At 44.6% G+C, this 144,179-nt stretch overlaps 1 protein-coding gene and 1 long non-coding RNA gene across 2 annotated transcripts; both read left to right on the top strand.

Moving 5' to 3' along the window:
- The first annotated feature begins 55,876 nt into the window (after positions 1 to 55,876).
- LOC111248281 (uncharacterized) lies at positions 55,877 to 65,446 on the top strand. Its single transcript, XR_015318327.1, has 5 exons — positions 55,877 to 57,206; positions 58,013 to 60,388; positions 60,988 to 61,124; positions 64,642 to 64,854; positions 65,200 to 65,446. It is a non-coding gene; the product is annotated as an uncharacterized LOC111248281 (long non-coding RNA).
- A 2,114-nt stretch (positions 65,447 to 67,560) lies between these two features.
- Positions 67,561 to 129,701, top strand: LOC147758700 (uncharacterized). The gene is made up of 2 exons (XM_086976545.1): positions 67,561 to 70,063; positions 123,962 to 129,701. The coding sequence occupies exons 1-2, from the start codon at positions 69,310 to 69,312 to the stop codon at positions 124,960 to 124,962; spliced, it is 1,755 nt and encodes a 584-aa protein (XP_086832671.1). The 5' UTR covers positions 67,561 to 69,309; the 3' UTR covers positions 124,963 to 129,701.
- Positions 129,702 to 144,179: the final 14,478 nt, after the last annotated feature.

Raw genomic sequence — 144,179 nt, 5'->3', positions numbered from 1 at the left:
CCAGCACGGGTAACTGATGTATTCGAAAGAAGGCTCGCGACGCAGTAATAATGTAACGCTTCTAATTCCGAAAAAAAGGTTCATTGATTAATTGTGTGGTTCTAGTTGCGTATGAGTTATGCACAAGGCGCATTAGCGGACCAGAATTAGCAACCCAGCTGAAATTGACTATTCGATATTATTCCTGATCTAATAATTACATGTTTAACGAAAGAGTGAAAAATAGCTTCGTTCCCAGTGAGAGACACTTGTAATCAAGTGTCAAAGAAAGACGAACTCTACCAAAGGTATCAAGCTAATAGGGATGTCAGTCAAAAAGCGAGCGAACAGCATTAGCAAACAAGCAAACCAATTGAGGACACAAGGCCAACTTTCCCAGAACCGCGGGTTATGAAAGTCGTCGTCGAATCTTGAGACCCGAACACCCCAGGGCGATAATGCGATTATGTTTGTCACGCCGCTGCTGAGTAGAATAGCATAGAGGAGCGCAACGTAATGATCGAAACCAGTTAGTGTTTAGACGACAGTGTACTACGAAGGCTGGCTGTAATAATCAGGAATTATGTACAAGAGCTAATAGGCTTTTTGTGTTGCATTTCTACACGGTAACCTAAACGGTCAAGCCTTTGATTCGGGCCAGAAACAAGAGGTCGCTGCTTTAAGTCCCGCCAACAATGCAACCTGTGCAAATAGAGAATGGGTATTGTATTTTTCATTTACTCTCTATGTGTACCAATGTATGTGTTTGTTCCCGGTATCACGATGATATAAATTGAACCTCCGTCACTATTGCTAAGGCAGATACGCCGCGTGCGTAGCGTTGCTCTGATTTAGCCGAGAACCCCTATGCATAGTGGAATATCACAAACAATACGCGCCATCAATTCTAACGGCGAATTAGACTTTGTACTAGTTAGACGTAAGTGCATGCTAAGTTAAATGATGGTTAAAAACCGAAGTAACTTGAGCTAAACATCGCGCTCGGAGCCACACAGTTGCGAGTTTAACCATTAAGCTACCGCAACAGTCACTTTAGGACCTTATGCAGTGATTAAATGCACTGGTTGCAAACCGACAAAAAATTCACAGCCAATAACAGATTTCAAATTATTAAGTTATTTAATCGCGACCTTCTTCTCAGCTTCTGGAGGCAGGGCTTTTGCTAGCTCATGGATTTGCTTTGAATAAATGGCCACTGGGGCTTTGAAGGTAACAGCGCCTGACAGAAATCTGATAGACAATCTTCCCTGAAGCGTTTTGTATCTACTTGTTCGATTATTGTTCAACCTGTTTACAACGAATCCATCCAGGCGTACCACCTCTGTTTACGGTTTTAGAAGCTCTTCAATTTTTAGTACTTGGCCCGACGGATCACAGGCGCGATTTTTTTAGCGCTACGTACATTTGAATACAGTCAGAATTCAGACTATCGTCATTAAAAAAAAAATACATAACCGGACATTCTTATAGTCATTTTGTCGCACAGTGTTCAGTTTAGCCCTTGTATTAAATGCTAGAAGCTGTTCGATAAGTTGAAGTTCTTGTTCCAAGTTTATGGATAAATGAAGCTCAGCTCAAAAGGCACCGAGGTTTGCCTTTTAGAGTTGCAGGTTCGTTTCGAATAATCCAAGAGCCTGTACTACGTTGTTTTGGCCTACATCGAAATCGTAATAGAACTTCTAATCATTTGATCGTTTTTTCATTTTTCGGTCCAATTTTTAGCTTTAAGTGACGCTTTAACGGTCATACAAGAACCCACAGAAAAAAAGAAGGCTCGTTCATCCATCCTTTTTTTAGGCTTCGAGTACATAAAATTACTAGTCCTGCTTTTGCTAGCTACTCAATACAGTAATCTTCACTTCGGTCGAAACGCTACCTCGATCAGGTGTTACCTTCGCGCGGCCATCAATGGGACAACAAGGAAAACCGTTTGTAGAAAAGGCTTTTTGTCTCGAAAATCTCGTTTGTCCACATTGGTCAAGATAAAATGATGATGTTTGTTTGTCAGTCTTACGGTTCGATTGGAGCAATTCTAATTGCGGTCCAGGAAGTAGGCTATAATTGATATAAAACTCGTTCCGTACCTGATATGTATCGACGGCATCGCCTTAAGCTGTTGCTTGTCTGTTTTAGCGTGATTCATAGAAACGACATGGCGGTACAAATCTGAAACCGCGCTGGTAATAGGCAAGCTGAATTTGAAATAGTATTTGATTTGTTTTATGCGCATACACATTTGAGTAGTAAGCACTCATGTATGCCGGTTTGTACTTCGTTACTGGTTACATATTATTTTAATGTAACGTATTTTTGCCACTGTCCGCGCGTTCCTTTGACGTTAGAAGCACAAAAGCAATGTTACCTGTTACGTCGGGGCTTCCTCGCTCGTCAATGAAATCGAGAAGTTATACGCTGGCCAGCGTGACCCGACCCAGATTTATATAGAAATGGAACTGATACACTGGGCGCAATTGAGGAGCTCTAGCACGCCAAAGCTATACTATGTTTTACCAGGTGCTATCGTCTATCGTTGATAGTTAATTATCAATCATGGGATTATTTGGGTAACACTGTTGTTTTCTGTGGAATTGGCCTCTGCCTTGTCCGTTTTCCAAGGGTCGAATTTTATACTGACCTAGGATTGAAACGGATATGTGATTATCACCAATGCTTTTTGTGCGATATGTATATATATACACATAAGAATTCTAAGAGTAAGCTAGCCAGCTAGAGCGCTAGACACACAGCAATATAGCTGGCGTCAATAGAAGATTTTGAGTCTACTGGAGAGGAAGCTGTGCACAGGGGGCTGATGGGGAAAGCGACTCCCCGCCGAGCACAATATGGACTGGTGCTCGGCGAAGGGTACAGACAACATTGGACCATGTAGATACATTACCACGAGCGCGACGATCTTACTACTACAACAGCTAGTATGCATCTTTGATGCGTGCAGCAGGGGCGCCACAAGCGCAGGCAATCCAGTCTCTCGCATGTAGTCGATATAGCGACCTAGACGCACAGTTCGGACGACACTACACTCCCTACATAAATATATTTTGCCGAATCGTCGTTGTCGAGTAGGAGGAGCACGGCGACGGCGGCAGACCATGGCAGACTTCACATGCGATTTTCTACAACCTAACTGAATACACCCGTACCGTTGTAGCCAGCTGTCTAGAAGTTAGACGAGCCAACTTGCTAAACTCACATACCGGCAAGATAGTAAGTTAGAGTTGCGAGGAGAGGGAATAGAGAGCAGACAAAGAGTGGGAAAGTAAGCTCGACACAACATGGAGACGCGACTGCTGTTCGTGGCGAGAGCAAATGCCGAGCAGTACGAGTCCAATGTAAGCGGCTTCGGCTGAGGCAAGAGACTTGCAGCTCTCTGACATGACCTCGCCTGGTCTGCCCACTACCTACCGTACAGCGGCCACCAACCGTTTCATGTCGTGTCGACATCAGCCTCCGTCCCCTACCATCTACCTTTCCCCCGCAGCAGCCTTCTGCCCGGCAAAGTTGGTAATAGCGCAAGCAGTTGCGTTCGTGCCATAGAAACGCCACGCGTAGGAGCCTTAAAGCTGCCCAGACTTAGCTTACAAAGGTTAGGCAGAATTATATGAGGTGGGTGGGAGGCTCACACGCGAAAGAGGACGGGGTAGAGCAGCCGAAACAACGAGAAACCAGCGTGCGTGTATTTGCTATGTGTGGGCAGAAGGTGGGATTAGAAAAATCGATTTGAAGTCGAAGGTGATGGCGGCGGCCGCGGCAGCGGCACTGTAAGAATTGCTTTCACATCGACACGCTTTGTTCTTCCTTCTTCTTGGGGCTGGTTTTGTGAGATCTGGCCTTCTGAAGGGGGAGGCCCGGCGAACTTCCAGCGATAGGGAATTGGTTGGGGCGCGAGTGAAGGGCGGAAGATCAGGAAGTTGTCAGTGATTATCTTTCGGATAGGCCCATGAAGAAGGAACATTACAATGACGATGACCTCTGGACGGGCAAACAGAGACAGACGGAGATTCATATTACTATTGGAGAATATGAAGAGGTTGAAGAAGACAGATGAAGAGGGATAGCGCTGGCGTGATTAACACCTACATACAGCGCTCCGATCTGTATTAGGATTTAGGGTAAATATATCAGCGTTTGATTATTTAAAGTCACTGCGATTACGTTGTGCTCTCCGTTGAGGTTCATATTGGTTAATCTATCTCGGCGGTCTGGGGTTGGAGGGATAACTGGAGAGGAAAGAAGGAAAAAGAGCGGAAGCTCTATCCATTGGTGGGAATTGACAGAGGCGAGTTTTGGATACCTACCGGCGGAAGATGCCACTCAGCGGGGTTCCCATGCGGTCCATGAGAATTTCAGATAGGATAAAGAAAAATGTTAATTAGAACTCAGTAACTACATACAATTATCATTAGCCTCTGTCGGGGTATCGCTGAGGGAAGCCTATATAGGTAGAACATCACGCGCATGGGTTGTGGGCCCAAGCAGCACCCAACGAGCGTTAGGTTAGAAAATTTCAGTTTGGGCTTAATAAAAAATATGAATTGGAGTAAACCAGCCTAATTGGCGGTCAGGCTAGTTCATAGCATATCTTTTTCTTTAATCTATTTTGCTTTATTGACATATAATGTATATATGTGAAAGAAGGTTGAGATAGCGACTTTCTTGACTTTGCATTGGGTTGCTGCGTCCTCTAGTTGGTTGAGGCGCCGCCCCATGTAAAGGCGTATGTAGCTTATTTCCATGTAGTCCTCTATTATATGCAATCATATGCCTATTTTTTAATCGTTATAATGACGCGAGGTCACAGTGAAAGGCAAGCTAATCTTTTGCTAAGCCTCAAGATGTATACAATATAGATGAGTGAACATTTTTTTGACTGCTAGTTATAAACTGTTCATATTGGTAACGGCATAAATATAGGATGCAAGCTATTCGAAAAGTGGGTTAGTACATATTATCTTATTTTTTATGACGCGCTTTCAAAATCTTAAGTCTGTTTCTCTATTATCATCGACCGTATAGTATGTAACCAGGGCGTTTCTGAAGTCTGAATAATAATCAATGTGCCGCCATACTATCTCCAGTAACGATATCGGTCCAATTTTCTGTTGAACCTATACGTTCGGAGAATATAATGTAAGTTTCATTGCTTCATTAAAGTAATATTTTATGTTTCGTCGTTTACAATCAGGCCGAATAGTTGGCGTGATCGTCGATTCCAAACCTGAGTATTTGCCGTGGACGGAGCTATAAGGAGTCTTATTTTTTATACGGAATAAATGTAGCTTACCCATTGAAAACGCGTTTGTTCTCCATCTTAGTCGATTACTTATATGAGAAAGGATATTAGTCACCCTTCTGTGTCAGGACTGACTGAAACATCAATTAGTAAGAATTTTCAACACAAATCTAACATCCGATGCCGCCATGAAAATCAGTCTGCGAAGGCCAATATTTGAAAACTTAAATAAATATACCAGATGACTTCATCCTACAGAAATAGGCTTAAACAGGTTATATCCTATCCTTTCTGTTTTGATAGAAAATAATCATTTTCGAATTTAATCAAAGTTGTCAGCGTTGTAACAGCCGGCCAAGGTTGGTGAGCCTATACATCTGGTGGATAGACATAAAAAAAACGTTCCATAATATAGTAGCATAATAATATAATATGAAGTATCGCATTAAGGACTGCAATAATCGTTTTCCCGCTGGGAAAGTTGCATATGCGTTCGTCTGCTTCGGTACCAAAACGCATATTGCGCGCGGGGGTCAAAGAACGGCCTGGATCCAGAGAGAACGCAGTCTTATCCAATCAACGCAAAATGTCTTCGGTTAGACGCAATGATGGCCATTGGCAATTGAATGACGATAATGCGTACTCTCGTAAAATTTCATTCCTCACCAAGTCGACTGGCCGGACACTGTGGCCTGATGAAGACAGCAGACGGAATTGGCCGATCCAGCGAAATGGTTGCTGGTGGACGTTACCGCTACGCCGTATTTTTTCAAAAGGTAATATACAGGAAAAAATAAAAACAGAAATGGTTTGCTCAACCCATCATTTTGTGTTGGTTCCGGGACAGATCTGATTTGACGTATGATTTTACCATCGACGGCCTACGGAACGAGTGGATGGACCGTCTGCCGTGTGTCTCGACAATCTTAGCAGCGATGGATCGCTGACCAAAATACCAGGATGCCAATCAGCCGACGACGGAACAAGGTGGTATAATATCATTGCGAATCAACGCTCGAGTTCGATCCTTGCCTATTAACGATTCAATAACCAATAGGATTACGGCTTCTTCTATTGTTTCATCGTGCTCTACCGTTGGCATAACACTGGTCAGCAAGCCCTACTGGCTATCAAAATGCGTGGTGTATCGGACTCCTTTAAAGGATGAGACTTACTTGTTGCCATGCTCCGTCCTGCGTTCTCAGCTCCTATCCTGTCTTTCATTTAATCGTATTAGTGAAGACAGAAGCCAGATTTTCGCGAATGGCTCTTCTTCGAGGAGAAATTTTCGCTCACAGAGTAACTAAGATTTCATGTGCTGATTATATCCCTTTGGAAATACGGTAAATTAAGATTACATGTAAAATTAACAAAAAATATATATATATATATATGTACAAAACAATGTTCGACTTCACAGCTATAATAGCCTCATTCGAGTAAAACTACTGTGTGCACTGAAATGCGTCGTTGAAGTTTTTTGAACCCTTTCCATTCTTCGAAAAATAAATACGTTACGATAGGCCCCTAGAACTATCGATCATTAACTTTGACGACCTCATATTATAATATATTTTTACCAGTTTTGAGGATAATTAATGCAAAAACGGTATGTCATAGGACGGGTATGAAAAGCAAACACTACTATAAATACTACCCACATCTAATAGATGATGGCCCAAGAAATATACTACCTTTGTAGTAGTTTTACCTAATTGTGGAAACTATATTATTAAAAAATAGAGCCTGCATTATAAAAACCTTTATACCTATATATGTAACATGTGCTGATATCCTGGATTGGAGTTCTTCATTTTGTCTCGGCCCCGTGTAAGTTGTCTTTTTCTCTTGTTCAAATCTGTAAGCGAAGTAGCAAGTTGTGATACTGCCCAGCAGGGGTTTGCGACATCGACGACAACGGCGAGGAACAAGGACAGTTGGACGGCGCGTATCACAGATTAGTACAGAAGAGACGACCGATTTCGATCGTGATTATGTCGTACATCTGACCTTTCTATCTTGCATTGGCTTGTCTCTCGCGTCGTTTAGCCTTTATAGGGCTAGTTAGCCGTTGGGGCTTGAGGAAGAAGAAAGGCGCACAGGACGAGACCTAGAACCACGGCGGGGGCACCGATGCCTCCAACTCTCGACTGACGGAGTTACTAACTCTGAGTCGACTCCAACAGGCGAATCGCAACCTCTCGATCCGCCTCATGAACGCCGATGTACGACAGCAGTTGCCGCTGTCCAATCACCGGCTGGGATTACCCATTTCATTGTATTTCATGGCGAAACCTCTTGTTTTTCGAAAAGTTATTCGTCTAGGACGATGCCTGTTGCTGTCATAGATTCTACTGTTAGTGACATTGCTGGTCTAATGTTGATCCGTACGGTACGACGTTACGGGACAGCGGGGGATACTTGCTTAGGGATCGAAGTTACGGAGACAGAAGGAACAAGTTTAGTCGATATCAGAAGCAGCAGCAGCAGCAGCAGCAGTAGCAGCAACAGGAGCGGCAAGCTAAACCAGTATGTACCCAACCCCGCTCCGCGGCACAGACGGTCGCTAAGTGGGTTAGTGGATCTCGACTTTTGACGTCGTCTACGCCCGTCTATTCAGTCTCTATATGTCTACCGGCCAAATCTGTCGGTGGTTGGTGACCAGTCAGTGAATAGAATTGACTTTTATACTTTGTTCGAAAACTGAGAATCAATAACAACGATTCTATGCGCTCACTGATTTCCTTATTCCTTCACCCGAACGAACGAGCGTTCAGCGCTCATAATATCATATGAAGGCTGCATTTTTAAGATAACTTCTCTATCTACCTGTAGATTATTCTAATGCGATCCAAATCGAGAGTAAGATGATTGGATACATTAGATATCACACTACACGAGTGAGGTATAGGATCAAACCAGGAAAAGGTCAAGCGTGTGAGAGACCAATTGCATTGAAACGACGATCTCTTTGGATGATTGTCGCTTGTGCTTTGCTCATATGAAGGTATGTTTGGTACTCATTGACGTCTTTTTCATGATAACTACATCGAACCTTCTAAAAGAAAACGAAAATGCTAATTCTGTTCACGAAATATGGTCAGCTTACTTATTAACACAAGCTTTCATAAAAAATAGCTTACGACACCTGTTTCTGGGCAGCAAAATCATATATGTAATGTTGAGTCTTTCTAGGATAATCATGCTGGATTCATTTTTTCAGTAGTAGAATCTTATCGAACGTTTACGGAATCCTCGCATGCCCACTCTTTTCAAATCGCGAAGTACTATATGTTTACTGACGTCAAAAAGTTTCCATATTAGAATTCTAGCTCCTCCGTGAACGCAAAATGGCACGTTTAGAAATACCCCCATTCTATCGGGGTTATTACTAGCATTATATCGAAAAAAGCGGAGTTATCGCATACATTTTTTCGAGGCATTGCAGGCTTCCAATGTTGTAGTCAATGTTAACAAAGCCTAGTGTAGGTTTAATTCCTAGCAGCCCAGTCTAAACAGTTCTTTAGGCCAAACGCGATTTCCTTCCAGCCTGGATCACTAGGACTCCACCTGGACCAGTTTTTTCCTTCGTATGCCTTAAAATCGCTATCAGTCAACTTGAAGCTTTCTCGTTACTTTATTTCTTGGCCTAATTCGCCCTTATTGTATAGAAAAGTTCTCGCACCAAGCGAAACAGGTGCGTACAAATTGATTCTCACTTCGGCGATTTGCCGCCATTCGAATTTACAAAGGTTATTCGACTTCACTGCCGCCAGGGTTAACTTACCCGCTCTATTGACATTGCGGCTAGCACTTCGCTAGTATTCATCGTATTGTTCGCTCGCTGAAAGAATCTCTCAAACGAAGTTAAAGGCTCTCCCAAGGGCGACTGAGGTGCTGTGATAGCTCCGCAATGGCGGCGGCAAAGTATCAAGAAAGTATTTGAAGCTGGTGAGGTGATTGTAGAGCGATTGGGTACAGGGTTCACGGTTGCTTGAGACTGTCAGGCCGTATAATATTGCATGCTTTGTGTTGAAACAAGTATTCATCTTGATCACCTCACCCTGATTTTTCGACACCCCTTAAGTCGCAGAGAATCAGTCACTCCGCTCGAGCCTGATCGGCTTTTGCACCTTATTCAGTTGGTGTCAGCGAGCTATCATCTTATATATATATATATACAGACGGAGTGCTCTCATAGTCTACCACCTACCAAACCTGTTGCTGATGATAGTAAAACTGTAAAAGGCTATTCATTTCCATTGAAAAGAACTAACCCATATATACTCCTTAACACAAAGTGTGTATTTTGATGCGAACAGCAGTATCAGCTCCAATTTGACTCCTATATAGTCAGCGTTACGTTTCGCTCAAGTCGCTGACCCCACTTGGCCGTGAACGCCCCAAAGACTACAGCTTCGTATACCTTCGCACCTGTCTGACAGCGGATTGTTTTCATTGTCGACAGTTTCATACCATCGCCGTCTCCATCGCATTTACCATAGTACTAGCCGATCGAGTCCACGTTCACTCCCTCCTTCCACAGCCTCACCTGATAAATGAACGTTTCCACCTATATCGAGCAAGGCCTGCGGTCTAACAATCTATTCCCTTTTACGATAGACCGTTCGTTGATCCCAGATGACACTGAACCAGAGTGTCGCTCTATGCGTCTGAATTCGTGTGCAGCAGTGTTTTCGCTGTGTGGTAGACGATGACGCCTTTCTTATTTCTCCCCACAGTGTATTCCAATTCACTACGCACGATACAATGCTGGCTTTATTATTTAATAACAATTGGTGCTCCTTCGCTTGCCGCTGCTGCTGCTGCTGCTGCTGCTGCTGCTGTAAGGGGAGCATAGGGCTAGACATCTGCATTTTGCACGATATGACTCAGCACGGGCTATTGAAGAGCCATCTGAAACTATCTTCATTTATTTCGTTCCGTAAGGCTCTCTGCCACTTCCTGTTGACATTTTTATCGAAGGCGGATTTGTCAAACTACTGGAAGAGAACATTCCCGCTTGGGCTATGCCGGTTTAGATTAAATAACAGGCTCCAGATCATGATGTTGGAGTTTATTTTTTAAGCTCTTTATGCAGTTTGGCATAACTAGTGCAAAGATAACGCTTAGACCTTGACCATTTATATGTACATTAGTCAACTAATATTAATTTAAACAGGATAATTGGAACAGACGCATGTAAAAAAGTTTATTGTACATTGTCAACTCCAGAGAGTTTTCGCCTCTGCAAATATGAAACACACAAAACCATGCACACACGGGTCCGTGGATGTCCTAGTAGTGCAGAAGCATATTTCGACTTGAACGTAACTTAAAAACGTAGGAAATCAAAGTCAATCCAAAGCAAAAACAGAATATGTGTCAGCCGAGGACCTAGTAAGAGCCTGTTAGCCTTAAATTACAAGAATACTTTGTTGATCATATACATGTCTCGCGTTCGTGTTATATACAGTGTGGGTTAAATTTTCCATTTGAATAACTAATTTCGCCCTGACCGTAATGCCCAGTTATCATTTCAGACAATAATTTGACTATACGGTGCCAAGCGCAACGACGCGATCCTGTAGTATAGAGCTAGAATTCGAGTGTTTATGTGTATTTTATCAGTTTATTTAATCTGTTAACTATCTCTAAAATGAGAAAAATGATAAAGGCCTTTTTTATACCTCTATTGATTATGTCGGATTAGGTTTTGATTGAGCAGTGTGTCCTATCGACCCGCTCAACCATATCCATCACGTTGCTGTTTGGATCGGTATATACGCACTTCCAGGTTAATCCGTTTTGGAAATCTATGTAGGAAATTAGTAGATTTAAGAATCGGGCCTATGTGACTAATGAACACGTCCGCAGTAAAATCAACTTGTGCCATTAACTGGCTGTAAGTTAACTAGAAATTTCTTTTGTTAGTGTTTGAAAAGCGGGTCATAAAAAATGAATTAAGTTATTATTATTGAAAAACCTTCCTTTTTTGAAAATGGCGCCACTTCCACCATTGAAAATACGAAATGTCCCGCACTCGTTGCGTTCTTCGAACCGCGTTTATTGTTTACTCGTCTATTGCAAATAATGAACTTTTCAATATCTCCTGTGCCTGGCTAGTGATTGCTGCACACAAACACCTTTCTTTGATGCATTTCTCTTCCTTGGGAAATATTTAACCTATTTTTGTTGCTGATACTACGCCGTTTGCTTTTCACACTTCTCGGTCGTGGCTTTAATTGATCATATAGTCGGGTGCCCTATTAATGTGGTATTGATATGTTTATCCAGATATCCATCATATATTTGTAATTGCACGATCCGTCTGCTAACCATAGAGTACCCGGTCACTTCTGTGCGAATTTTCCACGCTCAATTCATGTACCTCATTTTACCACTCTCTCTATCATCCTCCTCTTGCGTTTCTCCACAAAGCAGACGCATTGGGTTATCGCTTAACGCCCCAACATCGACATAAGAGCGATAGTTGCTGTCGCAATTAGGCATCTGCCTGTTCGAGTCGTCGGGACGCCGTTCGCGTGCGCGTCTTATTGGTCGGACATTGATCAATCAGTCGTGGATATATACGTACTGGTCACATATTAAGATATCGACGCAGATGCGATCTAGAGAGGGATACTGAGGAAGTAGAGACCCAAACCAGAGTAACAAACAGAGATAGGGTCAACCTTCCAGCTGACTACATATATTCATACATAACAGTATATATGTAGCAGAATTTGCAATTTACGTCTCGAACAGTTGTGAACAGAAGAAGAAATAAAAGCCAGAGCTAAAATTACGGCCGGATACGGGCGCATCTTAGGAGCACACAATCGAATCTAGTTTTCGATAAAGCTGTAGTGTATTTATCAATTATATATGGATTTGCCAGTATTTGAGAATGAGAAAACAACATGAAAAGTATGCGTGATCCTATGTGAGTTTGATCATTTCTAATCTACGCTGGGTGACCACAGTACCGGCGCTTAACGTATTCTAATTAGCAAAGCGAGCGCCTGCTAGATAACCAAATGAGAGAAAATGTAATCTGTCTTTTCAAAAAAAAAAGAAGACGAAAGGTACATGAGATTTGGAGAGGGAAATCATTGCGATAGAGCAAGCTAGGTGAAAACAAATGGCCGTATTTTCTAGTCATGCGGCAAGTTCGGCCAGTAATACATTAAAATGACCCGAATGGATAATATTCTACTCAATCAATATTTGGGGTACCGTTTTCGATTGCCGCCGCAAGGAGCAGGCCCTTAATTGTTCTAAAAAATGCGTCCAACTACAAATGGCTGCCGGTAGGAAGCGCTAATCCGAGGATTGTTGTAACAACGCTTTGGAATGCGTTTATTCGTTTGGCAGTCTGGTGTATCTGAACGTTAGATTTGTTGGTTGTCCCTTTGTGGGGTTCTCTTCTTCGCGCAACTCTGTTGTTTGCGTTCGTTCATGGCATTATCAGCGATGCCAGCAACGCTGGCAGCGTTACTTCGCTTTGCATTGATAATGTAAAAAATATTTTGCATATTCAGTAGCTGGTGCGGCGAAACGCCACACGCTGATTATCACTTGGACTGGTGCTTGGTTTACGCTACGATGAACATTATACATAGGCGTATGCAAACAGCCAGCAGTTGCTTACTAAGCATATGAGAACATTTGAAAAGGTTGAGATTCGGTGAAATATAGCCCCATCAGCAACAGTATGAAGTGAACAGCGAAAAAGAAGTTAAAAAAAAACGACTTAAGTTGTCGATTCTGATGCTCAAAGGAACCCCAAATCTTTATGAAAGAGACATGCATTCAATCAGGCCTGATTAGGATCGGATGCTGCGGCTGCAGCACGCTTCCAATGCTAATGGTTAATAGCGTATAGTGATAGATCGACGATGACAGGAAAAAAAGGTAGAACTTGGTCAAAGCTAATCGTTTGCACGTTCTCTTTTGCACTCGGTACATCAAATCGGCAGTCAATGGAGCCGGTAGCAGCAATGTGTAGCTGCCGCGCATGGTGTGCCCATTGTTTAATAGAATTTAGGAACAACCTTTGTTCACCAGGATAGAACTATGATGTTTCCCTATGGTTGTATGTGGAATCATTTGTTTCTAGCTCGTGGACTACGACCGGAGAGCTTTCTGATGTTATATAATTACACGAATATTCATGTAACAACCTTCCACGAAAAGATTGGAAAGGGAACTGAGTATGACATTTGGCATATTTATCACGGCCGTCTTGGACAGGATAATTTATTTGACAGGGCATCAGGGTTTGCTATTATCATTATTAGGATTGCCTAAAACTTCTATGGTAGTTTGTTTTAAATGGCGATGTAAGTTAGCAGTAGAGGGATGTCTACGTTCGTAAGCCTTGTTTTTCTATCCCTAGGTTTTTCTGCCATTGGGAGATATCCATTTTCACTTGCTCAAAATTTCGTTTCTCTGATTATCTATGACAATCAACATGGGCATATCGAAAACGCGCTATAATAAGTCAGCCTACTAAAAAAAAAAAGTTACTTTTCTAATTATTATTATTAAAGTGTAATCGAATAATGCTTGAAGCAAAAAGAAAACAACTACATTTTTTAAAGACACAGGGGTTGTGTAATATTTATCAATTCTGTTATCATTTTCTAACGGGAATCAATGATACGAAATCTGCTAAAACACCAATCTACCCATGAGTATATACAATTAAAAGAAGCAAGATTTTTCTTTTTCATTTCAATACTAACCTCCTAGCGAACGTAAGACGACGAATGGTTATACTAGATAGAGACAGAGGAAGGGTTGACTTCCTCTGTCTCTATCTAGTCTTTTTTGATAGAACAAGTGAACACGAAATTCTGAGAAGCATGACCTATTTCGGTGTTTTTCGTCACTGAGGGGTTTCCATTCTTCGCGTCAGTGGGCGCATTGTTGGGTTACCTCATGCCGTCGCACGGCCGAGAGCGCATGCAATGCCAATACCCCAGCCCTCAACAATGTCCTATTTACTTTTTCTATACGTGCTACCCCTTTTTTGTCATTGCTTTTGTTTCACGCACCATCTACCGCGTGCTTATTTCAACCGACGGCGACCCCCTGTTTGTTCCCGTTAGCCGTCGTCGGGGGTATTGCTCTCGAAGTATTATTATTATTATGCAATAAGGCATTATTATCCATGAGCGATACGTTTATGTGAATTGTACGCCGTCAGTGCTTTTGGTTGCGAGCAGGAGCGGCCTAAGTCAGCTCAAAGACTCGAGCCGAAAGCTTGAGTGCAATACGCTTAGCCTTTCCTTTCTTGGCGTGTCTCTTGATTTGTCGGGAAGTGAGTGATGAGTAAGTGTACCCGGTTTTCCCTACTCTATTTTTGTCGCTAGCATCACAGTCATGCCGAAAATACATCTAGGGCTGCGTTTGCCTTTAATGTGATTGTCTTATATCAATTGAATTGGTGTTCGTATAGCTAGTAGCTCGAAAGGGAGCAGTGCTTGCTGTCTCAAAGGTGGATCAGGAAGACCTATACAGCAAACAAACCGCAGAAGCGAACCCGGTCCGGAGAAAAACGTTTCGATCGCAGAGTAACTTTGTCTTCTTTGAGTAAAGGAAGAAGGCGATAACAATAATGGCATTGATGACATGGAGACTGATCCCGATAGCAATGATCGTAGGGAGATTGTGATGTGATGTGGCTTCTTGTCGACGATATCGGTCCGACAATTTGCCGCCGGTAATTCAATCAGCTACACCAATCATGGTGGGTCCCGAGGGTGCCCATGAGCGCCAGGGAACCTACGGAGCATAACCGTCCTAGGCGGAACGAGCCCAACACGTATGTACTGAGGACATATAAAGCCAAAAAACCGGCACAACATAGCTGGGAATGCGTATACGCGACTCACAAGTTCATTAAGAGAATTTAACACCGTCGTCTAATGTAATAACCCTTGTAAGAGCCGCTGATATTGTCGAGAAGAGGAAGGATCTTTTAAAAAAATGTTCATATAAAGGGAAGGACTTTGTGGCTGCGCGAACTGCAGCGGTATCTAAACACAGGTCAAGCAAATTCATTTTCGCGTCGTATTATTGTGCGATGAAAGCCGCAGTACTATTTTATGAAGAATATATGATGCTCTTGTCATTAACTAATTCTATTAAATTGAATTATCTAGTGACTAACGTCTACGCCGCCTAAAATGCTTACTCGCTTCGTTTCATTGGTCAAACAAAACGGATTTAAGAAATATCCACTTAATTTTAGGTTAGCTAAGGCTAATTGACACTATCAGGTCCTTCTGAATCGTTCTGTACAAGGCCTAGCACAGCTTTATCCCTTAATTAGGTTCTACCTAATCGTGAGATCAACGTCTGCTCGGATCTTCTGCTTCCCAACTGAAACGTATTTGCGAAATAAGGTTCGCTGATCACTCAAAACGCACACGTCCTAGTTGAAAAGTGCACTTTCTATCCGTTTCTCGTATTTATCTGCCGCCTTTTCCTTCGCTTATTCTTATACGCCAGTGAAGTCGTCTTCTCTACCTTCGCTTGGTCTGAGTGTGACCAGCCTGCAGCGATCCAGGCCCATGCAGAAAGCTAGCAAGCAACAACTGCACAAAGAACAGCGGGACCCTTTCTGTAACAGTCACTGCAATGGAACAGCCACCCTAACAATGAAACAATGGACGATAAAAGAGCCTCCCGCAAACAGGGACGCCGCCTGCAAACAATGGCCTGCGCACCAAGGAATATGCCATCCTACACGATGCTGGCATGACGATACCCTCTGGTATAGGCATATAGCAGTGGACCGCTTAGCAAAATGAACGAGGCTGATTGCAGTCGTAGCTGCAGAGACAGCTACAGCTTCCAGTCTCTGCTAAAGCCCAAGCGCCAGCAGCGGTAGGAGTGAAACACCAACAGCGGAGCATGTAATGGACGGACGCACTGCGTGAACACAGTGCGTGACAGCCACTTACGTGCAACGAAAGGCGGGCCAGGGTAAAAAGATGGGCCGGAGAAGGCAAGGGACAAGATGGGATAAACCAGGATGACGGGATGCAGGAGAATGTCGCGTCCGACCGATAAGAACCAGCGGTGAAAAGTCTATGTTGTTTAGGATGAGGACGCAGCTCCTACATGGTCATAGCGAAAATATAGGCGCGTTTCTCATGAAAGACAAAAATGTATACACATATACGTTCCGTGAAATTTCTATTATCCTTAAAAAATCGGACTGGTCGTATGAATGTTACCAATGGCGCCCAGTTTCGTTGCTAACGCAGCTGAGGTTGGGCAGGACGCTTAACATCGGATTCGCTTGGCTGATAGAAGAAAAATCTTATTCTCTAAGATTTTTCTTCTATGTCGTTTTGTGGAATAATAGCGTAATTTAGCTGAAACAAACTCTTCTCTTATTTGGAGAAGACCATTTATTCTGAGGATTTTACCAGATTTACCACAACGCATTACCGTGTATAGCTTTCGCTAGCAGTCGACCGTAACTTCCACTTCTGATTTGTCGTGTATCCAATCAATTGTCTCGTTAAACAAAGACGTGGCTAATTAAGAGACAATGATACTTTAAGCCAAATATATTAGAACATGTTTTACTGTTTAACAATAATATATCCAAAAATCTATTTCCCATGTACTGGTCAGTCAGAGAGCTAGTCGAAAGATTTCGTAACTACTTTTATCAAAACTATTTTATCGTTAGTGTCACGAGCGGATGCATATAGTAAAAATACTTTTTTATTTATTTATTGTATTTCGTAGTCCGTGGAGGCGTCAAATGCTATCAGCGATTTTTACTTTTTCGGGGGTACGAACGTACGATTTGCGTATTTCTATCTACCCCTACGGGAAGACCAGGCTCAGTCTTAGATAGCACTCCCCATATTCTAACGAGCGTTCTTTAGCGAGCAAGTTTATAAGTTAATCGTCACATATGCTTTCCATTCATCTACTGTGGCAAATGGCTTCGCAAAACCCAGACTTACGCCATTCGGAAGCGACTTTTTTAGGCAACATGCCCACAACTGGTCACCTTTGGCTACATATGGATTAACCTCGAAGTAGCTTTGAAGCTGGTTAGGACCCTTCTTCATGGCTAAACAAATGGAGGACGTCCTTTCTGTGAACGTCACTTAAGCGATTTGTTCTACTCGTTGGAGGAGCTCGCAAAACAAGTTTCTCTTTTGCCTGTTACCCATTTGCCAGAACTCGTTTTCCTCAACTCCCGGCGTCGAAGCTCCTAGCATAAGAGGGCTTCATGGAGTCTGCAAACTTCCAAACTTCTCCCGAGCCACCGGTCCCGCTGCCGCTAGCGGCAGTGTTTGCATGTCGACTTGTATAGATGTGCTTCGCGTAGTTCCTTACACTGGCCCGTTGCACCCTGCCTAGTATGTTGTATCACAGCGGGGTGTAGTCAAGTCCGTTGCTCGGTCGGCCGGCAGAAGAACTGGCGTCTCCGGCAACTGCCCGAAGTCCCCCTTCCTACAACCCGGTTACCCCCCGCTTATAGGGACATGCCAGAGTCCGGCGAACCCCGGTGATAATTTATTCGTTTTTATCCACAAGCTCCGCCTCAGTTTGAGCTCTCTGCATCTTTCACTTAGCAGCAGCAGTGGGGTACTCCTATAGAGTCGTACATCTAAACTCCGCAGCAACATTCTAGACGTTTCTATTACACTACAGATCTAACGTGTGTTCTTCCTTTTGATGTAAGCTAATGACATTTACACGAACCACGGTGACCTCTTCTGACATGTGTACATATAATTTTTCGTACATATGTACATATAAAATCACTTCCATTATGGGGCTCTTTGTAGTTGAGGATTTTGGAGAAATATAATGCGGTAATAGTAAATTATTTTCAGAAACCCAGCCTCCGAGGGTAATCTCTTCCGGTTATAGTCCCGAAAGATTTTTCATCGTCGAGAAAATTCAGTTAATATTGTGTTGATTTACGCGTGAGGTGTAGTCGTGTTATCGATACTTCAGTTAAACTTAAAGTTGTTGAAGTTCTATTGGACATGTATATACTATGGCTAATCGTAAGCGTTAAACAAGATTGGTGAAGTAAAGCAAATGTGAGTTCTTGTAAGTAACGAATGATTCGATAAAGTAGGGATCAATCTGATTCCCTGATTACATGCGGAAGGTGTCGTTTAAATAATTCAAACACCTATTAGGATTCAATGAGGCCTCACACTGCTTAAAAAAATTGTTAAATTTCATTAAACTCATTATATTACATTAGAAGGCCGAAATGAAATGAGGACTGAACGGCGCGTGTTTATGGCGGAACGTTTCTCAGCCCGGTGATTGAATAAATTCTAAAATAATAAACAAGTAACTCTTTTAAACACGTCCAAGTTCTCGTTCCAAAAAAAAAGCACTCGAAAATAGGCTACTCAGTGGAAAATAGCATTTTGGGCAAACCATGCCCCAGTACAATACTAATCATATATCGTATTAGAAATATAGAACATTTCCCAGAATAGGTTTTTCATACCCAGATAACCAAATATTGATTAAAAAGAGCTGGTTAGGTACCGAAAAAATGCTCGCTTGGTAATCTCTAATTCCGAAGATTCTCTGCTGTGTTATAGTATGTATTATATTATAAATATGAACCGTTTTATGAACCTTATACAGTTAACTGGCGTCCTTTTTCCTCTGAGTTGACCTACATATAGAACATCTCTAAATAGACATTCAATTATAACTATTATCTGCTTTTTGCAATTGTGGTTAAGGCAGGCACAATAGTGCTGATACAGCAGTCAACAAGAGCCCTTTTAATTTCTAGTTTATCCCCATCTTTTCAATCTCACTTTCTTTCTTGGCCTCAAGTCTTCGAGCGATGATTGAAAAGCCCTTTTTATTTAGCCATCCTCTGGCAACTTCTCGGCCGTCGCTTCGTTCTCCTCTTACGCTGCGCTGGTAGCCAACGAATGAGGTCTTTTGAAAGCTTTCAGGCCGGCCGGCCAACACCGACGCAGCTCGTCTGCGCTATGTCCAGCCCGTTGTTCCATCTGCCCTTCATTAGGCGATCTTTTCCTCTCCAATCTTAATGGCGATGCTGCTTCGTTTCTATCCTCAACTGGACGTCTGGCTCCGTTCTCTTTAAAGGAAATCTTTAAGAAAGCTGAACCAGGCCTGCCTGCCTGCCGGACTTCCTGCTAGCAACTGTCACACTTTTATCTTGTGCTGCCATACGAGAAATTGGCCCAAAGGTTGGCTGCCGTATCTTGTTGCCCTAAAACCTTGGCTTCGCAGCAAGGCAGTTCTCCCTGTGATATCAGCCCTTCGGGGCTCCAAACCTCCAGGCCATCCCACGCCCTTAGCAAGCTTGATCTTCGTTGGGTCGCGGTGCTTTTTGCGGGTGACAAGTCAAGCCGCACACAGGGCCCACCATACACTGCACTACCTCTACAGAATTTCTCGTCATCAGCACCGAAGACAGGCCAGTGCCTTGCTGCTGCTAGCCTGTTCCTTTTACATAGTTTCGACCACAGCAGCGGCGACAGCGGCGGCGACAGCGGCGGCGACGGCAGCGACGCTGGCAGCCAACAGCCGTCGATGGCGACTTCTTCTCATCTCTTTCAAAGACCACACTCAGGCACCATACGGGACTTTGCGACCTCTCAGGCGCCAGGACATTATCTTTTATCCGCAAAGGACGAAGCCGCCTTGACAAGTTTTCTTTATAATCGAACAGTGACCGGCGACAGTGGAGCAGCAGCTGGTGAGATATAGATGGGAACGGGAGGGTACAGGGGCAACTGGGAACCAAATCTGGCTAGCGGGACCAATAGCTGGAGGTGGGTGGTTTGCACCGCAGCTTGCTCACTCAGTCAACTTCGCACTTTCTCCCACGCGCTTTCTTTCTCCCCCTGTCGTTTAACGACGATCAGATGGCGCCATCGGGGACTACAACGACGATGAAGACCAAAATAGGAAACCAAGCAAGCCGAGCGGCCAGCTGAGTGATGGGAATTAGCTTCGAAAGGGAGTCCCGCCTTCTTCTCAGGGGCATTCGTTGGAGGCGCGGCGCCCTTTTTTTGTGGAGGAGCTGTTACGCCTAGTTTCGGTGCATTCCCCGTTCGATAGAGATTTTATCCAGCTGTACAATGACGTCGTCGATGGTGCCATCGTGCTAATCACTCAATGACTACATAGTGGCAGCTTTATTGAGCAGTGATAGAGACAAAAGGGACTCATTAAGACTGTTTGGTGATCAGCCGCACCGTGCAGAAATGACGTTTACATTCATCTATTCAATAAAGAAAGAGAAATACCTTCTCGATACATGATTTGAAGTAATACTGACCGCTCCAAAGGGCTAAACATCTTGAAGGTTTGTAGTGAACTGATTTATTTCTGTCCTGAATAAGCCAATATGTTTTATATGATACCAAATAATAGTAGCGGTAATGACAGCAACTGTGGATGCTGGTCCAGCTGACTCAGCGTTCGCTACGACGTTTACCGCGCTAACCTTTCTCATTCAGGCAGACCTTATAGTCCATTTGATGTAGAGTATTGATTTTATGCTCAAAAAAGCAATTTAGGCATAACATTTTTTAATACTTAGATAATTTACCCAGTATTGGTAATATATAGCAGGCGTTCGATCCCAACATTAGTTCGTGTGTATGCTTAGAATCAGAGCGGAAGTCAACTACCGTGAACCTCCTCTTTTGCCTTAGAGGATACAGGAACTTACCAGTGAACAGTTAGACTTTATCAAACTCACTTCGATGGCCAGCAGATTTGGGGCTCCGAGGTTAAACGTCCAGAAGAAGCGCCCGCAGCAGAACCAGCAGCGGCCGCACCCAGGCTCCGGAAATTACGCACCGCTCTCTCTCACCAGCAGACTTAGTTTACGCCTTGCCTCGCACCCCATTGTTATTGGGCGTTTCGGCAACCCCATCTCTCTTCAAAGGCAAGAAGGACGAAGCTGCGCTCTAGCATTCGATCTCATTGCTAGTGGAGGTCTACCATAATGCCCCTGTTTTTCTATGCCGTGCTATTAGCATTATTCCTACTATCCATTGCCAAAGTCGTTCTTTTTACTTCTCGTATTCCCCTTAGTTCTTTTTTTTCGTCTTCAAGCCCACCCATTTCCTTCCCTATTATTTTTTCTTGTTGCTTATATACATGGTGCTAGCGGAGTCGGTGGGTTAGCAGCGGCAGTCGACCCGGTTAGTTTATCTGATCTTCCTGTGTCAGCTACCGTCTTTAATATAGTCCCTTACAGTCCCCCCGCATTCCACCCATGCGTGTTTTGCTTCATCCGCTGATTGCGGGGGTCGGGGGGGGGTTCCGTGCAAAATCTGCTAGCATGCTTCTTGTATCAACTTATTACGTGTCGTGAAGACAAAGAGCCTACGCGTAGCGACTACATCGATTTGTGAAGGTGGCGCCACTGGCGCGATTGAACGAAACCTTTAACAGAACAAATACGTTGGACGGGACCAATTTGAAGGTAGATTGGCAGCGAAAGATTAAGAAATAAAAAACAATCAGGATAGGAATAAGCTCACTTAAATTATAGGAGCAGCATGGATAGAACGTGTTAGTGATACAATGCTGCTGTTCCCTGCTTTACAAAAGCCAGATGTAAAGGTATCACTTCGTTTACACTGGACATTTTGGCTTTTTAGATAGAACGCGTATTTTTGTCATTAGCAACAATGCTTTGTCGTCGTTTGTAACGGACCTAACAGACTAGCCTAAAATTAATGGGCTATCCGTGACGGATAATGCGAAAGTCTAATTATGTCATTAACATGTATCGTAGCAAAGCGAACTCCGTAGACTTGCTATTGCCATGCGATCTCGACAACTATAAAAGGATTGACTATTACAAGGTTATCTGACATAATATGAATTATAATTGGCTACTGCATTTATGTACGATTGTTATGTTGTGGATATTGATGACAACAGGATCAGAACTGCCTACTTGCCCTCCCCCAGCAAGATCTTGACGCAACCCCACAAATCAATGACAATTTAGCATCACGATCGACCCGCTGACCCCTGCTGCATAAATCTGTGGCAGATATTGCGCCTGTCCTCATCATACATTATGCTCGTGAGCAACTGAGCGCTGGCTATACTAAAACCATTGACGTCTCCACCGCTGATATCTTCTTGACGCTACTTCCCTCTTACAGATGGCTATCTGAAGGCTTCTTACGCTTTTCCTATGCCTCTTTTCTTTTTTATCCATCTTTTGAAGTGTCTAAATACATAATATGTTATAGGCAACACTGGCGCGCATCGCGCCAGACATGCTTGCTATTGCTTTACCATTGTTAAAGAAAAAATATTGCTATAGTAATATCGTTAATATTGCTGCTGCCGCGGCGGCGGTGGTGGCTGTTATCGTCGCTGACTGTGTTCTCGTTGTCTACTGCGTTTTTCGGCCGCGTTTCTGTCTGCCGAAACGTCTATCTAAAGTTTCGGTACGTATACTATCATATGTACGTGCTGATTCGTTCGTTGTTGTCGTTGCGTGGGGATTGCAATTGCACGTTTAAGGCGTCAGCAAAAACAATCACGATACGGAAGGTAGCAGCAGCAGCAGCAGCAGCAGCGGAAAATCGTGAGAGTCGGGCGGTCCATGGCGTCGCTAGTGACGCTGGAGATAATCACGGATTCATAATTGGTTCATTCCCCTTCTTCGAATCTTTGCCTGTTTTCTTGTCTCCGCGTAACGACGAATCCTATTGAGACGAGCCCCTCGATTTTATTCATAGAAGAAAGCTATCGAGTAGCTAATGTGGAGTACCAAATGATCGTTGCTGTGTCCCCCCCCCCCCCAAGTGATAAAACGGCGAAGGAACAAGCCACGAATGGATATACGGTGTACCTTTAATTGTAAAAGTTAGGCTGGGCAGAGCCAGAAACCGATCATCCAGAAGCAAAGGGGAGACGCCACAGGAAAGGAGTGTCTTGGCACTGCCGTTTGTATAGTGAAATAGATAACTGAGTAGAATTATTTATGTGTAATAGGTATACCTGCAAACGCAAGCATAAATATTGAGTAAATATTGCCAATTTCGTGAGGGCAAACCACCCGTAAAAATGTCCTTTTTTGATCAGTACTTCCCGGAGGTTTCGGCCTAGTACTTGGATAGCAGTAGCATGTTTTTTAACACACGACTGACTCTGAGCCACCGCTCCCTATATATTGAGTCACCCTGAATCTGAACTGCAAGGTACTACTACTACGCGGAAAGGGCCCACCCCTGACTTCTGTCGAAAGCCACCAAAAGCAAGCTAACGTTGCGGAGCGCTATGTTTGTTTTCAGCGGTTATTGGCTATTCTGTTGGTTACATTAGAAACGTGTGGACCAACGATGCCTGTAGTTCTTATGGATAAAGAGACATGCAAGGCGTGCTCTTTGTCGCTATGGCCGCCACCATTAGCGTGCAAGGGTCGCTTCATGCGCGAGAGTCCGACATTTGCCCCACATGGTGACAGTCGCTGCCAGCATCGTACGAAGAAGGATAAACCACCAAATATTTTCTATATGGAACATGCTTTTGACTGTCAGCGCCGCTAGGTTGACGCAGTGGACAGAGCGCACCATCAACTAAGTCATAATTCTACTCGGCATTCTGATGGTATTAAAAAGTGGTCGAACCTATTCGCGACGTTCCATTCTCTTTTATAAAACTACATTATTGGGATGCTATTGTCGAAACAATACCTTGTACCACATTACTCAGGTAGACTATGCAACAATTACACAGATACAGATGGCCCATCTAGATACGAACTCTACCTAATGAAGAGCGAACAGCTATTACCTGTTTCCAGTGCTTACGAAGCTACAGATTTCAAACGTCTCCGATCCCATCAGAAACTCTACCATCTTCTTATGTGCAAGTAGCTTTCACAATAAGGCTTGCAGTCGGTCATTCAAGGGCAAGCCCCACCCTACATCTTGTTAGCATCGTGTCCTTACTACTAAGGCCATATGAAGTCCTGTTTTATTTTCTATGATTTTTTTTTATCCTAAGTGTTTCAGTCGTCCGAATCGCAATAGGTCTCTTTTCTGGTCGCGCAGTCAAAGTAAAGCTGGTACCACTTATTCGGTGCCATTCAATCTCTAGGAAATAATAGTAGTAACATAGCGTATTTGAAGCTTTCCCAATCAGTGGTTGGGGTCAGCTCATATTAAGGCCCAGTGTCCGTATAACTTAGCCTAGTCATTCATACATTCTGCGCCGAGTCGGACTCACCGTTCATTGTCTGACAGTGCTAAATGTACGTCCGTACGGGGAACGTCAGGCTGAACTGAAGTCACATCAACGCCTATTAACATTGCTGCAACGTCGATACGGTTGACATTTTGCTCTGTACAAATTCTAACTGTTGCTATTGGGTGACAATGACATATTGTACAGGAATAACAATATTTCTCTAATCTGTAAGCCTCTTTATATTTTATTTTCTCCCCATAGCGTGCTTCGAATGTAGGTTGTGGGTGAGCCGTACTGAAGTGTACCCATGCCATTCATTGCCTCAGCATCTACGAACTGTGGCCGTAGTTTTGCGTGCATATATCGAGTTGCTGATCCTGATTTCTGAGTTTTCGAGGCTGGCGATCCGTGAAAGAAGGCCTGTACCTGCTGGTAAAGAAAACGTCGTAGTAGTTGTTATTGCTGTTACTGCTACTACGAGAGCATGGACGAAGTAACGGACAAGGGTGTAAACCCATCACAAAAATAACGGAGTAATAGCACCTACGTCCATCACTACACTAGATGTGTAGTACACTACCGTTATGATATTATAATCAAATACAACCTGTCTAAGGGGTCCTCATTTATTTCATCATAATGTCGATTTCACAAGACGTTCTTACTTCGTATACGATCGTAGTTTTCTCAAGTCACGTGCCTTCGTCATTCTGACTTTCTTCACGTGTGAATCTCCGAATTCCAATAGTTACTAAACGCATACCGGAGAGATGTTCTGGATATCGACCGCTGCTACCGCTACTGTTATTGTAGCTCGAGGAGTGATGGCTGCAGTAGCAACAAGTCACAGACGCTTCAATGTGGCCCCGTTAAAGCGGACTTTCTTCAGCTATAGTTTTCGACGTTATAGAAGAAGCGGCAGCCCCCGTAGTAATGGCAGCGTTGGTGGTCGACACAGTCGGAGCCGTGTCTCTCTCAAGAGGTGGTCATCTCTTGTACGTTTTCGTTGATCTGCTTTTGTTCCTGTTATTACGATTATCGCAATCGTTTTTGGCAGAAGGCATACATACTCGTTCGACCCTTGAATAGCTTGCAAATATCAATAGTAATGGCTCCAGCTGACGTGTCACGCTAGGTTGTGGCTCCTCATTTGATTCCTTCATCATTTGGCAGCGCCGTACCAACGGATGGGAACGGTACACACATGTCGCGAGAGCTCTGAACATTCAATTCGATAGACTGATTTACGAAGTTTGGTGACGTTCCGCGTTCTACGACCGCACCAGCGTCAGCAGAAATGTTAGCGGCATTACAACAACGGAACGGTGTCTGATCGCTGCTTTCCAGGCCTATCGCCGTCGCCGTTTCTGTAACTGATGCGTCATCTTGAAAGCGTTGCCGTCGCGAGACGACACGAAGTGTCGGGCCAAATAAGCAACATTGGATTGCTGATTTACTCCGTCGATTCCACCAATGGAGTTCTTACTTACCGCTGAAATCATACCGGCGTCAAAGGCGCTGCCAATCGAACATCGAGACGACAGCAGCAACCGTGTGTTGAACGGTCCTGGACTTATGCTGTGTTTCGGTCAAGATACAGCATAATATAGGGGACCTCATTGTGAGGATAACGGCTACGAAAATGTAGATCGCGGCATAATAGTCGGAATAATAATTTTAGCTAGAAAGAGACTCCTATATAGATAAACCTTTTGTCTAGATATGCTTACACGATATCGAATTGAACCATCGTCACGGACACGATCGCGGCAAAATTTCGAGAACGTCGTGCATTCAGCGGTTAAAACATGGCCGACAGACGAGACACGCGAGGAATTGTCACGACCGAGGACGTATTTTAGCGCATCCGGGAGCGCTAACTCTCGAAATGCGCCAATTGGCTTCTGTACACCGACTTGACCGGCTTAAGTCTCCGTTCCAAGTGAGAGCGTAGGCAAAAGGAAAACTCGCTGATGGCACCGTTACATAAAGATACGTCGTGCGTTTATTCATTTAGCCGCCTCACTGTGTGAGTAATGCCCCGATAAGCCGCTGGCTGAGATTTTTAGTAAATCAGAGAAAAAAGATCGGACGTATCGACCAGATATGTACATTCGAATTTGTTAAAGGCTGAAATCCGTGAAAACGGTTCGTACGGTGGAAAAATGGATGGGTTCATGGGTACGGGTGTGTAGTAGAACACGTGAACCTCGTAGAAATGGCCGCTGTCTACCGAACTGTTTCATTTACAGAATATTGTACGTACAGAAGATAGAGAGTACGTGGGTTTTTTATCGCGTCGAAATAAGGCATCAAGACAAGTTTTGGGTCGACAATAGATTCAACCCCTTCGCTTAGATATACTAACAGAAAATAATTTTTCATACATTTTCTGCGAAGCGGCACTTCCAGAATATTTCCACTTTATAAACTTACAAAATAGATCAAAAGCTACTTTTAAAACACCATTTGTTTATAGATTATAAGATATAGAATTGCATCATATGGCTAGCTATACGATGTTTTGAATCCAATATAGTTTGCCAAGCCCACACGCTTAATGGTTTTCTAAACATAATGTATTCTTGTAGAAAAATGTGTATGTGCGGAGTAACACATTTTTCAGCATCGTTCTTGACGATCTTGCAAATGAGAGCTTATGTAATTTTCAGCACTAATCGCTGTTGAATAATGCATACCATTCTACGATGCTAAACGATAATACACGACGATACAAGCGGGACCTTGTAAACTGTTACTTCTGTTTGAAGATCATTGTTGAATTGCCATAGCACATGATAGTTACGCAAATATTTGCCAAGTTACATCTTACGATATCTTCCTCATGGTAAGTACATTGCCATGTCAATGTACATATGTGATTCGTTTCGTCAGACTTCGATATATATAGCTTTACCAATCGGATTAGCATTTGTGATTGAACATCAATGAAACATACTACGACAAAGGCAAGTACTGATGGGGCGGGCTAACCCCTCACAAGCAGCTGGGGTGACTGAGAAAAACTAAAATATCGCACAGTATCAACGTATAATGTACATATTTCCCACGAAAGACAAGCAACGGCTGATTCGAATACTCTTGATGATGGTGGATACCTGATATAGTCGATCACAAGGACACCAAGGCAGATAGTCTCGCTCGCTACGGACCTTTATATTCAACTTTCGTGTAAAGCATACCTTTAAACTTGTGGTTATTATGCTATCGAGACCAATAGCTATATTGAAAGCTGCCGGGGCCGCAACATAGCATACAAACGAACAACAAATGCAAATGGTCTTCAAACGCCGAAGTCGCAAAGCGGAATCGAGTTCCGTTTGTGGCCCACCGCAGGCAACGCGTCGCCGAGCCACGAAGCAAGAGGAGTACCCATATATATATGTATGTATATATAGGGGGGTGGCTGTGGTGACGACGGCGATGCTCAGTGGCCCCCAGCTCCGTGGGGGACGGCGGCTTATGTCAGACAGAGAGAAGAGCAGACCTCACTAACACACCACGAACAAGACGACAACAACAATAAAGACAAGCAGCGGCGGCGGCGCTGGGCGCATATTGTCGCCCGCGTGGCCAATACGCCCATATCTACATCTTTTTTTTCGATAGTGTGGCACTGGTAGATAGGCAAGCACCGGCTGGGCTATGCCGGCCCAGCACAGTGCTTTCGAACGAGCTTCCTTTGAATACAAAGGTGACGGTGCTCACCTTGGCTGCAACTGCCGCCGCTGCTCTACGAGCTATACCAACCTCACGAGCGACATTCGTAAAGACCAGGCAATCAAAGCCGGCAAAGATTGCTGGAGCAACAAACCATTTTAATCGAAGCCGTGAGCGTCCACTGAAGTGAGCCAACCTGCGCCTGGCAACCTTTTCAAAGTAAACGAACATCATTTAATTACAGCTCTCTGACCTAACCTTGTGACCTTATGGTCTCAAGTTTTGTTCCATCTCACCCCCGTTATCCGCTATCGCAGTACTCCAGCTCAGTTCCACAGGTTGAGAAATGCGTACATGGATTATGGAATAGGCGCCACAAATTTTTGTTGTACATGCTTCTTATACAGCCTGCTTCATTACGGCAGTGATCGTTCGCTTTCAGGTCGCGGGTGCAGCAGGGCCTTCTATCGTGCATTTACGATCTTGCCTCATTTGGTCATATTGGTCCTGACATGGAATGGCCAGGTGAGCTACCTCCAACTGCGAACTAATCGATGCTCTGTCAAAAGTGATAAGAGGTCTCCCGACAACGTCTGTCGCTTAAGGACCCTGGTAACATAGCAGGCATTCGCCTGTTACATAAGTAGTTATTGTACATCCCTTCGTTCAAGTGTACGCATAGATCCACATGCATGACGTCTACTCTGTTAGATGCTCTGCTCATGCTCTTGTATTAGGTAACATTTGGCATCGTGATGGTTGGACTAATTGATCGAATGTCGACCCGTTTCGTCATAGGACAGAGCAAACTTACGTTATCGGATATCGTCTCATACCACTCGTCTTTCTCTTTTCTGTTCTGTGTTTTGATCCATGGCTAGAATTATACACATCGACGTACACACAATGACACACACGCACACACATATATATACATATCTGATTTGTGTGTGTATCATCAATATACCAGCCTTGTTGTTTTTCAACCTGACTATCATATTCAGAAAGCTCCCCACTACAATTTTTTCCTACACACATTTTTCCCACTAATTAGTAATAAGTTAGCTGTTCTACTTCGTCCCTCCCAATATTATGCCTATACTTCAGGTCCGTCGACGGCTGCTGCCGTTTCGCTTGCTAGCCTAATAACACCGATGAGCTCGCTACTTATTTAAATAACTGCTGCTAACCAAAGAGTCAATTTGAAGGTGAGGTAAATTAGCCGATAGTTGTCTATCGAAGTAGAAAGGTCACCTAAGACAGCGAACGAAGAGATACGCGACCGCGCTCCCAACGGAGTAATAATAATTAGGTCGTACGGCAGTAGAGACCGCTGAACGATGTTAGTTAGACTCAGATGATCTTGCTCCTTTGTACGGTGGTCCTCTCTACTTTGTCCCTCGTTATCCTTCTCTTAGTCGTTATCGCGCATGCGTCCGCTCCAATCAAATGTCGATTAGCAGGTCAGAAGGGGTGGGTGTATAATTGGACACGAATGAGCTAGAAAACCCGATTATGGTCACCATATTGCCTAGTTCGCCGGTAATAAGCACAGGAACTCGCATAGCAGCCCACGCGATAAGAGCGAGCTGACTTTACAAGTCTGCCCGTACATGAGAAAGGGCATAAGCGGTTCAGCTAAAAAAGAAAAACGTTTAAACGGGACGTGCGCTAATATGCAGTAGACGTAGACGAGGAAAGTTTGTGAGTTTATCTGATGCTCCTCCCCAAGACGTAGCTATTATTCAACCCAATCATGCGCCCGTTTTCCGGTGTGCAGAGTTTTCGAAAGCAGCCGTGAAATTGCCTTTAACTGGGGGTAATAGAGGCTCAATTTGAGATCGGCTATCGAGGGAGGAGCCTATCCTGCGAAGGCAGAAGGTGTCTGGCCTGATATGATCGCTGATTGTGTAACCTCACCCCTAAAAAGGTCAGCCTAGCAGATAGGATACAGGCATACATATGTAAGTAGATGTAAAGGCGCACTATAGGCAAGTCGAGCTGTTAACCGCTCGATGCGTGAGGCATTGGCGATTACGCTGTGCAATTAATTCAACATGTTCATAATAATCAGCTGATTTCGTTCAGACACATAAGACATCTATTACCAACATTTCTATTTTGTGTAAGAATACTTTTTCGTGTTGTTCAATGCGCAACGGGTTCGTAAGCTGTGACCGGTTCAACATGCAGCCACTTAGTTTCGTTAGTATATCGCTTGAGCCATGTTTAGCGAATGCTGTCTATCTGACCTTGGCTAATGCAATCCATAGCATTAATATCGGAACTACGCTCAGAAGATCATCGTCGACCCCCAGCTTCCGCTCCCCATAGGGACAGAACAGGGACAACTAATTGCGTTCGCATTGTTTTGTTCGTATGTACGTCTTTTGGCGATTAAATATAATTTAACTGTCTCTCAGTGTCTTTTGCTTAATCCATATTTAGCCAAATTGGATTAATCGAGTGAATATCGAGGTCGCGAAACTAAGCGATGACCGAAATACGCCCACTTCACTGATCGGATGTTCATTTAACTTTCGTTTCCTTTTGATTTTCGATATCTTCCCACAGTTTTCACCTTTGCCCTGACAGGACTACTTCACGGTTTTCGAGGCACAGCGAGCACCCGCTGTCAGCTAAGCTGCCCATTTTCTGCGAGAAAGTTCTACCCTGCTAAAGTCAAAAGACTAGTGTCGTACTGGTTGCGTATCATCTGTGGCTTAGACGTCCCTGGACCTGTGGGCGATGACCACGAAAATCTTCTGTAGATCTACACATTCCCAACGCGATTTGGGAAAGGAATCGTCATATTGTCGACAGCGGCTATAGCAGAAGGGGCAGTCATTCGAAAACAGTCGATGAACGAAGTTACCGATTTCATTTCACCTCGTCCCATCTCGCGTCGCCTTGCAGACATCTGAGAGGATAACAGCGGCAATAGCAACAGAAGGATGAAGATCACAGCGAAGATATGTTGTGCTCGTTCAGATACTCCCGCTCTCATCGAATATCTATCGAGTATTAATGCCTTTTTTTTGCGTATCCAAAATCATTCGTTCGTGAAGCATCGAAATAGGACGACTAAGGTCGACAAAGGCTCACATGAAACCAATAGCTTGACATGTCCTAGTTTTTCCACATTAAAATTCCTTTTTTCGCGCCTTATACGACTAGACATGTAATAGCTAGTGTGGTGAATGGAGGTAGTACCTAAATTATGCTCTAAATTTTTGTTTCAACTGTTGCTGTTATTTCTATAGGGCTGGTCTACGCTAGCCAAGTCCTTGCGCTCGGTGGCAGTGGCAACTCCGCTCGCTGGATCCTCGTCTCATGCCTAGGCGACGAGGTGAGGGCGGTTAACGAATAGGGTCAATCAGCGGGGCGCAGCAAAAATAAAGTTGCGGGTGCGCGACGATTGCAGACCGAATGACATATGACAAATAGACAGACTACTTCCTAGACTATTACTACCACTATAGGCAGGATTATAATTTTTACTGCGAGAAGAACTTCGAGCAACTGTGAGTATAAAGTTGAACGTAACCGTTGACCTAACAAAGATCTATCGACTTGCTGGCTCGTGATGCTGCTCGCGAAGATCACGCCCTTCGGGTGCGTATCTAGCCACATAGTAACCGGCAATAAGCTTCGCAGTAAATACTACAAAACACAAATATCGATTTTTTTAATACGGTCATATTGCTGTCGGAACCACCATACAACCATAGAGTCTTGCTACGCGTACAACGCTGTAATTATCAGCTTCAATAAGCACTCAGACTAATGGTATAGCCTCTAAACGATGCAATTGTCAACACACAAACATATGTCCGTAGTAGTGTGTATACACGACAAACTGTTTGGGCATCTTCCATCGAGTCCCTCTCATTCGGCAGGCTGACCAGCAGTTCGCCTAATGTGACTATGTTTTCTTTCATTGGCGTACCTAGTAAAAAAGCACAATAATAATAAAAATCATAATTATTTATAAATGTCATATACATTACGATGATGCATAGCTTAAGACAGCACGTATCTCATTTTTTAGACGTTTTTCTCTTCGCCAGCGAGTTGTCCGGTCAATTGTCGATCTTCGCCAACACAATCCGTATATTTCTTCGTTCTTCTGAACTCACTTTATCAACATTATGACCATGAACGTGAGGCCGAGGGGGAAGCGAGGCATGGATGAGGCAACGATGGACAACGACTGAACGCTAACGAAGGTCAACGAACGGCGGAACAACTTTTGTTCTGTTCATCTCTATTCGCCCTGCAACGTCGGGTGTGATGGATTTCTATGACTGCCAACAGACCGGCCGATAGATGGACGAATGGTCAGACAGAGTCGCTATAACAAAACCACATTCGCCACTAAATGCTATAGTGTATAGCACAGGATATCCGCGCACTGGAGAGTGGAGCTATTATCGGAACACCGACGCGACAACCCGGCAGCTGTGCAGAAAGCATCGCCGTCGGACATTACCGATTTTCGTACTTTTCAACCGACTGGTCCTTCGGCGGTTCAGCCGATAGAGTGGCGGAGCCAAGGGTTAGCCCTTACTCACAAAGTGCGTCGAGTAAATAGGAATGGGTAGGCGACAACCGATCAACCGTTGTTTCCGTCCTCTGTTGTTGTTGTTTAGTTGACTTCGCTTTGGCGCGTTTCAATTTGATCTACACCGTGGCGCTGTGGTTGTTGCTGCTGCTGCTGCCGCCGTCGCCATCATTGCCGTTACCCCTGTTAACATCGCGGTTTTGTAAATGCAGACAGTTCCGCCTTTGCGTTGCTGGTTCAAAGGGCAAGAGGCCCTCGCCTTGATCATTCTACTTGTTGGTGCTGCTGTTGTTCATGAAGATGAAAGAATGTGGCAAAACGATAGAGATCCCAAATAAAAAAAATACAACACTACGACACGTAGATCCATACGTGGCACACGTGAAGACACGACAACCATACACACAAACGCACACAGTCAGACATAAATCGGAATGCATTCGGACAATTCCCCCGTCAAAAACGTCACTGCGAGGTCGGCACTGCTGCAGTCGCTGATTAACGCTTGCCAGCAAGCTGGCGTCCTTCGAAAAATATCAAAGGAAAAAATAGATGTATCTCGACATTCGGATCACCTTGACGCCGACCGTCAGAGCAGCAAATAAGACGCTCTACTAATTCCTGGTGGGCAATGAGCAAAACATAGCCGGACTTATGGAACAAATATAATAATGTACCATATATTAAAGGTACCTGTCTATTAACCCCATGAGATACAAATGCATCGCTAAGCAAGCTTTGAAATATGACGTGCCAAAAAGCGTTGAGATAGTGGCAACGACTAACCTTCGAGGTGAATTGTGGAAGGAAAGTTTCAGCCGTCGAAATGCGGGACGAAATGTTTTTGTTCTCGAGTCAAACAGTACACATCAATCAATATTTAGTTATAATTTGTTTCCTTTCTACGCAAAGAAAAACACTGGCTGTAGACGACTGTGCCGATCACAGATAATGCCTAGGCGACTAATAAAGACGATTGTCTACAGTCATAAGGCCAGCTTTCTATAGAGTTTCTCATATGAAGTTTAGCAACGTGGAGGTTATAGTGTTACTATGCTCGAATGGCAGGAACACTTAATCAGGTCGTGGACTGCTTAATATTAGGTTTTTTTTAACGTTAACGATACTCAATGAAAATAAAGCGAAGAATCTTCAAGTTAAGCATTACCATCTAAAGACACTACTAACCAATACGCCATGACGCTGCATGGAAAGGCCACCAACCGACGTTAGCAACCGAACTTCTTCTTGCTTTCATAATTATCGGAAATATTACAAAGTGTTGTTTTCATGAAAGTTCATATAGAGCTGTCTCTTACAAATATGACTATAATAGCTTTAAATAAATAGGTTCTGTTTATCACTGTTATGCATTTGCTGTTAAATTGTGTTTAAATCAATTCGGAATTCTATTTGGATAGTTAAAAAAAATTCTAGCTAGAGTACAGTCATAGAGATCACAGTTGTGTGTATATTCTATTGTCGCGTCCTTAAGCCGACTAAGTATAGCTGTCGGCCACACAAATTGGGAATGGCCAATTACCACGTCTTGGTCCTTCTCGTTTTTGCAGTCTCGGCCTCAGCGTTAAGATCGAACGGGCTTCTGACGGTGACTATTGCGTGACCCGTGACAACGGCATCTATCAATTTTGAAGAAGTAAATAATTGTTTGCTTTATATATGGTCTAAATCTTTTGTCACTCGACTCTGATAAACGAGCTGTTGTAGGCGTAATGCAGAGACGCAACAACAGCGCATAAAAGATCGGTCTACACTTAACATTGTTATGCATCTCAGATGCTGCTCATCTCAAATATAACGGTGTTACGAGGCAAGGCTTGCTGCGTATGCACCATCGAAACCGCAGGCCATTTGCAGATTTCAAAGGCTGAAATCTTATGCTCAGTGGGTCACTGCGTCCAGCTTATCTGAGGTCCACCATATTCAGCCTATTTGGCATCTAGGTTTAGCGGTGTGATACCAGCCGTCTCTTAGCTGCGGGAAATCCATGCTAGAAATCCATAGACATGCTTTATGGCGATTTGCTATGTCTGCGTCATGAACTAGGACGAACTCTATTTAATATGGTATGTATGGGCGGGTAGAGCTTTGTAAGTCGAACAAATAGCTGAAATGACCTCGGGTCGTCGTCGTCGTCGTCGTCGTCGTCGTCGTCATCATCATCATCATCATCATCATCATCATCACCACCACCACCACCACCACCATCATCATCACCATCATCACCATCACCACCATCATCAGCACTATCATCATCATCATCATCATCATCATCATCATCATCATCATCATCATCATCATCATCATCATCATCATCATCACCACATCATCATCATCACCACCACCACCACCACCACCACCACCATCATCATCACCATCATCATCATCATCATCACCATCATCATCACTACCATCATCATCATCATCATCACCATCATCATATCTCTATAAGCCTACTAATATGATTAAATCGAAGCGTAATGCTAAAAGTCTGAATGAAGACTGTCTCCAAAACGATAATAAGATAAGAAAGAAGAATTCTTTCAGGTTCAAAATGTTACTAGAATTGTCGAAGCTACCAGGGCAACTTCGTTGCGGTACTGGTTGTGGTACAATTGTTCTTAGACTTTTCGCCATGGCTTTGTCCAAAAAGGAATTTCACAGCTGTTTTTCCTGAAATTTAATGACAAAGGAAAGTGAATGTGGCACCGAATGTTTTGCTGTTCACACGTGAATTTAGCTACCATAACTAAAGCATTACACAATTGAATATTGTATAAAATCAATGAAACAAACCAAGTCCTCAGCTTCATTTTGTATGCGTTTTTAAGTCATTAGACTTGTCCCCATCCCTGTTTTCTCATCCTTTAACCATGGTTATTATTGCCGTATTTGAGCTATTCGAACGTTGACACAACGATCCTGTGCAAAGCTTCAGAAAGACCAAGTCGCCAATATATCGGTGCATGGTACCGTTTCTGAAAACTAACATATTCTTCTCAGTTATTCAGATGAAGTCATGCTCTAAAGACAAGAATATTTTTTGCGTTGCTTACTGGTAGCGTTGTATTTGAACGATCAACTTAACTTAGAGCAGAAAGAAGTTCGAGCATGGAGCTCGCCCCGTTCCGGATTATCTCAGCAGTTTACAATTGACTGCTATCGTGGATGCTGGGTAATGTTCTGTGCGGGTCAGTTTAGCTTATTCATGCTCTTGTATCGTATTAAGAAAATGAATAACTGTCATCTGTTCTCGCTGTGGTCACATACTTCAGATTGAATTAGCTTTACGTTTTGACGGTGTATATGCTCATCGGGTCGATAGGGGGCGATCCGCGCACGGCTCAACTACCTACCCTGACCAGTACAGAGCCATTGACAATGAGGTTCTTTCACCTACGGCAACAATCGAAAGAGATTTACACATTAGGCCTCACTCAGCAGGAGTGTATTGAATTAACTAGGACACAAGTGGGTAGTTTATGATAATGATAGCCGTAACAATAATGCAATGTTGTATATTATGCTAGAAAAAATGATTTGATTGTCCAAGGAAATCCAGTTCCTTTGGTTAGCAGAGCAAGACATGGATTATGTCAGCAATCGAGGCTCGCCTGCAATGTCGTTGTGCGATCCTCATCAAAATAGGATTCTATGCGATCACGCCACTCTGGAGAGCCGGATTCAAAAAAAATCGCGTATTATAAACGAGATGGTCTTCAACGATGTATTATTAATGTCGAGCCAATAAACTCGCTGATCGAAAAACTTACAAACAGCCTACAAACATCCATATTATTTTGCAGTTACGGCATGATGCGCATAAATTGTGCATCTCTTATGTTCTTGTATAAGTTAGAAGTCAGTACATGCTTATGTAATAGCCCCAAAGGAATCTCTGCCTCCCTCAGATGACCTGACCCCCACATGTTCAGCCTCATCTCTTCATCTTTTGTAGTTTTCCAGCTTCGTGAAATAACCACGATTCGGAAACGACGCCAGTGTTTGGGTCATCGTATAATTCTAAGACAAGCTGAAAGAAAATGACAGCTTTAATCGAAGTAGTCCATTACGTTGACTGGCCAAACGGACTCAGTCGGCCTTTTGCATAGCCACACACATACACCCAACTACACGTTCCCTTTTGCGTCAACTTCCCCTCAATGATCTCCCGGCCTTATAGCCTTTTGCTGTCACACTACACATTCATCAATAGGAGTACCGCTGAGCATAAGAGCGTCGTCTGCCAAAATGTCATCTTGTGCATGCAAGAGGATTCGGACATCGTTCAGACATCATAGCCGAGGCGTGGGCGTGTGAGACACCGGAAAGGGAAATGATGATTTCATCTACATCTGTCGACAGCATGGGATAGACATCGCACGCTGGCCGTCGTCAAGCCTACAGCAAACGCACGCCCTTCGAGAAGCAGCGGCAGCAGTTGTAGCAGCATCAGCAAGCTTCCAGGAACTGCACGAAGCAGATATATCCAGGACCATTGGTCGTCGAAATCAACGGTGCTTGACGCTCGTTGGCGTAATACTTGACCCCTGGTAAAGAGAAGTTTGCGAGATGGCGGGAAAAAAGCGGCAACGCTTCGGCAACACCCATATACAAATCATCCTAGATCATTTCCCCAAATGTTTCTTCGGCCTGTGGCCACACAGCCTAATGTCATTGTAGTTCTATATGGATCTCGTTCGTCAGTAAGGGCAAATTATGCGAGAATGCAATGTACATGTGCATGTCCGGGGGGCAAGGCACACGAACTAAAATCGATGAATGGATACAATCTTGAGAAGTTATATTCGATCGCAATATTCATTTGTGAACTGGCGGTAAATTAAGATCAGTCGTTTACCTAATTCCAAATTCACAGCTTTAATCATTGCTATATGAAACATGATAACGGGGACGCATTTGAAGTATAAGTAACATACTGTGTTGTCCAGCGTAATGCCGAACGTGCAGTACCAGCCAGTAGGCATAAACCTATTATACCTACTGGTTATAGACCTACCTATATATCAGATCGATACACCACGCGTCTTCCAAAATATGGTGCTCAAGAAGCCGGAGATGAGACCCACAATAACCGCATTAACATATATTAATTAAACTTAGCGCAATCGTTAAGTTTGCGGGAACTTTCTTACGACATATGTATGGGTACATTGGCCGTACAGTATCCAACAAAGACGTGAAAATTGCGCTAATGATTTACAAAACGATACCCACCTTGTATCAGGACGCGCTGCTAACCATCGAATGATCGTTATCTTTCGTTACATTATCGTTCGTTTTGCAGTTGTCGCTAACGTACATAAATCTAAAAGCTTTAATGTCATTACTATGGAACCTTGTACAGAACATTTCTGCTCCATGACTAGTGACAAAGCACCGATATCCAGAATTTACTTTGCTATCTAATTACAAATCACACCGCCCGAATTTCCACCAGACTCTAGCAGCACATGTAGCTCGGCACCAGATAAGGCGTCAATGCAAATGTTTTCCACAGGTTTAATTTTTCCCGCCAAGTCGTTCGAGGCGGCTCGATCGGATAATGACAGCCGCCTATGCACGCCTCGTGCTAATGACAACCTGCTGCCTCCTAGTCTGTCCTCTGGGGCACGGGTCAACCGCAATTTGATTAACTCATTGCGCTTGATTCTACGGGAGCGCAAAACGAGAAGGGCGGGGCCCTCTGCAGGTATTACTATCGCTTGTATCTCCTCGTTCCACTTAGAACGCGCACCGGGCGCCCTGTTATCAGTAAATTCGACCCCGATTCGATTGTGTCTGCTTTGGCCATCCTCGCTCTCTGCAAGATCTTCGCCAATCAGCAGCCGCATGGAGGGTTAATATAACTTAGTACGCGTCTTCCATACGACTAGAGAAGACACTCAAAGATTGTTCCGTCGTGTATCTGTGTAACTTTGAGTAGGAACTCCCTCAAATGTTGCTTGCTAAATAGACAGCTCGCAGGCTCAGAGGGTTTCGGACTCACTTGTAATGATAACAGTGCTCGTGCTTTCTAACAAATGGCAAAAAAGGGGGACAAGTAGAACGCTGACAGTGCCAGCAGTTATTCTGCCTAGCCGTTACCCTAACCACTATCCGTCATAATACCTGTATTGTATCATGCCATCTGCGTTAAAGCTTCGGTGACGGCATTAGAGACACAACGATAACTGTATCTTCTCTCCAAGAACAAACCTTCTGTTATAAGTGATTGATTATGTTGTCTAACGTTACTCTAACGCTATACCCGCAGGTACCGCGATAATGTACTTATTATTAATGCTATTATTACGTATGGTCGCCTTGTACCCCTTAGCACATATCTTTCTCCCTCTATCCTTTCCCACCGCTGATGTGCCCCATCTGCACCAAGCACAATACACTCAACCTACAAGTACGCTATGAAACCCAGAAATTTTAAGTCAGCTATCGGTAGGGTAGTAGCTATAATATGACTAAGGCTGAACTAGGTACAAGATATGACTGCCTAGGTGTTTGTGGTCCACGACCTGGTCCAATACACAAAACCACAGAATGTAGCAGTAAAAATACGATTCAACGATAGAAACTGAGCGAGACACGCAAGCAGAGACATAAAGAGGAAGAGCAAGTAAGAAACGAAAACGGGTATAACTGTAGACTCGTCGCTGAAGTGAAGTGAACTAGCCTGAACTAACGCTGAGCAAACGGGGCCTATGTAGGGATAATATGGGACAGCCGGCCACGGGTCATGAGCTAAACCTATGGTTTGCACGCACAGCGGGCTTTTAGTCTAACAAACCCGTCTCCAATGGTCTCCTGAACAGAACCCCTGACACCCCTTTTGGCTTATTTTTTTCACGCCTGGCTCGCCCTCGTATCTCCCCTCGTGGGGCTTTCCAGGGGCCTTATTCGTCGATTCGACCTGCCCAGCGCTCCCAACCTACCCGTGGTGCCGTCATGGCCATCGTCAACCCGATAGCCCTGAGGGCCGGGTGGAGAAAGGACGTTATAGCTAAAGGTCCCTCCCTTTCCTCTATGGCACTCTTGACTGGCCTGCTCTGATCGCCAGCGTCTAGTACGGCAGGAGCAGTAGCAGTAATAGCAGCGAGAGTAGCAGGCGCCGAACAAGGAAATATGCTGAGAATAGGAAATAGACAGAACGGCGATGGGGAGAAAAGCGAGCTCTGCGCGGGTGACCCTGCTCAAACGGCCAATAGGGAAAAGCGACTGGGTTATGTAGGCCTCGCGTCGAACATTCGCTTGCGCTCGCAGTTTTCATTGTATCAGAGTGCTTTTTGCTGTTCGACTTCAGCCCGAGCCGGACCTGCCTTTAGGACTGGCTGTCGTGGACGCGGCGAAAAAAGCAAAGGGAAACAGTAACTACAGTAAGCGGGAGGACGGTTTGCGTGTGGGTTTGTGTTTGCGAGTCAGTGGCCATAGGATTAAAACAGGAAGGGCAAGCTAAGAAGGGATCCCGAAACGGGCTGGCTAAAAGTTGCTACAGACAGGAGTTCGTGCCACTGGCTGATAGGATGCGTGTGTGTATGTGTGATGGAGAGACCTCGTTCCTAACACAATATTAAATGGCGACGGGCATAAGTTGGTTGGCGGAGCACGATGCACAGCAATTGTACATGTGTATCGCATTTGCATAGCAACGCCCCCATATATACATATTTACATACGAGTGATCATATGTGTGGTTAAATATAGTTGAACGGTTTTAAAAGAAGATTTCGTGCAAGTTACTTTATTCTATGTCATGCAAATGCATAGAATTGGGTTTTTTTTTCTTTATTTTACGGCAAAAATCGAGCGCAAACTATACGGAAACATTGTCTTTAAACTGCATAAAAGTTTGGTCTAAATGAATTAAGAAATTTCAGCCAGTAGCTTCCTTTATCTCATTTTAAGATAGATTTAATTATCTGAAATCTATAGTTTGTCTAATAGTTTCTTTTTGGACCGCATAGCTTATAATTATAGCTGGCTAAATAAAATGCGAAAGTAAATAGAAATCTCACTAAGAGCTTAACAAAACAGTGGTCGTAGTGTAGTAAACATAATCCAAATAAAACTCTAGCGTTGAAGGATACTTTCAACAAAAGTCGTCATCCAGCGGGAATATCATCAAAATCAAATTTACGCGCCACAGTCTAGTAATAAATAAACTATTCCTTCAATAGCAATTGAATACACTTCGTAACGTTATTAATCATTAAATGTTATTTAATAGGCACATCGTATATTTCTACTATTGGTATTATCACACGACCACAGAATGCCGTTTAACACAAATTATAATCGTTTTTTGTCGTACGACAGAGGTTCACATATGCCGGCTTGTACGATTTGTTTTTTTCGTTTCGCTTTATATGAGCTTTAACTGGCGCTACCGAAACCTAGGGACGACGAAAAACCTGGAAGCTGTTAGGTCTTTGTCGTTTGCTGGCAAATCTAGGCGCTAGACGCTTACGCGCACGCCAAGCCAAACGCATTAGCGTTGGCGTAATAGAATGTCAGCTACTCCAACGATAGTTAATAATGATTCGTGTTAGACGTAACAGAGCAAACTGGACTCGCATGGAAAGGAAAGTGAGGCACGATGGGAACAGCTAATTAAACTACAGATCTTTGTGCAGAAGAGGTATCCGCATGAAGACGGAATGTGTATCTTGTATGTCTTCAGGTCGTTTGACGATTCGGTAACAAGTCTGTGTTAGATTCCGTTACTATATAATAATAATATTTATATGGTATACGATGACCGCTTGAAAGCGGTATTCGAGTACTAAATCCAAGTCATCCTGGTTCGAGTTCGTCTACGTGCGTATATTCGCATCAAGGCTCAGTGAAACAATGGAAACGAGAGAGTGCATAGATCCAGTGCTGAATCTATCCAAGACATTTAGCGCGATACAACTCACCACTGCCCAACTCCAGCCTTCTTTTCTGCTTAGGTGCAGGCCTATTTTACCATACTATAACCGGCTAAGGCTATAGAAAAAAATAATAGCAATTCAATTTCGACGAACCCCCTTCGATTCGGGTGCCCACCGTTCGAGATTTCTCGTCGATCAGACTACACGCAGCCACTGCTCCGGCCGCGATGAAAACCGCAAAAGTTTATCCTTCTAAGTGCTGAACTAGAGCAGTTAGTCAACGCGGCCAGCAAAAACTACCTCACCGTTGCTTGGCTAATCCACCGAAAAAACAATAGTGCGTTCGTGACGCATGAAGAGAGGCGCGTTTGTGAAAAGACCAATAGAACAAACCTGCCTGCAAAATGTTTTTGTTATTGTTGTTTCTTGGGTCAGATTCATGTGTGGATATTCTCGCAGGTGGAAGCAGTAAATCAAGATAAGCAGCTGCAGGAAGACAAGACCAGGCAGCCCATGTAATTGTTTAGCAAGCCGTGTTTCTGCACTTCGTAACGAAGCCAGCCACAATTTACTTGCCATACGATTTCACTCAAATGTTTCATACTTAACGAAATATGTGCACTTCAGCGCTTAGTAGCTAGTTGTATCTAGAGGAAAAAAGACTTTTATCAGACATGAATGTTTTTACCGTGCGAGGTAGTAGCTGATCGGTCTGATGTCCAGTGTCACGTTTGAATTTTATGGAATATTTGCATTGGGAATTATTTAGGGTTATTTTAGATCCTATGTATATACATTACCTTTATTGACGATAAATGTATTTATTATGCATTTCATTTGTTAACTACGGTATGCGTTTGGACCAGTTACTAAATGCTCCTATCTCCATGAACTCTTCAAACAAAATATCTCGACTACCTTAAGTCCAATCCACGAGTTTCGATATCTCCTACCATCCGATACGTACTACTGAACCCGGGTAAACAAGCCCGTTGCTAGTATCTAGTTTCCCATGAATTTTTGCGCCTATTCAATAATCAACCATGCAAGTGCTTTAGTCAACGTCGTCAACGATATTCATATATTAGATGATTCGCGCCTCATTTCCACTTACCTCCAACCTCATCCACCCCTTTAAAACTTCTTCATCAGGAAGCAATTCCTCCTTCCGCTATCGTTCCCCATCCGTACCGTTGACTTGGCTTCTCTATTTCTGCCCACCCGTTACTCAGGCAACTATTGCCACTCATCGACTACTCCTCCATTACTCCAGCGACAGCTCAGAACGGTTCGTGGCTCCCAGCCAGAGGACGTGGGTTCGACTATCCCTTCCTCTTAGCATTACGCTACCCCACTCGAGTCTTCCTCAGTTTCCCTTGGCTCCGCTCACCGGCTTTTGTCAATGGGCTTGAGCAGCGGCAGGAGCAGTAACAGCAGGCAGACAGACAAAGTCGGGAAAGTCAAGCAGCACGAGACCGGACCGGAGCGTGACTTGACGGTTTCGCACGACTCGTTGTGACTTGGCGGCAATACGCAGTACCGGATGTGCCGCCCCGGAAGTGCCGTTTCGTGGATCGGATAATCTCACGTCGACGCTAGAGCTCGCGTTAGTTGGAGAAGGTCACGTGACCTTCTTTGTCGTAAATTGGAAACAAAGCAGTAAGATGCTTCGTGTAGAAGTCAGACGGGCGAAAGACCGCGAGTGGAGCACCTCATCGTCGCGTTTCAATGGAAACGCCCGCCGATTCGAGCAGTCTTCTCGTTTCTAGTGATTAGTGTATGTGGGCGTTCGATCGTGTAGATAGAATGACGACTTCGGCAGGATAATAAATTGATACTTAACTTTATTATACATATGTGTTGTTGCTTGTTGTGGTGGCAGTAGCTTAGTTGACTGTCTTACGCTGACATAACGAATTGGAAAGCTTCGCATTGAGTAGTACTGGGCGATCCGTTCTCGATGTCTAAGTCCGTCACAAATTTTCCAGTTACAATGCAACGTCACACGAGTCGTGTGCGTGAGCACCGAAAAAGGAGAGCGGCAGCAGGCTTCGAATTTGAAATTTTTTGAAAGGCAAGGTGCCCACAATGACGAGCTAGCACAGCAGCTACTCAAAATATGAAAAAAATAAGAATGCATATTATTCGAACCGCAACGTCGCCGAAGTAGTTGAAGGCCAACGTCTTCTAGGAGGCAAGTGCCATCGGCACTCCCCAGCCCCTAACACTCAGGCGTTGAAGCTGAGTTAAAAATTGTTTCTGGCAGTATATTTTAGCGCCTGTAATGCGTCCTAGCTGTGTGAGAAAAATCATAGCAGTAGACGTCGTTTTGAGTCATCTACTTTTATAAAGCATTGCGAATTCTGTTATCGAAAATAGATCAAATTATTCTCGCATTGGACGCCATATTGAGCCAACTTTATAAAAATCCTTAAACCCTCAGATTCATGTACAACATCAAACTGTCTGAAAATGATACTACTCGCTGCTTGACCAAACATAAGCGTAGTCCTGGTAATCAAATGCCACACGCCCAATTCGTAGGCACGATTGTAACGTGCCGCTTTTCGTCTCGCTATCCAGTCTTCCTCCGTGACTGAATGTAGCTACTAAGGCAGCCCTTTCTTTCCGTGGTAGCAATCCTTTCAGCTGCTAAATATATTGTTACAATAAGGCTGAGCGGCAAATCATTTGCTACCCGTCCTGTGATAGCAAACTAATATTATCCTTTTTATGAACACATAAAAAAAAAAACTACCGTTATTTCAGTTATGTCACAGTCCTATAGTTTTATGTTTCTAGTGGCGTTCAGCCATCCATTCGTCTTCTTGGTAGGCCAAAAATTGTTGGACCAATATAACGCAGTTGTTTCGTATTATTGACATGTTGGAAACATGTTCCCCTCCACTTCTCGCTCGCGGATGTTAACTCATCTCCGATCACACTTACTAGATAATGTATTATACGTGCATAGGCAGATCGATAAAACTGTCAGCTCGCATAAGCCACTTCACTGCTAAGCCGGAATCCCTATTAAAGCTAATGTCCATTTGATCCCAATTGATAATCTACAACTCAGCTTATCAGAGTTCGCTGATTATCTATATCGTTGGCTCTTCGATTTTGCATCGCACCTTATTGAAAGCTACCTGTACTTTCTTGTACGTGTGTATGTGGGTTCGTGGACCCCCGATCCGCCGGGATATCGCGATCTGCAAAGTGAACCATGTATGACTTGTCTTCGGGTATGACGTCGAGGCTCGGGCCCACTTCGGTGACAGTGAGCACGATACGATCGGTAATCGACAATTTCGATCATCGTTTTGTGTTCTATCGAAATTTCAATAACGGTCGAAAAGCACACCTCAAATTCGATAAATGGGCCTCGTCAGAAGAGGGGGGGGGGGGGGGGGGATCTACGATGCACCCCGCTGTGGATGAGCCAATTGATTTGCATGTTCAAGACTATCAAGTGAGATTTCTTGGGAATTTTTAAAAATGTTGGCCGATCGCTACGCAACGTGTGGTGCGTAACAAGCTTCATTACAACCACCCAGTGAAACTGGCTTTAATTCGTAGACACTTTTTACTAAAATATACTGGCCAGAGTAATTTTATAACACCTTCTTGATACGATTGTCGTCATCTATCTAGCATCAATATGACAATTGCGGTTTATCTTATTAGTTACAGGGTGCTACGTTAACATGAGGTCGAGCTAAGTTCGCTTCTAATGTTCGCGATACCCTGTATAATTAGTAATCCCTTCGGTATTTAGATAGACAACTAGGAGCCAGTACGCATATAAACTGGAAGCTCGTACATTTACAAAAATAAAGATGATTTTGACAAATTCAACTGAAAACAGAAGTAAGAGAGAACATTTTCTATTTCGGTACTTGGATTTTCAGGAAACATCATACTCAAATATGATTTCTCTTCAAGACTAACTAACTGTATGATGCACGATTTTGCACGATCGTATACTAACATGAGGTTGAGCTAACAATCGCGCATCTGAGTTGACCATTACCTGTCCACATACGCAATTGCATGTTTTATGTACGACGTGGCAGATGGTCCATGAGACTGGCATTAGCTCTGATCAATGGCTTGTCCGTACTGTGATTTTGAGAAAGGACGATGTCACCTTCTTTCATTTTGTCTAAGAAAAGACACTGGAAAACATTTTCTGTGCTTTCCCATTCGCGTTCTCCGACGCTCTCTCAATATCACGCGCTTCCTCTTTAACGCAAAAAGGTGTAATTACTTGTCCTCTAGCAAGGCACGCACGTGCTTATGAAGAATGAACTGGTGCACAAAAGTCATATTATGAACGCCACTAGTTGTCTGACATGATGTCGACTCAAACAAGCAAAATGAGGTTAACAGTGGCTCCCTGCCTCCGGTATCAGGGAAACGATTCGTATTTACCGGCATCAAAGAAGTCGTTGCCCTTTGCTAGCGGTTCTGTGCGCGGTGAAATGCGGTCCCACATACATAATTCACAGCGACTGAATAAGGTATCAGCGAGTCGACCGAGACCGCCAGCTCATCATCTCCTTATGACTAATCAAAGAACTGCCATACCGCCAGAAGCGTAGAGCTGAGGGTGCCAAGTGTGTAAGCGACATCCGTGTCACGGCGCGATGGGAAACTCACTTGTATTTAGTGGCGATCAGTATTGACTGGACTCGTGCTGCTATCAGTGCCATTGCCGCGCCATCAACACTTATTGCGGTAGGAGATCTGCGGGAGGTTTTGGCTAGTCTGGGGTCAGGTGGGTTCCGAGCGTGCGAGTCGACTTTGCAGGGAGACCCCTAAGAACGTTCTCGTCAGAGACAATTGCTCCTTCGTTGTAAGCGGGGCAGGAATACGTCTTTAATCGGAAGAGATAGAAAAAAATGGCGATGTTTGCCATCGCAACGCCGATTCGTCTAAGCGTAGGTAATATTATTTGAATTTTTTTATGTTTGTATATATTGACCTTGTTGGCAGTGTCTATGTACAAGGTACCATGTTAAGACCAAAGTTATCGGCGCATTCTTATCTCAGTTGTTTCAAGTACCTTAGCGGTACTTGCAGGCCATTCTAGGGACGTGTTTCACATTTTGCATAATGAGACCGACGCCTTAATTGCCTTAGTGTTCGCCACAACACGCTTCTCCTTGTGCGCGGATAAATAAAATACATTTTGAAAAAAACTGCTAGAACAAACATGCCTCCCTCTTCAATTATCGCTGAATTCATTCAATGGCCATCACGATCAGGCAACTGGACAGATTGCTAGACGCTTTTTGTTCATCAGTTTGTGTTTTTATCAACGAAATGAACTTCATGCACATGTTGAGGGGCACTGGCGAGGTAGTAACAGTAAATAGAATGAATCGAGTGCCATGTAAAGGAGATCACGTCATTATTATTGATGTTGCTCACCGTACGAAGTTGGCGCTCCGTTCCGAATGAATCGGGGACCGCTAAATCGGATGCCTATTAAGGATTTCGCCAAACAATTATGCCTCTTATTGTGCCTGTCCATATGCGTCAGCGGTGTCGAAGCTGTAACTGTGAGCATTATATGCATTATAGCCTTTATAAATGTATCTGTTTATGTATGCGTGTGTGTCTCGATTGTCAAAATTTCATCTGAAGTTTGCCGATAGCTAGGTTAGGTCAAAAACCTTGTTCGTTCATTAATCCTCTGCACCGAATTTCTCTAAGCAGGAGAAAGAGATTCCACTTCAGAGTGCGTACACATTGGCGCTATACTCGCGGGCGCTATAGGTGTCCACATTGTCCAGAGACATCGCTTTTACTATTTGTACTGTTATAGCCAAGTGGTGATAATGGTCATAGTAAAAGTAAGAGTTTACGCGCTAATCTACTCGATCGAGCCGTATTCTTTAGGATCTTTGCGATTCCTTCTCACCCCACTCTGCTTCTATCAGCTATCATTGTGTTTCCACCTCTGACTCACCCCGGACCGCCAATAACAGCCCAGTCGCTTTGTCGTCGTCGGTCGTGGGCGCGAGCTCTAGATATGGACAAAAAACCCCCGCTAGCAGCCTATGGCAGCGGGTTGAACACCATAAAACGAATCACCGCCGGTGAACCAATTCAAATAGCAGACGCGACTGCTGCTGTAGATGATGCACAGTAATCAGCGCGCCTGTTTTGTGTAAACATGGCCGACAACGTTATTGTCGACGACGGCAGCTTATTGGTGTCGCCTTTACGAGCAGACTAGGTATTCTCTGCGCGTTTAGGCTTAGTTGTACACGGCGAGCAAAACATCGTTGATAGCCATAGACACAACAGGCAGATCAGTTAATGGAACTGGCGCCAAATTTCAAGCGTCTTTCTTGACCGTCGCAGGGACAGAACGGGAGCGATGCACTGCAGGGGGACGAAAAAGGCCGAGCGGAAATTAAAGTCTGATCGTCGCCAGCAACATCATGTCAGGACGCTGCTTTCTCGATAATATGTATGTATGTATATGCGTGTATATGTGAACTTCTATATTTAGGCTGCAGAATGATGTAGAGAGAAAATCGAACTTTTGACCCGCGTCCATTGGCTAAGATCCCGAGCAGGTGCCGGCAAAAACTTCTTGAAAGCACCTTTGTCGGAGGCCGACAATTTTGAGATCTCGTCTGAAAATTGAAACGAATGCATTGGACCGTGTTTATACTATAGCGTGTGGAGGCAAAAAAAATTAAAAACCAGCTTAATTTAGCTTAAACACTCTAGCGACAACGAAGGAAAAAGCTGTGTTAATTATTTTTTTTTTTCTTTTGATTAGTTAGCTTTATTGAAAGATATTGCGACGAAACTAAGCATATGCTTCATACACAACCTAGTTATTACTATTATTATAAGATTGTTATCTTGCAAAGAGCTTGGTTCGTTGGGGTTGGCTTATAGCTGAATCAAGCAGCGGACTTTTACATTATTTAATTTCATGGGCTAATTTCTTTTTCAAAATGCTTCCAGGTTAAATGCTTAGTGTCAGCTTGTTGATAACGACGTTTCCAGGAACAGGACTCGATGTGCGCATTGAGGTTTTAGTTTATCACCAGACGAATCCCGAGTTGTTAAAATAGGCTCACTCAAAAAACCAGTACATATCCACCATGTTTGGGGTTCAAACAGCGGAATCAATGGCTGTGAAACGATTAATTGGGCTGATCGTTTATCTGTTGCACAGATCCCACAACGTACGTGTGAAGATAGTGTAGCATAACCATGTAATTGTAAAGGTAAATGTGGCATTATGTAAGCATCATGCTCCGCAGTCCCATATACGATACCTGAAAGCCTCTGTGCCTGAGCATTTTTCCACCAGCTGGGACGAAACGTGAGATTATTCAACGCATTGAAAATCTTGATTGCAAAACAAAATAGAAAATATGGCCTCGCTAGACTAGATATAAAAAGAACGAGCGATAAACGTCCTATTTCGTCGACGCTGTCCTGTCGGCGCTGACTTGTCGAGCTTGGGAAAAGTTCCAGGTGAAACTTGAAGCCGGCCACGGTGCATTTATATGCAATCGTATGGGATCGCGTCGCTTCGAAATTTATTCAGGTCAGATGGATGAGTTCTCCACTTTTTAGCAGTTAAATGCTGTAGGAATATGGCAGGATACGAATATGTCCACACCCGTTTAGTCTGGCTTCTGCGACCAGCACCAGGCCGACAAAAGATGACCCGCTGGGTCGTGTATAGTGATTCACTTTCACTATTAGATCATCTCATCGTTGTATCTTTGCAATCGGCTTCTCCCCTGCGGTGCCGCGCAGTGTTCACAAGCGAGTCGTATCACAACTTCGAGCAAGGGCAACCGGGTGCGGTCTCACCTAATGGAAGCCTTAGTTCACTCACTTCTAGCCCCACTCTTCCATGCTGTTTTGTCTTTGTGCTGAGCAAACAAGCACCTATCATGTGCTTCATGTGCAGTGTCCTCTTGTGCATGTCCGACTGACGATCTGTGTTTTTTTACGTTGCCATATATATAGCGATTGCTAGTTTTATTCGATAGTCCTGAGAAGGGACATAGTCGAGTTAGGGGCAAGGTAGTCGTCTCCAGACCGCACACACACACGCACTTAAACGAAAGGGACTTTCAGGAAAACTTTCGTAAGCTGTTGGCTGTATGATGGGTACTTGAACTAAGGCTTCATGACGCGGGCGACTCATGCTTGCTGCGGTCGTTATTTCGTCGGTGTTAGCCGTCGCTGTTAGTATATAGCGTAGATGTTATGGAGGAAGATCACTTCTCGTGGAATAGAGAAAAGCATTAGCGTCGACAGAGAAGTGACTACTTCAAAGGTGTTGTTTTGTTGCAACTCTAGATCTCACTTTACACCGCGTACGGAGGCATACAGGGTCTAGATATCGTTAAGGGTATCCGTGTCAGCGTGAGCGGGGTGCACAATCCATTGTTCAAGTTGCCATTGTATTCGTCGGAGCGAATCCACGAAAACATTGATTCGCCACCACCACAGCAGCTTAAAAGATAGCAGTAACTTGAAGTTCAGCCATCACTGCCACCTCTCTAGCGAAGGCAGATCGAGCGCAACCTCTCAAGAAACAACTCTCTCGAAAAGAGAAAAACAAGGCCAGCCAGAAGGCGAAAAGCTACACGAGAATTTTCGAACAATGAAATTGTGTAGTTTTTCCCGTGAAGTGATTTCGTATTTTGTTTTGTACTTTTCAAATGAATGCCCTTCGCGCAGGCCACGATTCCCCCATTTCTCATCATCTACACTTGCTGACTACCCGCAAGGTACTTGCCTGCGTCAGGTTTTCACCTTAAGTACAAGCCTGTCGACTCGGCCTGATCGAAGACGATCGCTTCGCCGCTGAACGAAATCAACGTTGAAAAATGCAAGCAAAAGGGATAGTTCACGAAAATTGGTAGAATTATTCTGACTTTACTATTTCCTGCGAACAAGTATCAAGCACAACATATATGAATTGATGCAGTGAATATACGTGTTAGCTCGAAAATTAGATGCATTTAGTGAAGGGTTCTTATACAATCTTATTTTAATTTGAAACATAATCTTTGTTTGTTTGTTTATTTCGGTAAATTTGCTAAATCGACCTAACGCGCATGAAGAAAAATGGGTAAAAATACTATTATTACTATTAATATTGGGTTTTTTTTAATCAGTGTTATTAAATGCAGAGACCGTGTTTGCTGGTTAACGAAATTGCAAAAGCAGTAGAATAGATCGTTTAAAAAATATCCGCATCTTATAATAAATCTAACATCTATCTAACCATAAGCGAAGCTTGTAGTCTTCCACAGTTTTTAGGTGCCTGAACGTCTCTAACGATGCTACATAGCGTGTACTCTCTATATTGTAACATCGATCCATGTGTAAAAAATGTGTTATAATAAAAATATAATAAGGTGGCACACTACCATTATAATGGGGTAAATGCGATCGGGTGAACGGGGCTATCCAAGCTGAGAAAGATCTTCGGTGAGTGCAAGAACATAAACCTAGATAGGTTAGTTTCATCTTGGACACGAAATGAACCGAATAATATCTCAAGCCAAAAAAAGGTGTCAATCACACAAAAATTTACATTACAAACAAACGTAGAGTACATAATTGCGCGAATTCGTTAGCTGTTTCCCCCTTCCCCTTCCCCTTAACCTCCTGTAAAACCCTCTTTCATTTACCTTCAGCGGGTAGTTAAAGGTGACAACAACAACAACAACAACAATGACTCAAAGCACCGCCGATATTATCAAGATCTTCTAACCTCCTATCAGCTAACCATGAACGCCTGTTGCATACGTAAAGGTCAACGAAATGATGATTGCGTCGAGTGCATTCCGAGATACCCCCCATTCAGGGGGGTAATATTTATGAGGTTGCTGGCACCATTGCGTTTCGTTTCGCCAACGCCGCCGGCCTCAGGCCAACAGCGCGAATGGCAGCAAACCGAGAACAGGCTGAAGGTCGAAACGATATGCTAGCTGGTGGCAGTAGCAGCACGATGTGGGTGATAATGATCTATGTAACTTGTATTGTCCTCTCGAAAGGCTATTGGCTTTTGTTCAAGCGGGCTGTGTTCAAACCTCCACCGCTAAGACCTAGACCTGAGTCGAAGTCCTCGTCGCACTCGTTCCGAGAAGAGCCGTAACGCTGACGGTGGATAGCGAACTTGGCCATTTCAGGTTCGACGTCTATACGGCGGTGACGAGCGCGACCCATTACGAAGATGCAAGCGAGAGCCACAAGGTGAGATGGAGCAGGATTATTTTAGATGCTGTTGAATTTGATGTTCCTTTCCTTGGTGCGTTACCTGTTTCGAGAGGCGTCTGGTACTTAAAGCCTTCGTTTCTAAAATGCTCAGATTTATTTCATCTAGGCTATAATAGCCATACCAAATAACGGCTAAAAGATAGAATTCGCGACGCACCATCCACAACTTTGAATGCAAGTGTCTACTTGTCGCTAGCCAAGTCCCCCTTCGGATGAGACTAGTTTATTTGAGACGGCGACTAAACGATTGCATTTACGTTAGTTTCCTACCTGAGCTTCACAAGCGGTACCAGAGAATCAGCATGATGCCTTCAGTACGAGGTAATACTATTTTGCTTTAAAGTTGTAGAACTTTACGCCTCAAATAGATTCGAGTGTTTTTGCTTTTTCTCGAAAGGCTTGACTTTCATTTTCTATTCGATCCGACGTGCCAAATCAGTTGTCTAATAGAACCCTATCAAGAACACGGAAGAACGAGCGCACAATTTAAGGGTAAACAGGCAGTCTGCCGAGCAGAGATTGCGGTAATATTCCTTGACACAAAATAACCGTACCTAGTACGCGTCCATGTATATGTTGGACATATATTCGCTTGCAGCAAGTTCGAGTAATGTATCAAAACGATAGAGATGTGACAACGATTAGCCTGGAAAATGTGTCCGGAACAGGAAGCTACATTGTGTTTGCCTTCGTAGCAGCCCATCTTCAGGGGTTTGTTTCAAACCCGTGGGTGATATTTTTATAGTGACTATTTTGCCCTAGCCGTATCAAAGTCACAGCATCGTGGCACAGTCTCTATGTAACTTTTGTCATGTGTATGTTGCAATGGGAAACGAAAGATGCCCGTTCTAAACTGGTTAGACTTGCTAATCGAATCTGTTATACCACACTTTTACGTAGTCGCCGTTTTATCCCATGAGCAACTGGCCATTTTTATAGCAAAATCCATATTTGAACGAATACGTTGCCGTCAGTATTGAAAGCCATCATTGGCGCCGCTGGGTAGATCCGATAAATTGGCTCAGCCCTTCAATCCCTGTTGGTTCGTTGTAGTTTTTTTTTTCTTTATGCGTTTGCACTACCTTTAACATCGACAGCTCCGCTTTCCAGATTAAAATGTTATCGAATGTTCATGCTGAGGTTATCTTTGTCGTAGTTGTAGCTACCATTAATAGTGGTGCCATCTAACTCGGCCACAATGGAAAGCCTCAACGAGCCTCGACCAAATAAATACAGCTTTAGGTTCTAACAACTTTTACAAATAACTTTCTTCTCTCGCGTTTTTCATAGACGTTTAGCAGCAGTCCACTGCATTCTGCATTAGCTGCGCAAACACCGCTGCAGAAACAGAAATATAAAAATTGAAGGAGCATAACATGAAGACGACAGCAGCAGGAAGTCTTTTACTGGTGCCTATGCAGTACTTATGCCGATTACTGATGGAGAACCGTGAGGTGTGCGATAGTATTGGCGATCGTCTGTCTGTCTACTGTACCTCGGCGAGTCGGTGCCTGCCCCATTGGGTTGGATAACGAAAGAACCCATACTCAGTTAGATATATCGATCGGACGAATCGGTTGGCGATGGATCGGCACGAGACAACTCGGCAGCCGCTGGCAGCCAACGTGAGTCGCCAGCATCGACCGTTCCGAAACGGCAGCAACTCTTCTTCATTTTCGACGTCGCTACGAGAACGCGCAGCGACAAACGACAAGAAGCGGTCGCGTGCTCAGCAGATTACGTCTCCCAGCGAGATAAACTCCCGGATGCGGTCTGCTTCGACGACAAAGAGCACATCGTTGAGCAGCGGCAGATAGTGGTGCTGCAACAGTTTATTCGGCAAACGGACAAGACGATGGACAGCAAACAGGGTTGGAGAGAGACAGACAGAAGTAACGAACTTAGACATGGGAAGGTCAGCGCACGACGAAATGGCGAACCTTCGAAACACGACGTTGGAAGGCAGCGACAAACGCATCGAGGCGTAGAGATTGCGTAGAGTAGGTCTTCGTGCTGGCCTCTGATGGCTCGCTGTCGCTTGTACAGAATCGGCGTTGCTGGACATCTTGCGCCGAGGTAGAGACCCTGATATTGTCAGTGGTGGTGATTATGATGATGGTGGTGGTAGTATTAGCATGAACTGATCGTGGCCATTGGTGGTACGCTTTCTTTCGTCGTCAGCGCAGGCTATCGTTTTGGTCGGTATCATTGTGGTCGTGATCGCGACTGAATGTATCAGTGACGAATATGTTTGATACAAAGTTCACATCGCATTGCATAACGACGACACGAAGGGGTTGCGGTAATGTGGTCGACGTCCCCCTTGTGTCAATGAAAATAGGTAGGCTACTAACGATAATGGAGTATCGGCGGTATTTAACAAGGCCTTGGTCGATACTGCAATACTACACATCTTTTTCAGTATCTACTATGTACGTTCTTTTGCGCTATTGTTGAAACCTCTTCTTTTTTTTTTTTCTGTCAGTACGAGCTAATGCTGTCGACCTGTGCGTGTGCTGTGTTCCCTGCTTTTACTTATAATGGAAGACGTTGGTTGTTCTCTTTTTTCGTCGCCTCAAATCATTGAGCGAGAAGAATTAGGAGACATAATTCAAACGGCAAAAAAGGCCATCGTGACACGGGGGACACAACGAGAGCGGGCGGGAAGAAGGGGAGAGAACCAGTTCTACGTGGAGCGTCTAGGCGTAGCATATATTAACTAACGGCATTATGTTGCTCGTCTTAGAGCAGCAGGCCTGTCTGGCAATGAGCGGCGTTTCATTTAACGGAACTTGTCCCGCATAACCACATCGTGTCACGTTGGCGTGTAGGGACTATGCACGCTTTTTAGGATTTTGTTCGTTTCGAAGACTGTGAAAAAGTGAGCTAGATGCTCGAAGGAAGAATAATTAATAAACTGACGGTCATTTGTCTTTTCAGTTGGTTCGTATAGGCCGAGGCTGTTACGATAAACCCAGGTAGTAGTACCGGTACAAAAGCGGGGATCCATAGCCATCAGATTTCTCTTCTTTTTATTCGCCTCAGGGATGTCTCTAAAGGTTTTGTTTAGGCATTCGGAGATTTGTAAAGAATATGGTACAACCGTATTCTTTCGTATTCGAAAAGCCACTCATCAAGCTCAATAACATGCAGAGGTACTCGGTTGTTGATTTAGTTCATTGGAATCTTGATTTCCTATTGCAATGATCTGTCGTAGCCGTGCGTTGTGAGGAACGTTGACGCAATACCGATTATTACATTGACTAATCAATTTTAGCCGAAGTTTGTATTAGACATATATAGCTTTTTTTCCTATGTGGAAGTCATGCAGGTCTCGAAGTTCCGATGCTTCATGATGTGAGTTCTTATCTTATCTTAAAATGTTAAATATTATCGATTCATTATTATTATTATTATTACATAACTTTGCACTCAGCTACAATGATGATGAGTTCATGAATTATTAAATTCATGTATAGTTTTTTTTTTTTTCTATAAATCTTTAGGCCGGTCCTCTATTTTTTATTAGTCGAACAGTGGTACGGTTATCACTGCTCACAGATAAAACAGTGTCGATATTCTCACTTTACTTTTTGTCTGGCAAAAACAATTTGAGCAAAAATTACTTACCCCACGAGACGAGTTGGGTTTTTTTTTTTACAAAATACGTAAAATTAAATCAATCGCAAAACGAGTCAGGCTTCCGATAGAGATCGAACAGTGCTAAATTGTAGCGATCATGTTGAGCACATGTTTCAGAAAATCAATAAAAATATCTCTTTCGAAGTATCTGGCGTACAACCTCGATGTCGATTTCAATCGGCCTCATTCGTTCTTTTTTTTACCTCCACCCTTTTCTACACGTCATTCACGTAGATCAACAACAGATCTACATGTGGGTTATATAGAAATATGCTGCTCACTTTGTTTTTCTCTCGCATAAACATTGAACGGGATCTTCACGAGCGGCGTTAGCGTTAGCGACGATTTCGTTGCTGGCTGTCATTATCGTGTCCGATCGGTTCAACCGATGGGGCACACTGTCGCTAGCGAAAACGCTGTCGTCACCGGCCTGAGCCGCGTTAGTCTGCATCACCAGAACCATCCATATCTCTCGGCACCGCTGTAACCACACTTGTGGTTCTCATGCTTTGCGACTAATAATTTTATATCTACTACGATTGGTCATAAAAATCGTTAAGTTCTACACGCTACGCATCAACAGCAGCAGCAGCAGCAGAAAAACAACTGAAGTAAAAGCACTTCGATAAACGTCTGATGAACGCAGTCGGCTTTATCAGCGGTGGTGGCCAGGAATCACCGGTCCGTTGACGCCCGTCGCCATTTAATCATCGCTAAACTGTCGCTGATGAGTTACACAGCAACTCGTAAATTATCGACTGCGAACGACTGTCTACACATAGCGACGTGTGCTAGCGTGTTCCTGAGTACGTAAACATTTGTTGGTTAGGCGGCTGACGTTGTCGTGCCCGGAACGGTGCCAGTTACACGCGGGCTATGCGATGTGTCAGTGCTCGTTGGAGAGCCAAGTCTAGCATCGATCCGAATTTCGTTTGTTTACTTTTTCTATTGTCAGCCGTTCGCCGACGATGGCCGAAGTGGCTATCACTGAGTGTCTTTCGTCTGCGCGAATTTAGGCCACAGCGTTGCATGGCGATAGGAAATATCGCATCGTATGACAAGCCCTTTGCTGCTTGCCTCGATGGTCCTGCATTCGCTGTTAGCTATCTGGATCTGGACGCGTGTGATGATCAATGAAAATACGAATATTTAACTGCACCGTGCTTACATTTTTGACAACGTCAGTGTCCATACAAGGGATAGTAAACACACGAAATTATACTACTCGCCAGCGAGCGTCCTTATCTCAGGCAGAAAACTCGTTATAGCGTCATGCAGTCCACCATCATCACTAAAAGCAACAACAATTTTAATGTCAGTGACTGCGTACAACGACTGGACGGCTGTTTAGTCGAGTGTCGGATACACACGTACTCCAAAAGGCAATAATCGCGGTACAGCCGAACTTTTGCTCGAACGGGTGTCAAACACTGTAACTAAAGTTTTTTTTTCAATATGGCGCTAACAACGAAATGACGATGAGCCAATTGGTCGTGATCGCCAATGGGTCGTAATTTCGGCAACGCGATTACCAGCTTGCCTTACGAGGCGAGAGTTGGATAGATGCAAGGGGAAACAAGTGAGCTAGATGACTCGTGTGAAAGACAGACGATTCGGCAAGAAATGATCTTGAAAGCTTCCAAACGTGAGTTAGAAGAGTTTTTCTAAGAGTTGCTAGGAATATTATCCTCGTGGAAACTAATTCCAGTAGGTTTCGTCTGCAATAACATCAGCTTCAGCAGTATCTACTAACAGTGAATAATTATTCCTCCATAAATTGTGCCACCACAAATGTATCCAAGTTGACATTCTTGCCAGACAATCGTATCATGTACCGTTTCCATGGCGGGCATGAAAGGCCCTTTAACAGACGCTTATGGCTGTACGGGTCTGAGGTTGTGGGGTTTAAGTAGAGTCTTTTCAATTATAGAACTTCGTGGATAGAGGGTAATCCGGGCGTAGGAACATGATCCAGCAACAGATGCATAAGAGAACTGACTTATTGATGATTTGTTTCAATATATCGCTATGAAGACCCTACATGTAGGACAAAAGGCGACACATGTGCAAGTGACTGCCGAAATTATAGTGTATTTCACGTAGATGAGCACGTATCTAACCCTAAGATCTCTCTATAAGCACCCGTAATAATGTTTTTGTAGTTGAGTCCTATTGTAAGGATCTTTCTGTTCACTTTTTGCGTATACGTACAAGCAGTCAAACGAACTCCCTTAATATCCCTTAATAATGTTATATAGATGTCATATAGATGTTTTAGGTATTAACAGATGCCCAGTTGTAGCAGTATTTAACGATGACTCAATAGTTAGGCGGTATGATAAGCTATCTGCACAAACTACGTAGTATTTACGAGTTGGATGGTTTGACCGAAGTATAAAAAGGTAAAATTGATAATGGTATTGAACAGTAAATTCTAGCTCGCTTTTTTAGATTTATTGCCCTCCGCTCCCGTATTCACTGCAGCGTAACGTCTACGGGCTCTTGGCCTACTCTATCAGTTTGTATTGCTTTTGCGGAGAAGAAGATGGACATTCTAGGAAAAAAAACAAAGTGCTCCTTAGCACTCTGAGTTTGTATTCTATTCAAGACAGCAGTCCTCTGCCTTACACACGAGAAGTATCATGTTGAAGAGGATTGCCCAATGACGTTTTGCGGATTCTCAAAATGGCTGTTTAGAATTGGAGGATGCACCCCCGACAAATACCCGAGTTTGGCGATAATGCTGCTAAGATGGGTCGCTCTCAGGCGGCAATCCTTGTTCAATGTGGAATATACGCATAAAACGGGTTGTTGGGTGTTCCACGTTACAACCGGAAACAAAAAGAAAGGGATGCCAAGTGACGTCTCTAGCTGACAAAGGCTATAGCATAGAGCACTGTTTCTATATAATCTATCAGTTTCTATACAATGATCAGATTAACTTAATAGATAAAATCAGGCCACCCTTTACCATGTTATTATAATTAGGCATCCATTACAGAACAAACGATGGTTAAAGCAGCGCTCCAAGCAATAAGTTGTCTTATACCTGCCGTACTGATTTACTTTTCCTGTTTATTATCAAAAGTTTACTTGGTAATATCTTGGCCGCTGAATAAAATCAAAACTTGAAGTTAGGTTGGAGAACTATTGCAAACGGTTGCATCTCACCACACCAATAAGACGCCACGCGTAGCACTATCAGGCTAAATGCCAGCCTACACGATTGTTTCGAAGATGCGCGATTCTAGCCAAATCTTCATCATCGATCAGATAAAAGTAACACAGAATAATTTCCATTGTACCGGAACAGCTGTCGCTCGACATACTGTATCGTTGTTTCTTCGGCAGTCTATTAAAAACTGTCTGAAGTTGTTATGTCATAAATAGCCAAATGAACTTCTCTTGATCGGTAAAGCCATGCGGCGACAATCTCTAACTTCGATTCTATAATCGTGATAAATTAACCGTATATTTATTTTAGTTCAATATTAAATCTACCCGTACACAACCCGTATTATTTTCGAAAGCGTAACAGATTAGACTCACGGCTCATTGTTTTTCGTATTAACTTTTCATAAGAAGTTACATATAAACACAGCATATTTAGTATGACCCTAAAGACGCCATGCGCCCTATAAATACTATTCGAATAAATAAGGGAATTCGTTTTCTAAATTATCACGCGCTGTTGTACAGTTCCGTGAAGCAAGATTCGGACCAATTAGATAAATAACTGTACAAAATGCTGGATGGCTTTATCTTGCAGCTATCGAAAATCCTCGATTATTACGCTCGCTACTAGGCACGAGCCGGTTGTCGGCCGGACAGATAGATTTAGCAGAGCTTTTATAGACCCAACTCACACGGCTGTTCGCAGGCTTAAGCGCTGCTAGTATAATCAAATCGTTTTAGCCGAACGAGTGCCTATTCAAGTAACTCTACCAACTTTAGTTTAGACAACTTCGATAAATTGCAGCAGGTCCAGATTTTAACTGACCTATAAATTCACTGGCGGAAAAAAACAGTTCATACTGTCTTACTTAGGGACTAGCTCTGCGAAAGGTCAGGTCCTACCAAACAGCGACTGTCTTTGTCGTCGTTGTGAGGATCTGGTATTGACGCATGAATGAGATCTACGAGAGAATCTGGACAAAGACAAAAACATAAATTTGATCAAACGTAGTGTCAGTGGCGCGGACGACGGCGACGGCAGCGGCCGACCCAGAATGTCTTCTTCCTGCAGTGTTGTAGCAAAGGGCTCTGCTAACCGTTTATCGAATTCATGATGCCTTCACCATGTCGTCCGTATGATGCTGCCATTAGAAGAGTTTCTACAGTTCGAGAGAGACACCATGCGAAGAAGACGATGAGACGAGTTATCGTTCTGGTCAGCAAGTCAATGGGGCTAACGGGCAGACCAACAAAAAACCGCATACGCATGCTATAATGTGATGCAATGCAATGTTTTATTCTACTATAGTCTAGTAGAAGAAAGTTCAATCTGATCGACTCCCTGCCGGTCACTGACCGATGGCAGCGAGAAATCCCGACGATGAGCCGACGGACCCCCCGCCAATACGCATGACGCCGATCGGGGATATCTCACCCGATAGCAAAACGATGCTACTATTACACTTTCACCAAGGTTCGGTACGTTCGCCGCAGCGGTGATACAAACAACGACAACTTTCTCAGTTGGTGACATTTTTATTCGCTTTTGAAAGGAGATTCAGAGAAAAGACGAAGCCACCCCTTCTCATTAACTGCGGCAGAAGAGCCCAGATTGAGAGAAGTCTATGAGTGTGGGTGTGGGCCTGAGCGTGGGTAAGTACACACCTATTTACAGTTTAATAGCTTCCGTTGGATTCATGGGGGAATATCATCAATACACACCATAGACAAGCGTATTATTACAGATACGCACTACAACACCGCAGTTATCGTTGATACTGAAAAACTCGACTTTTATATATATATATTGAGATTATGATACAACCGGCAACGGTTTTGCGGAAAAATAATTATCGACTTGACGCATTTTGGGGATCTATCGAGAAATGCTGCGCTTAACAAACGTTCGAAAGTATAATAACTATAACATGTGTAATGCTTAGGGCCCATTACATAAAGACAAAATATATATGCATTTGACTGAATCTTATGATTATGTATTTCACACGTAAAAATCAAGTTACCTAAGACTCTTCAGTTGGAAGTGTTTATCAATATAGAAAGTTCCAAATTCGTCGGCTGCTTTTCCATAGTTTACTATCCGAAGGAGGGGACGAAGGTCAGAGGAGAACTTTTTCTTAACGTAAACTGCATCACCAAGTTAGAATTTTGAAGCTGGTGCCATTTTTTCTATGAACCGTAAAAATTCGATTATTTGTGTTTAGCTTATGCGATATTATTTTTCTTTTTAGGAAGGCTTACATGTACAAAATCCGAACCGTGAATCCCTTAAAGACGTCGTGTCAGTGACCGGCCATCAAAAACGGAACGTAATTCGCGTATTAACGTAGTGAATTTATGATACGCAAGGCAACATTTTCTTAGTATTGTAAGTAATTTAATTATTTTAAAAGTATATTAAATCACATGAGTAATTTAATTAAGTATACATAATTACCTAGGCAATCAAATATCTGGATCATTTCATAAATATGTCTAGGTATGAGAAGGCCAGTCACTCTCAATCATTTTTTTTTCTATAGTCGTAAGAAACATAGTACTTCGGAAACGACCCTCTACAACGGTAGCTGTTCGCCATTTTCATGCAGTATTCAGAAAAACTCAATTATAAACAATATATATATATAGTGTGAAGCTGCGAAGCTGAGTAGCTTTTCAAAAATTGAAGCCATGTTGTAGAAAAACATGAGTTCGCTGTGGGTCAGGATCTGATATTCTCAAATGTACAATCGAGACAATTTAATACGTAGATATCTAATCGTAACGTATACTATTATAATGAGACAGACTAAACTCCTAACTAGGAAACGGGAAGCACCTGAAAAACACTCATCATGAGCGTAAAACGTACTGGATGTACAAATAGCAAAAGGAGCCTGAGGTCGAATTGACTTATTGCATTTAGGTAGGTGTTGTATAGTTGGTGTGGTGGCTGATCTATTAACGTGCACGTACGCAGAGCAAGATTTCGACCCGTACGAACGACGCTCATTTATTTTGTTAGTCATCATTTCCTATTTTGCTAGATGATATACAGCTCCTCACTTACCGATAGCGACAGCAGCAATAACAACAACAACAACGACAACGACAACGACAACAACAACAACAACAACAATGGGATAACCTTTGTCCCGAACCTTTTTTTTTTTCGAAATTCTTCTGATCTCTACGCATTTTTCCTAGACTACGACTGATGAACTGAGATAACCGTTTGCCTTCTATTTAGGTTCGTTCACTAAACCTGTGTATATAGAAGCGCAATCAGAGTGACTCGATATGTCAGCGAGCGTGCCACCCTGGTCCCGTGTTGAAGCCGCCGACGCAGACAATAAATACTAAATAACGAATGCTATACACTTGGTCAGCTATATCGAAGACTAGGTATTACTAGTATTTCATTGGATGAACAGTGACCCTGCCAAAGCTCTATAAGATAGTTAAGTCAGTACCAAGTACGCAGGCCGTATCGCACCCAGCCGAATGGCTAGTCCACGATCCTGTACGAAACTTGGGAATGTTCGGTATGTGTCAACGCGCTAAGCTTTAACCGTCTCTGCTTTTGACGTGGTTATCGTCTTGGTTTCTGTTGTGCTGACTTCGGTATTATTGCTCAGGGGACGCTATTTAGTGCTATGATTCTTCTAGTTGAAGAAGCTAACCGTGTCCTTTGAGGACAGTGGGCTCGGGAGAACGAGGAGGTGCCGACTAGAGGGGGAGGTCGCAGGGAAAGTCATAGGCTTCTTGGCCATTTCGTCAGCATTGACTTCGTCTCGCTTCTCTGTCACAACGTAGAATGGTCTACCTATATATGTTAAACAGAGCCTGCTACTGCTGCTTCATCATGCCGTTGGCCTCGTCTTTTTTTTTTATTTTTTCTCCAAATTTTTTTCACTAATTAAATTGGGAACGCCTCTTCTCTGAACTCTGCGGCTGAGAGGCGCCCGTCGAATGATGATACAAACGTAATAGTTAGCAAGCATGGATTGACGGCCGGACGATAAGGGTCCTTAATTGAAATGCGCATATCTTTCAATAGGACATATCTGCATATGAGAAATACTTGTGAACTGATCAATCGAAGAATGCGTAACAAATTCTCGTGCATATGTTATAGTAGGGATTCGTATCACGTGCAGAACTTAAGCCGAAGTGAACATTCTACATTTATTGTTTTGCTGCACAGTCTTTATCGCATACAAGTTCATTAACTTTGCCCGTCACTATAAAAATAATTTAATCGGGTTAGTTCAAATGACGAAGCGGTTACCTGGCCAGTTGGGTGCCTGTCTCTATTTGACTAGACACGACCCTGACCAGGTTCACTTATGGACACACGGCTTCATGTGTCTATTTTTCTCCGGACTATAATCCAGGCTACATACACAGGAACGAACGCTATCAGACTAGCCTTCCCAGTCTAGCCTATGGCAAAGCTCTCGTTGCGGTTCATTTCTTACCTTATCGCGCTGTTTACCTTATTCCCTCACAATTATCTATGTTGTTTCAGTTCAATGCATTTGTGAGTCTCTCTAACTTAGGAAACTTGCCTGTTAGCTTCTTGCCGCTTATTACACGTACTCCGGTACTATTTTACGTTAATGTCTTACCTTATCTCAGAGATTCGACTCTTTGTATCAAATGTTATTCAGCTTTCTTCATCAACTGATTGATTGATGATGTTGTGAACGTAGCTGTTTGATCCGTTTGTCTAGTCAGTCCTTTAGTTTGCAGTCATTGTACTGCCGCTTACCATCATTATGCCCTTAGAGTCATTCCGCTTTCAAAAAACTGGAACCGGCCTAAACTTTAAAATGATTAGGCCTAGTGAAAAACTATTATATAAAAACTATTAAAAAATATATTTTACCATCTTACCCTTTAATTTTTCCTCGCAGTAGATTAGGCGAACTTCTATCCGTTCAGTCGACGGTGACGTTTATGAGACGTAGTGGGTGAAGCCTATATTGGCTCTAAACCGGATAGTAAGCAATGCCTTTCCTGCAACGATGCGCTCTCGAAGGTGTTCATAATTTCCCCTGCTACTCTCTGATCCGGGGTCACATAATATCAACTTCAACACTGAATTGGCGGTACAAGATAAAAAAAAATTGCGTACATAACTCAAATGTTTCTGACATTAGATGCTATCCGAAACAATGGTATCGTTACTTTTGAATAATACTTTTGAATTAATTTATGATTAGAGTGAATATCTGTTACCTTTCCCTTGTATTGAAGAAGGAAGGGCTCAGTAGACTGGCGGCCGCCCGCAGGGTGTCTGATCGGCGCCATGTCCTGCATCTCACCGAAGGCTGAGCGCATCAAATCGGAATAAGTTATTCGTACGAGCACAGACAATTACGTTCCTCACAGTGGCGCGCCATTTCGAACTGCTTTAGGCAATCATAGGTGAATCATGTAAAAATTGGCACCAATTAATGCTCTTACTAAATTTACATGTAACAACAAATAGAAACGAATTACCTTATCATAATGTTGTATGTACGTTCTTTATGCACGCCAGCAGTACGGGTGTTGGAAGTGGCGGTTGTCGTAAGCGTATCAGTGATTTGATGTTATTACAGATCAGCTGATTTTAACAATGATGTTAAATCATTTCATCATACTCGGAGTTGCTGTTTTGCGCCCCGTTATACCGCTACGTAGCCCTTGTTAGTTATTCTTTTTCCGTGGGTGATGCCGCCCCTCTCGCGAACGTTAACGCCAACTCAAACAGACATGGAGCTGGTAATAACGCTCATTCTTTATTTATTTACTAGCACAGCTAAGTAGAAGGACCATGTTACGGCCTATGATCTAGGGACGGGCGATCGTTTGTGGCAATCTTTTCATGTAATAAATACACTTTTGGCTTCATGAAGACGAAATTGGATTGGACGCAGAGAACGTGTGGGCGGATGTAGTGGGACCGGCTGAGAGTTCGAGACCGAAAAGACAAGGCGTTGACGACGAAACTGGATGCAGTCTATTTAGTGCAGTCTATTTAGCACAGGTTGTCTATGTTGAGCGCCGTAGGAGACATCGATTTACCTGCGACGGAGAGAAATTTAACCGACTGGGGAAAAGACAAATGGGTTCGTCTGTCGAAATATTACATCAATTCAATATAATGGTGGTAAGCTATAGTTATGTTCCGGCGGATAGTTGACAATTGCCGAACGATTATAACGGGCTTAAATTCGAATCAGATCTAGAACTTGTTCGACTCTGTAGTGTAAAATAGTCCCACATGTCAGTAGACGATAATGTTTCAAGTCGGACCTTTTTTTCTTATTAACCTATCCAAATGCAATACTCGTATTGGCACCTTTTTACACTTCAAGTGCTAGATATAATAGATACATGATAACGGTAATAAACGAACGAGATTTGCACGATTCTGAGCGTATCTGAGTAAAGGATACTGCCATATTGCGTAGGCAACAACATCGACCTTGCTCGTGCTGGTAAAGCTACTGACTAAATCGAAAACTGCCCCCTGGCATCGACAATTCCGAATCCTATGAACGCCGCAGATATGTTCGAGACACAACGCAAGTCGATCGGGAACTTACCACTAAGTTCCCGATCAACAATAGTCAAACGATAAGGCAGATGTAATTGAAAAAAACAAAAACTCAAGTTTCAATGAAACAACTATTTGATTAGTACCTGCCCGTCTCAAAGCACCGATTATTAACAACATCGCCTGTCTATGACGCGCACAACATATTAATCTAGACGGTCGACCAATGCTCGCTCGCCTCGTGTTAAGTTCATAACAAACGAAAGTTAGCTTGTATTTTCGCTACTAGATGGCGGCGGCGTCGCCGGCTCGTTCCTTACCCATTGGTCATCAGTTGCGGCCGTTGACTGGCTCCTGTGCGCGCACAGTAAGAGACCTGTGTAAAAGTTGCTTTGTTTGGGCTGGGCACCCCGGTGACGTAAAAAAGCAGACGATATATCAAGAACAAGATGGTCAACAGTCGAGATGGTGGTTGCAAGGATTCCTGCTGTCACAGCTATACGCCCCCACTTACGTATACGCAGACATGGCTGTGTCACCTCTCTTGTCAATTGGCACATTATCCTACTTCGACCCTGTCACGTCACCCTGATCTTTTTGTCCTGTTTCGTCTCTTTGAATAAAGCAGCTCTATAGAGCATGCGTTACATGACCGCGATTGCTGGCAGACGTTATTTGGGTAACATTATTTGATGAATAATAGGACAGAGACTTGGCGTCGTTTACGTAATCGCGTCATTCAACGGTACGATGTAGAGTTGCTTAATGCTAGCCGGCAAACGTGTGAAAGCATCTAATTACGAGGACAGCTATTCTATTCCGAAGAAACATTTGGCCGACTGTACGGATTCAAAACGTCAACTAAGTTATTGACCGGTTAGTTATATTTTTAAGTTAAATGGACTAATCAATCAGGATGTCTCTGATTTTTTTCTAACCATTACTTTTTTCAATCACGCCGTGTATGTACTCTGGGACTCAAAGAATCTTTCAGACGCTCTATGATAGTCAAAACATAATTTGTGTTTAAAGGCATCATTACAAGCGCGAGCTTTGAGTAACTAGGATCTGATTTGAAGAACACATATATATACATAGAAGATAAACATCTACTACCTCTCTTTTGCAATAGATTTTTTGTAATCTAATTTCCCAATTGAAAAGCTAGTTACGATTGTTGACTAGCACATATTAAAATCCGTTAATTACGACAAAGGATCCCAGGTCGGAGCAATCAAAACGAAAATGGTGCTTGGGAAAGTGTTTCACTTCACCTATGATCTTTGTTCAGTAGCTGTTGCGCGTAGCACGTCTCCCATCGAAGTGAACCCATCTGACTTACAACCTGTGCCCATCCTTTACTTTAGCGGCGACCTAAGCATTAGTCACCTAGACAAGGTCACTTCCGTCATACGGAAACGATAGTGTCTTTCCTTACCCGCACGCAAATCGACGCTATCACAGCGTTCGGTCCCAGTAGGCCAGCGTCCCTTATTTTCTGTTATAGGTGTCGACGTCCTTGTTCACAAGAGGTCTCGTTTGCCGCCGCCCATGGCGACATGCCGAGTGCATGCTTCTCGGGTCCGTAGCTCTATTACAGTCTTTACGAGACAACAGGAGAAAAAGCTGATTCCATTTACCCCCATGATCCTACGATCGACTGATCATTCTGTTTGCTGCCGCGCCACGAACAACTGACTGACAACTTTACGGCATGGTGGACTACGGGGGAGAGACTGGAAGGCCAACGATAAGGAGAACGTCTATTTACCTATCCATCCACGTAGTGCTCACCCACCACCACCACCACCACCATCACGGTTACCCCTCTCAACAGTTTCATTGTTCCGGCACGGAGCGGCGCCGACGGCCGCCGCTGGCGTGCCGTTCCCGATGTTGCTTCATTGTTGTTCTTTATGACGATCGTGTCGGTGTTGATTTGCGCGCGATCGCGCGTCTGCATTGATCGCCATCGCCGTCCAAGTCCCTGATTCGGGCCAGCACCCCGCCGTCAGGAACAACCACCGGGGGTACCAGTGTCCAACAGTGGAGAAGCACAGGCCCGTTTTATTCGTTCGCTCAGTGATCACAACTCGATCGCTGATGCATCTCTACGACTGGTCACAGCCCAGACGCCGCCGCCGCCGCCGCTGCCGCCGCCATAGCTGTCGTGGTTGTTCTCGTTATCGTTCGGAGCAGCAGCGTTCTCTGGCTCAACGCTGTCGTCGTTGTTGGTGCCGGTGTCTCTTCAGCTAGCTGCACGAGCGCCACAGCACAGCCGCCGCGTCGCCCGTTGTAACTGCTGCGCATAGCTCGAAGGGTGCCGTTTGAGCAGAGTTCTTCTTAGTCCAATCATCTTTGATAGTGCCGTCGAGCTCCTCCTACCTAGGGGCGGTCGGCTGGCCAGACTCCACCCACGGGAGAAGGTCACATCGGCTGCGAGAGCAGAATACAGCGCCGAGCTGAGAGGAACTGACCCCCCGAAGCGAGGTACATAGATTCGCCCTGTGTGCTTCATTCAGTGTGCGGAACATTGGCAGCATCGTTGTGGTTCGTGCTGTGTTGCTGCGGCGTCTCGATAGCGATAGGTTTTTGCCGTCTACTACTGAACTGTTGTCGCTACGGCGGCTATTACAGACTGTGGCTTTTCGCAAAATGCTACGGATGCTGGCTGCCCAACACTGCGTCGGTGGTAGCTACAGCTGCCGCAAGACCATACCGCTGCTATAAGCTTAGCACAAAATTGACAACAATAGCAATCCAACCGGTATTGGCTAGATACACAGCCATTGCTGGCAAACCTATAAAACTGACATAGCCTGCGGGTAGAAATCCTGTTATTTTGATGGGCCGAAAATGCCCACATGATCGGTGACGATGCGATCGGTACTAATGACAATTTGGTATTACCCTACTGTGTGTTTTAATTTGTGCGATTGTTGAAAGTGGCGACAAGACGACACACAGGAACAACCAGTTCTTACCATAAAACCGATCAACGTTTGTAAACGATCCCTCCGTTACATTACCTTGTCACTTAGTTCCGGTGGCCGGAACATATCCGGCAGCGCGATCAGCAAATCAATTCATAATCAATCAACATCACTATTGTCTTCGTACGTCGTTTTAGGCATACGAAAAGGTGTTCGAGTGATAACGTGATTATTGTGACGCTTCTCTTAACGGTCGATTTTCAGCCTGCATACGGACATTGTAAGAGGGAACAAGCTGCGCTGACACTTTTTGAGTGCGGCTGAAAGTCGGTCAGTGTCAGCCGTGATATGACCTGTCGCCACTTGGCGATGTGGCGGAGGCCGACGGTGGTGTAAATTGTGAGTGTTGAAGCGCGCGCGTGTTCGAAGACACGTTATGTCATCAAGGACAAGTTAAGCAGGACACGTTATGTGATTAGTAACCTCAACGAGTCAGTGCTAGGTGGCCGTTTCTGGGTTCGCGATTTTTCACGCTATGCGCGCAGTGTGCAGTTATCTTCAAAGCAGTTTGTGTGTATGTGAGGCAAGTGAACGACGTATATTCTTTGTATTCTTTCACTGATCTACTTATAACTATCACTGAAAGAAAAGACATCAGAGTATCAGAACCAGCTTCAACCAGGATAACAATAACATTATGTATCAACATGTGTCTTCAGTAAGTCGACAACGAACAAGGCGTTTGACCCACACCCAGTGCAGGTGATATACTATCATTTTTCGATAGACGCCCTAGAATTCATCCGCCTGTCTGAATTGACGAGCAACCCATATATGTTTCATCTTCTCAACAAACTCAGAGGATCAGCTGAGCTTCGACCGACCCGCCTCGACACCCACGTCGATAACAGGCCGTAATATCTCGGAAGCTGTAAGCCGCTGCTGGTGTTGAGCAGGCAGATCGGGTTGGCTTTAGAGGCCTCGTCTTGGCTTAGTTTTGCATATGTCCATATCCAGATTCACGCATCGGTCACACCCAGTAATCTAGATCCACGCGACTGATTTCTGTTCGGAAATCTTTTGCCGCAAAGATGTTGTTTCACGTGGACGCGCCCCATCCACATCAGCTGAAGCTGTCACAGGATCAGTATCAGCCACAGTCTTTCGCCATGCCCTCAATGTATCCACACCCTCTACGGCGAGAAGACGCTAGCTGCTACGAATCCTCATTCTTCCCTGTCGATCAGGTGGGCGTCGGCGGGGGCGGCGGCACGAATCTTGGCGGGGGTGTGGGCTCCCACCGGGGGATGTCTGGTCTTGATCGAGACTATCGACCGACGCCGACCGAAGCGACGACGTTCGAGTACGAATCGCCATCGAGCGGTGCGTTCATGCGCTATACCCCACATAGTCCATCGGGGTCGTCCTGCTCGGCGACATCACCGTCGAGCGGAACGGGCAAAAGTGAATACGCCTGCATGTGGGTCGAGCCCGAAACGGCCACGTTCAACCCGGGCTACCCGCTCAGCAGTGTATCATCCTCTAGTCAACGAAGTGCGAGTGGCGCGGGCGGAACTCGCGGTCCCTGCGGGAAGACATTCCTCTCGATGCCCGAGATAGTCAATCACCTGACCGTCGATCACGTGGGCGGTCCCGAGTGCACGAACCATACCTGCTACTGGGAAGACTGTCCACGAAACGGGAAGCCATTTAAGGCCAAATACAAACTGGTCAATCATATTCGAGTACACACTGGCGAGAAACCATTTCCCTGCATGTTCCCCGGCTGCGGCAAGGTGTTCGCGCGAAGCGAGAACTTAAAGATTCATAAACGGACGCATACGGGTAAGTTAAATGAAGGTCTATTTCGCCTAGGTACATTACTGCCACAGCTAACGCACTAACAAAAGCGTTAAAAACTAATAGGTTAGTGAGTTTGTGCGACACGACGAGCAAGCGTAGGCCTCACGCCCTTGTCCAAGAGAGCGTTTGGTCATTCGTAGAATTGGATCCTGCAAGACCTAGAAAAAGGATTTCATTCTGTTTCTTTGCATGTCAGACCAGTCGCACGCTAGCGGTTTACGGAAAAATCTGTTTTCTCCTTTAATAGAGGCGAGTACAAGATATCAGTAATGATAACGCCAGTCGTTAAAGGACGAGTTCACATGACGGTTCAATGGTAACATATCTATCTATAAACGTACGGAACACGTATGATTTGTACGTTACATGTTAATCCTGCAAGTGGACATACTCGTGCTTTGGGGAACAACTCCTAACTGTAGCGTCCGACGGCCGCTTCGGACGATAAACTCGGGGCATTTTGTTTAAACCGGTGTGATGAATAGGTGTGTAAGTATATAGCTACTGCTCTCTCCTGCGTTCTGCACGAACGCTTGCCGGACAGCAAAACACTGCAAAAGCTGGGATTGAAGAGTCGCTCGCAAATCACCAGCGATCTATCTTCTTTATGTATTCTTCGTTGCTACTGCTGGGTCAGCTTGGAAGCTTGACAAATTGAATGTGAAAGCAAGCATTCAAAGCCATCGATTCATAAGCTACAATACAATTTTTTCAGGTTAGTAATATTGAGTTAATGAAATGGTATTCAGGTACACAGACAAGCGGGTGAAGTCAGACAATACATATGAAGCGCAATATATTGATGAACCGTCTGCGGTACTGCAGCACAGGAAGACTTGCCTTGGACAGAAAATAAATCTCTGATTACATGGGCAAACATTCAATCGATCAGCATTAGCTTCATAAACTATTGAAGACCTTCTATATATTTACATTGTTTAGACAATCGCCTGTAATTCTTACACAGATGCTCGCAGACGTTACTTCTATACAAACGTTCGATGCGTTCCGGCATAGTCTATCATGTCAAGCAAAAACAGATCGATCCAATTAGTAAATACCAGCTTTTGTAGTTCTTGCTGTTGATGCCATCTTTATTTAGCTAATACTATATTATCACATAAGTGTTTTCTATCATAGTTGGCTCACTGTTTATTTAGGACGTCTTGGAAAGGGCCTGTTTTCCTTGTTCTGCACTGTGCAAACAAGCAGCGAGCCAGTACGAACACAATAATTCAATTGAAATATATAATGATCGACATATATTCGTTGCCGGTGGTCTGAGAGGTTGCCATGCAAATCAGCGAAAGACGAAGAAACTGGGATGAACCAAGAATTGAAGTAATCTACCCTGTCAGGCACTCCGAGAGTCGCCGTTGTTGCTACTGCCTCGCTCGTCCTCTATGGCCTATTGTGACGCTCACAAATGGAGGTACATCCTAACAATGCCATCGCTAGGCTTATAGACCACGGAGCGCGCTCTCGTGGCGTCTGCTATACTCATCTTATTGTTGCCGTGTACTAAAGTTGGCCGGCTGCACCTGCAATGGCAGCTTTAGTTGTATAGCCGTCCGACTTTTGACTTCTACAGCGTAGCGTTTAGCTTTTTCAACCGTTTTTTTTTTCTCTATTTCTATTCCTCCCCCGCTCTGTGTCCAGTTTGTTCTTCCTGTAATCGCTATCGCCATGTTTCTCATTCGCCACTGCTGATAGTTCCTTGAGTTGAACAGGACGTATCGAGCTTGTTACACTCGAAGCCTAGCTCTGCTTTCTGTTGTAGACTGTCCCCACCTTTTCTCTAGATCTCTCAATAGTCAGCGGTTACCTTACAAAATTGGCGTTGCTGGTGCAACGCCACTGTAGCAGGGTAATCGTGATCGAGCGAGGTTCTGTGAAGTCGACTCTACCGCTTTCGTTGGCTGCTCTCGGAAGTAGAACTGTCTGTCGTCTCAACAGGTAACAGCCTCCAGCTACCGGAAAAGCGAGTCTACCCTATCCGGAGGCATGGTGCTGGTCGTACGTCGACGCTCAAGGTAGCCACTTAAAATATCGCGCGCAATAGCCCACATCCTGCAGCAGACCTGATCGAAGTCGTTATCGTTGATTGTTTGCTTTCCCATGTTCATCTGGGCCGCTGCATACGGGTAGGTGGATACTATAGGTGAGTTCTTCACTTCACTCTTCGGAGAATGACCGAACGGCAAAATACGTGCGTAGTATTTTTGCGATGTATCTATATGTGGTGGCTATACCAAAAATAGGCAGTACCCTGTCTGGCACTCGTACCTCAACACCGTGGTTTTCTAACATAATACCTAGCGGAACCTACGAAGCGCGAGTAAGGAGCATCGCTTTAAGTATGTGTGTGTGAACTTCGAAGTGCACTTTCGAGTGGATAAACACTCTACAAAAGAAGAGCTTCAAAGCTCTTAGCGCTTAAGGGTACTTAATACGACATTGTCGCCTTCGGAAAACTCATATTGAATATATTGTAGGTCTGTATTCGTGTAACATCTAAGCTATACAAGATTCTGTATGTAAGTGCTGTTCTGAATTCATATTTATAAACTACTGAGCCTTAAACGGCGTTCTCTCCGACGCTCGCATCACTTACACACCCGACGACTGAGGCGTCCTTATATACAGGGGTATTGTTCCAACAAGCATTCGCTAACTCCGGTGGTTCTCGAGATTGTCATACTTGCGACTGGCTCGCTCTTTAACATCGCAAGGATCTTCGTGTAGTAGACTGATGCTCATTTTTTTGTAGCAACTAACATGGGTAGACAAATAGAAAGACCGATCGTAAGAGAGTACAAGATAGGTGTAGTAATCAAGCACTCATTGATCGATACGACATTCTAATCTCGCCTGTGGTTGATCCTTATTGTATCGTAGGTATAAAAGTCGCAGTATGCGCCGATAGTAACAACAGATAGTGCAATTAACTCTGCACTAATGTTGAGTAGCTTTGGCTGACGACTGCGGTAATAAGTAATAAATGAAAAAAAAAAAAGCAATAAAATAATAGTCGAATTATTACAATTCGCGCATAATGTTGAAATGGTAAAATATTCTGATAATGTATGCAGCTACGAACACGTCGCATGCACAGACGATTACATAGATCAACGGAGATGAGATTTCTACTAGTAAATCCAACATGTGGATCTTATCGCATTTCGATATCCTTAACGCTTCGTTCGGTCTCCAAAGTTTTGCTTTCTGGTGTCGATCGGGGCTGGGGAAATGGGGTAAACTGAAGGGAACTCTGGCAGGTCCGCACCTGCGTACCCGCGAAATATGTTTCGAAGGTGAAAACGAAAAACGAGAAAATATTGCCCCTTGAATGGCTGCTGTTTGGGGTACGAATCGGCGGTTTAAATCTCCACAGATACACAAACAGATCTCTGCTCGTTAGCTTGCTTGCAGCCTTACGATGTTGCACCGCCTTCGCCACACCGCATCCTCGGCACAATGTTTTAATCCTTGTAAGCTGTCAAAGATTAACTCGTTCAGATACGGATACATATAAACACGAGTATGCAAGGTGACACGAAAATACCAAATAGTAAATAGAGAAAGACGATGCGCTCTCTAAGTAGTAGCTCATTTAATGTAGGGAAGTTACTGAAGCTCGCCGTAAGAGACTGCCTCGCTGTTTCTTCTTCTTCGACTGGGTTGATTGTATTATAATTTGGCTCGTCATAACCTGCTGAAATGTAGGTGTCCATCATCAGGCGAGACGAAACGATCCTTCCAACAGCGATCGTGTGAAAAGATCATCCCGTTGATCTATCCAATAAGGTATCGCTGCGGAGGCTGCCGTATCGACTATTACAACGATACGACAGGCAAGTAAGCAAGCAAGCAAGCAAGCCAGCCTCTATCTATTTGAATGTGGTTGTTGTTAAGTGTGTGCCTGCTGATGTGTATCTAGCGCAAATGTGGTAGAACATCGATAAAATACATAATATTCAGTTATGGGACTTCAATTCATCCGACTGTTATTCAGTGCGTCCTTAGTTAAGAACTCCCCTCTGTTGACGTTGGACAATCTGCGAACCTGTGGCTTAACACTGTTTTTGCCGGAGACACAGAGAATCAAAATGAGCCCCGAAAGCCATGCCATTTTGATTACCACCAGCACCAGTGTCATTACGAACGCTATTCCTGGTGGCCCCCCCCCCGAGAATTGGGAGTGGAAAAATCATCTCACCTTTACCCCGCCTTGGAGACGCGCACACACAAACGCTCACAAAGCGCCATAACCACTATACGATTGAAAGCTAGGCAGAAACAAGATGCACTTGCTTACTTACGCACAGAGACACATACATAAACTGTGCCGAACGGGCATACATACAGATACCTACACGCCCTTGATGGCGGCCGAAGGGGGCGACTCCCGAAGCTTTTTCGTTCTTCTCAAAAGGCTTCTACTGCACTGTTTCGCTCAACGCGTACAGGCATATTGCCGTCTCCTCGATAGCTGCGCTATTTCGAAGGAGCGACGACGATGACGACGACGACGACAAGGGATTCCGCCCGTCTGTGCGTTCGGCCGTCAACCGACCGACCGACCTGCATAGTCAATCCCGTCGCGCGTTTCGTACGTTTTTCTTCGTTAACGAAACTCTCTATGCGCTCCTGAACTTGCGTCGCTTTCATTCGGTGGCATTTTTTATTCCGGTGATCGGCGTCTTCCCCCCTCGTTCTCTGTATCTTTCCTGCGTTCGCTCTATCCCTCTGTTTGGTGTGGTCAATAATTAAACAACGACCAGTTTTTCATTACGACTTCATTCGATTGCGTCTGACGCAAACGTTCTAACTACGGCGAGTTGCCGATGAGGCTATGCGCCAGCCAGTGGTTGAGCTAAACCGCATTTGTTGCTAAGTTGAAATTTCTGAATCGACCGACGACCGGGAGCAGAGATATATCGATGGGGAAATATCTCTCGAGTTGTGTGAGCTCGTACGTGCCCGTAAATGTGCGTGTTTTCTTCAACCGCTGTCAAGTAGCAAACATCAGTTGCGATTTGTTGCTCGGCTGCATTTCCTGACTGGTAACGATGGCTGAATTTCTGTCGCCGCCGCCGCCGCTGCTGCTGCTGCAGTTGTAGATCTTCTATCAACAGTGGAGTTTCATACGAGCAAGCCTCAGCAACGGGCTGGCCAAAGACTTCAAACATCCGAACGAAACCATCACCGATCGGCGTGAGATCGGCGGTGGTGAATCGATCGCCCATTGCTATTTCTGCGGTGGAACCTGGGAGGGAGATACAACACACAGTTGAAATGGGTCCGTAATGCCATTGGTTGTTGCTGTCGTCGTCATCGAAGAAGTAGAGACGAAGTGAATAAGTGGGTAGGAGTGGACGGGGGAAGGCGGTAGGGTGAAATATCATCGACTTCAGTCGTCGACGTCCTCTTCGTTCTCGATCGGTGGTAGCGGTGGAGTCGACCGCAATTCAGCGTCGCGCATAGGGATCTTCGTCTGAGGCAACAACGAATAGTCGAAATAAGAATACAACCAACATAAACAGAGAATTATATAACAAGCAGCTGTAACGTAGCAATATTTGTATGTACGTGCACCATTCAGGAAACGCGTTTCGTTTCGGTTGTAGAGTTTATATATTGCTTTACCAGCTCTGATTTTTTTGTCACCTCTCATTTGCCGTTTGCTTCATTTCTCGTTGTAATCAGTATCAACATTGATTCGTTCAGGCGTTAGTTAGTCGTCGCTTCCATACGAGTAATTGGTGCTAATCATCGTTATTTTATAAGATGATGAAGTAATGAGATAGCTAAAATGTAGTAGACGAGTAAAGAGTAACAAGCCATAATGGAACAAGAGCCGAAGAGAACGCTCCGTTGAAATCTGTCGAATACGGTGATTGACGCCATATACAGCTGCAGGCATCATCATCTAAACTACTGCCTATGGTCCTACTGTGCAGAGCAATACAATCGATGTGTGATATAAGAGTTGCGTAGGTAAGTCAGCGGTCGTGAAGCTTTCCGCAATCATCAAAAAGAAAAAAGGCTTACTCCGAGACACGGTGCGAACAACGGGCGTCGAGATACAACACGCCGAAAATATCCGCTTGCTTATCCGAGTTTCGAAGCAAACGTGCCATAAACACAAATACATTTTGTCTACTATATTCTATTGCTGTTTTGTTGCCCAAACGAAGGACACTAGTAGAAACACCTACAACAACAAAGGACATCCCTAAATAATCGTAGAAATGCTATGATTTTTTTTTCGGTGTTACAGCAGCAGATCGATTGATAATACATATCTAGGCTTCTAATCTTGTCTCCCGCATCTTTCCGCCGTAGCTATCGTTACATTGAAGTTATCCCGCCTAAAGGACGACGATGCTTGCCTATACCGTGTATTCTGTATTGTATTCAATACATTACGTTGTACGATGCCCAATCCATTCTTGTCGTCAGGACGGTTGCGACCTAAGCACGCTAGATTCTATGGGCTCTACAACCAGACGTAAATTGGTCGATCCATCTATCTCTGTAACGGCAGTGTTCGGCGGGTGTAGAAGTTCGAACGCGTGAACGGATCATTCGGACCCACTGCGAATTCCACGGATCGCGTGCTGATAGTAAGACAAAGAAGAAACGACGACTAGCAGCCTGAATGCCGAAGAAACGAAGCGACAATTCACGATGATTTTTTGCCACCGAAGGCTTGACATCAGCTTGGCCGATCCGCACTGTATTTTCAGTCAGAGTTAAATCAGCCACAGCAATAGCTACAGTTGCAGCAACGGCAGCCTGCCTCATTGCTTCTTCACAGTAAACGCTTCCCCGTCGGACGGATCCGCGTCCAGAGTAATAGATGTCTACAAGGTGCAGCGACAAAAAAAAGGACACGATACGCTCATATAAGATTTGTAGCCAAAAAGAAAAACAGACAGACAGAACAGTCGGAAGTCGTTCATAGAACTTCCAGAGATACAAGAGAGGCACTCATGGTTAGGTTGGGAGAGGGCGGCAAAAGTGAACAGTCGTCACTTACCAGCTGCACGTGAAATGTCTCTTTTTTCAATGAAGCCAAGTGAACCGTCAACCGTCCGTATGACGAGGGGGAGGGCCGGCTCAGGACAACGAAATGAGCAGGGGAATATGGCCAACAGAAAACGTTTAGTCACCCCCGCAGACGGCTACACAATAACATGCAACAACAGCACGCAACGTTGCACAGAATGGAACTCAAAAGTACCTGGCACTATTTCCTGCCCGGGTACACACACACGTACACAGTAATATGCCTACATATATATGCACTCGTATTTTTCTCAAGGTAATCGCCCAGAGAATAAGCTGATACGTATTCGCTAGATGTGCATTCTTACTTGTAAACTTCATAGGAGCCTAATGAATATAATATAACTTGAGTCCAATGATTGATCGACAGACGTCACGATCAAGCGGCTACGACATACGTCGGCTGTGATTCGACTCTAGCGGCTCTATGAGGAAATATTGCAAGACGTCAACTGAACATGGCTAATTCGTCTAACGAGACGTTCCATGCCAGCTTTGTTTGAACCGCTACATCATCATATTTATAGTGAGAACAATATTTGTCTTTTACTGTCTAATTGTACAGCACATCCAAGCTTTCATACGTGTCAGTATCCATATAGATGATTCCGTCATTCACGACTGCGTTCGCTTTATGACTCGTGAGTAAAGTTGCAAGAGTTCAGGCACGAGAGCTTCTTTTTTTTACTATAGAACAGATTCATTAGCGAAATCTATGGGCGAAAGCCAGTTCTTAAGATGGCTTGATCGCGGCTAATTCGTGATTCTGAAAAGAAAAAGGTCTCTGGAGCAACGATTCGTCTTTCTTGGGCATTTCCTTTGGCATTTTGGTGCCCAACATCGACCAAGTGCTGCTATTGCTGTTTAGTCTGAAAGACAGTTTTTATTCAGGTTTAAAAAGAAAACAGAATTTTCGACCCGCCGCGATCGTTTTAGGGCTTCGATTCTGCTAGACTTGTTGTTGTTTCAGTTAGAGTTGACGCCGTCATCACTGTCGCGTTGACCGACTCTCCGTTCCGTATCGTATCGTCGTTCAAATAAAAGCGCATTTTCGTCGCGAGCCCGCTTCTTACGTCTGTTGTTTTTCTTTTCCCTTCTCGCGCTGCTTCGCCTTTTCCTCAGTTTCTGATTGTATTCGAGCGGAGGCCGTTCGATGATGAAGAGCATCGCACAATGCCATCTATTGAGCATTCGTCGCGGAAATAAATTTGTAGAAGGACCAACCATTCAGCATCAGCAACATCAACGCTAAAATGGCGGGCAAGTGAAGCTCGTCGCTATCACAGAACGCTTCCATTCACTAGTTGACCCAAAACGTTCGCCGCCGCCGCCGCCGCCGCTACTGGTGGAGTTGCAGCGACCGGCCGCCCAATAAATGGATTCACGACCAGAGTCGCAGCAAAGACAACAACTAGAAAAAAGATGACGACGTCGACAACGGCGGAAACAAATGAAGCGATGACCGGCTGGAGCGACCCTGTCGAGCTCTGTATTGCCGTTTCGCTGATCCCCCTATAGTGGCTGCTCATACCATTTACCAATTGTGTTATCGAAAGGATCAACATCGTGCTGAGGGCGCGAAGAAGCACGTTTGCCTTTCTGCACTGACGTCGTCTGCTGGAGGTCAGCTTGCGACACGGTCGTCCTTTGAAATAGGAAATGTGACATTTCGCACATTTCTTTTTCTTCTTTATGAAATAGACATTGTGGACACGATGAAGCTGGGTTTCTTCGCCCATGCAAAAGACAACAGGTCGAATGAGTGCTAGCTCATAGCTGACATTATTTTAGAGGTGTATATATATATGGAAAACGCGATCCAGTTGCGATATTTCTTCGTTTTAAAACTAAGAAAAACAGGTAAAAACAACCGAATTAGAATATAGAAAAGCTAGATTCGTTTCGTACACACGATTTCGCGCGGCACGTAGTTGGATACTTCCCTAAACAACGCTACAACTACACCCTGTCAAATATGTTACTAGCTTGTTAAAAGGATAATAAGGGAACGTCTGTGACAGATTAAACAGCTCCTGTATTTCATATGCCTACGTTTTAACTACTATTCAGTCTAGGAGGTTGTGGTTAGCGATGGATACGTATCACAAAGGAACGTACATAAGTCACTGGTAAAATGAAGATACTTAGATGGCAATGACAACGTTCGTAAATTAGCAGGTGCTGCGACGTTGATGGTCACTGGTCTTCCCGAAAGCGAGTCAAGTTCCTGGGAGGATACGCTCGGTGCTTGCCGCCATAAGACAGTTGGCATAAGACACACAGCGTTCGAATGAGCTCTTCGTACCCCAGCTTAGTTTTAGTTTCCTAGCTTTTCCTTCTTTTCGAATCTCACAGAATCAAGGGAAACTAAGAAAGGACCAAACTACTCGTACCTGTAAGGCAGTTACGGCTAAATAGTTAAATCGTCCTCTCGCCTTCTACCGCCAGTGATGACTGAGGTTATATTGTCCATAACGACGCGCGGCTGCCAAGCAAACGGACAGCGGTAACCGCAAACAACAACAAGCGAATACTTTCGAACGATATCCCTCCTTCCAATTTGTTGTTAGCGGTAGTCGCTTCGCTGAATTATCTCTCTTAACTCCCCTTCAGTATTTCGCTTGTAATACGTCGGTGTGTCAGTGTGTCTCCACGCCGCACGTTTCTGACTCGGCCGTCGCAGACTTCGACGCGGTGTCTTCGCCTCTTTCTGTCTTCCCGCTTCGCTGCTGTTTAGGCAACCGCTGCCGTGGCTGTTCATAAGTTTTAAATTTTATGGTCGGTAACATGTGTTCTTCGACAGGTTATCAGGACTTTCTCGTTGTCTTCTCGGCACCTATGCGCTTTCTGGCAGAATCGTAGCAACTTCTGGCATGATAGTTACTGTCTTGGTTCGTTCAGCTTTGCTTGCTGGCTCAAGTGGACATGCAGACGGATAGAGAGACAAACAGACCGGTAAACCAACAGACTCCTGGCTACGGTGTGGTCGCCGACTGCTGATAACTGGCTCCGCGGTGCTCACATCAGCCAGACGAGTCACTCGGTTATTGTAGTGTTGTATATAGTAACAAAACGAGGACAAAAGGAAAACAATTTTCAAGTTGTCGCCAGGTCAGCTGCTGTAGCTACCGTCTCCGTCAACCAGTGCTTTTTGTAGGTCCACTTGTCAGCCCTCACTCCTAGCGGCTCCTTATTGGCCTTTGAGAATCAACTCATTGACTGTTCAGGAACAACTGCAGCTTGTCACGCGCTCCAGCTCTGTCTGAAGCAAACACAACAGCAAACAGCACGAAGAATGTAGGACCGGTTGACTTGGCACCTCAGTGTTATGTTGCCACTTCATGGACAGCATCGCATCACATTGCTGCTTCGCAGCCATTGCTGCTACAGCGTTTGCTGTTATTACGACCACAACCACACCGACGTATCGTACCCATAACGTGCATGGATGGCCGGGCTCTGCTGCCTGCGGTCGTTTTACCCAGCCGATATCATTAATTTTTGACACTCGCAAACAGACATCACGGATACCTCTGCGGCTAGAGATTAGAAGTCAGCGTGCAGACAGAAGCTGCCTGGTAGATAACCTGGCTGCAAGTCGGCATCCTATGACAAACTATGGCGTTCGTTGGCCAGCCAAATCTAACAGCGCGAGCTTTCGTATGTAGCAGTCCGTCGGGCTGAATTATACCATTCGGGCAGGACTGTCTTAATGTGCCTATACGTTTGTGTGCGCGTTTCGATTCGTTCGTGTGTCTCTTTCTCTCGTTGTGTCTTTTATAGTGTATGTGCGCGTTGTGTAACATGGACGGTCGCGTGGACAGCAGTGACCCAGCGAATAGGACTGCTGGAATCAGTCGGCCAGCAGACATCAGCCAGTCACCCCAACGACAAAGCCAATCCGCGCCCAGCTCTTTTCTGGTGTGGCCATGTCATCACTGTGCATCCTGCATCAGTTGCTTGTCGCTAAGTTCCGATTATTGTGATTATATCGCCATAGTAGCCGTAATGGACAGTGCCACCGAGACCATATATGATCTGGTGGTACGGATATCTATACACCCTATCTTACAAATATCATTGACACTGTGCCATTGTCATCGTCATCGACATGGGCAGCATCCGTTTCACCGGCAAGTCGTCGCTATTATGCAAAACCGATAAAATAGGACAGTAAAAAGCCTATTTATTTTTTGATCCTTGGTTTTTGATAATCCCATTACGATGCTGTGGCATAAATGTACATATAAACGATGACAACAACATCGAAGTGAAGGTCAAATTTCGTTATTATCTTGCCAACCAACGTTACTACTATTGTTATTATTTTCGTACAAGAAGAAAGGAAGATTTTAATCTGATTGATGCATAGCTAACGTCCCATTGCCTCTACTGAATATTATATCCAGTTTAGCTGGCCTTTACAACTTCGGGCTATCTTTTTCCGAAGTCAATCAATTCTTCCGTAATATTCAGTTAGGAGCAACATATTGAAAATAAAGGCTGGTTATCGTATTGGTCAAATCGTGTCGAAATAAAGCGTGTCTTGTGCTTGTATCGAAACGTTATCCATCGATTGGGGTATTGCACGCGCTGATGGTGCACGTCAGGCCGTCGGCATATCACAGGTATTTGGTGGGTGCGACCAACATCCTATAGAGACGAATCGAAAAATGAGAAGCATCCCGTGCGCCTCTTGCGTCGGCCTCGTATCGAGGTCTCGTACAAGCCCTTACCGTATGTTTCCTTACCATGATCTCAGTTGCTTTCGACTTCGTCCGTCCGTGGATCCGACCAAACCGACGCTTAGGAGACCCGTGGATTTTTGTTTACGTCTTGTTACATTGTTTTCCGCTGTCTGATCGTCGTTGCTGTCGCAGTGGCTGGCGTATATATGGCGGATGTTCTGTTTAGATAGATAGACTAAAGAGGGTACAGATTCTGCTTGTTTCGATTGTTACTGCGGTTCCTCCTGTGCAAATAGCGATTGACTTTTTGAAGTATATTTACGCGAGATTGGTGACAACTAAGCAACGAAGAACGAAGGGCTCGACAAGCGGTTATATGTCGAGATGTATAGTAAATAAGATAGGAAAAGCTTCTGTGTGTGTCTGTGCTTGTGAGAGAGAAATTGACTATAAAAACAGTAAGAATGAGTGAAATTTACGTGTGACCGTCTCACAAATCCGTACTATTTTGACGTGTGCTTTTTGACGTCTTCATTTGCTGACATTTTTAATGAAACCACAGCCTATGTAGTGATGACGGAGGAAAAGCGAGGACCTTTTGTTAATAGTTTATTCAGCAAACGCATATATATATATATATATATATAGGCGAGAATTACTTAATTACACAGATACGCCTGGCTGAAATATATCTCCACGTATTACAGTCTGAAATATCTATTAGCGGATTCAAGTACATACCAAAGTTAACTGGCCAAATATCGTTATCGTCTAAGTTAAGGGCCTATATAGCCACATGTAGAACCGCAAGCACAATATAAATAATGGGACATACAAATTTGAATTTGGAAATCCGGAACGAGCTCCTGTTATTCATGTGCTTCTGTGTACGCCACCGTATGCGCTGGTAGTTATAAACGAGACTCACATTGATTTCATTGGTTGAATACTTATAGATAAACAACGAAATGTAGTAATATTCTTAATGGAGACGGACATCCTCGCCAAATAATCGCAGCTAGACAACCGCTATAGCTGGTTGGTTATATACTGCCGGTTGATCGGTCCTATAACGACGTCGCCTTTCTTGCCGTGATCATCCAGTTGCTGGTGCCGCCGCCGCTGCTGCCGTTTTTCGTATTGGTAAATGTTCATGTTAACGGATGGCGGTAGTAATCGACCTTTCTGCTACGTCATCTCCCGCTTTGCCTGGCTGCGCAGACGTGTGGCTATCCAGCCGCTGCCCCCACAGACCGCTCGTTCGCCGCTGCCTGGCTGTCGACGTTCTGTGCCCTTATCGTCATCGCCCCTGCTGTATTTCTAGTGTCGGCTAAGCGAGCGGGGGAGGAGCCTTTTTAATCGGTCTCCCCGCTCCACGAAGCGGTGCTGGCTCCCTTCTCTGACCAGCTAACAGCAGCAACACTCACAGCAGCCGGCCTATGCCCTATCACACTTTCCCGCATGCGGCCGCAACAGCATCAGCCCAGGACAATACCGCGAAGAACGGCGCTCACACAAGGATGGTAACAAATAAAAGGAAAGAACTGCCAACGCATTCGGGTCAGGCAGGTTCGCATCGACGTCAACGATGAACGCATCATCTCACTTATAACAATCCAACCAGCGTTATCATCGTTAGCCAGAAAGCCGACGTAAAGCACGACCAACCAGCGGCTAGGATAACTGAGCGAGTGAAGAAAACTAAATTGAGTGGCAAGCGTTTCATGACTTGCCCATATATTACATGTGTACAATACGATGGGTAGATCGATTAATACTCAACCGGCTGCGCCACACGCCTCCACCGGCACGACGATCGTTACACACTATATTGCCGTGAAGTCCACTAACAAATACCCTCGCATTTCGTGTTATTCCCTGACGTTCTCGTGATGCGGGTAATTCTGTTGCTGGACAACAACAGCAAAGAATCGCCGCACGTCTTGGGGTTGCGAGAGGACCAACCAGCGACACGGAGAGGAAGATAGGCAGTCAGTTCTGACCGCCCCCGCGTGGAGCACCGCCTTATCTCGATCCGATCCGCGGAGGCCCCTCTGAGTGGGCAGACTGATTGTTCGCCGAACTTTTCTGATAATGATGATGAGGGTGACGGCGTTATGCTCATTTCACAACAACGATATGTGTCCATGAATATGAGCATGCTTCGCTCAGTTCTGCATTAAACTATTGCAAATATAGATTTTTACATGTTCTAGGATAGGCACATACAGTCGATCCAGGTGTGCTAGCGTAACCTTTAAATGCTATATGTTCACCGGCTAGTGGCTGACGATAACTCGCTTCTTGCATAACTCGAAAACCACTTGGTTAAAGAGACGACTGGCATTCTAGAGGTTACAGAAAGAAGGAAGTGACCAATTGGGGCATGGGCAGTTGGCTGGCGTGGGTTTTACTACGGGTATGTGACGTAGTGTCGTCGACCTAGTGCCAAACGGAGTAGTTGGCTTTTCGTGTGCGATCCTTTCTGTCAGCTAGCTAATTAACCTTATCATCTGTTATAAACAATTGTTTTTTCAAAAAAGAGATACTTGTGCTATTTAGCCTCGTCCATCTGCTCTATGATCTATGGAAGTACGAACTCCGGCCAGACGTCTCTGAAGATCCACTTTGCATCGGTTTTGGGCTTTACTAAGATTACGGGATCAAATTTGGCGTTTAAAATATATAAATATAGAAACTGATAATCTATACAAATGTCGACCCTACAACGAGATCTTCTATAAGCGTTTCGTAGGAATTTTTAAAGGCAACGCAATCGACAAATGGCCTGACTATCCTCTAATATAACTTAGCCAGTCTGAAACAGATATTGCACTTCCATGACCGCTACGATTAAACCCTATGTGCCTTTGCAAGGACGCAAATACACGCAAGCTGTCACGTGCTTCATCCGCTCTTCTTCAGTCCAATATAAGACTTGGTCGTACGCACGTTTCGCGCCCACGTTAATATAGCCGTATACGGCCATCAGAATTACCAATAATAATAATATTGATAATGAACTACAAGTAACAGGACGCTGCCAGGCCAAGTGCTCGTTACCTGAGATAGGTGTCTATGGATCTCTAAATATAGCACACTACCACAGGTTCATCCCTTTGACCCACTGTTCTAAAGGTCAATCCCGGGACCGAAAGAGCCCCAGTAGCCCATTCGACACCGCTCAACACCACCCACCTCATTGTGCGTAGAATTATTTGAGTACCTTATATCATGGCTGGCCAATGTGTACCATGGTCTGTCGACTGCTTTGCTATTCTCATCGATGCGGCACGCTATATAATATGATAGACCATTCTGCTTTTGTTTTGGGCTGTGTTCCCACGTACAGAAGCCTGCCATTATCATGTTGTACGAATCCGATATTACAGACACACGTGTTATTTTTAATAACAGCGCGTTATTCCACGTTATAAATGTTCATCCACGAGGACCGCAGGTAAACTATCATTGTGATAATCATTTCTAGCATCAGTTCAAGCTATGCAAGCATAATTGTATCTGCGATAGGCCATTGCATAGCTAGCTTTTGGAAGGCCGCGAAAATCGGCACGGCTCCTGGTTACTAGCATCATCTGTTTGCTTAGATATTTCTGAATAATACATTCATAACATGTTTTGTAGTAGCTAGCGGCATCTAGTTCATCTTCCGATACCGAAGACTTCTGATGAGCGAGATTATACAATATGATCGAGGCTATTGTGCTCCGTTTGCACCACATGATACCACCTAATCCGGCTCGATGCTCGCTAAATAAAGAGCTAGCAGCATTTCAATCTTCAATGGTACCCTCGACATTTCTGCGGTCGCCATTGCTGCTGCTGCTGCTGCTGCGGTGATCGAAATTGCTTTATTTTTACACTCAAACATACAAGCCTTCCTTTTGTCGCAAGATATTTACAATTCTATAACGCGGATGTATCATCGTTTCTCATTGTGGTTTTCATCAGTTGTGCTGCTGCTGCCGCTGTTGTTGTGATGCAAAGTGGACCATCCCACTTTTGGGCTGGATCATCGTGAATCGTAAAACGAAACTTGAAAAAGCGCGCCACGCCCGAAATGTCACCGTAGCGGTAGTAGTAGTAGAAGAAACGATAACTACTTTACCTTTCTGTATACCTTGTACTCGTCGACATTCTCGGTGTTGCTCTGCCCTTTTCAGACAGATTTCTCCCCGTTGATGAATATAGGCTCTGTGATTCTTAATGCTGTTCCTTCAGTCGCCTCCCCCGGGAGTCCTGATCGTCTGCTCCGGATCGTATGTATCCGTCCCGTTTTTGCTAGCATGTAACGCGATCTTCTATTACATAATATTAACGTTTGTGTTGAAGTAACCTTAGGAATCAAATTTCAGTCTCATCACAACCCCCAAGCGGCTGAGCAACTCGCAAGCGCAATTTGTGAGACCCCCGGTTGCGACTGAACACTCACAGGCTCTCAGGTCAAACATGGCAATGTTGATAGGCTATGCTGACGAAGGACAACTCGCCAAGGGGAGTAGAGAAAACAAAGCCGTTGAAGTCATTGACGCTTATAGTAAAATGTGATTTTATCAGATTGCTGTCTTCTCCGAAACATTCTAGTTTGTCGGAGTTTCAATTGCGATGGGCAAACAGAGCTAAAATTGCCTTTCGTTATCGTTTTTCGATTACAGACAGAAGAGTATGATAGAAAGCCCAGTTGGCTGAGTGAAAGTTGACTTCGCCAAGGCTTTGGAAGGTAATCGCGCATAAATGTTTACTCAACTCATTATGACGATTACAACAAAGAGGCCTTTCTCGAGCCTATCAAATGTATTAGGGTGAGACGAGAGAAAAAATTTGCCGAAGTTAACGCGTAATTATCTGTCCGTTGTTCATGAGGTCCGCTGTTACCTTTAAAGCACATCCTGCTTAGTCTGTCCCGCGTCTACACCTGGGTAGAAAAGTAACTTACTTCCTCTTTCAAATGTAACTTGGTAGGTAACAGTCGATTAACATCGCTTCCTTTTTTCGTAGTTATCCTCTTCGGCATAACTATTCTATCCTGAATTTCTTGAGAGCTGCTCTGCGAATAGCTTCGACTAACAATACTAGGGGTTCAACGAGCGTTGAAACGTTAACGACAAGTGCGGTCAAGCTACGATTGAACTGGCAGCTACTGCGACATGCGTTCCTGACCCGTCGCGCTACCGCGGACCCATAGCTTGGCGTCCTTAACACGAGGGAACGTCGACGTGCTCTCAAAATAGTTAAAGTACTCATCAATTAAGCGACAGTAACAACAGCGATGGCCGTCAACAGAGCTGCTTGTCATATGGACGGCGAGACGATGGTGGCGACGGTGCTAGCAAACATTAGCAAAAGTAATAAAGCCGTTCGTAGACGAAGGGCACTTTTCACTTTTGTTATCCACTTGTCCACGAATAGGGGTCGCCTAAGCACGCTCTCTCGTAGCATCTGCTGCAATCAACCGTTACCTACATATACATACATACATAGACACGGGTCGACATAGCGGCACGGCAACGGGATGTCATTTTCGCCTTTGAGAGCTTCGCGTTTAGCTCGGCTCCGAACCGAAGCAGAAAAACAGGGACACGTTTTCCCGTTGTTGCTATTGTCAAACCGTATGGCCCAACCGGCTAAGTGATTTACCGAGTTATCCCCACACCATCCCCCCTCGCTCCCTAGCCGCCCGTGGTATCCAACTGCCTGTCGCTGATGCAGATGATGCTTTTCCCGCTGACCGACCCCGGAACGGGACGAAACGAACTGACAACGACAAGAATAACCTCCGCGCCCCCCATCCCCTCCCCCCAAGTTTTGTTGCTTCAAGTAGCTTGGCTCACCTCGTTCTTTATTTTGTTCGTTCCTTGTCTGTTATCTTCTTGCTGTAACTAGAAGAAATGCTGTTGGTCCTGGCGCTTGTACTGACTGGATCATCAATACAACGAGTTGGGTAATGTAATAGATATGACCAGTGGCTATGGCTCGGTTATCGGTGCCGGTTGCGCATGTTATTGCGGTGATTTCAGAGGCTTTCATCTAATCGGCGTTTCAGCTTCGGCTTATTAAATAAACACTTCTCAATGTCAGACTCTTTTGGTACAAGTAGCAGCTACAAACAAGCACGAATCTCAGCCGATAAGAGTCGCCTATGATGCTGCAGCTTCTACAGCTGAAAGCGGCTGCGACCGTCGGCGTCAAAACAGGACAACTTGAGTCCGGGGGTTCTCCAATACTCCAGCATATCCTTGCTTGTATTGCTACTGCTGCTGCTGCTGTTGTTGCTCCTGATGTTGCCGTTATTACTACAATGGCGCTCTATTTGTTGTCATTTTCGTTGCAGCATCGTTGTCGTTGCCATTGTTGTTGTCCTCGTTCCGCTTATCTACTTCGTCGTCCACATTGCGCTCGATTTTGTCATTGAGTTTTTCGGGGCCGATCTTCTTTTCGTCCACTACCTCTAACTTCTGCCGTTTTGAGCTGAAATACCGTCTTGCGCAGGCTCTTGGATCGTAACCGCGACCCAGTGTGCCAACAATGACTCTATTTCACGCTCAAATAAACAACCATTCGAAGGACCAACGTTGATTTTGCTGTTTAATTTATTGCTGTGTTCCGTTTCATTATTGTTGATTTGTTGTTATCTGGAATTGTCGTAGCGGCTTTTCGCGGAAATATGTACTGCAAACTCCAGGGTCCTGCCACCCTGACGATCTGATGAGGCGGTCGTCGGAATCAGAGTAGCAATGTAGGTCACGGCTGTTCATTGATACCAACGAACACTGTCGAAAATTATGATTTTAAAAGAAAAACAGGCGTTTCCGTCTTTGCCGTTATGTATTTAGGGCTGCAGATAACGGTCATTGCAATGAAGCTTACTATTGACTCTTTTCTAGTTAGATTCCGCGATCGGTCAGCAAAAACACATAGAGACCAGCGCAATTGCACCCTGTCGTGTTTGTTTGCACGAAGCGAGAATGGGTAACACAGGAGGCCACAGTTTTTGCAACGTGCGTCTCCTGGAGTCAGCAGTGTTGTGGCAGAGGTAGCTGGAGTATGCGTTGTCTGCTCACATGCGTGTGAAATCTGCACGGCCTGCCAGCGGCTCGTTTGCCTGTCGACAAAACGATCGAGCTGTGCTGATCAAGGATCTGAGGTTGGGAGCCAGAGATAGTCGACGCGGACTGAAAAGAGTACCAGAAGCTTTTGTCATCTCGGATGCTGCGTGCGGGCACAACGAGATGTCACAATAGAAGCAGTCTAGAGCGAATATGCGCAACGACTAAGCGGGGGCCGTCCTTCGGTTTTTGCTTTCCGAATATAGCGAAGCACTGTACTACCTCACCGCAGCCATCCAGGGGGGTATAACGACGCCTCTGCTGCAGTTTGGCTACTGCAATTGAAATATGGGTTGTGGCTAGTCCATCAGTTGGTCCTCCTTTCCCATAGCCCACTGGCAGCGGGCTGCTACTACTCGCGCACCAGGGTCTCGTAGCAATGGGTGCTCCGCGACGCTTTCACAAAGAAGTTACCCACTGCCAGCAGCAGCAGCCGAGACAACGACGAATTGCAGATATCCTCGGTTCTGTTCACACTGCTCAGAAACGTACAGCAATAAGGATGACCCCAACTGTTTACTGCTGCTGCCGCAAGAGGTGTCATCCCTCGTAGAAGGATAGCGCAAGCAAGCACGAGAGACGATTCGGACGAAAGACGAGCGAGTGAGCGAGCGCAAGCGCACAGACTTCAACAAAACCGCTGTTTCACACCACACGCATAGCTACAATAACGCTGACGGGCGGCTGGCCGAAGATCAGAGACCCAAAATCGTCTCGTTCGATAGAGAAGAGGACAGGCAACGACAAAGCATAGGAAAATAGAGAGTATTTCGTAGTGGTGTACAATTGGCGTTGTAAAAATAAGCGGCGAATGAAGCCAGCGTTTGGTAGAGTGGCAGAGCGGTTCGCGCGCCCGCTGCAGTCTGTGGTAGGATGGTCCCCGTTCGTAGTTGTTATAGCTACGATTGAATAAGATGGGGTTTCCTGGCCACCCGAGAAGATTTCTTCACGGAAACTCATTAAGATGCCCTATGGATTGGTTAAGATAAGAGACATTGGAGTTTTTCCCATTACAGCAGTAACAACGTATGTCTTACATAGGACAAATAACCATAAGTACACCTATTTGTGATCGAGTTATGGCTCTAGCGGAAGACAGAATCATATTAAAACGATTCTTGATTTAATAATCGAGCCATTTAATCTAATCTTCCTTCTGATCTTCATCATCGTATTCTTGTGGCGATGTTCGCTTGTTTTGTGCCTTGTAACTGCTTTCATCGGAAAGCCGCATACGTACACGTTATAAGTGATGTTAACTAAAACAATGCATCAGTTGTAGGTGGAAAAAATATCATCTAATCGCATTTGTGCGTCATGGTTTGTTCTTCATTCAGCTGTCTTTCACACAGATGCTAGTCTTATTTAATAGATGTAGTGAACCTGTTCATGAATTGCCCCCTCCGTAGCTTCCTTAAGGAGCGTAATCAGATCGAAATTGCGATCTGCTACAGTCCGCGGAAGACATCGAAAGCTGCGGGCCAATTTGTTGAAGAGCTACTTCCTACCGGGCGACCTCAATGTATCTTATATATATATATATATATATATACGATTGAAAAAACGAGTACACCCGCTTGCTGATTATCTGGGCAGCCAACAGTTTCGTCTCGATGACTTGAAGATCAGCGAAGATTTGGTAAAGGTTGAGCGATCGACTCGAAGCTCGCATCTTCAGCGTATTCGTCTCATGTAAGCGTCTTCCATACAATACCTGCGAGACTGTCCGGCAACAAAAAGAAGCCGTTTCTACAGGAACCACTAAGCTGTAACTCTGTCTCAGTCGACGGTAACTCCAGCTGGCACCAGACCAGAGCCTGTATGAAGTTGCTACCGGCTGGTCCCATGGTGCTCGTCATTGTCGATGGTGCTATGGCCGTTCATCGCCGTTACTCGAGTGTTGATCTGGGTTAACACATAGGCATCCTTTCTTGCTCTCATCGGAAAAGCGCTCTTTAGGTAAGCTTTTCCTCTAGCCGCTTCTTCTTAGGGCTGGCCACTGGTCGATAATCTCTCTAAAGCTTAAGCTGGGCTCCCGGCTCGATTGGGGTGCTAGCTTCTATCGGCTACTCGGGACCAATGCAGTCACTCAGCTTGCCGTTCAGCTCACTCAGCGAGACCGCCTTACTCATCAACGAACGCTGTATTCAACGGGGGAGACCTAGCGCATGCTCGAGTGGTCGATCAATCGGCGGAGCGCCGTATCAGCCCGTACACTGCTGTCGCTGCTGGTCCAGGTATTTAGTCGGGCATTGCAGGCGCGATCCATTCAGTGGATAAGTGTTATGTTAACCTCTCCGAACGGCGGGGTCGTCGCTCTTTCAACGCAGTATCAGTCATGACGTATACAACATCTACTTGGCCACTTGAGTCTTTCTTCCTGTTCAGCAATGGCCACTTCGTTCGCTGCGGCTGTAGACCACTTAAAGGGTCTCGAGGACTCTCACACGCGCGAAGCGGAACAACTTCAAATTGACGATGGCAATGACAATCACGACGATGGTGTAGATGCGCGAAAAAAATGGCCATCGCTGATCGTTGCGAGTTCTATTTTGTAACAAGGCAACGACGATATTGGCAACGGCGATACTGTCGATAAAATGACGTCGGGATCCTGAGAAAATATTGTATGATATATTATAAGGTGTCATTTGCACTCCTCCATGGTCATGTAAGGATCCACCCCACTTATACTAATGGCGGGAATGCATCGATTCATCAGTGGGCCTATATTGGTCAGTTTAGTCTAAATAAGCCTTTTATTTATACGACTAGAGTAGTTAGTTAGAATGCAACGGATATTCTTTTATCACGAAAATAGTGGCTGATTATAACTTACTCCATTCGAGCTGTAGCTGAAATGACCGACACGATTCCTATACTGAACCTCGCTGCCGGTGTTTTAGGGTATCGTCGAATCCTATCGACGCAAATGTCTTCCGGAGGTGATATAAATGCGTAGCGTAGTTGAGAATATGGCGTTTATGCTGTGTAAAAGTACGCTTGTCCTACCATTTTAAACTCTGTTCTTTTAATTAAAATATGAAAGCCGTCCACTTAATGGGCCGTACGTAGGCCGTCACCAATATTCATTGTTTTTATTCGAAGCAAAAACCACAACTTCCGCTGTATGGCCTACTTATCTTTCTTTTGTCACTGCACCTTTCTATCCGGCAGAACTTTCACGGTTCTTTATGTGCGCCATTATGTCTATTCGATGCGCGCCATTATGCAGTCACTTAGTTGTCAACAAGTTATCTTTAGGTATCGTACACAACATGGCCACCAGTCGTGGCAGAACCCAACGAATAGCGTTCGCATGTACCGATCAATACAAATCGACCAACCGGCCCAGTTACCCAGCAGCATAAGAACTCTGTACCATGTAGTCAAGCCAATATCTTTCGCTAGCTCATCTCCCTTTTCTCCCCCACCCCTCTCGTCTAGCTAGCGGATTCGCCCTGAAGTGATTTACTTTGAGAGCGATCAGCGATTAGGAAGAATCCACGCAAATGCTTCACCGAGCCGCTTGCCGCAGAGTCCATTTTGTCAGGGATCGCCTTCTCTTTCGATCGCACTCTCTGGGTTAAAGCGCCCAGTTTCGTCCTAGCATGCTAGTGTATCGAGCGCACAAGACGCAACATAGTGCAAACTAAGCCCGAACCCCTGCAGCATTCTGCGATTAGCGAGTGTCGCCCAACTGCAACAACTAGTATGGACAGAAAAGAAACGGGGGGTTGAGGGGTTGGGGAAGTGAAGAAAAAGGATGGCTGGGGTATGCAATGCAAGTCGCCGCCGCCGCCGCCGCCACTCACTCAGGGGAAGTCGTTTAACCTGCGGTACGAGGCGGAGAGAGGCTGGCGCAAGCGAATGCAATCAAAATACTATCTAATATACTCATTGCAAAGAGAAGTCCAACCGCAGAGGCGACCAGTCATCACCTCACCACTCTAAAATAACACGACCAGAGCAGATGGTGGACATGTTTGGGGTACAGCGGCTCTATACCGAGCCAAATCGAAGTAATAGGGCGGTCTGCAATCGCCTATGTATTATGGCAACTGTGATGAACCGCTTGTGTCAGGGATCGACAAAGGCAATAGATTTGGTGAATTGATGGTATTGCAATTGCAAAGTGCAATCTACGATTTTGATCCTCGGCCGAAGGTTGCAAAATCGAAATAACTTCTATGAAAGAATATTGCAGGCTGAAAAAAACGAATGTTTGTAGACAGAATAGTTGAAAACATCTGATCTGAGTTGATGGAACGGATGACTCTGGAGTACCCGTCTGCCGAGCTACCCTTTCAGAAGTAGTCAGATTTGTGCGACACTTTGTCACGCTACTCGATCGTGTTCCATTGGTCTGTTAATGGGTACAATGCGCCTCGAAAATGATTCCGCTCGGCCAAGTCTGTAAACTCACTTTGGCTACTCCAACCAAAAGAAATCTTTGAGAACTTTCCGCTTCTTGCTAAGTATATGGCTCAGATCACCTCGGAAATGTTGATAATTCGTGCGTTACGCTCTCACCGCCTGTATGCCTTGTGTACCTATCGCTTGTGGTGCCAGAGCGATTGCACAGTCTCGAAACCCCGCACTTGTCGCCTGCTCTTGCTCAGAAATCCTCAATTCATCAATCAATCAATATATTTATGAATATATAGAAAATACAGCTGCTTGCGTCAAAAGAGAAATCGCCACCTGTCACAGTGGTACTCTATAGCGTGGTAATTCAGTGGCTTCTGCTTTATCGTTTTACCACGACAGGTCACAAGTTTATTGCTTATTTCTCACAGTAGCGTGGCTCTTCTCTCTTCGAGGTCGCTCTCAGCCTTCTTCGCTTACCCTCACGAGCCAATTAAGGCGTTCTCCGAAAATGTCGACCCTATTTTCTCCCGCCATTTTGCTCCTTGTCCTGTGATTCTACAGAAACCCGAACCGCTGTTCGAAACGGTCGAAATGCTAAAACAGAAATCGGGTCTACAGTGAGCGGAACGTTTAAAGCGAAACGGTCACCTATGCGACAACAGATTTATATGCACTCGTTTGGAGTGAACGCGTGCAGGCGAAAATCATCTTAGAACGGTGTCGACTTTTTGTTTGGGTTGTTCTGTCAACTTTATTCTATTTTGCAACACCTTATGCTACTGGTATCGCCGTTTGTGCTAGTAACAACAATAATAGCCGGACCTGAGGAACTCGTTAGTTCCTTTTCAGCTGGTTCTCTTAAATAAGTTTATGACCTCTTCGATAGCAACTTCCGCCTTATCGAACATGCCCCTAAAATCGCAGTGAATGAATGTACCATGTTCTCGTCCGTATGGGCATATAGAACGCGACACCCTATAAAACAGTCTGAAAGAGCTACGACCGTTCAGTCTTTTTAGCAAGCTACTTTTCTGTGTTCTCGAGCCTTTTCTATCCTCCCACATAACAGAAACTCTAGGTCGGTGTTACGGCCATCTTAAACCGATTCGTTGTCCCTGCTAAATCAGCGTCACCTATCCGAAACGCTACAAGTTCTGTTCCATTCAAAAACTGTAACAACGTCAATAATAAGTAGCATAGTCATCCGAACCCCCCTGACTCATCACGATCCTACGAATACACACACCCCGTGTGCGAAAAAACTAACTTGTTGGTATTGTGCCTGCTATACTACTGCTGTTTGTTGTAAGAAGTGACTGTTTGTGCGTTATGTCCGCGACCAATGTAACGATTGCCTCGCCCCGTAAACATTTAATACTGTTTTCTCACATGCTCGACGCTGGAAGGAAAATAAGTGTTTATTAGTAAACGTTTGATGTGTTTGTATGCGATCTTATATGAAGTGTCGAGTGACATAACCGCTTTCGGATCAGCGTTATCTAACGGATGACTCAGGTTGCATCGCCGTGATAATCGACGCACACCAGCCGGCCGCCATTCGCACCATTGTACAGATGTATAGACAGACAGACACCTACACCCACACATGCATAGACGTTATACAATCGCGGTGACATATACATACAAGTAACAACGTACAGATGCTGTATTAAAACTGGTAGATTTTATACGACGGCGAACGTTGAAGAGGTAACGATCCACGACTGTAGACGACGACAACAACACGGAACTCATCTGTGTGTGTCTGATTGGACGTGAACGTGTGTACTATGTGCGTTCATGCATGTGACTGTTTATTGAAAGAGGGGTGCGGGTCAGTCTCTGATATGGTGGACCTCGTGGCAGTCGCTGCACTACTCCCTGAGCGCGCAGTCAAAACAAGCCCCGATTTACAGCCAAGTGTAAATACCCGAGGAATTCATACTCGATCTCATCGTCCTTTCGCCAGTTCGTTGTCTGTTCTAGTAATAGACTCGGACGGCCACAGCGTCCTACAATACTGTGATTTTGTTATTTTCGCCACTGACGCTACGACACTGTATTATGGTTAGCGCTTCTGTTCCCCGCTGAAAAGCATCAGGTTCGCTTTACGATAGAGGAAAATGAACTCCCACAATGTAGATCAGTGGAAAGAGAAATTGAAACGACCACTTATACGTCTGTCTACGCCTCTACGACAGTACCTCACTATGAACATCATCATTTTTGTGACACTCACTAGCGGGAGCGAAGACGACAAAACAGATGAGAATACCTGTCTGGGATGTACTCCTTTGCCCCATCGTTGGATCGTAGCCAGTCAGAGCCTATACCCGACATTAACGTAACGTATTGATCCAAATATATAGAACTTTGCTTCACAAGAGAGACTACACTGTCACCTAAGCTTAAGGTAGTTGAGATACAGCAGGGTTAAGTGCCGCTTAGTCTCTACTGTTCCGCGTATAACGATAACCCTCTGCAGGCACATATAGGACGTGTTGGCTGAAAGACAATCTAGTCCTGGCTAATCTTTCAGCGCCAATTTCTGGTCATTAGCTACGGTTAGTCGGACTTTTTTGGTGGTACAACAGAAGCTGTTACCTCCATCGCGTTATTCATCAGAGCTTTGTTCTTGACTTCATTACTTGTTTACGCACATATACTAGATTTTGATGCAATCAGAGGTATTAGACGCAAAGATAATTGCCATAGATCAGGATTCGATTACAGAGGCTGCCCATAGGCATCGCCACGACGTCTATGCTTAGGCAGAAACAAGTTGGCGCTGTTCTTGATGGATGCTTCGTCTTACGTTGCTGCAGCAATCCGTGCGCGGCTCACCAATGGTAGCAGGTCTTTCGTAGACGGGCGCTGTAGTATGAGTAAAACTGAGTGCCTTTTTCCCCCTGTCGCTGCCCGCTGGCGTTCGGGCCTTTAGCTTGAATCCACTGGAAGTTCCAAGGCGTATCCCTTTAGATGTGGATCGATGGCACGCGAACCGCAGAAGTACGCGGCGACGACGAGCGTCGTTCGACGGACGTGTGCCAGGCGCTCCGCCGATCAAAAAGCGGGTCCGTTAAAAACGGATATACCTAAGACGAACTGGCCGGTGGATCGACTACAGGGGAACACAAAGAGCAGTAGCAAGGATATGACGTAGTGGTAATCCTAGCGACGACAAAGCAAAAACGAAAACCTGAGTCAATTAATCAATCGGCTATGGGAGTCCCGAAAGGTGGACGAAAGCATTCCATTTCGATCAGTCATGGCTGATGGTGAAGAAATAACTCAAAAAAAGAAATAAACCACAGAAAAATGACAGAATAACAGTACAGCTATTGATGTTGGCGGCATTTGAAAGCAATGCAATGGTCATGACAATAGTGATATAGATAGATAGCCAAATCAAATTTTAACACGTTCTCGTCCACGTGTCCCTTTTACTAAGCTGTTTGCGTTCCTTCAAGATCTGTTAAATAGACAAATTATATATGGCAAAATTTTACAGAATTCCCGAGCAGATCAAGTTAGAATCTAAGTAGTTTAACTTCGATCATTCGTAACATCGTCATACTAACTGGCACTGCATAGCATTATAACAACAAATGTGGTTCTGTCCGTGAGTATAGCTGAAGCTCAATACTACGATGATGATTATTATTGCTATAAGCCGCCAACGGTGATTGAGTCGATATTTTTGCTTTTTTCGTGCTGTTATTGCTGCTGCTGCGGTTGGTGCAGTTTAAAGACTTGAAGTGCTTTTCACCCTTTGACCACTTACCTATACTGGGCTGGTGTCCAGCATGAAGTGGCCGCTGCTGTGCCATGTACAATACGACGTACGAAAAATCAAAGAAATACAGCTGTGATTCGAAAAATACAATGACGCCACCAGCGGTGGCATAGACGATAACGACACAGAACGAATAAACAGACAATGAACGGAAGACAAAATTATGAAGCGATTAAAAGGAAGGCTCGTAAATGCACGACATCGATCGGCCGCTACGCCACGCTACGTCGAGCCGGTACGGCTGCAGGGACGCCATTTATAAATTGTGCTATTTATAATAGCAGATTAGTTGAGCCTTTCGCCGTTAAGGGTTTCACTTCGTTCGAATGTCAGCCGCGATCGTCGTCGATGAACAAATGACGCAATGGCCAACTTCGGTACTCCATGCGCCGCTATGTTTATCGTCCCCTGCTACTTCGTTGTCGTCGTTGGTTTTTTTTCGGCTTTTCGTGTCATATAGCTTTTTCTCGCCAGTCTGTCTTACCAGTCGCCAAAGCAATGTACTTCATTGGGACCTGCATCGACCTCACAGTTAACGAAACGATGCGGTACTTCATCGTGGACTGTTTGCAACAGCGACCTGTGACCACAATAAAATTCATATAGCTGTCGTTGTTGTTGTTCACGATTCGTAAAGTGGTCGTACTAAAAAGCAAAAAAAAAACGAAAAAAATACGCAAAAAACTACCGACCAAGCGTCGTTACGGTATTCGTTATCTTCCCGCCATTCGGATCATATTGTTCGAGCGGTGTTCACACAGCATAACGTTTTGAATTTTCGTTCGCGTGTTATTGGCCGTTCGTGTGTTTATATATATATATATACACACACACACACATGTAGCCTGCAGGCGACCTGTATAATGTAAGCAATGACGGTGATAATAATGACAGTGTTGGTAGCGGCTGACGAAAAGCACCCTGGATAGTTCACGGTATATTTTCCCTGTATTTTTATTTTCACTATTAAAATGCCACTAAGTGCTGTGGTTTTTTTTCTTCCTCTGGCCTTCTAACTAGACCGACCGCTTATGGCAGACTTAAAATTAAAAATACTCGGTGTTTTTGGGCGGTTGCGATAAATGGCGTGGTGGGGTCCGCGGCCAGCGTCCTGCATTTGCTCAAGTATAATGGACAGCACAGCTGATTCACAGCCTATGCACGAATACAATTCTGAGTGTAAGAAGATTATAATTGTCTATTGTAGGAAAATCACTACGGAAGAGAGCTCGTCATTTCTCAGTAGAAGAACACTGGATTTACGGTATCGAGAATCTGAGTTTTCCCCCGAGAATTGAACGACACTCAATGTACATCGTCACCACCACTTTGTTCATTTGTTGGTCTTCCGTCGACCTCAGATACGATTAAGCACTGTAATTATCCTCGAAAACATTCTTTTATTCTAAGACTCGCACTTTTCGTCCACGATCGTACACGCCACCTCGACTGGCGTAGTGATGATAAAAAGCGTCTGTTGTCTACATATTATCTGATACACTTGCAACTGTATGGAAAAGGCCTCGATTTTGCAGCATATAGAGCATATGATAGAGGTACCTACAAATACGTGCGATACACGACATGGCTTTTACAAGTCCTACAAGCATAGAGCTCACTTCAAAACAAAAAAGGAAGAAACAAATCATCTTTCAAGCTATCATTGTTTCATTACTAAGAAGAATACTTAACTGGCACACTGAGTATATGTACCATGTACTCGACTAGGAATGCAACACCACTGGGTCAACCATTGAGACGAACCTTATCACAATCGATTACCTAGAGGTGCGCCATCAGGCTTTCCTCAGACAGACAGACAGACAAAGTTATCCCTGCATCGTTGCTTCCACTGTGAAGAATTAAACTTCGAGACTCATCGGGTCTTCAGCGTAGTTGTGGCGAAGCCACAATTGTTTTTTCTTCGAAGAGGAGGGCGCTTCTTGCGGTTGCAATCCACTTCAGTCAGTGCGATCCCAGATGCCGCTGCTGCTGCCGCGGTCCGTGGCCGCTTCTGCCGGTGGACGGGCCAAACACATCGAAAGCAACGACCGCGTGGCAAAGTGCGCGGGATCAGCGCGATCCTTAGCCACTCCTTTGGGAGCGGTCATTATTGTACCTCTCTGGTGATGCACCGCACCGCAGCAGCGGCCGTCGGCAATAACTTCGTCATTTTGTTCGACGCCGCTCCTCATGAGAGATCCGGTCCAGATCAGTCCCACCCCTGAGTAGTATTACATCATGCGGGACTTACGCACCAAGACACACACACACATATACAACACAAATGTAGGGACATACGTTTATCTAGCAACTATTGCTAGCCAATAGTATTAGTAACGCCTTCGACGATATTACTATGCGTATAGCCTCATTTTCTAAGCGAGCGTGGCCCATCTGATTCGTAGTGTTGCTTGTGTCTGGCACTGATGTTGTTTGGATCGTCTTCGGAGCTTCTGCCCCCATAAATGTGGCTGTCGACTCAGCCCATATGAATAGGACAAACGATGGGAAGGACGCCTGTGCGGGAGAGTGTGTACCTCTTATAATCATTGTTAACATGGTGACTTCAATGTAACAGTAGCGGTTGAAGTCAGTCGGTCGATCGGCTGGGCAGGACATAACGCTAGCGTCGGAACGACATCATCGGAGCCGTCTGAAGACTACCGTATTGTCTCTCCGTCTAGCCGACTTATTTGAACCTGGTCGCTGGTCGACTCGCTCAGTTTAATCGACGACCTCGGTGACTGTCATGGCGGCGGCCGCATAGAGAACGGGCGGGGTCCATATAGACACGTACACGTAGGCATATACACTAAGACATGCCCGTTGTATATGTAGTATACAAATAACAGCTGCAACAGCCGAGTGCACGTTAGACGGCTGAGATTTCTGTTCGAGTATGGCGCCGCTCGTTTTGGTGATATATATATATATATATAGCTACTTGCTAGCCGTTGTTGGAGCAAAGCGTGTTGCTGCCGCAGTGGGCCACCAAGACGCTATAACAGCAGCAGAGTCTGCAACAACGTAACATATTATACAACAGATAAACAGGGGATGGGGTCCATGGGGACGCGTATGGCTGGTGGCAGCGCCGCCACCCCAAAATTGGTTACAGGAGCAGAAAATGATGGCAGGCACCAACAAAACGATCAGCGAAATATGCCAACTGGTCACTACCAGTGGTAACATCAGCAGCGTCAGCGCGGTCATGGCGACGATCAGCCATTCCGTAAACGGCAAGCCCTCGGTGCCAACGACAACAGCGCTACTATGAGCTTCCTTGGGCTTGCCCGCTAACGATGGTTCAGCTTTGGCCAAGCCTCGATCGGCAGATGCTGTTGTTGTGGCTTTTAGTCTTCGGCCACTGGCAGCGAAGACTATGACGTGCTGGACGCCCTCGCTACAGCCGCCGAGCATGCACCAAGCTACGTTTGCGTCTGGATACTAGCCGCTGTCATAATATTACTTAATTACCCGTGCTAATTATAATAATGATAATAACAACAATAGAGATAGAGGAGATTATACGAGCTTGAAAATGGCAAAGCGGACAAAAGCAGCGATCCTGCACTAATGAAGCGACGGGCCGGCTTGTTACTGACATAAGTTACCGCTGTTACTGCTATCATTTGCTACAAATGCGTGCATGTATATGTTTATAATATAATCTAATTATTATCCTAAGGTTCCGAAGGACTGACTTAAATTGCGAGCACAAAAAGAGATGAAGTAAAATTCATAAATATTGAATGCGCATAAATAGTATGTTTTGGACGGTCATGGCAGATGAATCCAGGAACCAATAGGTGGATCGGGTTAGGCCAAGTTATCGATTTCTGTGATTAGTTCCGCATAGGCGTTATCGAATAGAAGAGCTAAAAAAGCTTGACCACCACAAATCAATGCAGTGTCTATTTTCCCTTGGGTCATTCATACGGGTAAATATAATATGCAATTTTTTTTTGCTTTACCAACTTTGTAGAATAGCCTTTCAATATTTATAAATATTTATCTTGTAGCGCTCAATTGTATAGCACAAAGAGCGATGTCCTCACTAGCGGCAACACCGCAACTTACTCTGATTAAGGTTCCTCCGTAGGTAATTAACATCAACATCCTGATTACTATCAACCCAATTCCTATTTAATGTACATTTTATTACGATGCCAGTAGCCGGTGTACTCGGATCGGACCTAAATATCGGCAGAAAACCGGCTCGAATCCAGAGAGATAAACCAATCGGGTCCATAAGGAAATTTTTCTGTTACTGCGTTTCCTTTTCATACTTGCTTCTGGCAGCATCGACCTAATCCAGCGATTCCATTGCAAACGGCAACCCATAGAAGAAACATTGACTCGCAGACTTCTGCTCCTAGCAAGAGCAGTAGCGATGCCAGTGCACTTCCGCACTTTTGTCTATTATTTCCCCGTTTTGTTTTTCTATTCTAGCTGCCACTGTTTTTGCCCACCCATATAACGTAGCGTATGAGCGACGGCGATCGTTTTTCTAACAATTGGGGTTTGTATTGTTATGTTCGGATGAAGTCCAAGATTGTTTGACTGCGTGTGTGTGTGTGTGTGCGTAAGTAACTAAATTTAGCTAGATAGCTCCGTTGATACTGTCAACACGAACGCTACGACTAAACTAAGGTCACCTAGCCACTAGACGATGGCGACAGGGTGGCGTACATACGCCCGTGTTCTTAGTCCGACGTCTCCTCAAGTCAACGTAATTGTTGAGTTCTATTACTAAGGTAATGGAAGCTGTTGAATTGATTGTGAGCAAACCGAAATAATGCAATAGGGATTACGGTTGTCCCTTCGTGTTCTTTTGAAATAAAAATAGCAGCAAAGTTGCGATGCATATTTGGACAATAATCCTTACAGAACACCATACATAGTCGTTCCCATTAGGTATTACGTCCCATTATTAGGTCCCATTACGACGAAACGGCACATTATAGATGATGGAACACTGTGATTCTACGCAAGCTATGCTGGACATACTGTATGTGCAGATTACTGCTCAAAGACGAGGCGCATCGTTAAACATAGCATATACTCATCTATAGGTCACTCAATATAGGTGATCTGAGTAAAGGACCATCTGCTTCATTTGCTAAAGAAGCGGAGTGCAGAATGAACCATCGTATGTTGCACGTTTCCTATTAATAGATCGATGTCGTAGGCATTCGCGTGCTTAGTGACGATTTCATAGAAATCGCGCAAAAGGTTTCATCGTTCAGATCGTTTCAGATCTGCGGTCGCCGTCATCGTGAGACCACTCAACTCTGCGAATCCGTGTCGAATATATGCACACCCGTATCGGTGACGGCGAGTCGATCCCATGCCGCATGCGACGTCCGTCCCAATTCTGGGTCGTTTTCAATTTGGAAAAACGCCCCACGTTTTAAACTCTCCTTCAGACACGATTAGGATATATGTATATATACATATAGACGGCTGAAAGGTGTAAATCTTGGGCGAATCAGGACGCGGACAACAAAGATACTACTGCTGATGCGCCTTTTCATTAGTTATCATATAATTCGGTAAATTGTCGAAGTATTGTAAAGCAAAATTACTGTTTTTCCAAATCAGAGTTTTGGCTCGATCATGTGTATGGAGACAATGGGATAAGTTTTGACGTACAAAGTAGTCAATGTCTAAATAGATGACCATACGTAGAGTGACAGTTCTCGCTGAGATAGATCGTTTCAATTGAATCGTTAAGTTTTCAAATAATTTTTCTTCTATCCTCGATAGCTGCAGAAGCTGCTACTCTCGTGCATTCTTCTGAATTTGTGTTCTGATGTGATTATCACCTGTTTGGAGCCCAATGGGTGGCGTAGTATTGGCCATACGCGGACGTTAAACAGATAGGGGCATATCCAACGGTAACTACCGCAGTGGCACCGGGGCAACCGAGGGGAGTAGGCGGATCGCATTCCATGCGAAGTGAACAAGCGGGCTTTGCTAAGCGGGAGCCGCCCACTTACGCCCATCTACGCCTACCGTTACGAACACCAATATTGGCGGTGGCGGTTGCTTCACTACTGTACAGAGAGCTCATCAACTGTCGGGTCATGACAGCGCGGCCTGTTTCGGTCGAACGATCCTACATGGCCTAACGTGCTCCGGGCAGGCTATCGGTCCATACGCTGCTTGACTCCTCTCGTGAGGATGCCCGCAACCCCCTCTTCTTTCGCGTTCAGATTCTCTGTCTTTCTCTTCCCAGCTTATTTCGTACGCCCACGCTACCCGACCATATTGAAGAAGGGTCATAGGTAGGTCGATAGGCCTTAAAGTATCGCCTGTTTCATTGGTGGGTCCGTCTTTTGGCTCCCGACTTCGTTGGTTCGATTCGTTTTCCGTGAAGTGAGCAGAACAAAAACGACTGATTCTTCGCGTTGTCATCGTGAAGAACACGAGCACGAAAAAATAGAGAAAACCTATTTGATCAATTCTCTTCGTGTTACCGTCCGGAGTGTGGTGGTGACTGGTCCGATGGCTGCTGAATATGACTGATATTAGACGATGACTCCTGTCCTCGAGCCGGTCTAGAAGAGAACTAAAGGGCTCATCAGTCTGCCTGCCTATCTACAGGCAAGAGCAGCGTATTTTCTCTAGCTCTCACCTTTGATTTTCAGTAACTTCGTTCTTCTCGTATTTTCAACCTAGATAGAGTTCTTTGTCTTTTTTTGGTGCGCAACAGCTCCCCTTATTTCCCCTGTCTGTCTCATAGGCATTGCTATGGCTAAGAATGATGTTTTTGCCACAACTGCTGTTGACTGCGTTGATGCTAATTTCCGACTATTTTACTTTTCTGCTCAGCATCGCTCCTTACATTCGTCCTTTTCCACTGCGAGGTTCTGCTCCTGCTAAGATATTCTCTTGTCAGGATTCGAATCTCATTTCAGTTGGTTGGCCCATCGATCGCTCGCTCGCTCGCTCGTTTGCGGCAGGAATCCTCGCTTGTCGTTGCAGCCTGTTCCCGCCACTGCTGCTGTTGCGAACGCTGATGTTGTTCGCCATACAGACGATCGAAGCGATCGGCCGTTTGTTCTTGGTTCGTTCGTACGCTGAAACAGTACAGATGTATGTAGAACGAGAGAACTATGCGGAGATGGGACGCCCCGCGGTGAGGATGGAGTTTCATTAGACATCATCATCATCATCATCATCACGAGTAGCGTCGACATCAACGGTGGCAGCTCTGCATGCATGCATGGCAGTACCGGTGGAACCTAGCAAGGACGAAGCTGCGTTTGGCCTTTGTACCTACACCACTCGCTGTGGACTTTATATGTGTGCGCCAATGGACGCTGGAGCCAATGGTTGACACCGATGGGCTCCAATGGCCGCTGATTTAGCGGCCGCGAGGTAGTCCGACTGAGTTGGGAATAGTCGAAGAACATAAGAAATGATGTATGTAGATCACACGAGCGTCAGAGACGACCCGCGGTCCAGTGCTTAATGCTCCATCGTTTGTGACATGTTCAACATGAACTAGTTCACAGGAAAGTAGATAGCGCTTGCATATTGAGCGCTGCCGACAGCGGTAATGGGTGACCTCCGACATCGAAAAAAGAAGAATATAAGACTGTCCTATCGGTTGACTGGTCCGTCTGTTTATCTGAATTGTCTAGAGCAAGCAAAAAGTGAGGGAACGCAGTTCGATTTGCGTCTAACAAACCACCCGGCCTGACTAACCCGGGTCTCCTCTGCTGCGCATAATCATGTAATGAAAATATTGCCAGATCAAAAAGCCAGCATATAGTGGGACGGTCGGGTCTCGAACCCAAACTGAGGCTGGAACCGCCCAACACACTCGACACCACTGGGGACTCACACGTCGTATTGCCACTCGTTGTCTTGTTAATGATTTTTCTCTTGTTTCAACCCACCCTGTCTGTTCATTTCGGTATCATTCTAATGATATTGCAGCACATTTTCTAATCAAAATACTCGTACATAGCCTGTGTGCGACTGGATAGGAAATAGGTGGACTCATATAGGATTTCGTTAGTGCTCTATAGCTAGAAACGGCATTCAGAAACGTTGTGTACTATGCGTTACCTAATTTTATAGTCTGATCTATACCATTATTATTATTAATAGAAAAACCGCGAAGATTGAGTATTAGGTTTTGTTGATAATGACATAGAACTGGAGCGTCTCAATCTGTCTGTTTATTCTGATAGTTATTCAAGGCTTCAGCGGTATATGTGAATTATAGAAGATCCACGGGTACCCCAGGAGAAACCTCAGGCATCATGACACATAATATTATAATTCTATACAAAGGCTAAAAATCCGGAAGTGGTTCGGCATTTAATTTACTTTTCATAGCTTTTTTTACTGTGTGCTATATATATATATATACAAGAAATAGCTAATCTATGGACCATCGTATCGGGCACAATCAGCTGCTGCGATCAGTCAATTCTATTTCAGAAGGCTCCATTTTAATCAGAGGTTCGGCTAAATGCCACCCAGCAACGTCATGACCGTTAGCGCTATCTATCTGTTCTTCTTCCGTTGCTTTTTCCCTGTACAGTCAACCATCTACCGATCGAGCAAACCCTCCATATAATACTGCTGTATACATGCACGTTTAACTTTCGTACGCCGCGTACATACCAGACATAATTTAACATCGAAGTCCAACGGGACACTGTTTAGCGCGGTAGTGATTGCTACCGTCTGTCTCATTTCCATCCCACGAGTTGAGAGGTCCCCAATAGCTCTTGAACCCACTACCGACTGTAATCACTGCTAGTAAGCAATATCGAATGCTGACATCCTACAGTTTCTCGCTACTGGTTTTCTCCTATCAGGACAATAGTCGGCGTCGTACCCAGCTCCAACAGTACGGCGCCACCGGACTCGTCAACCATCATACCATTGGGGGAAGCTGAGCGCTCTAGCCGAGAACGGCTTCTTGTGCCCCTCCTCTCCATCTACCCCAGAGGTCTCCTCCCCCCAGCGTCGACTGCGTCATTCACTAAGCGTTTGTTGCTGCTACTGTTGCTGTCGTCGCTGCTGCTAGGCCGTCTAGCGGATTTGCTGGTTACTTGACTTTGATTTCGACTCGGCGAAAGCGTTCGATTTGCATTCCTTCTGTATGGAGCAAAAACTTCGAGGCGCTATGGGCGTCAGTGGTTAAGAATCCGGTGAGCGCGGTTGGATGATCTGATATATGTGGTACGCCAGGCGGTAGTATTCCGCCGATGCACGCAGACCTGACCTGTGCCGATCACAGAACTATGCGGCCTACGCATTTGCCTTAACAATTTCGACATCGTTGTCGACGCGGCTCGCGCTGGTGACTGCCAGTTTGTCTACCTGGTTATTGATCTCGGTAACCCAGTTACTCGTGAAAGCTGCGAAGCTACGAAATGCCTGTATAAGTTAATTACCTTTAAAGTAGACTATGGTAACCATTGTCAACAGATAGACTGTGTTAGCAGTTGATTGATAATTGTTGCAGTCGAAATAAACAGCACATATTTGAAGTCTCCATAGTTTCTTCTAGACAACTCGGGATATTTCTACATCTTACTGTCGACGATCGGTAAACGAATAAGCACAGCGGCAACAATAAGGATCACGAGATCCTTTACGATCATTTATTTAACGACAATCCTATACGTCAATGATCCACTGAGCTCTTCGACAGAGAACAACAATCATAGTCGTTCGCGGATTCCTCTGCGGATGCATAATGTTCGCCATGGGATACACTGTGGCGGCAACAGTTTTATTTCCATTGACATCAACAACAGGACATTGTTTGTATTTGAGTGGAAGCCTTCCTGATCCTGCGGTGCTACTTCCGTCCTTGATCTTCTTCGCGATCTCCACGAGAACGCAGTGGGCAAACGACTCGGACGATGCGACTGCACGCGTCGCTGTCGAATCCGCCGTCAGCTCGGTTGGGCTTGGTAACATACAGTTCCCGCCTGATTACGCGCAAGTTATTTGCCTTTCTGATTGCTCGTTAAAGCAATGGCTTTTCGTCTATTTCGGAAGCGCTATTTGTAGTTCTCAGGCTCTCCTGTCAGTCGTGGCCTGTTATTATCTATTATTATCAATATTATTGCCGCTTACGACAAACGGCAATGGTATGGTGATGATCGTTTGATGCACACTTATTTTTTGACAACGTGCCGCTCGTCTTGCCCCGCTTGTTACGGCGGCGCTTGCCGCGACAGTTGCGGCTGACACTCATCCACTACGTTGATGGAAACAGCCCCGGCTATTGCCGTTCGCAAAACATTGTTGTTACCGGCAACGGTGGGTCGGCGGCCACGGTACTACATCGAATAACTTTGACAACAACTAATGTCTAAAACAGTATTAACGAAGGCGCACTTATCGTCTGTCCCTACAGCTGTTGGCTGACGTGCATAGGACAAGCAAGAGCTACCAGGGACATAAGCCGCAACCATTCGTTATGTTAACTTGTCATTTGGCTCTTAACGGCAACCATCAAGCAGGTATCGTTGTCTAAAACTGTTTCTCAGGACGGCGCGTCGCTGGTAGCGGTCAGCGTTGAAGTCAGCGTCGACGTCGTCGACTGGGCGAATCAAAAACTGAGAGCGCACTTCAGCCGACACGAACATTTTAAGCGTACTTGTCCTCAGAAGGAGGTACGTTAGGTACTTACGATAAGTGATTGACTTTTAAGAGTTTTGGTTCTTTTTTCTGTCTGGCACTGCACATCGTCATCGGACATCCACTCTGTACCGTGCGGTTCGCGTGTCTATCAGTGGCCTGGTGGGTTTATTGTTAATCAGTTGTCCCACTGGTATACGTAACGCGCCCATTGAGTGTTGTATTCGCGCACAGCGTCCAAGCGACACGGAGAGAGCGCTCCGTATGTGGTAAGCACCGACGAGCGTCGGTGACGCTAAACGGAATCATCACAAACCGTCAATACGCGCATGGCCAGGCGACAAGATGAAATGGTAACAGTCAGTGGCCGGTGAACATCACCGAGAGAGCAACATTGTATGAATCAGCTGCAAAACAGGACCGAATTGGCCTCTATGGGTTCCGTTAATAACCAAAATGCACAAAGAAGCTAATGCACAAGAAGGTAAGCAGTACAGCTTTATGAGCTTCTTTTTTTGATTATCGAATGCCACTAGTTAAACGTGAGAGTTAGAAGAAGGGGCTCACGCATATTGTGGTTACTATAGTACGTGCCAGCCCGTATTAAGTAATGTATGGCCGATTGAATAGCTGGAAAGTTAGTCCGTCATATCCGGTAGGTTAGAAAAGACAGAATTACCTTTAATGATTTTTTCGTTGGCATTTGGGGTAAGTTGACGTCTTGGATTTCACGTGACGGTGGCTCCTTTACTCGACAGTGTTGGGATCTATGATCCCTTATTAAGTATAACGGACTCATATTTGACCAGAGTGGATCCTAAAATTTTAAATTATTAGATTTATTTATTTATTATAAAGAACTATTAGATTGCGTTGACGTATTTACGCTGGCACTCTAGCAATGTCGAACCGTTATTTGTTATCGTGTGCATTTTCCCAATGACCGAGATGCCAAAGTAGCGATGTTTTCGCATGTTAAGCTTTAGATTCTACTCTTCTTTTACTGTTCACTGGCCGTCTAAAGAATTCTATTGGAAATTAGTCAAATGCTCGAAGTTCCTCTTGATTATGATCTACCGGATACGTGAATATAAAGCGTACGTCGTCGCCCCAGCTTTCCATAAGCAACTCATCTGTCTGAGCTGGTGTGCCAGCGATTCTTTAGTGAGCTGAATTGGCAAAAGTCTACCGAACTACTGTTGATATCTTCCTTTTGACGGCCTCGACTCGTTGCTCCACATTCATGTGAGCTGCCCGCTGCTGCTGCTAATACATGATTCGCGGTACCCGAATTCTTCTAGAGTCTGCCTAATCCTAGTGAGGAAGATGGGTAGAAACTGATAAACAAGATGCGTACGATACAGGAAGGCAAAACGTAGCTAAACCGTGGTACTACTGTGTGTCTGTATGGTAGAGCGGGCGCACGCGGATCCTGTCGCACGTTCCATGCTGACGGCAGTAGCGGCGCTAGCACGAATCACTTTCTGGCGTTGTTTTTGTTATTGTCACCACCGATTTCTTGATCACAGTCAGCCCTATCGTGTGAACGTAAATCACTTTGCGACAAATTTTACTAGCGCCGCTGCTACCATTGCTGTTGTGAAAAGGACGCTTAATAAATAAAGGAACGTCGAAGCAACTTCATTCGACCTAGTGCTATTGCTAAAGCAGTTGCGGAATTGTGAGGCTTACGTTGAAAAAAAGCTGATCCGCGATTAACGACGACAGAGAAAGCTAGTCGGTGATGGCACGCGCCAAGATTTGAATTCGGTGTGGAATCGGCTCATGCACGACATTCATACCCCCTATTGGTAAACAACGATTAGAAACAATAGGCAGAGCGCGCCTCTTGGCCTATGAGAGACGAAAAGGTTTAGGAATGTAGCGGCTGACCGCAAGGTGTTCGTTCCTACTTTGTTTTTTGTCAACATTCAGCAAATGCCCGAAAAAATAGAGAAAATATCCATTCGATGTTTACATTCCACGGTGCTTATTTGGGCTGAATAGAAAAACTCATCAACGTACAAATGTCTATATACCTGTATGCTCGAGTTCTGTCCCCATGCTCAGAGTATGCGTTAGGCCTCAAGTATAGTTGCTCGTCCGCAGTACTTACAAATGTCGTTTTGCGAATCATTAGAGCATGCTGGGGTTTGTTCCAGCTATGTAGCGTCATAGGTGGCTTAGTTGAAGGCACAGACGTTTAGTAAAAGAAACCAGTTTCTTGTCTTATTCCTCAGCTGTTCGAAGGTGTCGTTTATTAACGTTACGTTGTTAATCCCCCGCAATACAAGAGTTGTTCAAATTGCTGGGTCCTATTACTTTATCGTGCTGCCAAAGACTCCTCATAATAAATAGTGTCTCCCTCCGATTAGGCCAAACGAAAAGGTCAAGCTCGTCAGACAAGCTGATGTTGGTCTTCAAGAGCTGATTATAGCCAGAGGGTACAAGGTAAATTGTTGTCTATTCGCTTGTTCCATCTGTACGTGCATTGATATGTAATGGCCGCTGAGCTCACTCATCTAAGATGATTCGAGAAGGATTTTTCATCGCTACACATCAAGTGTAATCAGCATCTCATGACAAGCCCACGCGAACCCTAATATTTTGCATTGGACCCATATTATGCGTTTGATTCATATCTGTTTTCGCTAGCAGTCTCGTTTCGTAAACAGGCCTGTTTATCACCCACTCGGTTGTAGTAGTTCGCGAAAGACAACGGCGTTTGGCCTTAACAGGACTAGACTGAAATCAGTATCTAAAAAAAAGGCTATGTATTCAGTCTGTACTCGGCTACTCTGGCTGTACAAGTATTAAAGTACTGGTCATCCTCCTCCCGTCCAAGGTTTTTCTGCTTGGAAAGAGGCTCGCTACACCTCACCGGCACTGCAGTTAACATCTTCGTCGTTGAACTCTGGCATCACTCTGTCTCCCTAATACTGACGGCGAATTACTCCCCGTTTTAAAACCAGCTAACACCGATGTTCAATTTACGATAGCTTACTCATGGCTGATCTTTCCGTCATGAGTAAAGGGCGTTGTTGGGCTCTGGCCAGGCTGCACAAACATTACGCACAGCGTTGGCCAGTCAGTGTGGACACTAACACAGTGCAGTGCTTCGAAACAACGTGCCCTACCATCAACACACGCTAGCATCTGTCTGGGGTAATGCATATTTCTATTTTGATCATGCTATCATTTATTTGCTGTGGTGGTAGGAACGCGCACTGGATGGCCGAAATGACGACCACGTTGAGGAAAAGGTCGTAACACAGCGGGGTCTATTCTACGCATCTAGGGCTACAGGCTATGAATACTGGTGTGTATGCTGAAATCTTGTTGTTGGCGTCGCCGTAACATTTAGGATAGTTTGGGCTTCTAGTTGGAACTACTCTTAACTTAGCGGCTGTGGAAAGAAACACGCTTCGTCATAGGCGACAAAGACGAGGTGACGAAAGATGCTTGTACATGTGTTCGTTTACGTTCATGATACTGACGCATTCATCAACAGCGACGACCAAAGCCAACTCCTAGTAATAGCAGACCCGACTCGACGTAATGGCAGCTCTGAAACCAGTAACGCTCGAAGCTTTCATATATGCTGCGTCTACAGGGAACTAACTGTAGGGTATAAGCTGTTTTCTTTTTTTATTTTTGATTTAATCGATCGGTTGACGTTCGCTCCTTAATTCGCTTAGATTCGATCTAATAAGTACCGTTCTGCCAGACCCAGATTATCCAAGCCTGTCTTTTTCTGCTTCAATGTTGTTGCTGGGGTGGGTACACATTGGTTAGTTGAAATCGAAAAGGATGACCAGCCAGAATTCCTAACCTGACGATTCGCTGCACCGTCGGTACGTCACGCCGCGATGACGAGCTGCCTGCCGTGATGAAAATAACTAGATTTAAATATTTTCATTTTAGCTTTTCTATATGACGATATTGTATATTTGGCAATAGAGCGTCTTGCGGCTTTTAACAGCGTTAGCTGTCTTCATATGGCTCTAGTCTAGACATGACTATATATTTGAAATTCTATCATACACCGTTAGATCTAATACCACGATGAATCTAGCGGAGATTATCCTGCCATAAAGGAATTAAATTATGACTAGTCATATGGCTTTTCTCTACAATAGATAATCAGGCCAGGCGCACTGCAAGCCATGATTCGCTTAACGGGCAGTGGCAGACGCAAAAGGACAAAGCGAAGCAAACTAACCGTTTGCGTCGCCCTCTTTCTTTCATCACCACTTTGCCCCTTTCTTCCAGCCCGTTCAGCCTGGCTGGCTGGCTGGCTGCCCGTTTCGCGTCATCTTCATTCATGTGGGTCGTTTTGGACGCCGTCGCGTTGCCATCCTCTTTTTTCTCATTGCAGTCCTTTTGACGTTCCTCTATCACTTTTGGCTCACGACGCATCTTTGACTTGGCTGCATGAATGGCAGTAACTGCAACTTCTGTGGGTAGCGCTAGGAAGGGATGGACGGCACGAACAACTTCGTCAGCATTGCAGTGCTGTCGTGATGGTAGCGCTGTATCCGTTGGTCCGTCTGTCGGCCGGTCATTTCCGTCATTTAGCTTAGCTAGAGGCCGCTGTCTCCCTATCGCTAGCTCCCAAATTTGCCCGACTGCTCGTCCTCCCTCATCTAAAACTGCGGCTGGACCGTGGATGGTGCTGCATGGCAGTGGCCTGTTCATTTCGCTGCTGCCACCGCAGGCGTGTGCGCGCGTCGGTTGACTGCCAACCGTCAGCTGATATCTCTCCGTGGCTAAACCCTTACCCCCCACCCATCCTGCCGCTTTTCCCATTGAGGGAGAGAGAGAAGGAGAACGGACGCAAGCAGAATTCAGCTAGGCAGAAGGCAGGCACGAGTGTGGCTGCGAAGGCAAAAGAAACCATAAACAACAGAAAGGAACAGCAATGGAGGAGGCAAACCATCGGCCAGACAATCCCCTGAGCACAATAGCTGGAGAGTTACCCGGGACCCACATGCGTTACCAGTCCTCTTCGGGGCTTATTCCCCCGCGACGCTTTAACTTTGATCTTCCTTTTCCACACAGCCGACACACATCTGCCCAGCCGCGCTCGGATACAACACACAGGAACACACAGGCCTAAGCAGGGCACATCGCCTTAGCCTTCTTGGCCGTCGTCTCGTTGTCCCACTGCCTGTTAGTGGTGGCAGGGTGACTCAAAGAAATCCCCCGCCTAACTTCATAGAAAGGGTACGTCGAACCTCGCCAGCATCGCTGGTGTCACCATAACCTCTTAAGTCGTTGCGTAAGAACGATGAAACTGCTTTTGCGGTCGTCTATGTAGTTGATCATGAATATTACCTACTTGTTTAAGTCGGCATACATCTACGCTACTCAACTTATGGAACCAAACAGTTTTAAAACGTTCGAATTCAGTCGTTGCTGAGTCGATTACCGAGTATTCGAAATTCCGGACCTGGAAGACGCTTCTTGACCCTGTGTGCGTTTCGCCAATGTTGGAATGATGGTATTGATGACCATTCTAGCGTAGCGTTAAGCTGGTTACCCTGTTATTGCTTTTTTAATGTCTGTGAGTAGGGGTATTACTTTTAAACCCATTGTGCTTACTTTAGAAAACAGGACAACGTTCCGAACATGCTGCAGAGTTTCCGCTACTTTTTCGAGTCCTCGCTGGCGCAAACGTGAACGAACGTGGTCGTCGCTGAGATCGGACGAATGGGTTTTGTGCTGGGCCGAGGGTGTGATGCGGCCGTGATGTGCGGCGTAGTCGTAAGGGTAGGCTGGTCGCGTGGGGTACACAGGGGAGAGGGTAGAGATCTTTGGAGGTTTGCCGCCAGTATCTGTGTGGCGACTTGCTGACTGACTGGCTGTCTGTCTAGGATAAAATAGTAGCGTGTCCGACTGTTCAGGGGTATAGTGTGGTCGCTCGCCGACTGCTACTGTTTGGGTGGAGTAGAAGTGCTTGCCATCCCGCAACTCGCGTCAACGAGTCGAGTCGAGCTTCTTGGTTTCCCCATAGTCTGTCCTAGCGGTGTCACCATGGCAACTGATCCCATGATCCTTCTCCCGCTGTGCGGCGCCCGCCGCCCTCGCTCGCTGCCGCCAATGCTACTACTACTGTTGGCTCGGTCGCCGTTACCCAGTGCCAACGTCGGTGAAGCGCCGGGACGTGTGCCCAGACGGACCAGGGGAAAAGCTAGACGGTACATAGAGTTTGGCTGTGTATGTGTCGTATAAGTGAGAGGTGCGCACGAATAAGGGCGTGTGGGAAACTTGGAAGGCGCCGCACTGGGTTACCGTAGTGGGCCACGGGCAAGGGACACAGATTCAGAGGGAGTAGGCTAACAACAAACCGAGAGAATAAAATCCACCACAAGCTTCATTCCTCGCAAGGCGGCGTCAACGCCGGCTCAACCCACTACCGGTCGAACGGCCAGTATAGGGACCGAAAAGAATAGCCGTCGCTACTACGAGTAAGAGGCAGACAGTTTACCCATTGCAGACACTATGAAGGAAACACTGCTGCCGCTGGAGCCAGCAGGAAAACAAAGCGAAAAGCCGCACGCCATTTAGATTGCGATTTCCCTCCACTGCTGCTGCTATCACTGGCTGTCGCATTGCTTCTGCTGCCTTCACCAAACAGCAGACGCCCGCTGGCCCCTGAGCACCAATCTCTCCGTGGCCTTACTTCAATCCGTTTGCATGGACGAGTGGTAGACCTGCCGGCGAAACCGACAACAGCAACGACGAACGACCTATGCACGGGGCCGACCACTCATGTCAACGTTGTGCGTTGCTACCCGCATTCTCCAGAGTAGTTGTTGTTGCTATTCTCCGTTTGTTAATGATGTTGCAAGTCTTAGCGGGGCATAGGACGTTTGTCCGAAAATTTGCGTATTCAGAATGGCTGGTGGCGCCTTCGGAACTTATAAATCGAGGTAGTTTAATGAACAGTTTGCAGAAGCCGGAACTAGTTTGCTTTAGGTTTGTCAAAAGACGTATTGCTACGATGGTTCAAATCGTCGTTTAGGGCAACGGTAAGTAGCAGTCAGGTTCGTTTATGGCCTAATATCTGTACGGACACTATACTCGATAATATTCAGTTCAAAAAATGGGGCGGATCTGCGTCTCAATGCAATCAGTTGATACGTATATTTTTGCTAGCATTCGCCGCGCAAGCGCTGGACAGGTAATAGTGTTTTTCATGATATCTGCCGTCTGTTTAACTAGGAAAAAAAGGGTTGATTACTTGACCTCGGAGGCGTCCGCAGCTACTGGTATTTCTGATTGCCACTCACTTCACGGCTCGGCAGTCTTCACGGTTACGAAGTAATTAAGCTACCGTCAGACAGAAGCCAAAGCCAGCCCTCGTGCTTTTAGCATCGCTTTCTTGTTTATGCTGCACGAAAGTTTAAAGCACATGATAGTCCTACGACTTCTAGTTGGTATAGCTAGCTTCATAAGCTGCGTATCGGTCGCAAGGAGCCTTCATAACAAATGACAGAACAGCTGTGGGTAGGTTCGTCGTCGTCTCGACGAATCACGAAAGGCGTTCGAATTACGATGAGCCAAAGCGGACAACGATAACAATAAACACAACAGCGACAACGCTAAAATATTTTTCACTATTACCCTGTTCCATCATTTGCGTAAGAAACGGTCTTTTGCGCTCGAATTCTTCTTTGGAGGTAGCTAAATTTGGCTTTGCTAGTGCTGCGTCTGTGTTCAACCACGCTCAGGCACCACCAGTCCTCTGCGCTAGTGAGTAATTAAACGAAACGAAAAATCGTACGCAGCTAGCTATCTATCTTTGTATGGGTATCACGCGACAGGGCGGATGCACACATGGGCACCGGAATTCTGTAAATAAAAGCGAAATTTATGATGACTGCTTTTGCTATTGCCGCTGTAATTCGGACAACCGTCGCCGACTACGAGAACGACGTGCGCCCTCTGCCGGGTCGACAGTGTTTTGCTGCTACCCCAGCCGTCTGTATTCTATCAATAGCCAGATCTGTACATCTGTGCGATTCTGCTCTTTCTGTATGATGAACAAATGCGGAATGAAAGCACAATTATATGTACAAATACGCAATGTATTTACGACGCTTTGACGAGAGAGAGAGAGAGAGAGAGCGCTGTCCGGTGGAATGGTTAAAGGGTCAAATGTTGAGAAACTATCAAGGAAAGTTTTTTTAATTCTTGCTGTTGAAGTGGTTTTTTTTTTCTTTCAAAATGTTTAGTATTTCATAAACAGTGGATTTGGCCAAACCAACTGCATCATCTCTCATCTAATTTGTCTAACTTTAATAAATTTATAAATCATTATTCAGTTAACTCTACCCGAAAACTTTTAGGGAAGCTGATCGTTCCTTTTCAGTGTCTGTAGAGGTTGTTTAATATTATATGCGATAGCTCCTGGACTTTAGGGTGCGATTTGTTCTTCACGCTCATCTCAGCTGGGTCGCATTAATGCCACGATATGGCTCTTAACTAGCGAATAAGAGCCATTCAGTAACTGTCGGACCTTTCTCAGTGACATCAAACCAATAGTTTCGCCCATTAATAATATGTCGACAACTTGTTGTTGTCGTTGATAGATTGTGCGATCGAATCCATCTGGAGCCTGAGAAAATTTCGCTAAGAGGAAAGAGCGATGTAGATTGATAGCGGTACGTGAAGACCTCCAAATCCATAGAAGTAACCTACCGATTCGAACTTAGTGACGCCAATTAATAGGCGAATGCCAAAAAATGATCAAAACTTAACTGATCAGACTGATATAGTTCAGCTTTTTGAGTGAGAATCACTCCGAAGCAGAATTAACCGATCGGTCACCCGGTACAAACAGTTCGACAGACTCAGCAGGTCACCTCCTCGTAAGATGATGTAGATAAAGGGGTCTGGTTCCGTTCAACGGTCCACATATTCCTTCCCGCCACAGCGAGGATCTTCATGCTAATGTTATAGGCTAACTCAAGATCAAGACAAAATATTAAGCAATTCGGCTATAGCAACGCCAACATTCGGAAAACATTTCGGTTTCTAAAAGGAAGTTACCCAAGAAACGCATGCACTACCTGACCTGTGTACAACCAGTTGTCTCCCATTTGGGTTGGCCCACTACGACGTACGACAGTGCACAACGTACGTGTTTACGTGTACATCAAACGTAGTACGCCAATTCTTCTTCTCTACACACTCCGGCTGCGTTTGCCATCCGATAGTGGCGGTAACTTTTTGGTTTTGTCTTTTCCCTCACGCGTGTTCTCCACTCCCTCGATCGACAACACATCGTCGACCAGTTTCTCCGATTTTTGACGTGTTTGAAAAAAAAACAAAAACAAAAAATGGCATAAGAATTTTGCCTTTATACTCGCACACCAACACTGACTTGCCCTTCGCACTTTGCCCGGCTGGTGGCGTTTACGATAAAAGCCATGGTCTGATTTTTCCTGTAAATTTATTTCTCATCGAGTTATGTCTCCTCCCGCTGTAGCGCCAATCCACGTTTGCTGCTGGTCCTGATTGGGCCAGTGGCCTGAACGATAGGCCTGGCTCGCCGTTTCGTTTTAATATTCGTCTAAGGTCGAGACGTTTACGAGGAGACTACGCCGCCGTGTCGATCTTCTGGTTGTTGTTGATGCTCTGAGTGAAGGGCACACCCAAAACGCTCAGTTCAGCTTAAATTCCCATTAAGAACTTGTCATGCGTGTCGTCCGCCCGTCGATGTCAACGGCGACAAAGGCAGCAGCCGCGGTGGCAGCACTCGTCGCCGTAAACAGAATGAAAAAGGAACGTAGCCAAAACGCGAAAGAAAACTAAATGTATAGTGCGACAGTGATGTGGGGACGGGGGTAGTGGGGGAAAAGTTCAATATGGAAAACAAGTGCAACAACCAGCACAACAAAACGTGACAGCGCCAACAATTGTAACATTATTGCGAGAAATAGTAAACAACTGCTGCCGTTGTGGGTCTTAAAAATGGGTAACGTTGTCTCCGACTTATATAATAATAATGGTAGTGGTAACGCTTTTGCTGCACCTATTCGAGAGAATGGTTAGTGTATTTTTATGTGATAGTCTTTCCGTCTAGTGATGTCACACGTATGTATATGCCAGACGTGAATCAAAAACATTTTTTAGATGCTGATGTAAGGTTAGTCAAGTAGCTGGATTATAAGCTAAATGTGGTAGTAGGAGACGGAAATCCTCAATTCTATCAACAGATACAATATCTCAATACGAATGGCTTATAGGAAAAATACCTATTCGCTGTACAACGATAGGGTCATCAGCTTGTCTTGGTCTCAATTGCTTAAAACAGCGTTAAAGTGCGCCCTTCTAGAGAGTTGAATCGAAATACCACCGAAAACATCGTCTATTCGTCAAATATAATAGCAAACCTTTACAAGGCAAGTTTGTGTCTCTTGTTGGTAGAGATTTTCGACTGCCCCAACCGCTACTGGACCAGCATCATTTCGTTGCGGGGGGCTCTAACCCACAGTAGTTTCGTATCCGAAGTGAAAAAAGGGTCTGCGATGGCTGCAAAGTCACTCAGCGGAGTTGGGAAGCAGTCGTCCATCAAGATTTGCAATATTCGCGTGTCACCCCCATCGACTATTCCGCTTTGTCGACATGGGGGGGGGGGGGACACGAATGTGACGTTTGCTTAAGGGAATGCGGCTGGCTGAGGAAATCTTCAACGCTTTCCCGTTGCAGTTATATTATGTCAACGATGTACTGCTTGTGTTACTAGTCGTAATATATGCGAAAGGGCTGCGCGCTACACTGACTCGCCACCGTAACCACTTTGAATGGTCTCTAGACAATTCGGACTTCCCTTACCCCTGCCAGTGAGTCCCCATAACTTGGACAATTGAATCGACCGTCCCGAGATCGCCGTTTGCTGTAGACACAATCTTCTGCAGTGCGTTCGTGAGAGTCAGCGGCAAGTTTAACTTTATCAAGTTAGACGAAATCACTTGTGTCCAATGCGGCAGCAACAACGACGACAGAGGCAGAATTCTTGCATTGGCAGTCGACTCGGTGACGTCCTTCTATCTGTGATAATTAAATGAGAGAAAAAGCACTTAGCTAGTGGCTTCAATTGAGGCAGGTTTACAAGGGCTTAGTATCACTCAACCGGGGGTTCACTTTAAATTCTTTCTATTTGAAAACGAACTTCATCGGGAGTAGCATTATCCCCACTTTCTCCCATAACACTCATAAATATTTTGTTTAAGCTAGACCGCCATCAGCTTCTCATCCTTCGCCCCATACCGTCGGTGAGCGAAAAGTAGATTTAATGTTACCATATGAATATACACGACCACTTCTCCCATCCATGCTCCATATAGTGGGGTTTATTTCGAATAGAAGAACACAGACCCTAAAGGGGAGAGGCAACGTGTATGGCCGTATGCTGTACACGCGGCCGAACCATGGATCTAAATTGTTGTTCCATTGTTGTGGAAATCACGAACCAGAGACAAGTTAGCCTTGGACCTTTTTGGTAAGCCTTAGTAGAAGACGTACTATACATATAGATATATGTGTATGCATATGGCTGTAATAAACTCGACCGCATAATATGACTGATTAGAAAGAAAGGTAAGGTTGTATATAGGACAGTAATAAATGAGTGACGACAAAAAGGTCACCTTTCTCAGATTTCATTTTGCTCATTCTGTCACTCTGAGCACAACAACACGTGGTAGCTATATAGTGAAAGGCTTGCCTTCCTTTACTACTGCTCTTAGGAGTATCACACTTCGGGCATGAAGGATTAGTCTGCTGTACATGGGTGTGTAACTAGTTTTTACAGTCCCCTCCAGCTGTTCTCGAATTGCGTGGACGATACGATTAGCGTGGAGCTAGGATTATGTCTTGGTATCTCATTATTCGCAGTCAATATAGACAAATGGACTTCTATACGCGATATGCACAACGTATTAGGCCATATGACACAAGCAATGAGTTAATACTCGGTCAGAGAAGCTTACACGACGTGACGTGGCACGAGTGACCCAGAGATGTCTTCAAAGCTCGTTCGACTGCTGAGGAGCCAACATGAAGATGATTTACTTTGTGTTTATTTTGTCCAGTCGTGATCCGTGAATCTGATACAGAGAGCGAAGTGGAAGGGACTCGAACTGTAGCCTGATGATGCGATTTTGCTGAAGACCTGAAGACTCGAACTACTAGTATAGACACCCTTCTTCATGTCTTCAGTTCATATTGGTCTCTAGGGGCTCGCAAAAGCTGTGGACCCACGTCCGCCCACGAGGCCCCTATTGGAGTTAACACCAAAGAAAACAGTCATTAACGAAATGGTTATGACGGGGTTAGATGACGTGTTGATCATGACAAAAGACCAAAAGCCAAATAAAAGCCGGTTCACTCAGTAGAGACCAGACGGCGTCTGCAATCACAATCTGACAGCTGCTTTTAGCAATTATTAACATCATATAATGAACTTAGAGGTTCTCTAGAGATTAGGAGTAGAGCATACATTAAAAAAATATGTACACCTATATATTATGATCACCATCCTGGAGTGTCAACGTCCTGTCCATTAATGCGCGATCTACGTAGCTAAACGAGTGAAAAAATAAACTTCATTCAATTTTTATTATCATCTGGCTATATCGATAGCATCAGGTTTGGGTTTCGTACATGTTTTGATATGTATGCATAGACATACATGTGTACGTACAAAGTTGACGAAATGAGGGCGGGCTACGTAAGAAGGACGGAGGGGAGAAAAAAGCCGCAATGAAGACCAGTTAAACTTCGAACATCTTCGCCGTTGCTTGTCGACTTCGTGTTTGCATTGTCTTTGAGAGCGGTACTGTCCGTCGCATAATAAATGTTATAGTTATCGTTTATTCTTCCATTACGAAAACGCACTGTCGGCCTATATATGTATTGTATCACGTTAGGTGCTGTTAATAGAGTAAATCAGAGATACGACTTTTTTGTTTTGATATATATATATAATCTGTTATCATATGAATGTGGTGCATCATGAACTTGGAACCACTTCGAATTCATCGAGTTCGCATACAAGTGCCGCGTTAACCTGAGCAAATCGATATATTATTGATTTAGGCTGACGTTACGAAGGCAAGCAGCTCTGTCCCTCTGATCTTCCCGCGTGACCATCTAACACGCACCTTTTGCGTTTGTGTCGTTCGGTCAAATACATTATGAACATTTCTAAAGATTATAATGATCTTCTATAAAACGATACCGGACATACTGTTGGCCTATCAGCGTAGCCTGCCTCTTTATGTCCTTCTTGTCGAAGCTGTCTGATCGTCGAAGCCATCGATTTTGGTGTTACTTCCTGTTTCTTTCAGGTCTCAGTCATCAAGCCAAGTATCAGCTGACCATCGCTAGAACACTTTTCCCCAACAAATGTTGTTATTAAATAGAAAAAGTATACCCTTTAGGCGGCAACATTAGTTCAACAAGGAAAACGAAGCAGGGTTGTGTCATCTTAAATCGATATATCTATCAATAATAGCTACGTACAAATGTCCCACACGATAGGATATTACTGCTATTGCCATTCCTCCATAGCGTTTCACATTGTACTGTCTTCAGTCTGTCTTTCTCACGAGACAAACTGGTCTTGTCTTCCCTACAATAGTTTAACACATACGAACAATCGCTCCAGCCAACCGGAACCGGCCAAAGCGTAGGCGGGGGCCAAGGGCGGTGTTTCTGACGCTGTTTTCTTCGCCGATTGGTCATTTTTTTTTCTATTTTTCTCTCTTTGTCTCTTTCTGTCCCTCTCTCTCCCGTCATCGTTGTTGTCATCGTCTTTGGCGTTTGTACGTTTTCGTTGTCCGGTAACGTGACGGCGGTTGACGGCTCTTGGCCGACGCTATCGACGTTCACTCCTCAGCGGTAACGTTATCCTTTCATCTGATCGATGCGGATCGGGAAAAGAGAATAGCTAAAATTAACGCAAAGATGGCACAACGACAGTAATAACTGAATCAATATATAATTTTTGACCCTGGGCTTTAGAAAATTTTTTCCTGCAGCTGGCAAGTGGTTTGGTTGCTATCGTTGCTAGAGGCTGTACGAAGGCATGGGAGATGGCCAAGTGATGTACTAGACGAAGACGACCTTTCTTGCAGATGATTTTGGACGAGAACTGTAGAAAAAGAAATTAATGAGATCAATATCAAACAGAAACGAAAAACAACGACTGCGGCAAGGAGAAAATTTATGATATATTGTAAACGTGCTTTTTCTAATTGTCATTTTTTCCCTTAATCCCTTTTATATGCAGCGTTTGTTGATACATTACGAAGACTGTATGTGCTTGTTTCACTACATTAGTACTGCCTCAAAGCCTAACCTGCGATATTGAATAGAAAAAGATATTGCATGTGGGCAGCTTCGCGAGTTATTTCTCATCATAGTTGTGCCTTGTCGCTACGATATCGATGAATCGGATTCGAAGTTAATAGCATTGCGAACTTTTTGTAGTAGGCCAACACATGTCCTTGCTTTGAACATGATCAGTATTAAATCATCCTACCTGATTCTAATAAACATCGTGTGCTAAACACATTGTTGAGAAACCAATATATCCCAACACACAGGTACCTCCACGCTGTCGCCAATGGCTAAACCAAGAACATCTATCGTTTCTTGATCCTGCGTTTCCGCTCATCCTTTATTCCCTATCGATTCTCTAGAATAGAGCTCTCAACTGCCTTCAACGCTTCCTTGTCTTCATCCACCGGAAGATAGATTCACTAGACTCCATTCGTATATTTATGTATGCGTGTGTGTCGTGTTTATGTATATAAACAATTACGCTTTTCGTTTTTCTCGTTTTTTCTGCTCTCGTCCGCATCTAATTCCATCTTTAAATGTCCCGCTGTTTAGCGGACATCTCGTTATCGTCCGTACTGACATCGATTCATTCCCTCGTGCCTTCGTTGTCAACTACTTGTTGTCGTTCACTTTTTACCCCCTATTCTCGTCCTTCCGGATCCGAGCCCTAGCCACCACCCAAATACTTCAGAACTTCTGGTCGCGCGAGCGTTGGCTTGCTCTCCGAGCTTTCGACAGCTTGAAGTTATTGTTATCACTGTTGTTGTCGACGTCATCGTCGTCGTCAGAACTAAGTTAGCTATTGCTCCCTGTGATCTTGTGGATCTTGATCGTCATCCAGAATTGACGCCGTTTGTGGTTAGCAGCTTTGCTTCCGAGAACAACGCCAGCAACAGCAAAAACAACATCGCCGATGACGGCGTTATAGGTAGTCGAGTGAGAGTAGGGATAAGGAGACTGACGCAAAAGACTCGAGTAGATGTATCTAACGATGAGCAGCTAGTAGCTGTTCTATATACTCGGATATCTGACGGGGAGTGAGGAATGAATAGCTGGTGAGAGATCGGCCCTTCAGAGCTCTCAGACAGTCTGTTAGACAGAGATGTACAAACATGTAGAGATAAGGGATAATACTAGGTAGCTCTGTAGATGGAACACATCGATATCGGACGAAAGGACCACATGGGAAATCGATATAGACGAGCAGCGTGAACGACCTGTCGACATAGACGCGAGCAGCTGTTCCTATACGTAATTCCGCTTCGACTGAAGTAGCTAGTAGGCCCAATTGGCGCTGGCTTGATAGCTTTTGAAGAGCATGCGTACTTCAAATTGGTTAGATATATTAATGTGTTGTCATGCTGGAGACGATGTTAACTTGTCCCAAGTTGTTCAGCGACTTAGATGAAATCTCGCTCTCGGTTACCGCAAGACAACCTGTTGAGCACCCAAGGTCGTCAATCGATGATAGGTAGACGTTACTGAGTTGATAAAGTCTGCACTGACTATAATACGTAGACGTTTCAAAAATTCATACAAACCTCGATGGGTCAAGGTAGATCAGTCTTTACATTTTTAGATATGAAGCTTATTTGAACATACTCATTTGAAGTCGAGCCACCTCCTAATATAAAGAAATAGACAAACCAACAGGCATACTCATTGCAAAATTACACTAGAGTTAGGCAGCGTAGCATCAGCAGAATTTCCTTATACTCACTCATTCACTCAATACGTTATGCAATATATGATCATCTTACAATCGATACCATTTACTAATAAGTTTCTTTTGTTTTTGCTTTGTTTGTTTTTTCGAATCTCTTTATTTCCAATATTTCAGGCGAGAAACCGTTCAAGTGCGAGTTCGACGGCTGTGACAGACGTTTCGCCAACTCGTCGGACCGCAAAAAGCACTCGCACGTCCATACGTCCGACAAACCGTACAACTGCTGCGTTCGCGGCTGCGACAAGAGCTACACGCACCCCAGTTCGCTGCGCAAGCATATGAAGGTGCACTGCGGCAGTGGCAGCGTCGCTGTCGGCAGTAGCGGAACCCCTCCATTGAGTCCGGGGGGGTCTGACTACTCAGGTCCGACATCGGATACGGCGTTCCCGACGCCGGTTGTTGGCGGTCTCACGTTGCCAATAACTTTATCCGAACGTGACCGAGAGCTGCAGGCTGGACAGGCGCACCTTAGCAGTGGGCGCAGCGCGACCGGGGTTCCGTCGGGGGCGTCCTTAAGTGGAGCGCCCCCGAGCGTGTCTTCTCTTCCGCAGCTGCAGCAGGGACTGACTGGTCAGGGTGGTCTCAGCTTAGCTGGGCAGGGTGGCGGCAGTGGTGGCAGCGGCGGCACCAACGCTAACAGTGGACCAGGAGTTCACCCTGGGGGTGGCGTACCCCCTCCTCCTAGCAGTGCAAGTGGCCTCATTGGGGCCTCGCATGGTCTAGCGACGTCCGGAGGGCTCAGCCAAACCGGCCTAAGTCATGGGACCTTAGGCGTCGGAATGGGTGTCGGTGTGGGAGTCCCCAACGTGCCTAATCCCTTACGGCCACCACCGCCTACCGGCCTTAATCAGCTGAACAACCTGAACAACTTGAACAATCTCCCGAACCTGAACCTCCTGCCGTCAGCCGGGAACGCGAATGGCCTCATGTCACCAGGTCTCCCGCTATCGTCCGGTATCTCTACCCATCATCACCATCACCACCATCATTTGCCACCTTCGAATTATAACGATTGGTATCATCCGCAGCAATGTACCAACCCGCCACAAACCATCCTGCATCCGCACCAAGCATTGCAGTTTCATCATCAGCTAGCACCACCCACGGCCTATTAGTTGGATAGGATACACCATACACATGTGCTTACCATATTGACTGACAGCCTAAAGCGTACAGCCAGCCAGACAAAGATAGAAGCGGATGAGATTGTGTATTTGTGCGCGTGCGCATGCATGCATGTGTGTTAGTGTGTGTGCACGCGCGAACGAGAGAAAGAATTTAAATATATATACGCGCAAAGTCGAAATAAGTGGAAACGAAAATATGGGACAGCGGCTACGAGACCTATAGAACTCTAGATATGACACAGCAAAGACGTACGAAATTATAGCATTGATAGAATTATGGCTCCGATTAAACAAAACACCAGTGGTGCTAGAGATGTGGCGATAAAATAGAGAAAACGTCAGTGAGCTAGCGGCGATAATAGTAGTCCTACCGAAAGATACACAAGGCCGGTGGGTGGCACATCAGCAAACGGCGATGGATGACAAGGAAAGGTTGTAGCGGATTGCGTAAGACAACCTACTTGGAACGGTAAAGAAAATTATAGGAAAGAGCGAATCGAATAGGGTAGATAAATACGAATAGGAACAAGACAAAAGCAGAAACAACCAAGGCGGTCACACGAAGTTCTTGATTATGTAAATTGTGACCAGTTCTCGGGTTGTTAATTCTTGAAATGGAAACCTCTTCAACGGAAGGAGACCTTCGTCGATATAATGAAGTTGGCAGATATATGACGCAGATCATGCATGGCGTGTGATGCCGTCTGAGAAGTAGGTCAACGGTAGCGAGAGAGTTTGGCTGATCCATACATAGAGAGCATTTACTATTGAAACAGAGCGATTCAAAATGAAAACAGGAAGCAGCAACGGCAAGTAAAGCAAAGAGGATTGGTGATGAACAAAAGAAGGCTGCGACGACTGAAAAGTAGAAATTATGATTTATTTATACCCCTCCCCCACCCCCCCCCTACCCCCAGCCCAAGCGAGCACCCTCGAACAGGTTGGGATAGGCATAGAAAAGCCCCTGACTACACACACATGTGGTTATCCATCACGAACTCTAATCACCGCTAATACTGCTAGTTAGTACAGTTAGTATAAGACCCAAGTACAGACCCAGAAGTCGCGTACAGCCATGCATGTACCAGTACATATATCGCATGGCGACAACAAATTTAGATGAAATTACACACGAGAATAGAACTGGCGCTGCGGTTGTTTGTCGGCGTCCTTTTTTGCGTGACTGTTTTTCTTCATTTACTTATGACGGCGAAAGTAGTTGACGAAAAATTATGATCTGCGTTATAGTGCCTTTGGGAATTAAATTCACACTTGAATGAAACGCCAGTTGTGTTGTTTGTATTTTTTGTACTCCTCTAAAGCGCTAGCTCTTCGTATGAGAACGTTCTAAGGCCAGTTATTTGTCCACGTCTAACCTATCAGAGCAGGAACATTGTAACTACGATGTAAAGAATTTCTTATGTAAATAAATAAGTATCATAATGTATATAAGTGCGATTAATTTTAATGATAATGCATAACTATAATTTACGGAGGGCACGATTTGTGCAGATATCGACAAAAATATCCCTTATCTATGAACAACATTACTATATGGAGCTAAATAGAGCATGACGACGTTCTGGCGAATTTGTGCAGCTCCCTGTAGAAATTAAGCGGACTATGTATTGTCAGTATTGCTAATTGTTGCTAACGCAATAACTACGATAATGAGTTAGCGATTAATTATCATTGCTGTATTGTGATGATCTCACTTTTATTAATTATAGATTAGTATTTTTTTATCTATAATTACTACGATTGTTTATGTTCAATTTTTTATTTTTGTACTATAATATATACGATACCGCAGCGCGCCGCTAACAATCGATTGAGCAGCTATGTGCGATTTTTATAGAAAATAGCAATCTATATTTTTAATGCTTTATCTTTATAATTCATAACAACATTTACGATCGAAGTCAACATAGCTAACGGAATTCTCCGCTTTTAAAGGCCATGTCAATTCGGCAAAAAACTAAGGATAAATTAGCTAAAACTCCAAGTTGAAAATCGAAGCGGAGATTTTAGCTGGAAGCCCGGCCGTGCTTCTCTACCTGGAGATAATTCCGGCCCCAACACCGCTTATAACGGAGGTTACGAGTCTATGCAAATCCCACCTCAAAGAAACTCATTGATTCTCAGACCATTGTAGTGGAAAATAAGAGGAAAGAAGGTAATAATAAGAGAGGGAGGGAGGGAGCGAGTGAGATGAAGTGAGGGAGAAAATAACAGTGTCCTCTCTGTTAAAATTTTTCAAAAGTAACGACTGAAGCCTATCACATACGTGCGGGCGAGACCATTTATTATTTTCCGAGCAGCGGAACATCCGATACTTACGCGCCAGGGAGGTCACCGCCTCTGAATAACACCGTATAGAAAGGGGAGAATCGGCGCTGGTAGCGAGACTTTCTATAAGTGATTCGAACCTCGATAAGTCGCATACAACAATGGTACTTAGTTCTATGCAAGTTGGCTTAAAAATGCAAATTATCCTATGATTGGCCAGTTCTCCTTTTTGTGCCACTCACCTTCTACTTCCAAGTCTATATGAACTCCATCATATATTGGCTGCGTCTTTAGACTCTGCTACTCGCTGCAAAATCACATCTGTCCTTCGTATGCCTTTGACTTCGCGATCGTTCTGGTTTTCACCCAGTACTTCTCTAGCGAGATATGAGTATTTCTGTTCGGAGAGGATAGCAAAGGGGGTTCGGCGCGGTGGGCGAACGAAAAAAATGCGTTGTAGTTCGCCAGCATCTGATCGCACCTCGGCCGCGTCACTGGCTTCGTGTCCGACTCCTGCTGGTGACGACGCGTAATCAATCAGCCGAGGCAGTCTGCATCTGGTTGAAGCCAGTGCACGCAGGTACTTAGGTTGACAGCGACAACGGGCGAGTGACTTTCAATCTCTGCACTATCGATCTTTACCTATGTAGAATGTACGGCAGACATTATATAGAGTATTTATCCCTAAATTTAATTATGTCCCTCCTTTTTATAGTACTTCATAACTGTTAGTGCCCGCTCGAAGTATCCTGTCGAAATTTCGTTTAAATGTCTCGATTGATTATTTTTTCCGAATAGCTACAACAGCCACAATGAGGACGACAAGGACAAAGAGAGTTCCAATTGAAGTTCTAGCTGACACGCACAGAAAAGCTATTAGTGGTGGTTACCTAGCACACAGCATATACACACATATTATACAAGCAACAGCGCCAGGTTTAACACAAAATTAGAAGGTATTTACATCTGTAACTACACTACCTCAGGCATCGAATCCTAGATTGGCTGTACATACGCGTCACTGTATTATATAGTAGATTAGAGAACGACTGTTCATAACGAGGCAACATTACACGTCTTTGTTTCGTATTAGATAGTGTTATATTGTATTTATCCGTTCACATCATTACAATGCAAGCCTACTCCAGCGAAGTAAGCGGCAATGTTCTGGTGGTCATTTTTTGACTGAAAAAGGAAAATCTACAACCAAGAGAAAAATATTAGACCAAAAGAAAATGACAAAAAAGGCAATTTCGTGTTTCTTATAGTCTATGAGTATTACATAGAGTTCATTGGGTGAGGCCTAAGAACAATAGACGGTGTTTCGATGATAGCATGGTATAACTGCTGTTCCTAGCCACGTAAGTGTAGTCATACGAAGCTAGCAAAGGAGCAAGTATGATTGACAACTCTTTGATGATTTTTTTTTACCAGCTACCAATTATGAACCGGCCATGTTACTAACTACCACCGTGTATAATGGACATTCTCAGCGACGATAGAAGACCAATGCAGTGAGCGACCGATGACGATTATGAACGAATGTCAATGATATAAATTATAGATGATGATATATATGGATATTATAAATATAGATATACTTAGTGTTCTTTCTGTCTACACAAGTATAGGGATGGATATAATAAGTATATATAGAATTGCGTACAGCAAGTGAGAGAGGTCGAGTATATATCTAATGATTATTTGATGGAGGCGGCTAGTAATAATAAGAATAATTTTATTATGCTATTACTGGTATTTGGTAAAAGCTTGCTGACTGAAAAAAGGAAAACACATTGAGAGGATGTTTTTGAGTGAGGAGCAGGGAAGTTCAAGGGTCGAAAATCTGATCTTTTTGCTTTGTGGAATCACCACGCTGTAAGGCGGTAGAATTGAAAAGACAACGATGTAGAGCTGGCAGTCGAGAACGTACGTTGACGTCAATGAACGAGTTTGTCGTTAGAAGACCAGTAATACGAACAGTCATTCTGACATAGCTAAAGAGAAAATACAAACGAAACCTCGATGCTATAACGAGGCAAAACAATCATAACAAATAATGAACGGCAAAGGTGGTAAAGCAATAGCGGAAGGTGGGAAAATACGACGATCCTGTAGATCCTCAGAATGATGACAAGCACATTGTGCTATGACAAATGACGAACGACGAAGTAACGAATCTCTGAAAGACACAGAACTATACACAACAGCACAATAAAATTCGTGCCATTTACTGCGAAACAAAGATGATGGCGTTGATGCGGAGATATCGAAGAAGCAGAGGTCTATAATGACGACGACGACGACGACGACGACGACGACGACGATAATACTAATTATTATTATGATGAATGGATTATTGAAATGAAACAAAGACAACTTAGAAAAAATGTAAATAAATAAAGAGAGAGATACACGACACAGTACTTAATTTAAAACTGGGCCTATTTATTTAATACCGATAGGAATGAATGCTTAGACCACCTAGGATAATTATTAATGATTTCCTGTCTCGTATTGCTTCCTTATTTTGCTAACTACTATAGTTAGATAATTGACGGTTAGCAAATATATTTTAGAAGTAACGGAAAATATGACGTGAGATAATATCGCAAATATTATGTTACGTTTGACAAGTGTTAATTTTTTTCTGATTTTAATTCTAATTTTACTAGAAATATAATTAGCGGGCAAGGTTCCTTACAGTAACACATATCCTACTTCTAATGGACGCTGACGTGCTTTATCCGTATTTGTCGATCAGGGATGCGACAAAACTCGATGTACACGGTGCCCATCTCTTATCGAAAAAAAAAATGTGCAATATGTTTTTCGTATATGTAACTCCGAGACAAGTTTGATACCTGACAAGCCAAATAACAAGATCCCCCAGTAAGTTGTAGCGATAGAAATGATAGAGTAAATATGTGGGCGCGTCAATGCTGCTAGTCATTAGGCCGGGCCGGGTAAGGCCGAGCAAACAGGACGAGCCGAACCAAACGAAGTGCGGGTATCGACTTGTTAATTTTTGTATTAAACAACAGAAACGGGTCTTCATTTCCGGCAGATGGCTCAAAAAATTGCAACAAGATAGAATAGACGGAGCTGGCGGTTCTGGCGAACGAGACGACTGCAGAAACGGGTGCTCTCTCCCTACAAATAGTACTGATAACAACCCGTAATAATAGCAACACGAGCTGCTGCGAGAGTTGTTGATTTTGAGGCATCTCGGTCAATACGTCCCTTTACGCGAAAAAGAAAAATCGAAGGAAGTAACTTAATTGAATTCAAGTTGTTCGGCCTGCCACATACGGCCACACAGCGGATAACTAGACTCATAGAAGCGAACGTACTCGCAGGTATCTAGCATGCAGGTTATCTCAGGTAACAGACATTCAGTCCTATCATAGGGGATGTGGTTGCCACTCAGTCAAGCGACGCTCAGAGCGACTGTCGGTTAAAATGATGAAGCCATTTACAACTAGACGCACCAACGAAAAGAACAGTAAATTTCTAAAGAAAACATTCAACTATTGCTGTCAACATATAACAACATGTGGGCAACATTCCTTACGTTGATGGGTTTTTGATTTTCTGTCGGAAGCAGTAACATTCTGGATACATAGAACTTCACCAGTCTGAATACGTGGTGAAGAGCAGGACCTAAACCTTAAAAAGTGAGAGCGGAATCGAAATGTGACCCGAAATTTCTGCTCAACTCTCCTTTTAACTATATTTTAACTATAGCGTTGAGTATTATATAATTTTCATGTTCTATTGAAGTGAAATAACAACTGTAAGCGTTTTCAGATATCCTTAATACCCTCTACCGCCGCATAATCCAACATACGGCGAATTTGACATGTAGAAGAAGCTACTTCACTCGCCTTTTGTTTCAAGATGCATTAATATGATATCCATCCTGCAAATTACACAGCACCCTATTGCGTTCTATAGAGTTGGCTGGCCGTTAACTCCGCACGACATTTCTTTAGCACGATCTGCCAGGGACATATTTCCCTAGATCCTTTTCGTTTCCTGCCGAGGAACTGAACACCATCAAACTTCTTTTAAGGACGGCCAAGAGGCAAGCAGGCAGACGATCAAGTAGGCCAAGATCAACTGCCAGCCGCGGCTACCAAAGCCACAAAGCCAGCGTAGGAAAAGGCACTGGCTGTGGTGACAGGAGAATTGAAGTACAGCAGCAGCGGTCGCGGCAGCAGCGTGACGGAAAAGCATTTTCTTCAAAAACACCTATTTTTCGTTTAGGCTTTTCTTCTTTTCTTGGAGCATGTGTATGCCTTGCTTTGCTGTCTGTTATAGACCTATCGATAGCCGTCTCTAGTCGTCTAAGCAAAAAGGGTCTCTGGGAAAGAAGAAAATGAAGAAGACAGAATAAGACCATTGGCCAGGAGCGGTATTGGACTATGGGGCTTCTCGTAGGGCATTGCCTCGGCGCATCGTTGACAAAGAAGCTTGAAATCCCCGTCGTCCAGCCCCACAACCTATCTTACACAGACACATACAAGCGACTCACACTTCGCTGACTCTGAATGAAAAAACCGCGACAGCTAAAGCTGCTCCTCTTCAAGTGAAGAATCACAGGGCAGTGTTGGGTAATCTCGGCTGTAGGGTGAGTTGAGACGAACCATAAGGTACCTCACTCGCAAGACTTCTCTCGCCGATCTCTTTTTCCTCACGGCTACCGCACCAAACCGTAGGAAAGAGGTTTGCACCAAGAAACCCTACACAGTGACAAAGAGAGGCACTTTTTGTGCTTGACAACGGACGCCAAGAGTCAAACGCTACCATGGACACCACCAGCACCATATCTAGGGCCTCGTGGCCGTACAGAACCGCTGGCAAGCACACTACAGTGACATCAACTACAACGACGATGATGACAACGGCATCGATGGTAACGAAGCGCAATAGAGACTATCCTGGGAGGCAACGGCGGTGGCGACAGCTAGAATAGCTAAATCAATAAAACCCAGCCGGTAGAGAGGGAAAAAGAGGCGACGACCAAAACAGTACCAGCAGCAGCGGCAGTCTCATGCGATTCAAGACTAACATTGTACATCATACATAGTGAATGAGTAAGCAGACGGGAGCAGGACACTCGCATGTACAGGCTACAGACACATTCACTTTCACACATACATACATACATACATACGGTGACACTTACCGCCAGGGTACATCCATATAGGCGCATATAAAGCAGTAGAAAGGAATGAGTGAAAGCCCTCCGTTAAATCCTGTTCAAATGCACGCGCGGCTTCTCCTTTTCTCCCGGTGTTTCGGGGCCGCTACATACGGGCCAATCGCCGTTGTCTTCTTCTTATGAACAATCTCTCGAATGGGAAGAAGATCGCAGCCGAGAAACTTAGGGAAGCAGTGGTGGTATAGCAGGGGCGAATAAAGAGCGGGACCAATGAAGTGTTGGGCCATTTCTTGGCAGGGAGTTAGCGTTCGGATGGCCGGTCAACCACTGACGCACACCAATACAACAGCCCGCCTGTATACACTCACACATATATCGCACACATCTACACATAGAACACTCACAGAAGGAGAAGCGGAAGAATGAGCGATAGGAGCTGGTGGTAGGCAGATGAGAAAAGGGCATTCGCGCAACTGAAACAGTCGCCGCCTTCGTCGTCTCCGCTATCCTGATGTCCTATCGTTTTGTGCAAGTGGCATGAATGAAGGGCAGAAACAAAGCAGTGTGCTTTCGTTTATCCTGTCCCAGGATTAATTGCTACAAGCAGACAAGCAAGACAAGGCTGGAATCCAACCAGGAATTAACGACAGCAGACCGCCGCTTCAAGTCAACAGACGACCGCCAGGGGCATCAGCAGCCTGAATGTATGTTTGTCGTCCGGTAGCTTGTTGTCGCCTACGTCGTCGCAGCCTTCGGTATTTAGTAGTTGAGAAAAGACTCTTCTTACAGCCAGCTGCAATGGCGCCACTAACACTGCAGGTGCCCTCGCCTGTTTGCCATTTGTGTTGCCTCATCGTTATTGTAGATAGAGTAGAGAATGTTGAGTGCAACGTATGTTGACATACAGTGGGGAATAAGGGTAGGGTTTTGACTAGAAAAAAGTATGTTAAAATACATTACGGCTCGCGCTAGAGACATATTTAAGGAACTACTATGAAAATGTTTGGTATGGTAGATAACCACCGTTTGCCCGAGCATACACCGACGTTGAGCATTGAGTAAACCGATCAATTGGTTGTTTCTAATTTCGCAGAATAAGTACATGAACGACCTTGAAAATTTGTTAGTGAAGTACATTATTGGGTCTGCGCAGCTGAGGGATTTACAATGCGAAGATGTTCCGACTATGATAAATTTAATTCCTGGTGGGCCTCTGCCCCAGGCATCCGACATTCACCGTAAGTTACATCCCTGTGCGTGTGTTGTAGCATTTTGTCTTCTGCCTAAGCAGCCAAATACTTACGATAGCATTCTATGTGGCGAAACGTGTAGGATCAAAAACGAAATGTGTCGAGTCTTCGTGTGTGTTATAAACGCATCGATCAAGCCGCAATTCTGGTTATTGCACAATACATTTTTTTTACTACTAACAGTAACGATTGCCTCATCCCGTGCCCATCACATCCTGTTCCTAATCCATTTCACGATAGCGTCACCATCTTGACTACAATGCCAACTAACAGCATGTACGTAAATCGAAATCTGCGCATCTAATACTTGCATACAGAATAGATTGTTTAAAATTTCCTTTATTCATTTAGTCTGCGTGTACACACAAGCTTAGGAGACGTGGATTACCTTTCACAGTTGGTATGTATTAGAAAGGCATATTTTAAAGCATTTTGCCAATAATGTATTTTCTCGATATAAGGCATACAAACCAATATTATCCCTTCCTTTTTCAAGTGTAGTACATCAAAGTGTTGCAAAGTTAATAAATTTCCATAATAACATCTCGATAACCAAAGATCGTTTGTTACCCTTATATATTATATAATGGCAGAATTAATCTCATTGTGTGGAACAACAGTGCCTCCATTAGACGCAAATTAGATTTAGCCTGGATCTCAGCCATATTTAGAGACATTCCAGTAGATTAAAATACCAATAACGACAGTAACTATGGCACCCCACGGAAGATCCTCTTATTATTTGTTCAGCGTAATATGTAATAGTGTGGCACGGGTCAACCCGATAATGCGTCTACCGCACAGAACTCCTGCCACGGGTGCATCGAGTTTGCCTTGCAATTTCGCCAGGAAGACAATTCGTTCTACGGTAATTCCCAGTGCGTCGAAATTCGGTTGTGCTCCACCGCCCATTTGCTGATATATAATAAGGAGGACATTATCCTTGCGATGTGCTTTTGCCAGTTGCTACCGCTGGCGTGACTTAATTTTCCTTCGTCTACGATGTATAATTGTTTGTAATGGCGGTTACATTGTTACTATTCATCATCAGTTCGATAGCTGGGGCGATGACAGTAACAGAATTATGACTGGGGCTCTCCCTCTGCCTCGAAGTAGAGTAACTGGTGGCAAACATGACCGAATGGTGATGCACTCGTAAGAATGATGTTTGAAATGGAAATAACAGCAACAGTGGCGCCACTGGTGTACCGAACGAATCGACAAGCTGGCAAGCCTATACTGCTTGGTACTTTTAGTAGTAGCAGTAAGCTGCTAATTGCATAGGACGCCTGCGACGAATGGAAGGAGGACACCGACCCAGGATCAACCGTCAATCTATAGCAAGCGGCAAGTGCAGTGCCCTCCCAGTGATGTTTCTATTGTCATGAAGGTCGACCCGGGAGCGATGGACAGGAAAACCGACAGATACTTTTATGATTGTTATTATCGAACACCAACATAGTACGCCCTGCGTAATGTCATATAATATTCGGCGCAGTGTTATGTAGCTATTTAATGTTAAAAGCGACAACAACAAACCATTATCATCATACAGACCTGTATCGAATCAAGATGCATTCTACTATAGCATAAATATCTTCAGGCTAATACAACAGAGCTCGGATGCCTACATGAAGCACAAGCATGTACGTGCGGCAGACCATGTTAAATGTAATAAAAATGATAATGAGCGAGTGAGAAATTATTTCCTGCTCTTATCATGGTTCCCGCCGACGTCGCAGCGCCATGTTGGCGCAGCCGGCGGGGGAACAGCGAGATAATTGCGGTTTAATCATCATAATTTGTGTATCGTAGCTGTTGTTGTTGTTGCAGAAGTAACACAAGTAGGAATAACAATAATATGGGCTCTAAAGGTGGACAAACCGCTTGCCCTCTCGACAGAGCGAGTGGGAACACACTATTATAACACACAAGGCCTATTCATGGTAAACACTAGTTTACCCTGAATAGACCTCCTTTTGTCACGTTTCGTGGGTGGCGAACATTCGTAAATGCTAATGTAGCAACGCAATGTATTGTCTATAGTTGAGAGGAACCGCCGTCAAATCGGTTAGGATCGAGTCGAACCATTCCATTAGGATTCAGTCGCATAATCAACATACGGCAGTCCTGTGGTGTTAGTCGGTGCGTGTTTAGCCTCTCCGGTTAAAGAAAAACACGAACAAAGGAAGAAAGTGAGCCTGCAGCAAGTGGCAGCAAGCAACCTTTAGGACAACGAACGTAGTCACGATGAGCTGGACTTACGATGCGGCCATCGCTTGATGCGAACCTACTTAACGTTATGCGGCGGTGCGGTGGCAGTGGCAGAACAGCAAGAAGATGGTCTACAAAGGACAGATAGCAAATACGAAACGCGTGAGCGAACCAAAAGCAACAGCTTAGCCCCACTCAACCCACATCGTTGAATCGCTATAACGGTCCGTCGAACGAGAACAAGCGATGGCGTATAACGTACCAACTAGAAGACAACCATCAGCGCTCTCCGAAAGTGGGCGGTCCATAGGGAGGCTGCGTCGGGGTAGCGGCAGTGAACGATCGAAAGCTAGAGAATACTTGCCTCGCGTGGAGTGAGAGCCAGGCTAAATTTGATTGACAGAGAATAACTGGGACAGGCATTTGTACTGGTAAAGGCTACAGAATAGGATTAAAGCGAGAGTTTGAGTGTGGTGAGCACTTCGGCTTATGGAAAATGGGCATATAGGCCAGGGTTTGAGTGTGTAGCAGCGTAATAAATCGTTTGGATATCAAAGTTAAAGGGAAACTTGGTGTGGCCACTGTAGTGGATTAGAGAATATGATATAATGGATATGGAAAAACCATTTGTTCTTTCATTGAAATAATTAAACACGGAAGTGAAAAATGAAGACGAAGCAGGAGTCTAGTTATATGGATTGGACACAAAGAAGTATGACGGAAGATTATGTTTACTCAAACAAGGGATCATGATATTTTCACAGAGTGAATCATTCAAATAGCTACTAATCTAAGAAAGATTATGTAGCTACGATAAAGGTATATTTGCATTATCTTCACTTTATAGTCGTACCAAATTTATCTATTTTCGACTAGAGTTAGCGATTTAATAACTTCTCTTGGCCTAAGGACTGATACAAATATGGTGCCCGTTTATTAAATATCTGCCGTTCTGTAAGTTGCTCAATAAGCATTATATCGTGAGCGACGACCTGAATGATTCTAATGATTTTATCTGCTGGCTGCGGCACACAGGTTACGAGAATATGGACAGTTATCATTGTGGTCACGTTCAACGCACTTGTGTATCGCTCTTCAACATCAAACATACGCTTATAGCCTGCTATCTTGATTTGATGAACTATAGCCAAAAGTTAAAACATGTGAAGTTAGATACGCATCCATATTAAGCGGTTCGCTCTGTGACGTTGCCAGATCCTCTACAGGTCATGGGCGTTTACTCGCCTGTGAGAGCGCAATCAGCTGAACAAAATGGACGTTGATCGTTTACCTAAACCTTCCCTTAGGATGCCGCCTACTCAGGCATGGTATATGTTTTCGCATTACATTGCAGGTCAAGGTTGATGCCTTTCACTTATTGGCTAGACGGTCGGATAATTTAACAGACAAGCGAAAACGGGTTCAATATTTACGAGCGGGAGTCATTGTGATCACACATATGATAATTTATATAACTAACTCCTGCTTTGCCTTCCACATAGTCCGAGTTGAGTTACAATGAAGCCGCTTATCTTCTGCTATCGGATATAGGAGTAAACAAAGCATTGGCTAATAGGATGATTGTGATTGTGTCTCCTATCTTAATTAGGTCCTCGTATTAAAACACGGCTCTATTAAGGATATATTAATAAAAATTTGCTGGCAGTCAATTAACAGCACATTTTTCATTGATTCTATCACCCAAAAATTTACCTGTCTAACTAAATTGTTTTACCCAAAAAAAGCGGGCTTTAATTACCTTAGTCAATAATCACTGACGGTGATGTGAAATATATTCAGAATCACACTTCACCATTGAACGATATATGTTCATGACCTCATCTTCAACTGATCAATTTAATTTTTTTATGCCGAGAAAATGGGGTTGCTTTTCCAGGAGAGGGACTGCTTGAAATGCTGACCTGAAGTCCTATTGAAGCCGGTGCGCTGATTTGTCCTACCACCCACTAAGTAATTAACCATGCGTCTTTTGCACAAAGTTAGTGTATGCTAACGAGCTGATTACCATTAAAATCTCACCTATCTTACCCGATACTTTGTATATCTTTAGTTCAAAAGCGTGGTAGAAATAACGTGTTGTCTGTACGAAATTTCTCTAATCTTTAGCGATTGGGTGTCACAACCTATTACATTTCCCTATACTTACATCCCCTCAATGAACGAGAATTCGAACAGCCGTAACTGCTATCGCCAGTCGTACGACCGCAAAGATGGCACAAAACTGTATAACTGCATAGACTACTGCACGTTAAGCTCATCGTGGAGCGGCACCAACGCCGATCGTAGACATGGTAAATGCTGACGAGCAAATATCGTACAGGGCACTTCGCAAGACCGGTGTGTGTCAGCAGCGTGTCCAAAGAACCGAGACGAAAGTGATTTTCGCCTTTTGGTAAATCGCTGCCCAACCCGCTGGTAGAGAGATAATAATGGCTGTTGGGTGTAGTGGCCAGGGGTTGACACGATTATCACGCCACAGGAACAGAAGAAGTCATGGGAAAAAGCAAAGGCGGACTATTGATAATGGTGGTGGCGGTGGTGGTGATAATGGCCGTCAATAGCGGCGACGTTAATGGTACCATGAAGCAGTAGACTATACGAACAGCTGGTACTAGTTTCAGACTCTATGTTAGAAGTGACTGTCGTTTACCCAGTAGTTTGTGTACAAGAGTGTCGCTGTCTACGAATATGACTATATACGCATAGGCACTCTCATGCAAAGCAATATATGCATTATTTCTGCAAAGTGGCAGTACTTCTAGCACACACACACGGCACAAAATACGGTATTGCCAGTGATAAGATCGCAGATCGTTATTTGATTATGTTCGATTGTCATATTAACGGATCCTTGCAGATTTTTTCACCATAATGAATCAATTGCGCCGTTTTGCGAAGGGTAAAAACTGTAAACAAGAACAATGAGTGCAGCTTTTAAATTCGGTTAGTGATAAACTTCATTCTAGCTGACGAAAAACTTGAGAGACGAGTAACATTAAGAATATTTACATTCTGAAACATATCAATTTATGACAGATCAGTTAGTGGAACATCGACGAAGCAGCTATTGTGCTCGATTGCTAAACATTTCCCTATCGAATCTTCTAGTGCTGAATTAATAAGGTCCTTGTTGTGTAGATGCTTCAGACGGGCAAGGCATCGATCGTTTTTTGGCCTGTTTTACCTGTCATGTGTAGTCTATTGCGTTTAGCTGTAAGCAAAGAACAATCAGGCTTTTGCTTAAAGCCCGCCCACAAAAGCAAAACAAAGAGAACTGCGGCAGAAATCGTGCGTTGAAAATCCAATTTCGAGCATATCAAGTTAGTGACAGAAGTTCGTCCGCATTCTTGCGCCCGAAGGTACAAATCAAGATCAGTTCTTAATTAACAGTAGCGATAAAACCAAATTGTACGTAAAAGCGTGTCAGTTATTTGACGTAACCTGTATCGTAGTACTCTATGAATTATGTTTGGTTTGCGTGCACGGTTCTTATCGTCCATTAACCGTTTTTAATCACCCGTAAACCCATTTAGCCACCCGTTTGTTCGTGCTAACTCTAATGAATTATAACGGAGATACCTTAACTCTGCACTCATGTTGGGGTAAGAAAAATATAAATTAATGAAACATTAGCATTGAACTGTCGATGATCACCTATAGAAGGGTGCCGAGCATATTAAGGACGGAACGAATATACTATACTGTTACCGTTAAGCGTAATACCTCATTCCACAATGAAACTAAGCGTATTTTACAAAATAACAAAAAATTAGTTCGTCATAAGGATACATGTCTACATAACTAAACGTTGGTACATAATGCCTTCTAATAATTTTGAAAAAGCGCAAATGCCTTAGCCAAAGATGTTTAATAGCAGGGATATTGCTCACATCTGTTCACATTTCGCCAAACAGCACTACTCTCTGTCGTAATACGTGTGTCTGAAGCACTAAACAACGTCAAGCTCTCTGGATCCTCGAACGCTATCTCGAAATCGATAGCACTCAACCCTTTCTTATTTCCGCTTTTTTTATCAATTACATAATTCTTTTTAAAACAACTCCCTATCCCCTCTCCATTTTCAACCCATCTCTCGTTGTCTTCTGAAAAATTACCCGCATCGTTGCTCAACCACTATCTTATCAATCGGCCCATACAAACATACATGATTTTCCACTTACAGGATGACAGAAATCCACCGACACACCCTCTCATGCGGACTGACACACACATACAAAGGCAATATCATACCAGTCCTGCTTATCTTCTCTCTCTCTCTCTCTCTCTCTCTCTCTCTCTCTCTCTCTCACTCTCTCTAAATGACATTCGATACAATTCAAGCGACCCATTGAAAATCAATTGACCAATTGAGGCGTTTTTAACCTGTGACGATAAACCCCAGATCAGCCATTCGCTCTCCCCAGCATTAGACAGTTGCTTCGTCGGCCGACCACAAATCGACACCAGCGTCAGCAGCAGCACCAACACAAGCAGCAACAACGATATCAGGTATCAACTCGTTGGGGGTAGATCGGTGGAGATCCCTCTTGTTAGTCCCCTGTCGTACTCCGTCTGCGCATCCCCCCACACACACACACGCAGCTTTTTTCGTTCTATCTTTGTCTGTCAAAGTGGTCCATGTCGCTCTGCCTGTCGATCAAGCCAGCTACAAATCAGCATCTTCTGTATCACTCACTACTATTTGTCCGCTAGATAGATATCCATGTGAGTTTGTGTACTATTGTGTGTCTGCATATGTATATATGTGAATAGCCCAAAGGGCCGTAGCGCATACTCTGCAAGCTGCAAGTTCGTCACTCGCATTTAAAATTAACTCTTCTTTTCATCTAGTTTAGGCAGTTTAGACAGCGCTTCGCTGCTGATGCCGCCGCCCAGCTTTCATTTCATCGAGTACACTCAGCCACAGGCCGGCGCAGCGTCCTTAATACAAACCCTGTCTGCTATCTATTTCTAGGATGCTGACATAGGTAGTCACCGCGCACTACATAGTTCGTGTTGCTCTACTCGCCATATTTCTCTCTCTCTTCCTTAAGTTGCCAGGCTGACGGTGACTACATACACTACCCACTGTTCCTAACCCATCTACCCCTCCAACCTTACTCCTTGCGGGAGTCCTCACCCCTACGAAAACATCTGCAAATCAAAGTGTCCGATTTCAACAAACTCAATGACGACGAAAGGCCCACCGACCACTACGACGATAAGAGAGAGGTCGGCGATAAAGACGAGGACGGTGTTTCCTCTCAATGTCTTTTCCAAATTTTTCTTTTCTCTCTTCACTTCTTCGTTGCGAGAGAGTGGAGGCAGAACGAGCACGCTTCATGTCAATCGACTGGTCTCCGTTGAATGAATACAGGGATAGATAGTCTCGTAGAGTCTTCATCGTAGTCTTGACCATCGCTGCCCGCACAACCATTATTGCTGATGCCGCAGTCGCCACTGTTGCACTACGAATCACCACGGGTTCGGAGATCAAACCCGATCGAGTTCAATGCGGAACGATTTGATAGTAGAACAACTATTTTGGGGACTTTGCGGAGGCAAGATATTGGAAACGTAGAACGAACACTAACCACGTTTCCACAAACTGTAGCTAGGAAAAGGGGACAGAATACTAGGTTACCTCGCCGACCTTACAGGCATTGAACAGTAGCATCTAAGTAAGCGTGAAGCGACCGACTTCACCTCATTTCGAGGTATCGCCAAAGCCGCCCCTTCAGCTGTGGGGTTCGCAAATTGACCGTATCCACTTTAAGGATGTTCGATACTGCTTATACATTGGAAGTATACATGCGTATAATGTTCGTTTGTGTACTGATCTACTACCAGTGTTACGAAGCAATCTATAGTACATTTTGATGGCTAAACCGTTATAAGCAGAGGAACTCTTGAAATCGCGACCGGTCGCTACATCAAGACTTCATCTGATCGTACTTCACAACAGGGTCGCAGCCTTTAAACTCTCATCCCTAAACTTCCCTGCTCCAACGTACCGTAGAAGTAACAGCGTTGGTTAACTGGAGCGAAGCGCGCACATTCAATCTCTACCTCACCTTGATGGCCATCAACAGGCACGTACGCATATATCCACCATTTGATCATCGCTTTGATGATTTAAATGCCGAAGTGGGTTTAGCGACAGTGAGAAAAGTGGGGGAAGCCACACGATCCAACGCAGTTAGTTATCCCAGTTAGACACAGTGACCCTCGCTAATACCGAGCAGTATGAAAAACCACATTGTGTGCATATAACTGTCGCAGAGCCACCGCTCTTATAAAGAAAGCACTCCAACCCTTACCAGGTATCGATTTGCCTCTTTGTTAGCTGTAGCCAGAAGGGAAGGGAGTAAAAGTTGACAAGAAGATGCAGAACGAAGCAGTCGAACCCCCCTACGATCGATTTACGACGACTGCTTGTTGGCTTGAATTATGTATCGCTTCCCAATTTAACCCGTTCGCTTTTACATATAGCCAACAGCCAGTCAATGAACCCTACAGACCTGTTCGCCTTCTTTGGGCTATAGTTTGTGTCCTTTACTGCAGTGAGGTATTCGCACTGTCACTGCAGTGGAATTGAAAAATTGGCGAATTTTCTTCGAGGAGATATGGAACCCCGGTTAGTTGAAATTGGCTGCTGCTGGGCTCATGACTGTCGGGCACAGCTGACATGACGGGCGACTAACGGCGACGCACACTTACATTGAGAGACTTCGCGGAGGTAACTTTGATGAAGGCTCCTCGTGTATGCTCAAAGGCTCGCGCTTTTGTCATGGCGGAAAGGGGGACCCGAAAGGCCAAGTGAGCTACAAAGTATGCCGCTTGTTGTGACAGAATACTGCAGATACTTTACTAGACTTCGACTGCTTGGCGCACTGTGTAGTGCTGCTTGTCCGAGCAGAACCTATAATATGGATGCAGACTGAAAGGGGAAGCTAAGCTGGGAGCAACAGGCTAGGTAGACGCACAAGTTACGGGCCTAAGTCAAACGGCAGGGGAAATGAGATGAGATACAATGTACATAAAATACGGTTATGGAAACCAGATGTATGTATTGTAAAAGGCAATAACACTTTTCATATTTAACCGATAGAAGTATACTTGAGGTTTTCCTAAGGATTGAAATATTTAAGTACAATAGTAATGTCGACCCGCGATTTCATCGTTATCATGTTGGTAACATGGTGGTACTGCACAAACCATTATTATTGGATTAGACTAGAAGTGTAAAACACGCCGGTGTGTGACAGCCGCGATAAGATTTATTAGCAAGTATCTTCAACAAAAATGGACGGTGTTCTGCAGTGCATGTGCCTTTCAGAAAGTTTTTCCGACAATTTTTTCCATTACTATTCAAGGCAAGCACTTCCTGGCACATCGATCGGTAGCGACATATTTCAGCAGCTCGAGGGGAGGGTAAATCTCAATCGAAACGAAATATCAATCCTTCGGCAATATACATTACCTAATACTGCGAACGTAACTCGCTTATTTTCATAGGCGTTTCAGTCTTACCAATTACCTTCTACAAAGGGCTATACAACATCGTGGCCATGTATCTTTAGTATGCAACGTTAACTTGAACTTTCTACCTGCTTGACACTCGTTAAAGCGACGACATTGTGTATCCCCAAAAACCGAGCCTCTTTCATCAGGTAGGGACTCACTTGGTACTTGTTTTGTACACAGACACTAAGAACATTTCCTACCAGTGGACAGCAAAACATGACCGTACGGTGTCCAACAGCAACGATGCGCTAAGACAGCAAGGTGAGTTACGGCGCAGAAAGGCAACCTGGTCTAATGCTATCGGCCAGCCAATCGAGATAAAAGTTCTTAACATCTTAGAGTCGGTGACATATTTCTTTTCACTAAGCTATCTGCTAGAGCAAAGCAGTAGCTTAGAGCATAGCTGACGATTATCGAAAACATCGAAGCAGCTCAAAGGATCGAAAGATTACCGTTTTTACTGGTCGAAATATTTCGAGCTCAACGGAACTAATACGAAGAAGAAGTTTGCGATTACCGGCAAACCTCTGTTGTGATCAGCATATAACAAACGGCAAACTTTCGCTAGCCAAAAAGGTGTACTAACATTTTGCGTAGCGGTATACCAACGTACATTTACATAACCATATTAAGCTTTGGTTTTCCTATTTCTTGTATGAGAACTTCTATTTAATGCAAAAGTCTGATAATAGCCACATAGAATTTTATTTCTTTTTCGCTGGAACGACCGTATGTAA

The sequence above is a fragment of the Varroa destructor genome, unplaced genomic scaffold (genome assembly GCF_002443255.2).
Source record: "Varroa destructor unplaced genomic scaffold, Vdes_3.0 BEIS01000001.1, whole genome shotgun sequence".
NCBI classification, from domain to species: domain Eukaryota; kingdom Metazoa; phylum Arthropoda; class Arachnida; order Mesostigmata; family Varroidae; genus Varroa; species Varroa destructor.
This window is presented reverse-complemented; position numbering and strand designations above follow the sequence as displayed.

What these genes read in the sequence shown, in the direction of transcription:
- LOC147758700 (XM_086976545.1), top strand. Translation starts at nt 69,310, where the DNA reads ATGTTGTTTCACGTGGACGCGCCCCATCCACATCAGCTGAAGCTGTCA. An exon ending in TCATAAACGGACGCATACGG is followed by an intron (nt 70,064 to 123,961) that starts GTAAGTTAAATG and finishes CCAATATTTCAG; the next exon opens with GCGAGAAACCGTTCAAGTGC.